Below are 144,179 nucleotides of genomic sequence, written 5' to 3'. Positions count from 1 at the left end.
TAAATTAATTGGTGACTGTGTTATTTATCTGGTCTTGTATGTGGATGACATGTTGCTGGTTGGAAATGACAAAGAAATTATCCAGGATTTGAAGACCCAATTGTCCTCCAAATTGGACATGAATTATCTTCGTGCTGAAAACTATATTTTGGGCATGGAAATTAAAGGAGATCGAGAAAAGAGGAAGCTCTGGTTAAACCAAAGGAAGTATGTTGAGGCAATACTGCAGAGGTTTAATATGCACGATAGTAAACCGGTGAAGGTTCCTATTCCTGTAGGTGTAAAGTTATCTGTTGAATAGTGTTCCAAGACACAAGAAGAGGAAGAGGACATGCCCCGTGTTCCATATGCAAGTGTAGTCGGTAGCCTGATGTATGCAATGGCCTATACTAGACCAGGGATTGCACATGCAGTGGGAGTATTGAGAAGCTTTATGTCTAAACCAGGGAAATAGCATTGGACAACAGTGAAGCGGGTTTTCAGGTATTTTTCATGGCACTAGTGATTATAGCTTGTGCTACCAAGGAAGACCAGGATTGGACAAAGTTTTGGACATCCATGGTTTTGTTGATGCAGACTGGGCTGGAGATCTGGATAAGAGAAGATCTACATGTGGGTATGTGTATAACCTATTTGGAGGTGCAGTCAGTTGGATGAGTAAGAGGCAGTCTGTAGTGGCACTTTCAACTACAGAGGCTGAATATATGGCAACCACTCATGCAAGAAATGAATCCGTTAGATTGTAGAGATTGTGTTCAAGTATGGGGTTAGTACAAAGAGCTATAAGGATATACTGTGACAACCAAAGTGCAATTTTCTTGGCAAAGGACTCTGCTTATCGTTCAAAGACAAAGCACATTGATGTTGAGTATCAGTTTGTGAGGGATATGGTTGAGGATACAAAGGTGTACACTTTGAAGAATACTGTAGATGTATTAAAAAAGTATGTGAGTACTAAGAAGTTCTCTTGGTGTAGAGAAATAATGGGTGTTTCAGGGTTGGACAATTGACTAATATTTCCTGTGGAAAGAAAACAATAAGTGGGAGAATGTTGGGTGTGTGATATACTCTTTCCATGACTACCTGATGCGCGGGGGGGTCACTGACTGGCGGTTTTCCCCACCTATCGGGGGGTATGCAGGGGGGTGGTAGCCCCCCTACATGGGGTTTGGGGCAATGCCCCAAGATAATTTTTTTGGACCCTATATTAGGTGGGAAGACCTACCTATGTTTTTGTGCATGGATTTTGCACATGGTTTTGGGCATAATATTTTTTTGTCCATGGAACTACAGTTATGTTCTAATCCAAGGTTAATGGATTGGGTTTTATGAATGCTTCAGCATGTATTTATATGTATTGTAACATTGAAAGGAAAATAATGAAAAATCAATCTGGTAGTCCCGGTTTTGGGATCCAAGGGAAAAAATCTATGTATATCTTTTTTATGTTTTATGCTCTTGCCATTGTTTATTTTCTATGTTTTTTAGAATTCGTATGCAAGTAATTTCTGTATGGGATTAAAACCTACACATTTTGTATGCCGTATTACCAATCTTTTGCAACAACTTGTAAGGACCATAGTACTTTGGTGATAATTTATTATCCTTCTTAGCTTTCTTAAGGGACATTTGTTTGTATGGTTGTAGCCGTAAAAATACCCAGTCACCTACATCAAAAATTCATTCACTGCGATGTTTATCTACATGTTGTTTCATTCGATTTTGCACCAAAGTGAGGTTATCCTTTAAGACTTGGAGAACTTTTTGTTCATGCTTGATGTGATCTTTCACTGCTTGAACCTTAGAATATTATCTTAAATATGATGTGATGTATGGTGGATAATATCCATAAAGTGCCAATGCATTATAAGATAGTGTAATATTCATTTCTTCTTTCTCTGGGGTTGGTTCCTAGTGTATATCCTCTTATTTTGACGTTTCTTGATCCTTTTCTTCTTCCTCTTCACAATATATGTAAAATAATTTCTTTACAGCACACTTATTACCTTTAGTGTATTTTCTATCACAATTGTAACAAAGCCCTTTTTGGCTTCTTTCCTCCAACTGATTTGGTGTCAACCTTGTAGGTTGTGGAAGGCTAGGAGAAGCAACACTTCAGTCTTTATAATTGTGAGTGGTGGACTTGTTTCCATAATTTTGCTTTCCACTTTTATGGCCACCCTGAATGCCTTCTCAAATGAATGAATTTCCAAAAGGTGAACCTCATGTTGGATTTCATCCTTTAAAGTCCCTATGAAGACATCCATCCTATGCTCCTCTAGAATATCATTTACCCTTATATTCATTTTTTGGAAGTCCTCATTGTGCTCTGCCATTGAACCATTTTCTTTGAGATTTATCACTTGGCTAAAGAAGGTGTTTCTCTTTGTAGCTTAATAATGTGTTGTCATTTCCTTCATAAAAATTGACCAAGTGACAAGTGGTTGACGAGAACAAAGCCATTTATACCATACAAACTGATTGGGTTATAAATATAAAGATGCAATACGTACCTTTTGTAAGGGTTGCACATCATGTAGATCAAAATATTGCTCCATCTGTAGTATCCAAGTTACCAGATCCTTGCCATCAAAATTTCTCATATCTATCTTTGGAATATGGTGGGTCTTCAATCCAATTTTATATTCTATGAAATCATGATCAGCATTTTGTTCTCATCATGATTTTCGTCTACTACCTTTTTTTCATTAGGAATTCTTTCTTGTAGCAACTTTGTTCAACCTTCCTTCAAACCTTCCTCATATTAAGTCTTCCATGTTTCCTTTCAATTGTGATTCTATACCATTGATATTAGCTTGCATGGAATAGATAGAACTATTTATCTTATCTTCGATCACATTCCTAAATGCTTACTAGGTGTTTCTATTTTCTTGATTCGATTCATTCTTTTCTCTTTCTTTTAGGAGATCGATATTTAAATGAATGTAACTATGTAATTTTGGATCTACAAGTTTTGAAATTTAGGATCATGGTAACCTTCTAAGTCCTCTTTCCAACCCCACTAGTCTGATCGAGATTGGATTCCCCAATAAAGAGTTATGCCCAATCTCCCAGATGACCTGATTATAGACTAGTTCAGTGAAGTGAACTTGTATGATGCACCACGTGTTACTGTTTCTACCTTTGTCCCTAAAAATGATAACAAATAAAGTAACGTTCATTCTCTTTCTATCAATTCTTATGAAATTTGAATCCGATGCTCAGAGAGAAAGTTATGACAATTTTCCCTAGGTCACCTGTTTGAGATGGAATTCTGCAGCTTGCACAAACCCAAACTTACTCAGCACATATCTCTGAAAATATAGTGAGAAAAAATCTGAAATTGGGATAAGAATTTCATCACGATTTCAGTTCAAATGGGTTTTAATTTTAGATTCTGAAGCTTCGTAGAAAATAAGTTATAACATAAATTCCATGATGACCGGTTTGATGTAGCAAAACCCTAGAATCCAAAGCTTTGATACCAATTGTTATCCAACAAACTCACCAAATACAAGAAGAGATAAATCGACGACTTCAAAATTAGCCTATTCAAGGGGAAACCTCCTTTCCATTACACAAATAAACAATTCTTCGATGATACAAATGGCAAGACCTCCTTTCTATATATAGTAGGCTAAGGGTTCATAATATAATGAGAGCCTACATAACAATAATATTGTAAGGGCACAAAAATAAGAATAGTGGGCTTCTATGTGGCACAATAATAACAATATGGGGACTACATGGGCACAAAAATACAATAAGGGGCTACAATAGTAGTATAGGGACATAACATTTGGTGTAGGAGTCACATCCGGTATAAAGTCCTGATTGCCAAATCCTTAAAGATTTGTCTTAGCTATAGCTATCAGCACGAGAGAGTAATGCAATGGTGTCTTCGAAAAGCAAGGAAGGTGTGCCTGGTGAGCATTCAGTTGCAATTGTGTCAAGGTTATTCTACTATAAAGGGGGGAGAAAAGTGAGCCTCTAAGTGAGAGGTAATAGTACCACCCAGGAAGAGACACACATGAACCAGAAAGATCCGTCTAACATCTAGTAGAATAGTCCATGATAGATGTGACAGTCATTACAACCAACAAAAGGGAAAGATATGTCTAGAATCACATGAAATAGTCCACAAGGATGGGACAACAATAACAACCATTACAACACTTATTAAAAAATATAAGCACTAAAATAACTGAAATAGTTCAACTATCTTAGTACATGTGAAACTAAACATGAAATACAAACGTCCATAGAAATGTCTTACAAACATTCATAGTACATTCATGAAGAATGTGCTAGCCTCAAAAGGCTTCTATTATTAATAAAAAATTTCTAAGACACATGTTTAGAATGTACGTCACTAGCCCCAATAGTGGGACATTGGAGCCACTCCTTGTTCCTCAAAGAACTAGCTGATCTCTCTAATGCTTTGTGGGAGGAGCTAAGGTGAAAAGCACGTTGCACATACAATGAGAGGGTATATAGAACTAAGGGGTGATGCTTTGCCTTTGTGACTCTTTGACTACCCTCATGCAACTTCTTATGACTTTTCAACTTACATGACTCTCCATATTCATGTTTGTCCTTTGGACTTTCACTTTAAAATACATTTGAATACAATATACATGGTCCATAATAGTGATGTGGCCTATGACTACTCATGACATGAAATGACATGACACTGGTAATATGGACTTCTTGGTTATGTGGAAATGCCAAGTCACTGTTGCTGCTAAGTGATGGATGTCTTCTTGGATATGCTTTATCTTCACCCCCACATGGCTTGGTGACGCAGAGTCCTCAATGACATTTAGTCTTGGATGGTAGTTTCAAACTTGTGTCCCTTTTCTTCTTCTTGATGGATCTGCTTGTGATTTCATCTACGAGAGAGTATTTAGGCATGCTCCACTCCTGCTTCTCCTTCTTTATTATCTTGCCATGACTTGATAGTGTACCTATTCCTGTAATTCCCTCATTATAGGACGACATCAATCCGAAAACCCCCTAGTATAAGATGATGCATTCTTATCCATGAACTAAGCCCAAGACAACTCACACGCTGGGGAGAGGGGCCTACTGACTATGCATTGCACAATTCCATTAGTCAGGTGAAATCTTAGGCTCTGAGACTGCATAATGCGCAGATTAGGGAGGATTGAAGGATAGAATTGCATAGTTTTTGGAGGTAGTGAGGTCCAGCTGAGGGAGAGGACACTTGGAGAAGAATTTGAGTAGTTTTGGGTGCCAAGGGAGGTTGGGCTTCTGTGCATTGCACGGTTCCAACAGGAAAGGGAAAAGTTTGAGGGTTGAAGATGTGAAGTGTGGAGTTCAAGGCAGACTAGGAGGTAAAACTGTGCAATTCTCGAGGTCAAGATCACGAGTTGGGCTCAGGAATTGCATAGAGTAGTAGCCATGGACGAAGAGGAATACACACTGCATAGTTCCAAGTAGAAAGGTCATAGCTTAGAGGGATGACACTGCGTAGTTCATAGTTCAATCGGGTCCAGTGAAGCTAAGTTGCTCGGTCGAGAAGATTTTTTTAAAATGGCTGTGGGATGGGTGATGAACCGTCATGAACCTTCACTATGATCACACACTTAGCATACTTTGACGACACAACAACATAGATCTTCATAACACATAAACAAATATTTTCCCTATGTGTGACTTCCTCATGATAATATATGACAAGTGTGACACTTATAGGCTTTAGGATGACCGTGATGACACCTATGCGACAATGCTGAAGACTTTGTGTATGGATACAAAGGATGTTTACATGGTAGGGACAACTCATATACACGAACTTCAAAACCATGAAAAAAGGCTCACAAACATTGTGCAATAGTCAAACATGCCAAAATATGACAGTTAACCCAACATGCAAAAAAAACCAAAGAACTATGAGAAAGCTCATGAAATGAACTCTAGTGTTTGCAACAACAATGTAAAATACCAAGGAAGGCTCTGAAATTGAGTGTAAGACAAAATTTTGGAGGGTGTTGTAGCAACTACAACACTTGGTGACACACTAGTTGAACTCCAGCTTCTCTGTCTTAGTTAAATTCTTCTATGCAGGGCCTTGGTTTTTCAGGGATTATTGATTCATCTTGAAAATTGCATGGTCCCCTTTACACTTTATCAGTTGAACACAACATAATATTTATCATAATCACAATGTTTCGAGTTGGGAATGGTAGTGTAGCTCGTGAGCTTAATATTTTCATAGTATAACTTTTCATCTTTGTTGTTGCTCTGTTGCCAGTAGGCTTGGATAGTACCCCAACGGAGTCACGGAGGAACACAAACATTGCTCCACTACTAGCGAGCCTAGACAGTACCCCGACGGAGTTTCTTGTTTCACCTCTCTACGCATGAAGCCTTTCTCTTCTTTCACATTTATTTATTTATTTAAAGGGAACTATGCATTGACACTTATTTATTTTAGGGCAGAAAATGTATCCCAGCTTATTAAGAGAAGAATAGGTTGTTCCTTCAAAGAAGCATATAGAGACCTCTGATTTATATTTGCTCGTTTAAATTTTTCCTCTTCTCCATTTCTACTAGTTGGATAAGCTTGAGAACACCAAATAAGAAAAAACGAGTATAGGCATGAGGTTTTTGGACTAGATATGGGTTCATGCTTGGACCAAAACTCTCCTTACAAATGGACCATATTTTCCTCAAAATTTCATCGACCATTTAAAGATTTAACCAACACAAAGAAGATGGACATAAGGCTATCCAAATGTTGAAGTGTCAGAAGACTCTTTATAGTTTATCGACACACATACTTATAAGCCAGGTAATATTCATGCACAACACTTATTCACATAATGGAAATAAAAACAAAATCCAAACAAACAAACAAGAAACAAAATAAAAAGAAAAAGAAAAAAACTATGTACACAGTGTAGGGCACAACTCCATATTTTCATTGAAAATATTGTTTCAAGTCTTGGTCATTGACAAGGAGCGAGTCAATCATCCTATCAAGTGATTGAAGACGATAAGTGTGTTGGCCAAGCTTTTCGTGCAAAAAAAATGGCCCAATCCACAGGGACTGAATCTTAGGGTGTTTTCCTTTGTCCTCGTGGGCTTTATCCCAATTTAAGACTAAGTCACCCACACTAAAGTTGTTTTTTCCTGTAGACTTCATGTTGAACAATCACTTGATATGACTCTGATGGAGTAATTTTTTTTTTTTTTATCTTTCAACATTTCTTCCTGTAACTTATGAAGGGTTTCCATCCGACGTTGAACTAACAGACATGGCTTGCCTTGTGATTCTTGTGATAGTTAGAGAGAGGGAAAGTAGATGTTTGGTGGGAAGATGGATTCTTTTTTGTACACTAGGAAGTAAGGGGAGGTGTTCAAGGAAGGATTTGGCTTGACTCGGTCAACCCATAAGTCATTCACCAAAGTAGAGTGCCAGTTTCACTATTCAAATAATATGGTCTTTTTGATAATGCGTACAAGGTTCTTGTTTGTGGATTCAACAGGACCACTCCCCTGCGGATAATAATTCGCTGAAATTTTCAATATGATACCATTTTTCGATGTAAAATCATAGAGTCTTAATAATGAAAAATAGGTTTCATTTTCAAAAACAAGTGACATAGTAACACCGAACCTAGAAAGGATGTTTTTTTGTAGAAATCTAATGACTTCCTGATCGTTCACCTATTTGAGTGGAACTTCTTCTCTCCACCGTGTGAAGTAATATGTAGAAGTTAAGATGTAGTGGTGTTGCTTTGAAAAGTGTGGGAAAATTTCCCCAATAATGTCCAAGCCCCACTTTTGAAAAGGTTCTTCCATTGCAATTGACAGCAATGGGGCGACTGACTCTTTTTTCTGTCGGCACACCTTTGAAAGACCAGACACTTGTGGGCATGAGCATGGGAATATTTGAATAATGTGGTCCATAAAAGTTGGCCCGCATAACCTTATGCGTTGTAGTGTTTCCTGCAAAGTGTATCGCGGCTGGTCTGTCGTGGAGATCACACAATACCTTTTTTGAATCATGCACCTCCAAACACCTAAGAAGTATTTTGCTGTGGTGCTTTCTGAACAACACCCCATGCACCAACTGATAAGATAATGCTTTAAGTTTGAGTGCCCCCTTCTTCCATGAAGAAAATTGAGAGGGAATTGTCCCTTGCTCAAGGTATTAGCGCACATCTGCGTACTAAGAGTTTATGCTTGTAGTGGGATAGTCTCATTCAAAGTTATACATATCAATCTCTTCCTCCCATCCTGAGAGCTCTTCTTCTTCCTCTTTCACATTTATTGCTTCTGTTGTTAATTGGAAAAGAAAATGGCCCTTGATGGTGTGAACTAGCTTGATTTCTAGATCATACTCTTGTAACCCTATCATCTAGTTCGCTCTCTTTTCACCCAGCTCTTACTGGACAAGAAGTGATCTGACTGCTGGGTGCGGGACAAAGATAACACAATGGTTCTTTAATAAGTAGGGCCTAAAATGCTTTACCACCTTATATACCGTTTAAGCATGTTTGTCCACGACGGGCTAGTTAAGATCTGGTCCTGGTAGACTTGCGTTCATGAAGGGGATAGGTCATTCATTATTCAATTCATCCTTATGAGTGAGTACAATAGAAAGAGAGGTATCAGAAGAAAAAGTGTAAAGTAAGAAATCCTTATTGAAGTCTGGGTTGTATAATGCAGGTGCTTCTACTATAGCTTGGTTGATATGTGAAAACATGTCCTTTTTTGGAAATGTGAAATAAGACGCCATACGTCTTATTGATAACTCTTAAGATGACGTGACACACAATGTATGGTGTTACGTACCCGTTGCACCATAATTTCTGAGTGACCTGGCACTTTCAGGATGGCCACATTGAGGGCAAAGGCCTTTTGCAATCCAAAGATGAGTGCTCTGTACGCTGCAGTGTTGTTTGTGCACTCAAATTCCAAGTGGCTAGAGATCAAATGCTTTTTCTATAGAGGGTATATTAAAATGCAACCAGCTCGAGAGCCCTCCTACGTTTTGGAACCATCGAAGTACATACTCCAAACATCATATGTACAGGGACTGTGAACTACACTAGTACTATTACAACTACTACTAATTGTACATAGTTCATTATCACCAGTTGGACAAGGAAGGAGATCCAATTGTGTGTCTGGTGGAACTAGGGATGGCTGTGAAAGATAACACCCCAGTTGAGTTTCAAGAAAGAAATTGCCAAAAATTAATTCTGTGAAAGCCATTGGTTCATTATGCTCGTTAAAGGGTGTAACAATGTGTTTCATTCATCTCTCTAATTCTACCCAGATCTGATTATTTCTTCCCCTGTACGAAAGCCATAAGTGTGACCAGTCTGTGGCAAAGTACCCTTGAAGCTTGCTAGACTAGTATCTTCTCAACAACACTCCGTATGCTTCTGAAATGTCCATAATCACTATGTTGATACATTAGTGGAGTTTTTCTTCGAATGATAGGTGAATGATGACATCTATGATTTCACCAATTTCCTAGACATGAGTCCTATGTCGCTGAATAATCTGTGCATCTTCTTTTTCCCATTTAGCATTGATTTTCTTGGTAATAGATAATGGCATGACGTTCACCGATGCAACAGAATCAACCAAGAAATTGTGTACATTGAAATTGAAGATCTCAAAAGTTAACATGAAAGGTGGCTAGAGTGTGTTCGCATCTATCATGAGTGCATTTACAGATTCGAGAGTACTAGGAGACTTACTAGATTCCTTACCTGAAGAGGTAGTGCTACCTATAGCGGTTTTCCCAAGTGCCCATAGAAGGATGTCCCATTGGCTCATTATCTTTGTTAGTTCAAACATGGAGATGTTCGCACGAACCTTCTTCATATCATCAACAATGTTATAATCCATAGTGGGAAGACTAGCCGAGGTGTCCAGGGATGGAACTTGGTTTGTGGTTTCCAGAGTGATGGTTATGTCCTTACGACTTTCAGAAACACTTTTCATTGAGATTACTTTCCAAGACTTTCCCTGAGTGTTATGTGCTGAGTTAGCTGGTGGGTTGATTTATCTTAACATATTTTCTTTGAATTTCTGCTTTGGCAACTCAATTGTGGTGGTCGGCCCTTGGCTTCTTAGGTTGTACTTGTTGGTCTGCTTCTGGGCCAGACCATCACTTAGAGGCTGCTTATCGACAATACTCTATTGGGTTGTGAGTATACAATTAAACATGTTTATTGCATGCCCAACACTTAGAGCTTCATCAGCTGCAAAAACTTCTTCCTTTTCTTCAGCAGAATCAGTCCGCTCTTCATCCATTATCGAATCAACAAGCTACGTAGCGACCATGCTAATGGCTTGGTTCCATTGGGCACGTCTTTTCTGAATGACATTCTTGATGAAACATGGAATATTGATCCATTCCCATCTTCTCAATGTTCAGGACAACATTAGAAATCTACGCAGAATTTGCTAGTTAATTACAGCGAGTAATAGAAGTTGGAGTCCTTCTGAACATGTTAAACCTAGGAGGCTTGTTGTTCATGGTGGTTTCGATGTACTCTAATTTAGTTTTGCTATTTCAGTGGACAAAGAATTGATGAGATGAGTCAGATTTTCAATATCAGTTGGTTCTTGGTTCTTTCTCTTTAGCCCTGCTCACAGAGGCCTGAGACCTCTTACCTGTGTCCTTGGAGTATTTTCCTAATTCATCATCTGGGATGACTCCAATAGTGCGCTAGTCCTTCTCGACAGTGATAACCTCTTCGTAATTTTATGTCAGTCTATTTCGTAGTTCGCTTCACAAACTACACAATGCTTGCTGACAAGGCACAGGTGTAGTAATATATGGTGATGGAGTCATGAGGTTTTGTGTTTCTAGAATTTTTTTCAAGATGTGATTGAACCTCTGGTTGAAATATTTCACTTTCTCCTTTTGCTCCATATTAAGATTACCAAGCTCTTTCAATAACATGGCGGAGGTATTATCATCGTCAAATTTTTCAAGGAACATCTCCTTGAAGCCCCTCCAATTATGGATGGAGTTTGGAGGAAGGTTGTGATACCATACAGTTGCTCTACCATCCAAGGTACATGGGAAAAGTCTACATGCAACATCATCGTAACGTACCTCAAGTGTTTGCAGATGTAGGTAAAATTTGTCCAAATGGCCTTCAATCTTTACTGCCTTTTCAGGCTCATCATTAACAACTTCTCTGAATGCCTTGGCATCTTGTGTAGGACATTCGAAAGTGTGAGTGGGCCTTGATTCATCCTATCCCGATTTTGTTCTACCATCTCTTCTTCTTCGTTCTCCTCCTATTCTTTATTAGAATTTGATGGCTCTTGTTCCTCTTCTTATTCTCCGCTTGTCCCACCTAAAAATGTGTCTGAGAGTAGAACATTGTCACCATCACCACCGTAAAAGAGTGGAGGCTCTTCTTGATTTTCCATGGAGTCTACTAATTCTTCAAGTGTAGCAAGAACCGCTTCTTCAAGAGGTGAAACTATTATCCCCATGGAGGTGGTATTGTTCTTCTTTGGAGAATATGGAAGACTGATTACTCCCGGAACCAATACAACAACTTTTTCAAATTCATGGGTTATGGGTCAGATGACCCAAAGATGATCATATGAAATTTCATGTTCAGGTCTGGGATGAGAAGAGTCACCAACTTTAGAAACACGAGTAGGGTAGGTGTAATGACCATTTCTACCTTGACTAGAATATGGAATGATGGGGTCGGTGGGTTTATCATCAATAAAATACCGGCTGCCCTCCTCAAAGGGCCAGAAATGTTGACAGTGCTGGACCCGCCAACATTCAGGGGACCTCCATGGTATGAAGTCTCAATCAGACCTCACACTATTTGGTGTAGGAGTCACATCTGGTATAAAGGTCTGGTTTTCAAATCCTTAAAGATTTTCCTTGGCTCTTGCTATTAGCACAAGAGAGTGATGCAATGGTGTCTTCGAAAAGAAAGGAAGGTGTACTTGGTGAGTGTTCAGTTGCAACTATGTCAATGTTCTTCTACTGCAAAGGGGGGAGAAGAGTGAGCCTCTAAGTGAGAGGTAATAGTACCACCCAGGAAGAGATACACATGAACCAAAAAGATCCATCTAACATCTAGCATAATAGTCCACAGTGGATGTGACTCTTGTTACAACCAACAAAAGGGAAAGATCTATCTAGTATCATGCAGAATAGTCTATAAGGATGGGACAACAATAACAACCATTACAACACATTTTCAATAAGATAAGCACTAAAATAACCGAAATAGTTCAACTATCTTAGTACATGTGAAAGAAAACATGAAAAACAAACATCCATAGAATAGTCTTACAAACATTCATAGTCCATGCATGAAGAATGGGTTGGCCTTAAAAGGCTTCTATTATTAAGAAAAATTTCCAAGACACATGTTTACAATGTACATCACTATCCCCAATGGTGGGACATTGGAGCCACTCCTTTGTCCTCAAATAACTAGTCGATCTCTCTAATGCCTTGTGGGAGGAGCCAAGGTGAAAATTCCATTGCTCATACAATGAGGGGGTATATATAACCAAGGGGTGATGCTTCCCCTTTGTGACTCTTTTACTACCCTCATGAATATTCAAATTCCTATGAATTTTCAACTTACATGGCTCTCCATATTCATGTGTGTCCTTTGGACTTCCACTTTACAGTACATTTGAATATAATATACATGGTCCACAATAGTGATGTGTCCTACGAATACTCATGATATGACATGACATGAAACTGCTGACATGGACTACTTGGTGATGTGGCAATGTCAAGTCACCGTCGTTACTGAGTTCTGGATGTATTCGTGGATATGCTTTCTCTTCACCTCCGCATGGCTTGGTGATGCAGAGTCTTCAATGATTTTTAGTCTTCGATGGTAGTTGCAAACTTATGTCCCTTTGCTTCTTCCTGATGGATTCGTTTGTGAGTTCATCTACAGGAGTCTTTAGGCATGCTCCCTTCCTTCATCTCCTTCTTCGTCATCTTGCCATGACTTGATAGTGTATCTATTCCTACAATTCACTCATGACGAGATGACATCAATCCAAAAACCCCCTAGTCTAAGATGATGCACTATTATCCATGAAATGAGCCTGGGACAAGTCACAAACTAGGGAGAGGGGCTCAATGACTATGTATTGCGCAATTCCAATAGTCAAGGGGGAAGCTTAGGCTTTGAGACTGCGAAATGCATAGCTCAGGGAGGCTTGAAGGACATAATTGCACATTTTTTGTAGGTAGTGAGGTCTGAATATGGGAGAGGACACTAAGAGAAGCATCTGCATAGTTTTGGGTGCTAAGGGAGGCTAGGCTTATACTCACTACCTGGTTCTAGTTGGAAAGGGAAAAGCTTGAGTGTTGAAGATGCAAAGTGCATAGTTCATGGGAGACTAGGAGGCACAAGTGCACAATTATGGAGGTTAAGATCGGGAGCTAGGCTCAGGGATTGTGCAGAGCAGCAACCTTAGAGGACAGGGACAGCGCACTGTGCATTTCTAAGCAATAAGGTTAGAACTTAGAGGCCTGAGACTACACAGTGCACAGTTCAGTCGGTACCCGGTGAAGCTAAGTTGCTTGCTGGGGAAGATTTTCCGAAAATGGCTCTGTGGTATAGGTGATGAACCGTGATGAACCTTGAATGTGATGGCACACTTAGAATACTTTGAGGACACCACAACATAGATATTCGTAACACGTAAACAAATCATTTCCCTTTATGTGACCACCTCATGACATGATACGGCAAGTGTGACACTTAAGATAGGCTTTAGGACGACCGTGACGAAACGTGTGCGACAATGTGCAAGACTTTGTGTATGTATACGACGGATGTTTACAGGGTAGGGACAACTCATAGACACAAAGAACGACTTTCAAAAAAATCAAAAAATTCCCACAAACATTGTGCGACACTCAAACTTGCCAAAAGACGACAGTTAACCCAAGATGCAAAAGGGACCAAAGAATTGTGAGAAAGATCATGAAATGAGCTCTAGTGTTTGCAACAACAATGTAAAAGACCAATGAAGACTCCAAAATTGAGTGTAACCCAAAATTTTAGAGGATGTTGCGGCAACTATAATAAGTGCTGCTAAATTTATTTATACATTCAAAAGTACTTTTCAAACAATTAAAATTCACAATCATACCAAAAATTTAATAATAAAAAAAATTTCTCATTATTTTACCAATTTATTGCCCTTTACCAATAATATTTTTACCATAACTCTCTATTGAAGGATTTTTTATCTTATGTAAAAATATTATAAAAAGCATTTCACTTTTATTCACATAAATATTTACAAACTATATTTGTTAGTTTATAAACATTTCATTTTAAAAAGTTTATTAATGCCATTTTTTTTTTTAAATTTATGTTTTCATACCAATATATTAATACAACTTTTTAAAATTCCATATTTACATGACAATATACGAATACAATATTTTTAAATTCATATTCACATAACAATACCATATTTGAGTTTTTTATTTTTTTAAATCATGAATAACCATATATTTTTGAAATAATTTATTGATAATTATTATAATGTATTTTTCCTTAAATATTTTGATTATTCTATTGTAATTTTTGTTTCTTTAACTATGATGAATTTATGATAGTTTTTTTTAATAGTTTATTTGGTACTTAAAGTATGATATTTTATTTTCTTTTAGTTTTAATATAGTTATGGGAGTTAAGAGTCATCAATTAGTATGCATTGTAATATTAGTGGAATCACACTTTATTTTAATTTGCTTGTCATCTTTTGAATCCCATCTCTTAATCATATGATGGAATTTTTTATAATGGAATTTTTTTTTTTAAGTATACATTGTATTATAAGTCAAATATGTAAATTGGTTTTTTATTTGTAAATAGGTACTTATAATAATCTTGTTTGTCAAAACTGATATTGAGGATTATTGCTAATAATAATATTTATTTATTTTTTATTTTTTTCAATTTTTTTTTATAATATTACTTAATTATATTATATGGGGTATTTATTTTCATGATTATGTACTACTTTGTTTACCAATATTTTGGAGCTAACCATTTTAGAGTTTTTTTTAGTAGGTTACTTGACACCATAGTGTTGTTCAACTTGTACCCTATACCTTTACCATAAACTATGCCACCTATTACTATCATCTATGTTTAACATTTTTCAACATTATGGGGGAGGATGTACAATGCTTCCTCAAGTAATTTTTTTGTGCTTCATCATTTTGTTTGATATCAAATTTTTCTTCAAAATAAACTTTGTATCAAGCCACTTGATTGTTATTTTCACTAGGAAATATAGGGGCTAGCAACCCATGAACTCTCACAAGACATATTAACATCCATAAAGATACTCGTTTTATGTTGTTTTTTCATGAACTCACATTCATAGGATACTCATTTATGTCGTTTTTTCATTAATTGATATCCATAGGGACATTCTTTTTATGTTGTTTTTAAAAATGTACAAGAGCTTCTAATAAGGTTTCTATCCTAATCTCATTTTAGAATATGCCTTTTGTTTACTTTCTCAAGTTACCCAAAAAGGGGATTTGAGTGCATTCTGTTACCTCTTCCTAAGGAGCTTCAAATTTGATGCTTAGAATTCTTATGCAGACTCTTGGTTGTGTTTCCTAACATAAGGTTATTTGGTTCACTTTAGATATTTTTATATTTTTATATTTCGATTTGTTAACTATTAATTATTAATTATTTACACTCATAACACATACTTAATGGTGATTTGTTTGGTTTTTTTTTTTTCCTTTATTCTATTTTTTAACTAACATTTATTTTTTCTAATTAACAACCTTTTTCCTAAACATTCATCTTACAGTGGTTCGTCCTATACATTCTTTATTTAACAATATGGCCCATCTTAAAGTGGTTTGTCCTATACATTCTTTATTTAACAATATGGCCATGTGCTTTGAAGTTCTTTAGTCATGAGTTTTGATTAGATATTGATATCTATAAGTTTCAAACTCTTGCCATTTGATGCATTTTTATGATATTTTTTTCAATTTCAAATGCAAAACCTTTTAACATGAATATTTTTCATTCTTTAATGAAAAGTTTTTTCATTTTTTTTTTCATTGTTGCTAAATAGCAATCAAAATGTAACATTGGATGTAATAGTGTATGCATGAGCACAAAAACCTTGACATTCAGGGAAGTTGGCTAATAAAAGTTATTTCCAAAAGGTTGGGTTTTAGTAGGGCATGGCACAACAAAGTCGATCAACATATTCAAATATTTGTGAAGCATGCCAATGTGTTGATTGTTGTGGAAAGGGATGTATTGGAAATGTTTAATATATGATTCACTTATATTTGGCGGCACAACAATAACTCAATAAATAGCTAAATTGAAGAAATAACTAAGACACGAATTACCAAATCAACAAAAGGTGCTTATAAAGAAGCATTTATTCCAAGAAAGCACTTGGGTGGTAGATAGAGTAACTTTTGAGTTCCAACTTCCCCAAATTAGTGATTTTAAAATGCATACTAAGGAGTAACAAAGTATTTTGTAAGATCAATTATGGTAATTGTGATGAAGTTGTCTATCGAAGATCACATTAACAAATGAATTTTAGAAAAATAGCAAATTATTTGACAACAAATTTAAGAGTTTAAAATGAAACTGATAAATTATGCTTCATATTCATCTTCAGTGGGTATAAATGTTCATTTCAATCATAAAGTCTATAATTTATGTTGAGAGAGAGAGGGGTCTTGGACTCCATTCAATGTTTATAGCTGAAATATTTAAAAATTATGGTTGTGAGAAAAAATATATGCATGAATTTTTGTTATTGATAATTTCAAAATTCATTTAATATAAAATGGGATAGGAAATTTTTTTATTGTAATATTTAGTACTAAATACATAGAATGAGATTTATTGTAAAAATTCTATTAGGTAGTTTGGAGATTATTATGAAATTTGGGTAGGCATGAGTTAATGCTTTTCTCTCATGATGCATTAATGGTAATGGAAACCTAGGAAAACAATAATTGTTAACTTGGAGAGATGATTAGAAATACTTATGTAATGAATTTGAAGATGGTGTAAGAGATGAAATGTAGGAAAATGAGTTAGGTTTCGAACTATCCCCTGTTAATTTTAACTTTTCTTAACATTAATATGTCATTTTTAATGCAAAATATAATGCATATGTTTTTATTAGTGCAACCTTTGAGTACATAAATGATGGAGTCTTTTTTCAAAATTATTCAACATAATCATGTCATGGGACTGGAACCCAGGTAGAGAGATTATCATTAAACTGAGCTATCTATCCATCATTTACGGAATAACTTTACCTTCAGCTTCCACTTTATCACTTTATCTTTTAACTTTCGGTTGGTAGATATGATGGCAATGAGCATGAAATAATGGATATCTTCATTCAGCATCTGATGCTGGTAACACCGTTTGAGAAAAATAATTATGTCATTGCATTGTTCACTGCACTGTACATACGAAGTAAATTCAAAGGAGTTTTACAGGAGAAATTGAAAATAAAATGAAATCTTATACTTGAGTTATTCCGGGTCCCACTACAGCTATTGCTTTTCACGGAAATTTATGCATCTCTAAAGGTTATATACATCATTGTAGTAATGTAAACGATGTACTTGGACTAACTTGGAATCTTCGTTCTTTATGTTGTTACAATATTTGACAACTAATATCCAGCTTAGGGGCATGACCATGCTGCAAGCGAAGTACGTTCGCCAGTATAACAAGAAATAGCGTGGGATGAAAAGAGTGCTTTTTTATTATACTATTCTTTATATATTGATAATTTAGGGTGATTATTTATTATTATTTTTTATTCTATGTAAATATGGTTAATTAGTTAATAAATATGAAGATATCTCTAGACAAAGATTCAAATTTGGTATTTTTCTAAATTTGTTGTCATTGTAATAATATTGGTAAATGTTTTGTGTTATTGTATATAAAATTAGTGTTTTTTTAAGTTGTTATCATTTTGCCTACAAGTATTATGTAAATCATGAGATTCAAAGTGTAAATCTCCCATGAATCAAACTAACAAAAGAAAATTTGTTATCACTATATTGATATAAGTAAATGTTTTGTTTCACTATATATGCTTATTTAACAAAAAATTTAATAATACATTTCTTTATTGAAATGACAGCTTCACTAGTTACATGAATAGAGTGTCTATTTTGAAATAAGAACTTGAGAATTTTAATTTAATTATTAATAATTATTAGGTGGATTTAATCTCCATAGAATATTTTAAATGAAAGATTGAAATTTATTTTAAGAATAGTTTTGTCCTTTATCAATTTTAATTAAATTGAATAATTAAAAAAAATCATAAGAATATGTGTCATATGAACATGGTTTATGGCTTTTGGAAGAGGTGGTTCTAGTAAACCATGGAATTGGCTCATCTTATTATAATAAAGCCCATTATAATAAATATGCCTAATAATAATTTTAAATCCATGATGTATTTTATTGTTCTTAAAAATATTAAAAAAACATATAATGAGTAAATAGAAAGGATTACAGAAAAATATTTTTATTATTTTAATGATTTAATATTTTTTTAATATATTTTTTTAAATAATTTTATATAGATTTAAGATGAGAGACATTGCAGAAGTCAAGTTCCAAGTAAATAGTGTTGAATACTCACCAACTATTTATTTTATATGATTATGCTAATTATGAACTAAAGTTAAATATAGCTAAAAATATAAATACAAAATGTAAATACCTAATCTAATTTTAAAAATCAATTAACATGAAACGAAGCAAAATGTAAAAACAAACTAATATTGCAGAAAAACCACAACAAAATTGAGGAATAGAGGATTTCCTACTAGTTAAAGAATGAGAAATACGAACATCACATCAATTTGTTAACAGTGAGCCTGGGCATTATAAAAATGACAAAAATCATTAGATAACAACATCCATTCCCACCAGCTTTATGAAAAATAAAAATGATAATAATCATTAGATTATAACCTCCATTCCCACGAGCTTTATGAAAATTTTGAATTGTAACACTGGATTTATCAATCAAAACTTGCAAGAGTATAAAACATAAGTTAATAATTTCTCTTATTAACCTACTAAGATTCAAGTGACTCTTAACTTTCTAATTGGTATTTTACTTGGATTTTTAAACTCACATAATTTTTATCTTACCCTTTTAATGAATGATGTGGATAGATTTATGTAAATGAAATATTCAATATTATTGAACTTATCTTTCCTTTTACATGAAACCTCCAAGTAACTTATTTGTATTCATGTGGCCTCAAGACAAAAAAGGTTATATGAATTTGGGCACTCGTTCAAAATTCCTTATTTTGGATTAGGCTTGAGGATTTGGGATTTTCCTCTCATTAAGCCAATTTTTTACATTTAATTAGAGTTTGGATCAGGAGAGTCTAATTTTTGTGTTTTGGTTAGTATGTTATTCCATTTTTTTTTCCTTCTTGTGTGGCTACTCAAAGTGTATATAACGTATGATTCCTTATCATTTTCTTTGAAGTTCCCTATTTAATCTTGGTTTGAATATTATTATTTGTGACCATTTTGAGTTAATATTATTCTTATAAGGGGCTCTGATAAACTTATTTTTGCACTTAAGGCCTAATAATGTTGACAATTTTGAGTGACTTAATTTTTTTTTAGGAATTAGTTTGTTGCACTTCGTTGGCAAATTATAGGAAAATTTAGGATAGAAGGAAAGTGCTACAAAGTCGCAAAGATTCTAATCATAGAAACTGAAGCTTGATTCTCATGGCTACCATGTAAATACATAAACATGATAACCATTTTACCTTTCAAATAAAATCTATTATCAGAACCTTCATGTAGTCTAAATGTTTGGTCAATGTGGAACAAGTCAAGTACGATTTAGACTTAGTGAACTGAAGTAGTGGATGAAGTTCTAAGTCACCATACCTTTTGCTAAATTTATATGTACTATAAATCCCTTAGGTTTACATGTTAGTTTTGTAGAATCTACACCATTAGGATTTTCTAGATTTTTTAGTATTTTTATTTATGATGTATAACTATATTTTGAAAGCTAGCTCTATTTTGGCTTTCGTTTTAAATGTTTTGAGATAAAAAATGTTGTGCTCTAATCATGGGCTCAGCTAAATCTTTTACTTAATTTCAAATATTCCAATTATGGTTTAAAAAGGAAAAGAAAAAATGGATTATCCTTTTTCAATTATCATAAGGAAATGAATGTATGATTATGATATGATTCAACAATTTTACTAGAGAAATAGGAGCAAAAATCATACCTTGCCTTTCAATGTGTCTTATATATTCTTTATTTAATTTAGGATTAATCCTCTATATTTGAAATATGTTTTAGTTTAAGAGACATATAAGTAATTATTTAAATTTTATGGCATCAAATGCTCTTCAAATTATTGTTATAAAGTTGTATCACAACATCATGATTACCATTTTAAATTTCAATTTTCCGATTTTTAATGTGATAATCTATGAACTTTTTTTAGGATGGGCCCATTATGGGTTACATTATTAGGAGAGTGATTTTTACATAATCATACAAAATTAGAATTGAGTGGTGTAGGAGCTACATGGATTACACTAAAATAATATTGTATGTCTAGTAAAGGTGTTCTTCATGTTTTTTATTCAATGAACTAGCCCAAATTCATGAAATCATGTTAGAGGCTCTTAAATTTGTAAAAAATACCTTAATGGTATACCCCCAATGAAGCAATGATTTTTTATCTAAAATATTCTCCTAACTAGCTAGATTAGTTTGTGTGGGTTTCCAAAACCATCACATACAAACCTAGCTAACCTTAACGAAAGTGGCATCCCCCTAGAAGGAATTTATCTTTGACAAACCTAATCTCCTTTAGCGTTATCATAAGGTTTGTAATATGTTAACATTTCCACAAACCTCAATAAATTCATTCCATTAACCAAAAGTGCCATTCGCTGGTATAATACATCGTTTTTCTCAACACATTCTTCCATTATCATGGCTTAGAACATATTACCTATGATTCCCAACTTAAGAAACATAGATTAAGGTAAGGGTGGTCCCACCAATACAAAATCTTCCTCCACGTTAAGTTTCCTAGATAATAAACATGGATGAAGCTATCTTGATTGAATTTTACTGTAAAAACAATAACAATGGTTCAATTGAGAAACTTCCCTCAAATATCCTAAATCCCAATTCTTTGAACCACATGACCATAGTTGCAATTGGTCCTAGTTGGCCTTTGGCTAAGTTTATGAGTGAATGTCTTTATGGGGCCACATAGAAAGGAGGTGGGAATTAAAGAGCATCCTCCCCAACACTATTCCTACACTCACATAAGAATGAAGTGGTTTATGACATCAATTTCCAAATGAAGTGACCCAACCAGCATACTCTTAGTGAATTTTGGTCCAATTGGATTCCTATAACAAATTATTTCATGCTCTTTGAGATCTCAAGGATAATGATGTAGAAATGGAAGGTGTTGTATGTTTGTAATGAAATCATGGAATGTTGAGAGTCTAAATGACCTTGTCAAAGTCCATTTCCATCAACAATTGACTTATCTTAGTGGGAAATATATTTTGTGTTCACAAAATGTCAAAATTGTATGGCTTATGCATCACATCTCCCTATCAATAATTTATTTAGAGGCTAATATTTCTACTCTTGTCATTTTTCTGGGAAAGATAGTGTATTTATATTGGCCTTTCCATAATTTATTAACATTGTTATTAATTAGAGTTATTTTCTATTGTAAATAATTTCTTAGATTATGCTCAAATTTGAATGGTTAATTATTGGGCATTGCCAACATTTACACTTCCAATGAATTAGGTCAAAGTGTATCATTTTTCTTTCAAATTAGTTGAAACTTCTTGAAACTCTTTGGAATATCTATGGGGATCTGTTGAAGCCTCGAAAATCGTTGCAACAACATGGGGGAAAAGCAATTGTTTGGGGAATTGAATACCGTCCCTTTTCCGTTTGGATCAGTGGCTCCGACTAGATATAATGGAACTAGTTTCCCAATCAAAATGTGATAGGACGGATAGGGTGTTTGATTGATAAAACTAAGTGATAGATGGGGTGGTTTTCAATTAAAATATATATATATATATATATATATATATATAGAGAGAGAGAGAGAGAGAGAGAGAGAGAGAGAGAGAGAGATAACCTATCTATATATATTACCTGGGAATTTTTACTTATATTTGTGCGATCTAAAATGATGATCCTTAGTACTTGATAATGAAGATTAAACAAATGGTAACAAAAATGAAAAACCTTTGAAGTAATTATTTTGATTAAATAGTTAATCAAAATAATTTGTAAAGCATATATCACATCAAATATCGTTTGACTAATTTCTCATCAATGTATTAGAAAATAACAATCCTAGTATGTTCAAAAGTGAATGGATACAACATTGTATGGAAAAAGATACATACGATAAATAGTGTATAGAAATGGTTGTTAATTCACGAACAAATAAATACAAAAAGATAAAAGTACCCAATGCATATTAGTCCGCTCATAAAATAAGTAGCTCTAGTCTAGTCTATCTTATTAAGATTGTTTGCAAAAGTACAAAAGTGAAAGCTTCTGTGAGCCTTATCTAACAAAAGTTCAAGACTCCGATCCAAGGATTTTAACAAGAGAAACTTTAAAGTACAAAAGTGCAAGCTAGTAAAGAGTTTCTTTATAAAATTTCGGACCCTTTATTAAAAGACATGAAAGGGTTTTTATAATAAAATATAAGTACAAAAATAGGCAATGCATGAAGTTCTGAGGAGGTTTAAACAACCCTCCTGGAAATAAGTGACAATATTACGTAAAAGATCAATTATGGAAATGACTAGTTCGAGCATGCAATGGTGTCTACTCTTCCATTTTTTGTCTTAGATGATATATATCTAACATCGGCTTGAGTTCTGGTGGTTGTTTCATCTTTGTACACATTTGGCTGGTATACGCTTCATCTGAGAGGGAAGGTAGCATCTGCATTACTGAGTCAGCAAGACAGTGTAGCACTAACCACTAACTGTGTGGTTTTACTAGATACCTCCAATACACTTCCCAGTCTAGTTTTGTAAGTTGTTTGATTACTTCTTCTTTTATTGTAGAAGTTTCCTGCCTTTTTGCTTCTAAGTTTCTAATATTGGGAAGACCCCCAAGTGGTAATTCTTGTATCAAATTGGCATTATGTAAATTGTCACTTATGGTCTCAATGATCTTACTTGCAGCATCGGTTGCTCTTGCGATTTCCCTTTCCGCCCATTTCAGTTGTGTATCCCATTCAGTGAAAATGATATCTTTGTGAGTCTCTTCTATCCTAGGTAGATGTGCTATCCTTCCTTCTCGGGTATCCTGCCATGTAATGTATCCTAAGATTTTCTCATCAATCTCATTGAAAGTGACCCTCATATCAGATACTTGATTCCTCAGTGAATCGCTTTCCTTGCACATCGGATTGATGACTGATAGCCTTTGACAAAATGTTGCATGTTGCATAGATAACAAAGAATTTAGTTCAAGTGCTTCTTTGACAAACTCCTCGACTTTAGGATTGTCTTTCAATTGTTCTATAGAAAATTACAGTTGTTGTATTTGAGCATATTTGGCACTTGTCTCTACTTGAAACTAGAGCTTTAACTGATCAAAGCTCTGTTGTAGTTGTGCCATTTGTGCCTTCATCTGATGGTCTATATTCTGCTTTTCTTTGGCCAACTATTGTTCCAACTGCTATATTCTCTCATCTTTGTCCTTTATCAATTGTTTGACCTCTTCTGCCTTATCAATAGTAGCAGATGCATAAGCACCTGCAAACTGTGATAGTTTGGTCAATTTATTTGAAGGATCCATAGGAGTATCCTTCCAAACAACATCCATTGGCTCATTGTTAGGACTTATCACCGAGGACTGATCTATTTTCCTTTTCTTCCTCTATCGCTTTACTACAACCCGATGTTTTGGATTGTAAAAGACATCAAGAGGAGGAATATCCTCTACTCTAAGAACAATTTCAGTTGAGGGGAAGGCCGGGATGATTTCAATTTCTTCTGTCGAAATAGTCTTGTCAGTAGCTCTGTCAGTAAGCGAGCTCTGTCCAGTATTCTAGGGTGCGTTGAATATGTTTTTTGTTTCAACATTTTCCTCCCCTTGTTGTTCTTTTAGTTCTCGGTTAAACTGTTTCCATGCCTCATCTAATTGGTTTTTTAAGGGGTTCTCCTCTGTGTGTTCTTTAGTGGAAATATCTTCTACTTCCTTCTTTGTTGAGGCCTTTTCAGTTTCGGACTCTTCTCAGGGCTTTTCTACGAACTTCTCTGCGAGTCACGCTCTGAGTTGTGCTTGAGTCATGCTTTGAATTCTAGCCCGATCTCTACTATGATGTCTGTTTAGACCCTAGTTCTAATTTTTCTTCTGAGTTATGCTCAGGATTATGTTCTGAGGCTTTCTCTAAATCATGCTCTGACTTGTTCTATGAGACCCTTTCTGAACTATGGCTTGAAATGTTTTTTATTTTAGAATTTGACTTGGGTATTTCTAGTAGGTCCAAAGGGACCTTCAGTAACCTTTTCTTCATGTATTGGTGGAAATGGGCCAAATCTAGTGGATTGTGTCTCAAAGTAGCCAGATGTTGGGCCTGTGAGAAGAGCTTGATTGACTCAAATAAATCATCAAAATCATCCTCTTCATGGCTGAACTTCCTTATTTTAACTGATGTAGTGAAGTTTTGCACACCTTTATTGGGGTCATACTACGTGTCGGGAACTGTAGCGAGCTTCAAACATAAGATGTGGTCGATTTCAAGCACATCATGCTTGAAACCATGCAACACATAAACACCACATTGGATGGGAAAATAAGGCCAAAGGGATTTCTTGTATTCTTTCAAGGTTTTGGTTATCCCATCCCCTAGATTCTCGTAAGCAAATTCCCTGGCAAGAAGTTTATCAGGTACATACCAAGGAAGGACATGATGGGGTTTTATGCTTATGAAAACCCTGATATAGGTAAACATATCTTCCCCAAACCACCTAGCTACTGGAAAAATATCAATCTTGGCCTCATCGGATAACCTTGGGGCCTTCTTATCAAAAACCACTTCGTGGATTGGTAACATAACTCCCCGACCGATTTTGTAGAAATGGGCTTCGTAATTCGACTCCCACATAATTTTATGATATATATGACTGGGAGTAGGGTCTTGAATAGTCCATTTCCACCCCATAGTTGGAAAATTGGTGGTGAAACACACTGCATCCATAATAAAAGCACTCATGAAAAATGGTGGGACTCTCCTCGAGGTGAGAAATCTCTTTTCCTTATATTCCCAAATTTTCATAGCCATATTGTTAGATAAAATGGTACCCCAATCCATTACAAAGGAGTTCATGGCTACATATATTAAGGGAACCCACTCAACAGAAAACTTGGTGGTATCAGTATGCCCAAATAGTCTACACATCATAGCTACAACACAAGAGTAGGAAGCAACGAGAGATGATATAGGATACATACCCATTTTATCTTGTTTGAACTTGTTGGAATTAGACTTCCATTTCTGAATTGGTTCTAATGTAACATCATTCTCCATCATGAAATCCTCAAGGAAATCTTTATCGTATACCTTCTGTGGGTCAGGTATATGATACATTCTTTTCAAATCCCATGTCGTGAAGGAACCAATAACATCTTTTCTAGAAGTCAGGAATGCATGGTCCGCAATGTTGATGTTGTCTATAATACATTTTACCATGTCAGTGTATGGTAAAATATTCAGTCCAATAGAAATTCTGTGTAAGAAAGAACTTGCAGCTTCAAAATAAGAAGCCTCGGAAGAAGTGGTATCATCTGTTATTTCTTTGGCTTGAATTATTTTTGGACCCTCCTTTCCTGGCAGATTGCACATAGCTTCCCATGTGGAGTTCCTGCTATCAATGGTGCATTTGGTGTCTGAAAATAATAGAAGCATTTCAGTGACATCAGACGTACAAGATTGAAAATCCTCACTAGACTTCTTTCCCTTCTTAGATTTAGTCATTTTGCCGCAAAATTTACTTTCAGGAGAAATTCTGCAATACAGAGAATACAGAGCAAATGAAGAACAAATAGAAGTTAAACATAAACGCATGCGAACACATAAATCTTTTGAAATGACCAAAAGAGAGGTTTTAATGCAAATCAATCTAAACAGGTCACCAAATCTCCTTGGGCCTTGTAACCATTAATACCGTTAGAACCCATTAATTAACTAAAATCATGGCTCTGCACGTTTTATTTATTACTCATTAATATATCACATCACAAGAGTTGCTCAGATGGTGAAATAAGTTCATTCTTCAAGTGTTGAGCTGATATGCGATAGTGATATCACTATATCGGTGTGTTAAGCATGGGAGATTTGCGATTGCGATAATCACATTATCACAATATCGCAATCGGTGATGTCAAGATAGTGGAGAATAGATATTGCCCACAATTTTTTAGCGATTGCGATTACGATGAATGATGTGGTAGTATAGCAGGCCCTAGGTTTATATTTAGGTAGAAATTTCATTTAACCTTTATAATTTCCTTGGGCTCTTTCCTTTAATAAATAACTTTATTACTATTGGAACCATTTGGAATGTTATGGGCGGAGTTTGTTGGTATTCTTGCAATACATCGGATGCGATTGTATTTTAATGATATGGTTTAATGTTCTGTCATCCGATGATATCGTGTTCTATGAGAGGGAGGCTTTTCGGGTATATGAATTGTGGTGCAGGGCATTTCCACCTTAAAGAATTCTCATTAATCTTTTTAAGCCTTTATAAAGAATGACCTTTTTGGGTTTTCCGAGGGATATCATTTATCATAATCGCAAGCCTTGACTCAATGGATAAACATATACTCTTAAGAATTTGCGATTTGCGATATGTCGGACTTGCCTTTAAAGGGCCCTTTTTTGGTCATTCAAGATTTAGTGAGGTTTTATTAAAAGGGAAAATCAAATTTATTCCTAAGAAAATCTTTAAATTAAACTTATATTCTTATGTTTTAAATTTTTTTAAGGGTCCCTATTTATTTGTACAATAATTACCTAGGGATTAAGAAAAATAAATGAGGGTTTGTTGCACATCACAACAATTGGCGATTCACTGGAAGAACTAGTTATCTATGATAATAATGAAATCTTTGAAACTTTACTAAGTAAAAATAATTCAAGAAAGAAAAATATTTTCGAAATATTTAGATAAGTAACATCACATTGAACATAAAAAAAAAACCTCACTTAATTACAATTCTTTTTATATCCTCTTATATATGAAAATCCTTTTGTCTATATCAATCATTAATTAGTTCAAAAGATAAAGTAGGCGGATTTTTACAACTTAGCGTTTTAATATACTCATTTGTCATAGGTAGAGCCGCTGCTGCTAGCAGGTGTCCATAGCCTTGACAAGGTTACCTTTTAACCAACCATGATTCAGAATCCCATCCATATAAGAGTGCAATCTTTAGAGATAATTTCAAAAGTACATATATATTTTATTTTTTCTTCTTAAAAAAATAATTGTGTTACCTAAAAAGCCATTGTCCTAGTTTGGTGGCCAGAAAGTGACAATGCCATTCACTAGTTGTAATTGAACTAAACAACCTGGCTAATGATGAGACCCCTTGTCTTAATATTAACATAATCATAAGTCATTACTCTGGTATGGTATTCAGTGTTGGTAATGTCAGTGTATTATTTCCTTATGAACATGGTAAGAAGGCTCATGATGAGACCTCTTATCTTTTAAGGTTAATATATTTTTGAATTACACTCTAAAAATAGTAAAGTTAGTGGATGGGGAGAATCATTGACTCCTTAAGAGCTTTGGATGACAATTTTAGACTTGGAGATGCTAAGCTATAATTAGTCTTTACTTTGTTAAAAATAAGTTTTCTTGATTGATAAAAGAATAAAGGTTTTATAAAGTTTGAGGTTTTCAAAGAAATTACAACTTCAATGGAAAAGAAGATTTTGAAGTTTTATGATACTTAGCCAATTTTCAAATGTTGTAGTTATTTCCTTAAGAATTTCTACTTTGAAAGCGAAAGATCAAAATACTTCAAGAGATTTTATTGTAAAGCTAAAAGTAATACTATTTAACATTATTTTCCTAAGAAAACACAAAAAGTAAATGAAATAATGTACAATAGAAGATGTAATCTTCTAAGAAAAGAATTATTTCAAAATAAGCCCATTAACAAGAAGAGAATCTCTCTTTCCTGATAAATCTTGCAATATGAATGTTGATGGGCCTACTTGTTCAGCAATTTGAAATGGTCCAAACCACATTTTCTGGAATTTGGTATGCTTTCCTTTTTCCTCATGTGCCTTGACCCATTTAAGGACGAGATCACCAATTTGAAAAGATTTCGTGCAAACAGAACTTGCATCAAAAGAATATTTGACTAGTTGTTGATGACGAGTATGTGTAAGTTTCGCTTTTCCCCTTTCTTCTTCTAATTTATGAATTTGAGATTGTCTTAGTTGTAAAGAAGAAGAATGTGATTCTTCAATGAATTGGACTAGGGCTAATAAGGGAATAACTGTATTTGAAGGGATAATAACTTCTTTCCCATATACCAAATTGAATGGAGAAGTGCCTATTGAGGCTTTCTGTGTTATCCGATCTGCCCATAGAGAAAATTTCAATGATTTATACCAATTCTTTTGGGTTTGATCAACAGTTCTCTTTATAGTTATTAGGAGGTTCTTGTTGGTTGACTCTGCTAAACCATTTCCTTGAGGGTAGTAGTTACCAGAGTGCTTAAGTTTAAATCCCCGCTTAAGAGAAAATTCAGTCATATTATTTCCTGAAAAATAAGATGCATTATCAAACATAAGTGCAGTTGATAAGCCAAATCTAGTAATAATGAATTGATTAATGAATTCAATGATAGCATCAGAATTGGGCACCTTTAGTGGAATTGCTTCCACCCACTTAGTAAAATAGTCTGTAGCTATGAGGATATGCTTATGCTGCTTTGAGGAATGAGGAACAATCTCATCTATGATATCTAATCCCCATTATTCAAAACATTGATCAATGTTGACTGGTTGTAGAGATAAGGCAGGTTTCCATTGTCTTCCAGCAGCAGTTTGACATATTTTTTGTTTCCTTATGTATTCGTGGGTATATTTGAACAAGGTTGGCCAATAGTACAAATCATGCAAGATTTTGTGTGCAATAGTATCTCCTGCAAAATGTCCACCAGCTAGTCCATCGTGGAGTTCCTGCAAAACCTTCTGTTCTTCAGACTTTTCAAGGCATATTAATAATACATAATCGTAATTCCTATTGAATAACACATCATCAATGACTTCATACTGATTTGGTTTCAATCTTAAAGCATTTTTCCTTTTATGGTTGAGTCCGAGAGGAGTGTATACATTTTTCAAATAGAAAATAAGATCAACATATTGGGACTCTAAATCATTTAGGCTTACCTCTGATACATGTATAGTGTTACCCAAGTCCTCATCTGCTGGTAAGTTGGAAGCTCCTACAAGCAATCTGTAAAAACCTTGTCCTCTGACAATTTTCGCTGGTTTAATGTCAATATCATATTCTTGTAGAGTTGTTACCCAGTTTTCCCTTTTTCCCCTACTTCCCTTTGCATAAGTAATTGTCTCACTATTAAGAATGGGACAATTATTTTAGTGTGGGTTTTGAGGAGAAAAGGTCTGAAGTGCTTTACATATTTGAAAATAAAAAAAAGCATGTTTTTCCACCTTTGAATAATTAAGTTCAACACCTTGAAAATTAGAACTAAAGAATGAGATGGGTGCTTTGATCTCTTGATCATTAATTTGTGTTAAAACAACACCATATTATGTTTCTAAAGAAAATGTATATAAAATGAGATGACTAGAAAAATTTGGAGTTGTTAAAGAGGGAGCATTCACAATTGCTCGTTTGATAAGATCAAAAGCTTTTGTTTCGTTATGTCCCCATTTAAAGTTTGAATTTTTCTTAATCATGGTTTTGTAATGGTAAAAAAATTTGGGAAAAGTCAAGGACAAATCTTTTGACAAAATTTATTTCACCTAGAAAAGACTACATAGATTTTTTGTTTTGCGGTAAAAAAATTTCAGAAATTTCTTTTATTATGTCTGGAACAATACAAATGCCCTTTTTGGATACAATGAACCCTAGAAGTTTACCTTCACTTAGAGAAAAATAAGACTTCTTTGGATTTAATGAGATGCCATATTTCTTACAGTGTTCAAAGATCTGCTTCAGGTCATGTAAATGGTTGTTTTTTTTCTTGGAATAAATAGTAATATCATCCAAATAAATGACAATAGTTTTGTTTATCAAACCTTTAAAGGCTATATCCATAGCTCTTTCGAAAGTTTCCCCTGCGTTAATTAAACCAAAAGGATTTTTCTAGTAGGCATAGGTTCCCCATTTAGTCCTAAATGTAGTCTTTAATCTATCATCTGGATGAAGAAGGATTTGATTATATCCTGAAAATCCATCAATAAAAGACATTAATTCTGAACCAACCAATGATTGTAATCTTTGTTCCATGGTTGGTAATGGGAAATTGTCCTCCTCACAAGCTTTGTTGAGATTTCTAAAATCGATACAGATGCGAATGTCACCATTATTTTTCCTGATAGGTACTAAGTTTGAAACCCATTTTGAATGCTTAACAGGATAAATAATTTTGGCTTTAAGGAGTTTATTCAGTTCAGATTTGATTTTACTTTCTAAATTGGGATGAATTTTCCTTAATTTTTGTTGTATAGGCTTATCATCGGATATCATGGGAATGGTGTGTTGTATAATAGAGGTATCATATGTTTTAAGATCATCATAGTTCCAAGAAAAGATACCTTTGTACTTTCTTAACAAGTGGATAAAGGTTAATCTCTCATCAGGAGAGAGACCAAGTCCTAGATTAATGTTTTGAGGTTTGTCATCAGTTCCAAGGTTTACTAGTTCAAACCTTAAGGTTGAGCTTTGGATTTTAGAATTAGTAACCTTTTTTAATCTGTCCTTAAGATCATAAAGATCCTCCAGTTTTACCACAGATTTAGGTATGGGATTCTCATTAGACTTCTATTTCAACTGATTATCATGCTCATTTTCATCTATTATCTAGTCATCATATGACCCTTCTGATGTTAAAAAGTTTATGATATCCTCATCATCATTAAAGACTTGCCAATTGGTGACATTATCAGGAATGGATGGTCTAAAAATCAATTCTATGGAAAACGTATCTGGACTATAATCCTCTGATGGTATGAGCTTGGATGTTATGTGTTGAATGCTAAAAAATGTGAAGTAAGATCTTGGACTAATGATTGGTAATGTTTTAAATGTCCAGACAGACAATGAATGGTGTTTCTTACTTCCTTGATAAAAATTTTTGAATCTCCAAAGACTTGAAGATATTTTATATCGAGGCCTATTGCTGTATACAAACCCTGTATCATTGCCTCATATTGAGCAATATTATTTGTGCATTCAAATTCTAACCTACATGCTAGCATGGTTTTTTCTCCTTCTTGATTGATTAAAATACAACCCACTCCTACACCATCATTGGATTTAGATCCATCAAAATATAATGTCTAAAATAAACTTTTAACTAATGGTTTATCAATAAGATTTATACATCTGGAAGAATCTGTTTAAGAAAATTTCTCAATGTGGGAAGTAACAGAGTTGTCCAAAAAAGGAGACCTTTGTGCGTTGTAGTTCCTTAAAAATGACTCAGCGGAGTAATTTCCAATGATGTTATTGTTGAAAGATACCGGCTCATTCTCACCTTCAAATTCAGTCATTGTATGCTTTACAAGCTTTTCTCGGTCAATTCTAATTTGATTTGGATTTCCATTGTAAGGGAGCCACATGTGATACCAATCTGTTGCAAAATAGTCGTGAAGATTTTTAGACCAATCTCTGCTTAGAATTAAATCATAGAACTTGTATATTAACAACTAATATATCAATTACTTGACAAACCTTTGGATTTAAATGTAACCTTTTTCATTTTTCTATCTTCCTGAGCCATTTTCTTCTCTATTGCAACTATTCTCTTTTCTACATACATGGCTTCCTTCATGTTTTCAACCAAAGTATCTTTATTAGCTATGTCTACAAATATTGCTATATTGGAAGGAAGAGAAGAAATATACCACTCGATTTGGACATCAACACCAGGGCTTGATGTGGCTGGGATTTTGTTTAGCAGTTTATTGAATCTAGAATTGAAGTCTTTGATATTTTCACCCGATTTAGGTTTTAAATTAGAAAGATCATTGATAAGACATGCGATTGTATGATCATCACCAAATTTAGCTAGAAATTTCTCTTCAAACATGTCCCAATTAGTGATAGATCCTAGTGGTAATGAAAAATACCATGAACTTGTTGATCCTTGGAGAGTGTAGGGAAATAATCTTACTACACAATCTTCTTCAGCTACTCCATTAAGATTGATAGCTAGCATATAATTATGGATATGTTCCTCAACTGGAAATCCATCATTAGGATTGAATTTTGACAGCCATCTTTCAGGATGCTTAAGCAAATCATGAAGGGGTGCTGCATTTGGTCAGCCCCAGGATGGGCCCATGGTTTGGAAGTTTTTTATCCTACCATTATTGGAGTTTGAGTTGAATAAGAGGGAGGTTGTATGCTTGAGCTGGATGAACTAGCACCAATTCCTTGAGAAGAAGGGATATTAAGAGGAATGAATGGAGGCAATGAAGGTGTTTGTGAGGGGAATTTGATAAAACCTTACTAGTTGATGTCTGTGACTCAGATTTCTTAGTTTTCTTTCGGAAAGTAGGAAGAGGAAATTCAAATGGAGGAACCCCAAGATTCTCACTTTGAGAACGAGTTAGAATCTAAGTGGGTTGTAAAACAAAAGTGATACTTCCTTTAGATGCTTCAGATGGGACAATATTTTCTATTGAAATAGAGATTTCCTCTAATTTATTTATTAAATTATGAACCTCAGGTGATTTAGGATTATAATCTGAAGAAGGTGCTTTAGGAATAGTACTAGGAGATTTTGGGAGTGACTACTCAACTTCTGATATAAAAATAGGAGTTTTAGATGAGGATCGAGAAGTTGGAGGTGATCTTGAGGGGGAGTGACTCTTGGAATGGCTTGTTAATTTAGATTGAGTTCTCTTTTCCATTCATAGTCTTGGCCCTCCTTCTAGCACCAAAATGTTGAAGCCTTGAAAATTACTGCAAAAACATGAGGGAAAACCACCCAGTCAGGGACTTGAATATCGTCCCTTTTCCGTTTGGATTAGTGGCTCTGACTAGATTTAATGGGACCAGATTCCCAATCAAAATGTGATAGGATGGATAGGGTGTTTGATTGATAAAACTAAGTGATAGATGGGGTAGTTTTCAATTAAAACACACACACACACACACACATATGTATATATTTAACCTATCTATATATATTACCCAGGAATTTGTATTTATATTTGTGCGATCTAAAACAATGATCCTTATTACTTGACAATGAAGATTAAACAAATACTAACAGAAATGAAAAATCTTTGAAGTAATTACTTTGATTAAATAGTTAATCAAAATAATTTATAAATCATACTTCGCATCAAATATCGTTTGACCAATTTCTCATCAATGTATTAAAAAATAACAGTCCTAGTATGCTCAAAAGTGAATGGATACAACACTATATGGAAAACGATACATATGATAAACAATATTTTTAAATGGTTGTTAATTCATGAACAAATAAATACACAAATCTAAAGTACCCAATGCATATCAGTCTACTCATAAAATAAGTAGCTCCAGTCCAGTCTATCTTATTAAGATGGTTTGCAAAAGTACAAAAGTGAAAGCTTCTATAAGCCTTCTCTAACAAAAGTTCAAGACTCTCATCCAAGGATTCTAACAAGAGAAACTTTAAAGTCAAAAAGTTCAAGCTAGTAAAGAGTTTCTTTATAAAATTCCAGACCCCTTATTAAAATACATGAAAGGGTTTCTGTAGCAAAATATAAGTACAAAAATAGGCAACGCATGAATTTTTGAGGAGGTTTAAACAACCCTCCTCGAAATAAGTGACAGAATTAAGTGAAAAATAAATTATGGAAATGACTAGTTCTAGCATGCAGTGGTGTCTACGCTTTCATTTGTTGTCTGAGATGATACATATCTAACATTGGCTTGAGTTCAGGAGCCTGTTTCATCCTTGTACGCATTTGGTTGGTATACACTACTTCTGAGAGGGAAGGAAACATTTGCATGGATGAGTCAGCAAGAGAGTGCAGTACTAACCAATGACTATGTGGTATTACTAGATACCTCCAATACACTTCCCAGTCCAGTTTTGTAAGCTTTTTGATTACTTCTTCTTTTGCTGTATAAGTTTCCTGCCATTTTGCTTCTAAGTCTCTAATATTGGGAAGACCCCCAAGTGGGCATTCTTGTATAAGGTTGTATTATGTAAATTTTCATTGATGGTTTTAATGATCTTTCTTGAAGCATCGTTTGCTCTTGCGACTACCCTTTCTACTTATTTCAGCAGCATATCCCATTCAGAAAAAGGATATCTTTGTGAGCCTCTTCTAACGTGGGTAGATCTGCTATCCTTCCTTCTCGGGTATCCTGCCATGTAGTGTATCCTGAGATTTTATCATCAATATTGTTGAAAGTGGCCCTCATATCGGATACTCGATTCCTCAGTGAATCGATTTCTTTTCACATTGGATTGATCACTGATAGCCTCTGACAAAATTTTGGTTGTTGCATAGATAACAAATAATTCAGTTCAAGTGCTTCTTTGACAAACTCCTCGACTTTAGGATTGTCTTTCAATTGCTCTACAGAAAATCACATTTGTTGTATTTGAGTGTCTTTGGCACTTGTCTCTGCTTGAAATTGGAGCTTTAACTGATTAAAGCTCTATTGTAGTTGTGCCATTTGTGGCTTCATTTGATGGTGTATATTCCGCTTTTTTCCGGCCAATTGTTGTTCCAATTGTTGTATTCTCTCATCTTTGTCCTTTATCAATATTTTGATCTCTACTACCTTATCCATAGTAGCAGATGCATAACCACCTGAAAAATGTGATAGCTTGGTCAATTTATCTGAAAGATCCATAGGAGTATCCTTCCAAACAACATCCATTGGCTCATTGTCAGGACTTATCATCGAGGACTGATCAATTTTCCTTTTACTCCTCTTCCACTTTACTACAACTCGATGTTTTGGACTGTAAAAGAAATCAAGAGGAGGAATATCCTCTACTCTGAGAACAATTTCAGTTGAGGCGAAGGCCGGGATGATTTCAATTTCTTTTGTGGAAAAAATCTTGTTAGCAACTCTATCAGTAAGCGAGTTTTGTCTAGTATTCTGGGGTGTGTTGAATGTGTTTCGTGTTTCAACATTTTCCTGCACTTGTTGTTCTTTGAGTTGTTGGTTAAACTGTTTCCATGCCTCATCTAACTGGTTTTTTAAGGGGTCCTATTATGTGTGTTCTTTAGTGAAAATATATTCCACTTCCTTCTCTGTTGAGGCCTTTTCACTTTCCCTTTTAGTGTCTTTTACAGGAATATTCTCAAGGATTTTCTATGAAATTTTCATTGAGTCATGCTCTAAGTCATGCTCTGAATTTTGGCTCAATCTCTGCTCTGATGTCTGTTCAAACCCTTGTTCTGAGTTATGCTCAGAATCCTATTTTGAGGCTTTCTCTAAATCATGCTCGGAGTCGTGCTATGAGCCCTTTTCTGAATTTTGGCTTGAAAAGTTTTCTATTTCAGTATTTGGCTTAGATATTTCTAGTAGGTCCAAAGGGACCTTCAGTAACCTTTTCTTCTTGTATTGGTGGAAATGGGTCAAATCTGGTGGATTGTCTCAAAGTAGCCAGATGTTGGACCTATGAGAAGGGCTCGATTGACTCAAATAAATCATCAAAATCATCCTCTTCATGGCTAAAATACCTTATTGTAACCGATGTAGTGAACTTTTGCACAACTTTATTGGGGTCATAGTACCTCGAGAACTGTCACGAGCTTCAAACATAGGATGTGGTCGATTTCAGGCACATCATGCTTGAAATCGTGCAACTTATAAAAACCGCATTGGAGGGGAAAAGAATGCCAAATGGATTTCTTGTATTATTTCAAGGTTTTGGTTATCCCATCCCCTAGAGTCTGGTAAGAAATTTTCCTGGCAAGAAGTTTATCTGGTACATACCAAGGAAAGACGTGAGGGGGTGATATGCTTCCGAAAACCATGATATAGGTAAACAGCTCTTCCCCAAAACACTTAGCTACTGGAAAATATCGATATTTGCCTCATCGAATAATCTTGGGGTCTTTTCATCAAAAACTGCTTGGTGGATTGGTAACATAACTCCCTGGCAGATTTTGTAGAAATGGGCTTGGTAATTTGACTCCCACAGAATTTTATGAGATATATATGAATGGGGGTAGGTTATTGAATAATCCATTTCCACCCCATAGCTGGAAAATTTATGGTGAAATAGACTGAATCTATAATAGAAGCACTCATGAAAAATGGTGGAACTGTCCTGGAGGTGACAAATCACTTTTCCCTATATTCCCGAATTTTCATAGCCAGGTTGTTAGATAAAATGGTACCCTAATCCATTACAAAGGAGTTCACGGCTGCATCTATTAAAGGAACCCACTCAACAAAAAACTTGGTCGTATCGGCATGCCCAAATAGTTTACACATCATAGCTGCGACACAAGAGTAGGGAGCAGTGAGAGATGATATAGGATACATACCCATTTTCTCCTGTTTGAACTTGCTAGAATTGTACGTCCATTGCTGAATTGGCTCTAATGGATCCTCGTTATCCTTCGTGAAATTCTCAAGGAAAGATTTATCATATACCTTCTATGAGTTTGGTATATGATACATTATTTTCAGATCCTCTGCCATGAAGGAACCAATAGCTTCTTTTCTTGAAGTCAGGAATGCACAGTCCACAATGTTGATGTTGTCTATAATCCATTTTACCATGTTAGTGTATGGTAAAATCTTTTGTCTGGCAGCAGTTCAGTGTAAGAAAGAACTTGCATCTTCAAAATAAGAAGCCTCAGAAGAAGTGGTATGATCTGCTGTTGCTTTGGCTTGAATTGTTTTGGGACCCTCCTTTTCTTGTAGATTGTACATAACTTCCCATGAGGAGGTCCCGTTATCAATGGTGCATCTAGTGTCTAAAAATAATGGAAGCATTTCAGTGACATCAGACGTAGAGGATTGAGAAGCCTCACCAGACTTCTTTCCCTTCTTAGATTTAGTCATTTTTCCGTAAAAAATACTTTTAGGAGAAATCCTACAATACAGAACAAATGAAGAGCAAATAGAACTTAAACGTAAATGCATGTGAACACATAAAGCTTTTGAAATGACCGAAAGAGAGGTTTTAAAGCAAATGAATCTAAATAGGTCACCAAATCTCCTTGGGCCTTGTAACCATTAATACCGTTAGAACCCATTAATTAACTGAAATCATGGCTCTTTGTATTTTATTTATTACTCCTTAATATATCGCATCGCAAGAGTTCCTTGGATGGTGAAATAATTTCATTCTTCAAGTGTTGAGTTGATCTGTGATAGCGATATCACCGTATCGGTGTGTTAAGCGTGGGAGATTTGCGATTGTGATAATTGCATTATCGAAATATTGAAATCGGTGATGCCAAGATAGTGGAGAATAGCTATTGCCCAAAACGTTTTAGTGATTTTTGATAGCGATGAATGATGTGGCAGTATAGCGGGCCCTAGGTTTATATTTAGGCAAAACTTTTGTTTAACTTTTATAATTTCCTTGGGCACTTTCCTTTAATAAATAACTTTATTGCTATCGGAACCATTTGAAATGTTATGGGCGGAGCTTGTTGGTATTCTTGCAGTACAATAGATGAGATGGTATTTTAATGATATGGTTTAATGTTCCGTCACGTCCGATGATATTGCGTTCCGTGAGAGGGAGGCTCTTCGAGTATATGAATTGCGGTGCAAGGCGTTTCTTCTTTAAAGCATTCTCATTAGTCTTTTTAAGCCTTTATAAAGAATGAATGTGTTTGGGTTTTTAGGGGGCTATCATTTATCGTAGTCGCAGGTATTGACTCAATGAATAAACATATACTCTTAAGACTTTGCGATTTGCGATATGTTGGACTTGCCTTTAAAGGGGCATTTTTTGGTCATTCAAGGTTTAGTGAGGTTTTAATAAAAGGTAAAATCAAATTTATTCCTACAAAAATCTTTAAATTAAACTTATATTCTTATGTTTTAAATTATTTTAAGGGTCCCTATTTATTTATACAATAATTACCTAGGGATTAAGACAAATAGATGGGGGTTTGTTGCACATCACAACATTTGGCGATTCACTAGAAGAACCAGTTATCTATGATAATAATTATATTTCTAAAACTTTACTAAGTAAAAATAATCCAGGAAAGAAAAATATTTTTGAAATATTTAGATAAGTAACATTACACTGAATATATAAAAAAAAAATATAACTCACTTAATTACAATTCTTTTTATATCCTCTTATAAATGAAAATCGTTTTGTCTATATCAATAATTAATTAGTTGAAAAGATAAAGTATGGCGATTTTTACAACTTAACGTTTTAATATACTCATTTGTCACAGGTAGAGACACTACTTCTAGCAGGTGTCCATAGCCTCGACAGGGTTACCTTTTAACCAACAATGATTTAGAATACCATCCATGTAAGAGTGTAGTCTTTAGAGATAATTTCAAAAGTATATATATATATATATATATATATATATATATATCTTATTTTTTCTTCTTAAAAAAAATTGTATTACCTAAAAATCCATTATCCTGGTTTGGTGGCAAGAAATCAACAATGGCATTCACTGGTTGTTACTAAACTAAACAAGCTGGCTTGCGATGAGACCCCTTGTCTTAAGATTAACATAATCACAAGTCATTACTCTGGTTTGGTATTCAATGTTGGTAACGTCAGTCTATTATTTCCCTATGAACATGGTAAGAAGGCTCATGATGAGACCTCTTATATTTTAAGGTTAATATATTTTGGAATTACACTCTAAAAATAGTATAGTTAATGGATGGGGAGAATCATTGACTCCTTAAGAGCTTTGGATGAAAATTTTAGAGTTGGAGATGCTAAGCTATAATTAGTCTTTACTTTGTTAAAAATAAATTTTCTTGATTGATAATAGAATAAAGGATTTTATAAAGTTTGAGGTTTTCAAAGAATTTATAACTTCAATGGAAAATAAAATTTCAAAGTTTTATGATACTTAGCCAATTTTCAAATGTTGTAATTATTTCCTTAAGAATTTCTACTTTGAAAGCGAACAATCAAAATACTTCAAGAAATTTTATTGTAAAGCCAAAAGTAATACTATTTAACATTATTTTCCAAAGAAAACACAAAAAGTAAATGCAATAATGTACAATATAAGATGTAATCTTCTAAGAAAATATTTTTTTCAAAATAAGCCCATTAACAGGAAGAGAATCTCTCTTTCTTGATAAATCTTGCAATATGAATGTTGATGGGCCTACTTGTTCAAAAATTTGAAATGGTCCAATCCACATTTTCTAGAATTTGGTATGCTTTCCTTTTTCCTCATGTGCCTTGTCCCATTTAAGGATGAGATCACCAATTTGAAAAGATTTCGTGGAAACAGAACTTGCATCAAAAGAAGATTTGACTAGCTGTTGATGGCAAGTATGTGTAAGTTTGGCTTTTTCCCTTTCTTCTTCTAATTTAAGAATTTGAGATTGTCTTAGTTGTAAAGAAGAAGAAGGTGATTCTTCAATGAATTGGACTAGGCATAATGAGGGAATAGATATATTTGAAGGGATCATAGCTTCTTTCCCATATACCAGATTGAATGGAGAAGTTCCTATTGAGGCCTTCTGAGATATCTGATCTGCCCATAGATCAAATGTCAATGAATTATGTCAATTCTTTTGGCTTTGATCAACAGTTCTCTTTATAATTCTTATGATGTTCGTGTTGGTTGACTCTGCTAAACCATTTCCTTGAGGGTAGTAGTTAGTAGAGTACTTAAGTTCAAATCCCCTCTTAAGAGAAAAATCAGTCATATTATTTCCTGAAAAGTAAGATGCATTATCAAACATAAGTGTAGTTGGTAAGCCAAATATAGGAATAATGAATTGATCAATGAATTCAGTGATAGCATTAGAATTTTCCACCTTTAGTGGAATTTCTTCCACCCACTTAGTAAAATAGTTTGTAGCTATGAGGATATACTTATGTTGCTTTGAGGAATGAGGAACAATCTCACCTATGGTAACTAATCCCCATTGTTCAAAAGGATGATCAATGTTGATTGGTTGTAGAGGTAAGGAAGGTTTCTGTTGTCTTCCAATAGCAGTTTGACATATTTTGCATTTCCTTACATATTCGTGGGCATATTTGAACAAGGTTGGCCAATAGTGCCAGCATGCAGGATTTTGTGTGCAGTAGTATCTCCTCCAAAATGTTCACCAGCTAGTCCATCGTGGAGTTCCTATAAAAATCTATGTTCTTCAGACTTTTCAAGGCATCTTAATAGTACATAATTGTAATTCCTTCTGAATAACACATTATCAATGAAGTCATATTGATTTGCTTCCAATATTAAAGCCCTTTTCCTTTTATGATTGATTTCAGGAGGAGCGTATACATTTTTCAAATAGAAAATAAGATCAACATATTGGGGCTCTAAATCATTTAGGATTACCTTTGATACATGTATAGTGTTACTTGAATCCTCATCTATTGATAACTTGGAAGCTCTTGCAAGCAACCTGCAAAAACCTTGTCCTCTCACAATTTTGGTTGGTTTAATGTCAATATCATATTCTTGCAGAGCTGTTACCCAATTTTCCCTTTTTTCTCGTACTTCCCTTTGCGTAAGTAATTGTCTCACTACTGAGAATGGGACTATTATCTTAGTATGGGTTTTGAGGAGAAAATGTCTGAAGTGCTTTACAGATTTGAACACAACAAAATCCTATTTTTCCACATCTTAATAATTAAGTTTAGCACCTTTAAAATTAGAAATAAAGAATGAGATGGGTGCTTCGATCTCTTGATCATTGAGTTGTGTTAAAAAAATAGCTAATGATGTTTCAGAAGCGAATGTATATAAAATGAAATTATTAGAAAATTTTGGAGTTGTTAAAGAGGGAGCATTCACAATTGCTTGTTTGATAATATGAAAAGCTTCTCTTTCATTATGTCCCCATTTAAATATTTAATTTTTCTTAGTCATGGTTTGTAATGGCAAAGCAATTTGGTAAAAAGTCAGGGACAAATCTTTTAACAAAATTTATCTCACCTAGAAAAGACTGCATAAATTTTTTGTTGTGGGGTAGAGAATTTTCAGCAATTTCTTTTATTCTATCTAGATCAATACAAATGCCCTTTTTGGATACAATGAACCCTAGATGTTTACCTTCACTTAGAGAAAAATAAGACTCCTTTGGAGTTAATGAGATTCCATATTTCTTACAGCGTTCAAAGATCTGCTTCAGGTCATGTAAATGGTTGTTTTTTTCTTGAAATAAATAGTAATATCATCCAAATTGATCCAGGTGGAGGTTGGTGGCCACCTGCCTATCCCACTTGGACCCCCACAATTGTCTCTTTTAGTTTTTCAGTTTCCTTAATTGTAGCACAACTTACTAGTTTTGGCAACTTTTTGGGTCCTGAACTTCCGGAGTTGTTTTGAAGCCCTAAACGACATTTTTTGGGAAAATAGGGGCCAACATTGGAAATATATTAGTTTTAGTTATTCAAAAGTTGTAGTTCTCAGATAGATCTTTGTAACGACGTATTGTGCATGTCAAACAGAGATTGTATTGCAAAGTTACGACCCCGGGAAGTTGATGTACCAATTTATCCAAACAGGGCCCATAGTTTGGCGCTTCATCTCCTGAGGTTAGGTTTTTGGATTTTTGGGGTTTTCCACTGTTTCACAACAATAAATAGGCCTTTGAGGCTCATTGTAACATAGTTTAGAGGCATATAGCCACCACATCTCTTCTCAGAGATAAGTTACCATGCCTGAGCTAGTTTATTTCCATTTCTGTTTGTATCATATTTCAATATTTTACATTAATGAAATGAAGTATTATTTCTGCTACATCTCTATATTTATGTTTATTTTTGTACTTTATTGTGTTCCTGCATAAATCCATATCAGTGGTATCAGCGCGAACTACTCTTTCTCTGTTTGTCTTTGTTTGTCCCCAACGAGGTCGGGATATAAGGAGTTAGGGCGTAAACTAATCGAACCTTTGCAAGACCAGCCTTGCAAATCCCGATGGCCTCCCATGGCGAATGAAAAGAAAGATGAGGGGGAAGGAGATCCTATCAAAATCTTGCTCCAAGAAGCCCTCGAGTGACAAAGGAAACTAAAAATCTGAAAGAGACAATTGTGGGGGTCCAAGTGGGATAGGTGGGTGCCAGAGTTTACCAACATTTTTCATACCCTTCGTACAAATTTTGGTATCAAGGATTATGAGTGACATTTGGTATTCAAATACTGCGGCTACCTACACAGGTACATCTAGGACGAGATGGAGTTCCTGGAAATGTCCTTGCTTGGCACGACGTACCGATATGCGGTCAAGATCGAGCAGAATTTTAAACAGAAGAAGCGATAATTTGAATCCATGAATCCAAAGCAAGCGAAAAGCTTCCCCAAATCACAGAACAAAGGACAAATCCAGGACGGTGTGACCCAAGACAACCCGCCGAAGCCGCAAGAAAAGAAAAACACCAAAAAGTCAAAGAAGGACATAGGGAAGTGGTGTGAGTTCCATAAGAGCCCCACTCATAACACAAGTGAATGTCAGGCCAAGCAATCATTGGTGGCTTAGTCGAAGGCTTCAAAATCAGATGCATGTTCTGACCTTGAGTTAGAACCCAACATGAGGAATGACAAAGGGAAGAAGATCATTGATGTGGAGCCTAGCGCCACTGTTGCCACCACCAAGATCCAAAAGAATGAGCCCGAAGATCCAGAGGAGGGGGAGCATCTTTTCCGCTCACAAATGTGGGTGAAGGGTTCACTGTTGTAATTCATTGTCGAAAGTGGCAGCCAAAATAACCTCATTTCAGCAGAGGTCATGAAGCGGTTGTGCCTACTGACTACACCACACCTACAGACGTATAGTATCAGGCAGCTTCACCAAGGACGAGATCTCCAAGTCCGCCAACAGTGTCGCCTTCCCTACAACATCAATACCTTCATAGGTGAGGTATTGTGTGATGTTGCAGTTCTTGACATTTGTGATGTATTATTAGGACAACCATACTTGTGGAAGTGACATGTTGTATATGAGTCAAGACCTCGCTCTGTTATTATTTCTTTGGGTAATGAATTATACATGATACCAGAGGTAGCCCCACCTACCGCCAACTCTTTAATCTCTGATAAGAAATGCAGCAAGATCATCTCCCAGACTAGGAAATTTATTTTCTTTATGGTTTGCTCTCAAGGTAAGGGGAAGATCGTAGCCACATCCATGGCCCTCGGGAAGGGCTCCTTCATGCAGCAGAAGCAGGTGGATACAGTCATGAAAGAATATAGGGACATCTTCTCCACACCCACAGGGGTATTGTTGCACTGTTAGGTTAAGCATTCGTCCGATCTGACTCTCAGAACACCTCTACCCAACGAGCCGATATATTGTCACTTCATTTTGGAAAATGCCAAGTACAAGCAGCAACATGATCAACATTAGGTGCCACACAAGTTTCAAGTGAGCCAAAAAGTCTAGTTGCATCTGCGGAAAGAACGCCTTACAAGAGCCTATCGGAAGCTCAGACCACTCCGATATGGTCCTTACATTATTACCAAGGCTGTGGGAAATAATTATTTCGAGCAAAACATTCCCCCATTCCTTGGCTTTCATCGAGTGTTAAATGTGGACCTCCCTCGACCATGAGTCCCACCATTATTGGACACATTAGAGATTGCAGAACAACTCACCAGGGACCAAGTTCAGCAGAAGTTTCCCCATCTCAGGGAGGCAATCAATGCAATGGGGACCATTTCTTCCTAATGGGGGGGGAATGATCCAAGTGGATGTTGGTGGCCACCCACCTATCCTACTTAGACCCCCACAATTGTCTCTTTCAGTTTTTTAGTTTCCTTAATTGTAGCACAATTTACTAGTTTTGGCAAATTTTTGGGTTCTCAACTTCCGGAGCCGTTTCGAGGCCCTAAACAACGTTTTTTTGAGAAAGCAGGGGCCAACATAGGTTATATATTGATGTTGGCCATTCGAAAGTTGTAGTCCTCAGGTAGATATTTCTAACGAGGTATTATGTGCATCAAATGAAGATCGTATGCCAAAGTTACGACCCCGGGAAGTTGATCTACCAATTTACCCAAATGGGGCCCATAGTTTGGCACTTCATCTCGTACGGTTAGGTTTTTGGATGTTTAGGGTTTTCCATTGCTTCTCATCAATAAATAGGCCTTCAAGCCTCATTGTAACACAGTTCAGAGGCATGTAGCCACAACATATCTTCTCAGAGATAAGCTACCATCGCCCGAGCTTGCTTATTTCCATTTCTGTTTGTAAGCATATTTCAGTATTTTACATTAACAAAATGAAGTATTATTTCTTCTTCATATCTGTATTTATGTTTATTTCTATATTTTATTGTGTTCCAGCATAAATCCGGATCACAAATAAATGACAACAATTTTGTTTATCAACCTTTAAAGGCTATATCCATAGCTATTTGGAAATTTGCCCCTGCGTTAATTAAACCAAAAGGAATTTTTTGGTAGGCATAGGTTCCCCATTTAGTCCTGAATTTAGCCTTTAATCTATCAGCTGTATGAACAAGTATTTGATTATATCCTGAAAATCCATCAAGAAAAAACATTAATTTTGAACGAGCTACTGATCGCAGTATTTGTTCCATGGCTGGTAATGGGAAATTGTCCTTTTGACACGCTGTTTTGAGATTTCTAAAATCGATACAAATGTGAATGTCACCATTATTTTTCCCGACAAGTACTAAGTTTGAAACCCATTTTGAATGCCTAATAGGCTAAATAATTTTGGCTTTAAGGAGTTTATTTAGTTCAGATTTGATTTGACTTTCTAAATTGGGATGAATTTTCCTTAATTTCTGTTGAATAGGCTTATCATCAATATCATGGGAATGATGTGTTGTATAATAAAAGTATCATATGTTTTAAGATCATCATGGTTCCAAGAAAATATACCTTTGTACTTTCTTAACATGTGCATAAAGGCTAATCTCTCATCAGGAGAGAGACCAAGTCCTAGATTAATGTTTTGAGGTTTGTCATCAATTCCAACATTTACTAGTTCAAACCTTAAGGTTGAGCTTTCAATTTTAGAATTAGTAACATTTTTGAATCTGTCCTTAAGATCATTAAGATCCTCCAGTTTTACCACAGATTTAGGTATGAGATTCTCATTAGACTTCTGTTTCAACTGATTATCATGCTCATTTTCGTCTATTATCTGGTCATCATATGACCCTTCTATTGTTAAAAGTTTTATGATATCCTCATCATCATTAAAGACTCTCCAATTGGCGACATTGTTAGGAATGGATCGTGTAAAAGTCAATTCTATGGAAATCCTATCTGGACTGTAATCTCATGATGGTATTAGCTTGGATGTTATGTTAGCCAGAAGGTCAGCACTTGCATTTTGAAGTCTAGGTGTAGGAGAGATGTTGAATGCTAAAAAATGTGAAGTAAGATCGCAAACTAATGATTAGTAGTGTTTTAAATGTCCAGAGAGACAATGAATGGTGTTTCTTACCTGATTGGTAACTATTTTTGAATCTCCAAATACTTGAAGATATTTGATATCAAGGCCTATTTATTTATACAAACTTTGTATCTGTGCCCCATATTCAACAATATTGTTTGTGAATTCAAATTCTAACCTACATGCCAACATGGTTTTTTCTCCTTCTAGAATGATTAATATACAACTCGCTCCTGCACCATTATTGGATTTAGATCCATTAAAATATATTTTCCAAAACAAACATTTAACTAATGTTTTATCTACAAGATTTATAAATCTCGAAGGATCTGTTTGAGGAAAGTTATCAATCTGGGAAGTAATAGATTTTTCCAAAAAAGGAGACCTTTGTGCATTTTAGTTCCCTAAAAACGACTCATCGAAGTAATTTCCAATGATATTATTGTTGAAAGCTATCGGCTCATTCTCACCTTCAAATTCAGTCACTGTATACTTTAAATTCTTTTGTTGGTCAATTCTAATTTGATTTGGCTTTCCATTGTAAGGGAGACACATGTGAGATGAGTCTGTTGCAAAATAGCCGTGAACCTTTTCAGACCAATCTATGCTCAAAATTAAACCGTAGAACTCAGGTATATCAACAACTAATATGTCAATTACTTGACAGACTTTTGGATTAGAATAGAGTCTAATGGTGACTGAGTTCATTTCTCCTAATACCTTGACTTCCGTCTTATCAATTTTCCCAATATGAACAATAGAATTTTGGGGTGAAACATTTAATTTAGAACAGACTATTCTTGACGTTATGATTGAAGAGGCCCCTGAATCTATTAAGCAATTGTGCAAATTTTTATTGAATATTTCATAAGTCAAGAGGAACGGGGTAGTATGTGAATTGGATATCTCACCAATTAAGATAACATCAGTAGGATTGACCTTATTTGATGAATCATTAGGGGGTTTACCCATTCCTCTGGCAGCTTGGGATACAACAGCCGCAAGAAGAGTAGAAGCAGGAATTCATTCAATTTTTTCAGCAATAATTTTTGTTAATGTTTAAGCTTAGTGAGCTCATGAAGAGAGATATTAGCTCTAGTCTTCTTCATGTACTCCATTGTGCTTGTTAGAAAATTATATATTATGGAGAAATGGAACACATAAAATATTGCAAAAATATAAACACAGAAAATGCATAAAACAAGAGAGACACAGATATATGTGGTTCACCCAGTTTGGGCTACGTCCACCCCGAACAGCCAGTCCTTCCTTTCTATTATCCAACAAAATGAAGAGACACAACATACAGCAGATAGGCTGTAATATCCTCTGTTTTCTCTCACAGTCTCACCTCTATACTTCTCGCTCGAAGAATACACATATATTACACAAACTCAATACAATGCCCTCATACAAAGAGAGGGGTTGCCTTCTATGGGAAAAAACCCTAAACTAAACATAAGTTCTACTGTTAGATCATCCGCCTAATGAACGGCCCAGATTGACTAGAAATTACTGTACTCTTACAAGGAAATTTTACATCTATTTTTAGCTTTGGGGGCACTGCCCCCAAAACCCCCCGCTAGAGGGGGGCTCCCCAAAGGTCGCAACCTCCCCCACTTGGACCCCCCCTACAGCGAATTCAACGCCGCCCCATTTCGAACTAGTGTCCAATGTGGCAATACCTTTGGATACAGAAGATAATCAGGCTCCACACCCAACGGTGCTATATTCCATGGTATCTGTAACTAGCAAGGTTTTGGATGATGATGGAGGATTTGATGAGGACGAAGTTGGTTGAGGGGTTTTGGGAGAAGAATTTTTACTGGCCACCTTTTCCTTGGTAGAAGGAATTGAGGACATTCGCTTTTGATTTGATTTTGTTAAATCAGTAGGGCCTTTATTCCTGGTGCTAACAGGTAGAGGTTATTTCTCTTCTTCATTATCGGAAACAGGGAGGATGAAATCCCACATTCCATGTACTTCAACCAATTCTACATCTTCAGTCTCTTCATCAGTCATTTCAATTTATTCTTCTTCTTCTTCTAAGTCAGATTTAACATTGGATATTATATTTGGTGGCCAAGGATTTGAAGTCTGATTCCTTTCAAAGGATCTGAAAGGTTTCTTAGAAGAGGATTTAACTACTTGTTTCTTAATTTCTACCATTTCATTTGACATGGTTTTCAGGTCTTTTTGTAGACCTTCGAGATCAAAAGGATCTTTAGGGGATTTTTTCTTTGGTTCATCTTGAAATGTAACCTTTTTCATTTTTCTATCTTCCTGAGCTATTTTCTTATCTGATGAAACTATTCTCTTTTCTACAGACATAGTTGCCTTCATGTTTTCAGCCAAATTAGCTTTATTAGCTCTATCTACAAAAATTTCTATATTGGAAGGAAGAGAAGAAATATACCACTCGATTTGGACATCAACACCAAGGCTTTATGTGGCTGTGATTTTTTTTAGCAGTTTATTGAATCTAGAATTGAAGTCTTTGATATTTTCACATAATTTAGCTTTATAATTAGAAATATTATTGATAAGAGATGCGATTGTATGATCATCACCAAATTTGTCTAGAAATGTCTCTTCAAACATGTCCCAATTAGTGACAGATCTTGGTGGTAATGAAAAATACCATGAACCTACTAATCCTTGGAGAGTGTAGGGAAATAATCTTACTACAAAATATTCTTCAGCTACTTCATTAAGATTGATAGCTAGCATATAATTATGGATATGTTCCTCAATAGGAAATCCATCATCAGGATTGAATTTTGGAAGCCATATTTCAAGATTCTTAGGTAGATCATGAAGTGGTGCTTCCATTTGGGCATCCCTAGGATGGGCCCATGGTTTGGCTAGTTGTTGTGTTTCCATTCTTGGTGTTTGATTGGAAGAAGAGGGAGGCTGTGTACTTGAGATGGATGAACTATCACCAATTCCTTGAGAAGAAGGGATATTAAGAGGAATGAATGGAGGGAATGAATGTGTTTATGGAGGGGAATTTGATAAAACCTCACTAGTTGATGTATCTGGCTCAAATTTCTTAGTTTTATTTCGAAAAGTAGGAAGAGGAAATTCAAATGGAGGAACCCCAAGATTCTCACTATGAGAATGAGTTAGAATCCAAGTGGGTTGTAAAACAAAAGTGATACTTCCTTCAGATGCTTCATATGGGACAGGCTTTTCTGCTGAAATATAGATTTCCTCTATTTTTTTTATTAAATTATGAACCTCAAGTGATTCAGGATTATAATATGAAGAAGGTTCTTTAGGAATAGTACTAGGATATTTTGGGAGTGACTACTCAACTTCTGATCTAAAAAAAACGAGTTTTAGATGAGGATCGAGAAGTTGGAGGTAATCTTGAGGGGGAGTGACTCTTGGAATGACTTGTTAATTTAGAGTGAGTTCTCTTTTCCATTCATAGTCTTAGCCCTCCTTCTAGTGCCAAAATGTTGAAGCCTTGAAAATCGTGGCAACAACATGGGGAAAACCACCCAGTCGAGGACTTGAATACCGTCCCTTTTTCGTTTGGATTAGTGGCTCCAACTTGATATAATGTGACCAGTTTCATAATCAAAATGTGGTAGATGGATAGGGTGTTTGATTGATAAAACTAAGTGATAGATGGGGTGGTTTTCAATTAAAACACACACATACACACACACACATATAGGTAACCTATCTATATATACTTCCTGTTGGAATTATGGCACAGATTTGGAGCTAAGGCACATGTGTTGTCCTTGATGGAAACTCTCTCTGGTGACAGATCTCAGTTCAGGCTTTCAGAATGAAGGAAAAGACATATATGCAGGTTCACCTAGATTAAGGCATGTATACACGCATCTTGGACGTTACAAAGGTGCGTACGCACTTTCACGCAAGGAAAAGTGCGTATATGTTGGAGAACTTACCTTTGGTCTGTGGTAGTTAGTCCCTGGTATTTGAACCTATGGTTTTGGACCATGGTATCTTGTCAGAAGTGTTGATCCCAAGTATTGGGTCCCTGATATTGTTTTATTATGGTTTTGGACCGTGGTATTGTGAAAGGCCTAAGACTATAAAAGGGGAAGGAGATCATTTGGCAAAGCATCATCTGAATTAATTGAATATCTAATAAGTGCTAGATCTGAAATATTGGTGATTGGGGTTATGGTGTAGATATGAATCTGAATGAAGGAGGAACCTTAGTGCAAAGAGAAGGATAAGTTCTATTGATGGGTCATAATCTTTTGGCTTGAATGATAGTATCTTTGTATGATTTTGATCTGTTATATGTGGCGCATGCTTGATCTATAAATCTGATAATCTGGGTTAATTAGTGTCTGAATATTTGAAAGAGTGAATTATCCTTTATAGATCTGTATGCAGGTTCAGTGAAGTGAAGGTGCATATACATGCTGGTTCAGTGAATAAAAACAGCGTATACGCAGGTTTCTCCAAACACAGAAGCGTATGCACGCAGGTTTCAGATTATTGAAGTAGCGTATATCTTTTGAGTTGTGATCTAGCTGCTTCTGTTTATTGCTGCAGTGTTCTGGGTTCAGAATTGGTGTGTGGTTACAGTTACTGTGTTCTGGGTATAGCGGTCAGAGAAGTGTTTATTTTGATTCAGTTCTAATTGGTGAAAAGGATATTGTTTGATGCAGAAATTTTTGATGATTGATTGATGTTCATGGATCCAGTCTGAAAATTTATGAAACGGGGTCCCTAGAAGAAAGAGAAGGTTGTAGCCTTCTGTAGGCCAGTACCTACGTACTAGTATCTTGACTAGTACTGGTAAAGGACTGCACCAGTACATTGTAAAAAGAAGTTTCTAATTAAAAGAAGATAGAGACGAATTGTAGCAGGTGGTTTTCACCCACATTGGGTTTCCACCTTATATCTTGTGTTCTTGTGTGACTGTCTTTTGCTCTGTTTTACTGTTTCTAGTTACTGGTTATTTGATTCTAATACATAGATTAACAATCAACATCTGATAGATAAAGTAAATTATAAGTTTGCATTGTATACACAGGTTTCCTTCTACATAGTTGCGTATATATGCGAGTTTAATTAACTGAAGTAGCGTATATTATCTGGATTTGAAAAAGGGAATATTTGACTTGATAATACTGATTCACCCCCCCTCTTAGTATTATTTCCAACAATTGGTATCAGAGCAGGTCCTTCTAAAGAAGCTTGATCGCTTGAAGGAAGATCCATCATCATGAGCAACTACGAGAGAGAAGCATCTATCAGGCCACCGATTTTTGATGGGACAAACTTCGTATATTGGAAGGTAAGAGTTACTGCTTATCTTCAATCTCTTGATACAGAAGTCTGGGATATCATAGATACAGGGTACACTTTTCCATCAGAAACTCCTACAGATCCTGCTGAGAAGAAGAAATATGAAACAAATGCAAAGGCTGTCAATACCCTATTAGGATGTCTATCTCAATCAGAATTCGTCAAGGTTATGTATTATAAATACGCAAAAGAAATATGGGACAAGATTGATCTGAGCTATGAAGGAGATGAACAGGTAAAATGAGCAAAACTTCAAACTCTCAGAATTCAGTATGAAAATCTTAGAATGCACAATGATGAAAGTGTGGCTAACTATTTCCTACGTGTAGATGAGATTGTTAATTGTATGAAAAATTTGGGTGAAGAAATAAAAGAGGCTGTTGTGGTTGAAAAGGTCCTAAGATCTTTGTCCCCTAGGTTTGAATCTAAAGTTTCTGCAATAGAAGAAAAAGAGAATCTATGAAACCTTACCATGTCTCAGCTGCACGGAATTCTGACTGCTTATGAAATGAGGAAAGGAGGACCATCAGACAGGAGAGAAGCTGCCTTCAAGGCTTCAGGCAAAGGAGATTACTATGAGTCAGGACATATGTCAGAAGAAGAGGAGGAATCAAATTTTGTCAAGAACCTTCAACGGGGTGCTGGAAGATTCAGAGGTAAGTTACCTTTCAAATGCTTTGCTTGTGGAAGAGTCGGTCACTATGCTGCCAAATGTCCTCATAAGGATAAGATTGATAAGGGGAAGGAACCTGTTAGATGGAACAAGAAACAGAATGCAAATAAGAAAAGCTATTACACTCATGAAGATAGTGATGGACTTTCAAATAATGATGAATATGAACGAGGTAATAATTATAAACTTTTAATGGCTTTTGAAGATGATGATTACATGGATGCTATAGATGAAGAAGGTCTTTATGAAGAGATTTCTAAACTCAAAATTTGTTTAGAAGAGAAAAATGTGATTATTGATTCTCTGCAATGTCAACTGGCTGAAAGGGAAAAACATCATGAAAAATTGGAATGTGAAATTGTGGGGCTTAGAAGAGAGATTGAGAAAACTAAAGCTCTTAATCTTAGATTTGTTAAAGGTTCTGAAACTCTAGATGAGATTATCAATGTGCAACATTCCCCACTAATCAAGACAGGTCTGGGATACAATGAAGAAGCATCTCAAGCGTAGAAACCATCCACATCAAAAAGTTATCTTGATGCAGCAAGGAGGAATGAGCAAAAGCCCAATGGAGATCACCAGGTAAAACAGGGACGATTTACATCAAGAATAAACAAAGACTACCAGGTAAATTAGGGGCAATCCATCTTAAGGATGAGCAAAAGCTACAACCAGCCACAGGTAAAATCTTCTCAATTTGCCTCAAGAATGGATGACAATAGAAACTACAATCATTTGGGTGGTAGATTTGATAATCGCAGGAGTTTCTTCAATGGCCAATGTTTCTCTTGCCATAACTTTGGCCACAAAGCAACTCAATGTGTTTCCTATAAGACAATCATGACTAGAGAAGCTCAAAAACAAAGAAGTATGACTGGAATCATGAAAAGGACCTATAATAACTTTTCTGCCCTTGAAAATGAAATTGAATGTTCTATTTGTAATAACTTCGGTCATGAAGATTCTGAATGCAGGAGCAGGTTTCGGAAGACAACTCAGAAGGAACAAAACTCAAGTGCCAGAACATGGAGAATGAAGGAACTACAGCCAGAAAGATGTGGGATAGCTTTATATGCAGAAGGACAGGAAAATCAATGGTACATTGACAGTGGATGTTCGAAGCATATGACAGGTGATAAATAAAAACTTCAATCATATAGTGCTTTAGAAAAAGGAAAGAAAGTTTCATTTGGAAATGATACCCCTGCGGTCATAAAAGGAAAAGGCACTGTTCAGTTGAAAGAAAAAGTCAAAGCTGGAAATGTTTTGTATGTTGATGGCTTGAAGCATAATCTACTGAGTGTCAGTCAGATGTGCGATCAAGGAACTGAGGTAATATTTCGATCAAATGGATGTAGTGTTCGTGATCTTGATACAGGAAAAATAGTGATCAAAGGCATAAGAACTCCAAATAATTTATACATATTTGAAGAAGGACAACAACAATGCTATTTGAGCAAGAATGATGAACACTGGTTATGGCACCGGAGGTTGGGGCATCTAAGCTTTTCACAGATAAGGAAAGCATGCAAATACCAGGCAGTTCGTGGTCTTCCAGACATCAGAATTCCAGACAATACAATATGCAAATCATGTCAGTTTGGTAAGCAAACCAGAACTAACTTCCCTGAGAAGGAAGGATCAGCTAGTAGGCCTCTTGAACTAGTCCATACAGATGTATGTGGTCCATCTAGGAAAAGGTCACCTCGAGGAGAAGAATACTTTATATTATTCATTAACGACTTCTCCAGGATGGTTTGGATAGGACTTATGAAGCACAAAGACGAAGCCTTCGAAAAATTCAAATCTTTCAAAGCCTTGGTTGAAAACGAATCAGATCAAAAAATTAAGTGCCTCAGGTCAGATAGAGGTGGGGAGTTTACCTCAAATGAATTTTTTGATTTTTGTGAAGAACATGGAATAAGAAGGGAATTCTCTACAGCTAGGACTCCTCAGAAAAATGGAGTAGTGGAAAGGATGAATAAAATGGTTCAACAAATGGCTCATGCTATGCTTGATGAGTCTGGAACTCCCACAACCTTCTGGGGTGAAGCTGAATTTGTTGCGGTTGTCATTCTCAACAAAACAAATGTCCGGGTGAACAACACTCAAACTCCTCATGAGCTCTGGTATGGTGAGACTCCTTCAGTAAAACATTTCAAAATTTTTGGAAGCAAATGCTATATTAAGAATAATGATGAACATCTTGGCAAGTTTGAACCTAGAGCAGATGAGGGAATTCTCCTTGGTTATTCTCCCCACAGCAAAGCATATAAGTGTTACAATAAAAGACTTGGAAGAATTGTTGACAGCATTGATGTAGTGGTTGATGAAGAAGGAAACATTCCTAGGCAAGTAAATTATGAAAATATCGAAGAGGATGAAGACCATCCTTCAAATCAGACTGATGATGAAGAAGAACCTCAAGAGGCACCAGAGGAATAGATAAGGATAGAAGAGAAGACTCCATCCAGGTACGTTCAGAAGAATCATCCAGAATCTCAAATTTTGGGGCAGAAAGAGGCAGGTATACAAACAAGAAGAACAATTGCAGAAGCCTCAAGCTATTTGGCCTTGCTCTCCTCCACTGAACCACAAAATGTAAAAGAAGCATGCAAGGATGAATGTTGGGTCAAGGCAATGGATGAAGAACTTGAGCAGATCGAAAAGAATAACACTTGGGAGTTGGTTCCTAGACCAAAAGATAAGAATGTCATAGGGACAAAATGGATCTTCAAAAATAAGTTGAATGAAAATGGGGAAGTGATTAGAAACAAGGCCAGACTTGTCTGTAAAGGGTATGCTCAACAAGAAGGAATAGACTTTGAAGAAACTTTTGCTCCTGTTGCTAGACTTGAGGCCATGAGAATGTTCCTTGCTCTCTCTAGCTTTCAGAGGTTCAAAGTATTTCAAATGGACGTGAAATCAGCCTTTCTGAATGGAGACTTAGAAGAAGAAGTGTACATTGAGAAACCAGATGGTTTCATTCTTGGGAATGATCCAAATCTTGTATGCAGACTAAAAAAGTCTCTCTATGGTCTTAAACAGGCTCCAAGGGCTTGCTACTACCGTTTGGACAAATATCTTCATCAACAAGGTTTTCCAAAAGGATCAGCAGATAGCAATCTTTATATAAAAATTGAAAATGACAAATTTCTAATACTTGTTGTGTATGTAGATGATGTTATCTTTGGCAGCAATGAAGAAGCTATGAGTCAAAGCTTTGCCTTGGTGATGCAGAAAGAATTCGAAATGTCTTTGCTTGGAGAACTGACATATTTTCTTGGATTGCAAATCCAACAAAATGAAGGCGGTATCTTTTTGTCTCAAACCAAGTATCTCAAGTAGATCTTGAAGAAATATGGCATGGGATATGCAAAACCAGTATGTACCCCTATGGTTACAGGATGTAGCCTTAGTGCAAATGATGAATTAGCAGCAGTGCATCAACCAACCTATAGATCCATGATTGGAAGTCTTCTTTATTTGACAGGCACTCGACCAGACATCATGCATGCAGTGGGAATAGTTGGAAGATTTCAGGAAAATCCTAAGGAAACCCATCTTCAGGCAGTAAAGAGAATTTTCAAGTATCTCCAAGGAACTCAAAACTATGGCCTATGGTATCCAAGAGATACAGATCTTAATCTTCATGCTTATACAAACGCAGATTGGGATGGAAGCATGGATGACAGAAAAAGCACAAGTGGTGGTGCATTCTTTATGGGTTCTAGATTAGTATCTTGGTTCAGCAAGAAACAGAGTTCGATTGCTTTATCTACAGTTGAAGCAGAATATGTGGTTGCTGCATCTTGTTGCACTCAACTCCTTTGGATGATGCAAACCTTGCAGGATTTTTAGATCACTTGTACACCACCTATCTCCATCTTATGTGATAATACAAGTGCAATCAACATTTCAAAGAACCCAGTCATGCATTCAAAGACCAAGCACATACCGATCAAGTACCACTTTCTCTGGGAACAAGTGTTGGAACAAAAGGTCAAATTGGAGTATGTTCCTTCTAAGGAACAAGTTACTGATATTCTCACCAAACCACTGCCCAGGGAAACTTTGAATACCTCAGATAGAAGCTGGGAGTAGTTGATGCATCATCTTGCTGTTAAAACTTGTTCGTTTCAGAGAAACATGGGTGTACGCAAGTTGCTTGAGGAGGATCCGTGTACATATGCCGGTTTGGGCAGAGACAATCGCGTATATGGAGGCTTGATGGATATCAATAGGGATAGGCGTTGGTTGAAGATATTCTGATATGGGTCTGACAGAGACCATCCAGCACAGGTTCAGGGGGAGCAGATAAACTTCTAATGATGCATTGTTGGCATTATCTTAGAAGCTTTTGGTTCTAGTACACAGCTGTTGTTGGTTTCAGGTGGAACAAAGGCAGAGGGAGAATAGAAGGAAATCTTGGTTGCTGATCTGAATGGTGATTGACAGATGCTGCTGCTATCAGTTATTGGTGACTTTCATAAGTCTTGCTCTAGATATTTCGTCTCTATGTCATGTATCTCTTTTATGGTGTCAAGGTCATGTAACGGCCTATTTTGGTTTCCCCACTATGCCTGGGATGAATATGTAATGTACTTGGTTGACATATGTAAATTTCTGATGTATCCCCACTTGGTTGGGTGATGGATGTATGTATTGAGTCTTTTGGTGATAGGAAGGTCTTTTATGATGTATAAGTCATGGTTCTTCTTGAAGAACATCTTTTTGCAGATCTTGCCTACAGTCAGGGGGAGCATGGTCAGCACAGCAGGGCAGAGATTTCAGCATGTACTCAGGGGGAGCACAACCCTTTGCCCTTGATGACAAAGGGGGAGAATGACTTTGAGGATCTTGGGGTTGCCATCAAGTCCAAAGGGGGAGATTGTTGGCATTATGGCACAGATTTGGAGCTATGGCACAGGTGTTGTCCTTGATGGAAACTCTCTCTGGTGACAGATCTCAGTTCAGGCTTTCAGAATGAAGGAAAAGACATATACGCAGGTTCACCTAGACTAAGGCATGTATACACGTGTGTTGGACGTTACAAAGGCGCGTATGCGTATACACGCACTTTCACGCAAGGAAAAGCACATATATGTTGGAGAACTTACCTTTGGTCCATGGTAGTTAGTCCTTGGCATTTGAACCTATGGTTTTGGACCATGGTATCTCGTCAGAAGCGTTGATACCAAGTATTGGGTCCCTGATATTGTTTTATTATGGTTTTGGACCGTGGTATTGTGAAAGGCCTAAGACTATAAAAGGGGAAGGAGATCATTTGGCAAAGCATCATCTGAATTAATTGAATATCTAATAAGTGCTAGATCTGAAATATTGGTGATTGGGGTTATGGTGCAGATCTGAATCTGAATGAAGGAGGAACCTTAGCGCAAAGAGAAGGATAAGTTCTATTGATGGGTCATAATCTTTTGGCTTGAATGATAGTATCTTTGTATGATTTTGATCTATTATATGTGGCGCATGCTTGATCTATAAATCTGATAATCTGGGTTAATTAGTGTCTGAATATTTGAAAGAGTGAATTATCCTTTATAGATCTGTACGCAGGTTCAGTGAAGCGAAGGCGCGTATACACGTTGGTTCAGTGAATAAAAACAGCGTATACGCAGGTTTCTCCAAACACAGAAGCGTATGCACACAAGTTTCAGATTATTGAAGTAGCGTATATCTTTTGAGTTGTGATCTAGCTGCTTCTGTTTATTGCTGCAGTGTTCTGGGTTCAGAATTGGTGTGTGGTTACAGTTACTGTGTTCTGGGTACAGCGGTCAGAGAAGTGTTTATTTTGATTCAGTTCTAATTGGTGAAAAGGAGATTGTTTGATGCAAAAATTCTTGATGATTGATTGATGTTCATGGATCCAGTCTGAAAATTTATGAAACGTGGTCCCTGGAAGAAAGAGAAGGTTGTAGCCTTCTGTAGGCCAACACCTACGTACTAGTATCTTGGCTAGTGCAAGAGCTAAGGGGGTTGTAGCTCCCTTCCAGGAGAAGTTGGAAAACGAGAGAGGGTTGTAGCTCTCTGCAGGTTGCAGCCTGCGTACTGGTAAAGGACTGCACCAGTACATTGTAAAAAGAAGTTTCTAATTAAAAGAAGATAGAGACGAATTACAGCAGGTGCTTTTCACCCACATTGGATTTCCACCTTATATCTTGTGTTCTTGTTTGTGATTGTCTTTTGCTCTGTTTTACTGTTTCTAGTTACTGGTTATTTGATTCTGATACACAGATTAACAATCAACATCTAATAGATAAAGTAAATTATAAGTTTGCATTGTATACGTGGGTTTCCTTCTACATAGTTGCATATATACGCGGGTTTAATTAACTGAAGTAGCGTATATTATCTGGATTTGAAAAAGGGAATATTTGACTTGATAATACTAATTCACCCCCCCTCTCAGTATTATTTACAACACTTCTTGAGTATTTTTACTTATATTTGTGCAATCTAAAACGATGATCCTTAGCACATGATAATGAAGATTAAACCAATACTAAGAAAAATGAAAAATATTTGAAGTAATTATTTTGATTAAATAGTTAATCAAAATAATTTATAAATCATATATCACATCAAATATCGTTTGACCAATTTCTCATCAATGTATTAAAAAATAACAGTCCTAGCATGTTCAAAAGTGAATGGATACAACACTGTATGGAAAAAGATACATATGATAAACAATATATAGAAATGGTTGCTAATTCATGAACAAATAAATACACAAAGATAAAAGTACCCTATTCATATCAGTCGGCTCATATAATAAGTAGCTCTAGTCGAGTCAGTCTTATTAAGATGGCTTGGAAAAGTACAAAAGTGCAAGCTAGTAAAAAATTTCTTTATAAAATTATGGACCTTTTATTAAAAGACATGAAAGGGTTTTTATAATAAAATATATTTACAAAAATAGGCAATGCATGAAGTTCCGAGGAGGTTTAAACAACCGCCTTGGAAATAAGTGATAGAATTACGTAAAAGATAAATTATGGAAATGACTGGCTCTAGCATGTAATGGTGTGTACTCTTTCATTTGTTTTATGAGATGATATATATCTAACATCGGCTTCAGTTCAGGAGGTTTTCTCATCCTTGTACACATTTGGCTGGTATACACTACATTTGAGTGGGAAGGTAGCATCTACATGGTTGAGTCAGCAAGACAATGTAGCACTAACCACTGATTGTGTGGTTTTACTAGATACCTCAAATACACTTCCTAGTCTAGTTTTGTAAGTTGTTTGATTACTTCTTCTTTTGTTGTAGAAGTTTCCTGCCATTTTTCTTCTAAGTCTCTGATATTGGGAAGACCACCGAGTGGGCATTCTTGTATAAGGTTGGAATTATGTAAATTGTCATTGATGGTCTCAATGATCTTGCTTGTAGAATCAGTTTCTCTTGCGACTTCCCTTTCTACTTGTTTCAGCTGTATATCCCATTCAGTGAAAAGGATATCTTTGTGAGTCTCTTCTATCCTAGGTAGATCTGCTATCCTTCCTTCTCAGGTATCCTGCCATGTAATGTATCCTGAGATTTTCTCATCAATCTCGTTGAAAGTGACCCTCATATCAGATACTCGATTCCTCAGTGAATTTATTTACTTGGACATCAGATTGATGATTGATAGCCCATGACAAAATGTTCCCTGTTGCATAGATAAAAAATAATTCAGTTCAAGTTCTTCTTTGACAAACTCCTCGACTTTAGGATTGTCTTTCAATTGTTCTACATAAAATCACAGTTGTTGTATTTGAGCGTCTTTGCCACTTGTCTCTGCTTGAAACTGGAGCTTTAGCTTATTAAAGCTCTGTTGTAGTTGTGCCATTTGTGCCTTCATCTAATGGTATATATTCTACTTTTCTTCGTCCAATTGTTGTTCCAACTGTTGTATTCTCTCATCTTTGTCCTTTATCAATTGTTGGATCTCTACTACCTTATCCATAGTAGCAGATGCATAAGCACCTGCAAACTATGATAGCTTGGTCAAGTTATCGAAAGGATCCATAGGATTATCCTTCCAAACTACATCCATTGGCTCATTGTTAGGACTTATCACTGAGGATTTATCTATTTTCCTTTTCTTCCTCTGTCGCTTTATTACAGTCCGATGTTTTGGACTATAAAAGACATCAAGAGGAGGAATGTCCTCTACTTTGAGAACAATTTTGGTTGAGGGGAAGGTCAGGATGATTTCAATTTCTTTTGTGGCAACAGTTTTGGCAATAGCTCTGTCAGTGAGCGAGCTCTATCTAATATTCTTGGGTGTGTTGAATATATTTTGTGTTTCAACATTTTCCTCCCCTTGATGTTCTTTGATTTGTCAGTTAAACTGTTGCCACGCCTCATCTAACTAGTTTTTTAAGGGGTTCTCCTCTGTGTCTTGTTTAGTGGAAATATCTTCCGCTTTCTTCTCTGTTGAGGCCTTTTCATTTTTCCTTTCAGTGTCCTTTACAGGACTCTTCTTGGGGCTTTTCTGCAAACTTTTCTTTAAGTCATGCTATGAATTCTGGCCTGATCTCTACTCTGATGTCTATTCAGACCCCTTTTCTGATTTTTCTTCTGAGTTATGCTCATAATTGTGTTCTGAGGCTTTTTGTGAGTCATGCTCTGAGCCCTTTTCTGAACTCTAGCTTGGAATTTTTTCTATTTCAGTATTTGTCTTAGGTATTTCTAGTAGGTCCAAAGGGACCTTCAGTAACCTTTTCTTCCTGTATTGGTGGAAATAGGCCAAATTTGGTGGATTGAGTCTCAAAGTAGCCAGATGTTGGACCTGTGAGAAGAGCTCGGCTGACTCAAATAAATCCTCAAAATCGTCTGCTTCATGGCTGAACAAACTTATTTTAACCGATGCAGTGAATGTTTGCGCAACTTTATTGTAGCTATACTACCTACGGGGAACTGTAGCTAGCTTCAAACATAATATGTGGTCAATTTCAAGTGCAGCATGCTTGAAATCATGCAACGCATAAACACCACATTGGAGGGGAAAAGAAGGCCAAAGGGATTTCTTGTATCTTGTCAAGGTTTTGGTTATCCCATCCCCTATAGTATGGTAAGCAATTTCCTTGTTAAGAAGTTTATCAGGTACATACTAAGGAAGGACATGAGGGGGTGCTATGCTTCCGAAAACCCTGATATATGTAAACATCTCTTCCCCAAACCACCCAACTAGTGGAAAAATATTGATCTTGGCCTCATCAGACAACCTTGGGGCCTTCTTATCAGAAACCGCTTGGTGGATTGGTAACATAACTCCCTGGCATATTTTGTAGAAATGGGCTTGGTAATTCGACTCCCATAAAATTTTATGATATATATGAATGGGGGTAGGGTCTTGAATAGTCCATTTCCACCCCATAGTTGGAAAAGTGGTGGTGAAATAGACTACATCCATAATATGAGCACTTATGAGAAAAGGTGGGACTGTCCCAAAGGTGAAAAATCTCTTTTCCCTATATTCCCGAATTTTCATAGCCAGGTTGTTAGATAAAATGGTACCCTAATCCATTACAAAGGAGTTCATGACTGCATATATTAAGGGAACCCACTCAACAAAAAACTTGGTGGTATTGGCATGCCCAAATAGTCTACACATCATAGTTGTGACACAAGAGTAGGGAGCAACGAGAGATGATATCGGATACATACCCATTTTCTCCTGTTTGAAATTTCTGGAATTGGACTTCCATTGTCGAGTTGGTTCTAATGGATCCTCATTCTCCTTCACAAAATGCTCAAGGAAAGCCTTATCATATACCTTCTATGGTTCTAGTATATGATACATTCTTTTTTGATCCTCTGCTGTGAAGGAACCAATAACTTCTTTTCTTGAAGTCAAGAATGCATGGTCCACAATGTTCATGTTGTCTATAATCCATTTTACCATGCCAGTGTATGGTAAAATATTCAGTCTGGAAGTAATTAGGTGTATGAAAGAACTTGCAGCTTCAAAATAAGAAGCCTCAGAAGAAGTGGTATCATCTACTGTTGCTTTGGCTTGAATTATTTTTGGACCCTCCTTTTCCAGCATATTGTACATAGCTTCCCATGAGGAGGTCCCGCTATCAATGGTGCATTTGGTGTCTGAAAATAACGGAATCATTTCAATGACATCAGACATAGAGGATTGAGAAGCCTCACCAGACTTCTTTATCTTCTTAGATTTAGTCATTTTTGCCGCACAATTTACTTTTGAGAGAAATCCTGCAATATAGAGAATACAGAGCAAATGAAGAGCAAATAGAAGTTAAATGTAAATGCATGTGAATATATAAAGCTTTTGAAATGATTGAAAGAGAGGTTTTCATGAAAATCAATCTAAATGGGTCACCAAATCTCCTTGTTCCCTGTAACCATTAATATCGTTAGAGTTGCTCGGATGGTGAAATAAGTTCATTCGTCAAGTGTTGAGATGATATGTGGTAGTGATATCACCGTATCGGTGTGTTAAGTGTGGGGGATTTGCAATTGTGATAATCACATTATTGCAATATCGTAATTGGCGATGTCAAGATAATGGAGAATAAATATTTCCCAAAACATTTTAGCGATTTGCGATTGCGATGAACGATGTGGTAGTATAGCGGGCCCTAGGTTTATATTTAGGTAAAACTTTGATTTAACCTTTATAATTTACTTGGGTGCTTTCCTTTAATAAATAACTTTATCGCTATTGGAACCATTTGGAATGTTATGGGCGAAGTTTGTTGGCATTCTTGTGATACATCGAATGCGATTGTATTTTAATGCTATTGTTTAATGTTCTGTCGAGTCTAATGATATCATGTTCCATGAGAGGGAGGCTTTTCGGGAATGTTGTACCTATTTCCCATAGGCAGTCCTTGGCGGAAAAAAATATGCCAGGAAACTAACTGAACCAGCCTTGATGTTCAAGCTCACCCTTGCACCAGAGGGGGCTCCCTCAATGTTTACGAGGCTTTGTTTAACGTTGTTCACCTATCACTGAAAAACAACCTATGAAGCACAATGTCCATATTTATGGTTTTAATTGGGGATGGTTGGCGATCAATGATAATCCTTGATTATGATTAAAGGCCTCTCTCACAGGGTCTCTTCTGAAAGTGTCAGCTTCCATCCTGACGAAAAGACTTAGCTTTTTCAAGAATTATGGCAGAAGAATGTAAGGGGATTCCTAATAATTGAGTAGTCAGATTGACTACTTAATAACTAGGGAAATTTAGATGCATGTAGAAGATTTCTACAGCCCAACAAAAACATATTCAAAGGTAACAGAAGGCCAAAGTGAAATTGATTCGAAGTGGAGCTATTTCAGACAGATAGTCTAATAAGATGATCTTTTTAAATGGCTATCAGAAAACATAAAGTAAAAACTAGTCAAAGAGGAGTTATCTTGGACAAATAGTCCAATAAACTGATCTCTTTCTAAAGGTTATGATTTTGCAGGGAATTACAGAGAGATTAAGACTTAATGTACGTTACCCAAACCTTCCTACAATTGCTTTGAATATGTAGAACAAGTTATGAAAATACTAGAAAGACATACGAGAAACACAAAATTCTATGATAACTAGAGCTAGAAGGCTTTCATTAGAAATCCTATAATAGAAGCTATTACAAAATGAAGAGCCTTGGCATCAAAATCCCACACCTTTCATCTCAATTGATGAAGTATTTAAACAAGTATTACAAAATATCTTGATTTAAAATATCAAGATTTGTTACAAATATCTCGGATAATATCCTAAACAATATACTAAAGATAAAACAATTCTTGGATACTCTCCCAGAAATTTGGAACAGTTTCAAAGTATTGTGCCTTGATATCTTGAATTGGTTGAATGGCTACTGAAAATCTGCAACATAATCCTCAATCTGTTAATCCTCTGCTACTAAGTGTTTTATACTGATCTTCATTCCCCTGAGGTCTGGAAAAAGGCTGAAATTGTTTTTTTTCAACATAATCCTCAATTTGCTAATCCTCTGCTGCTAAGTGTTTTATACTAATCGTCATTCCCCTGAGGTCTAGAAAAAGACTGAAACTGTTTTCCCATAATACTATCCCTTTAAACCTGATTGGTCTGCCATCTGCCCCTTTGAATTCTATTCTTGTCATTTTTTGATTTTCATCATCCTTTATTTTGTGACAAATATTTGAGGAATATAAAATTTTCAAATATTTGATTAAACTAATGATTTGATAAATCATCTAGTTTTCCAAATCCGTGTATTGTTTTCCCTTTCCATGGATTCACAAAACCGTGTGTAGTTTTTAAAATCCACGGCTTGTTTCTCCTTTTCACCTTTCTCTATAAATTTATTTCATGCATGTAAATTCCTTTTACCCTTGTAAAATACCTGGATGGTTTTGCAAAACCATGTGTTTATTTGTGTGGATGGTAGAGTATTTTCACTTTACTCTGTTACTTTCACCTACAACATGATTTTAAATCTGTAAATTGATTTCACCATGCCTATAAATTGATTTCATTTTATGTGTCACTGTAAAATCATTTTACACTTATTTCATTTCACCAAATTGGTATTCCATCTCTGAATTTCCTGTAAAATGTAATTTCACCTTATCTTTGCATTCGACCTCCCATCCACATAGCATTTATTTCATAAGCTTATCAAATTCCATTCCTGCCACATTTATAAAAGTCAAAACAATAAAGTTCATGGTTTTCGAAGGGGGGGCGGTAGTGGTAAGTAGTTTAGGAAGGGGGAGTGTGGAATTACAAGGTGGTGACACATAGGTTTGGGGGTATACCATTAAAACTTCTTTTCGGACCCCCCCTTAATTAAATGTCGGAAGAGATGAGGGGTCTGAAAAGTATTTTTAAACCTTGGATTAATGTGCCCATATCTGGAGGCATGGAAAAAAGGGGGGTTTTAAATGTATTAGTGCCGGGTGGGCCATAAGTTTACCTTCTGACTTGGTTTGCAATTAGGATCAAATTTTTATAATATAATTTTAATTTAAAGTAAATATTTCCATAAAAATATATAATTATATTTTTATAAAAATAATATATTTTAAATTGAAATTGATATATATAAAAAGAATAAACCATTCAAAAGAATAATAATTATATCTCTTATCATTTAGCTCAGAAGGAAAGTGGCAATTTCTCACTGATTTTTTATTTTATTTTCAGTGTGCCAAAATATGTTACAATAGGGTATATGAATTGAGGTGCCTTAAAGCATTCTCATCAATTTTTTTAAGCCTTTATAAAGAATGAACGTGTTTGGGTTCTCTGGGGGATATTGTTTATCACAGTCGCAAGTCATGGTTCAATGGATAAACGTATACTATTATGACTTTGTGATTTGTGATATGTCAGACTTGCCTTTATTGGGGCATTTTTCGGTCATTAAAGCTTTGGTGAGGTTTTATTAAAAGGGAAAATAAAATTTATTCCTAAGAAAATCTTTAAATTAAACTTATATTCTTATGTTTTAATTTTTTTTTAAGGGTCCCTATTTATTTGTACAATAATTACCTAGAGATTAAGACAAAAAAATGGGGGGTTGTTGCACAACACCACATGATCTCAACATGGTTGAGTATTAATAAGATAAATAAAGGATGATCTCAACATGGTTGAGTATTAATAAGATAAATAAAGGATGTTTCCAGTGCACCTACCTATTAGGGAGAAAGACCTTTAGAGTCATGTGTTGTGTCATATGACCCCAACTAGTGTTGGTGGAAACATTATGCCAAGCTTTGGTTTACATTGATGAATTTCAAGAAAGAGCTATTGTTGTCACGTGTCATACCATCATATATTTGTATCAAATGGAAGGAGGTTCGAACATTGGGAACCTAATTTCGGAGAAGGCGCAACGCATTATGGGCTAAAATCAAAGGGAGAACTGAAATTTCGGCACCCGAAATTTAGAATGGAGCTGAAAAGGGAAGAGTCAAAATTCAAAGCCAATTATCGGAACTTCGGGATATCGGGGGATGGAGCATAAGGGTCCTTAGTGATCTAGTTAAAAGTAGACCCAAAATGGAATATCAAAGAAGGAAGTCCGAAGGAGAGGCAGAGAACACCTCGAAGCTTGAATTTCAGAGCATCGATCATTTCAAAACTTTGGATATCGGAGTTTCGTAGCCCCTTAAAAATTGCAATTCATTTATAAGCACCTAAATTTTAGAGAAGGGCAAATACAAAGGAAATTATTGCAAAGCCAAAATACCTAGAGAAGCTTTCTCTCTCCTCTGAGAAGACACATGGTAGTAGGTGATTAACCCCGAGGAGCAGATGCGGCAGATGATGTTAGCATGGTGTGGTCATACCATGGACACATGGTAGTTAGTTTTGGCATTTTCAAGGGCCTAATGGGGAAAATCTGGGTGACACATCTCACCACTCAGGTGGTGCCATGTGGAAATGATGACATCAGTGTGACATAATTTCAGAGGCTGGTCTTTCAGAAGTTGGATTTTTCGTAACTCCTATTAAATTATTTGATAAAAATTCCTAATCCAATAAAGGGGCTCCGATGTTAAGAGAAAATTGGTCATGAGGTCTTAGAGGATCGAGGGTGTAGAGAGGGCAGAGAACCTAAGTGCTATAAATAATATTAGAGGGAGAAGGCATCATAACTCTATTTCAATTCAAATTTGAAGAACTTCCGATGAAAGGAGCTCCAATGTGTAGTGGCGCGCTGTTTCAGAAGCCCAAAGAATCAATGGGTGAGAGAAAATACATGAAGAGGTATGACTTGGAAGGATTTTAAAGACCTTAGCACTTGAAAGCTAAGGTTCTAGTCACAACACCTGGTCCCATGGAGGAGAATTAGGAAGAGGGGCTAAGTAGGAAGGAGCTATGGGCATCACAATGTTGTGATTTCGTAACATTATTTTAATAAGAGTTACAATATGATAAGTCTATGATATTGTGGTACAAAGGAGTATAGAAGATGAATGGTTCAGCAGCTTAGTAAATCCGTGAAAGATTTTGGTGTCGCAAGAGTAATTCCAACTGCACATATCGTTGGGTCAAGGTGAGAAGGACAAAGATCTGTAGAGAGAAGTTTAGTCCTATCTTGTGATAAGAAGTAAATCATCCCTGATATAGTGTGCACATTACAGGGAATTAAATAAAGCACAATTCCATAAGTTGAGAGAATCCATGCCACCGTGCCTTTTGATCTTTGTGTAGTATGAATGAGAATTAATTCTCAGTATGGAGATCACTCAAAAGCCCATTCTCATTGTTTAATGATGCATGAATGTGATCAGTTCATCAACGCCCCACTACTCCACATAATCATCCCACCACGAACCTAGATAATAGAGCTTAAGTCCATCCTAGGAGGTCATAGGAATCGAAAATGGAGATATTTTTCTATTTCAATCATGACCTACCATGTTTTGTTTATGTTTTGTAAAGATTTCATTTCAAAGAGGAATCAAAATCTATTAGGACAACTAGACCACTCACATGCTCAGACAACTGGGCAGTTTAGACAACTAGAGCATTCAAGATATTTTGTAACTATTTTTTTGAATTCTCTCCCTATAAAAGGGTAAGAAGAACTTAATGAGGAGGTTTTATTTTCCGGGATCCAACAGGTTGTTATTGTCTTGCAAATCTCACAATTCTGGGTTGTGATGTGTATTTCATTCAGGAAGATTAATGAAGAAGATATGGTGATTCTAAGAATTTGGGATGTGTAGTATGTGTTATTCCTCTATATTCCACTTCATGCACATTTTCTTCTTCAGATATTGTGTAATTGTAGTTGCTAGATTCACTCTTAAATTCACATATTTACTTAGGATATGTGATAGCATATTAAACTTGTGAAATTGTAGATTTATCTATGTTATGTATTAGTAGATGATACCTATGAAATTGTAAAGCTACCTTTCTTATGAAATAGATGATAGTACATGTGAGAGATAGAGTTGAAAGCCTTAAAATGTGCTCCATAATTTTTTCTCCTCACTCCTTTTACCTTTTCATGGTTTAGCTAGGATTTGTTTCTTAGTACTTTGTGTTTATACAACCCTCTACACTAGGTTCCTCTCTTCTATTTCTCCTTTCCATCTTTACTGCAATGAAAAATTAAGCTGCATTCTCTATGTGTTAGCCACCAAACCTGAGCATTTATTCTTGGGAAAGATACATTTTTCATGTGTATATTGCAGTTTCCTATGAGAAAGTTAATTGAACCAAAATCTAAATCATTTTATATCCACCTCTTGAGTTACACTGATTTATCTTCAAGAGAGACTAATATGTCCCAGGCATTGACCTTTCCTCAACCTAGGGGTTGTCTCTAGGAGAGACATCATCTTTTGGTGCTATTTTCAGGGACCGAATCAGAATATTTTTCCCTAGGTATGACATTAATACATTCCTTTTGTCAGCAGAGAAAAGGAAGTGTGGGTTGAATATCTCTCACCTTGGAAACTCCACTGTTTAAAATATTAGCTTCCTCATCCTGGCTTTCAAAAGACCTCATACTCGTTCTAATACTTCTTAGTTGAAAACTCCTTCTATATTCGACCCTCAAAAAATCATATCTAGGGTGACTCTGAAGGAGAGGGCCCATATTACTCTAGATCTTGTACTCATGTTCCCTAAAGTAACAACTTCCAGCTCTCAGAAGGCCGAGATAAAATCCTCTGAGCCCTCTTCCAAAACCTTGGAACATTCAGGAGAACGTTGTCAATTGTAAAACTCATTGTTCTCAAGAACCAAATCTAAGGAGGATTATGTCAATACACCTCTTTTCACTTTTTAGACCCCCCCATAAGTTGATGAAATTAAATGTATCCTCATTAATAGTCCGACTTAGATCACTACTCAGCCCCAAACATCCATAATCCACATAACTCCCCAACCAAGTTATGCGGTAAATATTATACCACCTCCATTTCAAAACATGGCTTTCCCTATTTTTCTAGTTAATAGATATGTTCCACTCAACTTTCCACAACCTCTAAATGGGATGCCGCAATATTACCTTAAACTCCTACCCAGATTCATGGGAGAGGATGAGATACTAGCCCAGAAGAATATCAAAACCTTTTGTGCATTTGCTGAGAATGTAAGTGTGGAACATCTATGTGTAGTACTAAGACTCTTTGTCCAGTCTTTGGATGGAGAGGCCACGAAATGGTTTAAGAATCTACCAAATGCTTCAATCAATATCTGGGAGGAGATGCAAAACTCTCTCATGCAGAAATAGGGTGAAATAATGGACCATGGATATATCCTTACAGAATTCAACGCAATGAAAAAAAACATAATGAAGATGTCAAAGAGTTTATAAAGAGGTATAATAAACTATATAACAGTCTTTCTGCTGAAATTAAACCCCCACAAGTTGCTACCAAAGTGGTTTTTGATGGGGCCTTTGAACCAAAATTTGGGTTTACTCTTAGAGAAAATAGGTCACATACTCTAGATCAAATCCAAATAGATGCCCTAAAATTCACCTCCCTCAAAGAGTGGAAAGGGAAGGTGGAATATGGTGATAGGAGGCGGGGAAAGGGAGAAGCCAGTTCTTCGAGGTATGCAAAGGAAACCCAATAATAGAAGTTAGATGAGATGAACAAGCTAATAAGGAATTTTTCTAACAAACTCGTAAAATTGGAGTTGGAAAACAAGAACCCCCCTCAACCAAGTCAACCAATTCCCAACATAAATTTGAATCCCCAATACAGAAGGCCAACTTTGAGTTATTGCAAAGGGAAAGAAAGGATCAATCAGACCATATTAAACCTCATGTATATTTAGAGGATGATCTCAAGGAGATTTTTGAAGAAACTATCAAATTTCAAGAAAACCAATTGTCTTATCTCTGAGAAGGTGAAAATGAAATAGAAGCACAAGTAGGAGAAGGGGTTGAGTTGGATGCCCCACTAGATGATGAGGAGATAGATAGTTATTGCAAATAGTTTTCTGATTTGATGCAAGCCCAGTTGTACAGGAAATATGATCTCACATTGATCAAGAAAAAGGTCTAGGGGGAAATATCAGACTAAAGAAACTCTTCATCCGAGTTCACTAAAGCAAGAAGATAAAGGGAAGAAACCAATCAAATCTGTCTCACCAACCAAAAAATAATCCTCTAGCCCTATTCCCAATGAGTTTAGAGCCACAAAAACAAACATATTCCCTCCACTGGTAAAGCCAATCCACAATGAGAACAAATATCTTGTCGTGTATGCTAAAATTGATAAAAAAAAACCCACTGCCTTCAATCTTCATATAGAGTTGGAGAAAGTCAAGATATCCATTCCTTTGATTGAATTATTGAAACAACCTAGTTATAAAGCTCAAGTGTCTCATTTTATGATTTCACTCACTATTACTCCCTTGCAGGACATCCTTAATGTGAAAGAATAGAGACCCATGGTTGTGTTTGGACCCCATGTGGAGGAGTAGGACTCTTCCACTACCCCATTCTATGTCACCTTGGTGGTTCATGACCTACTACTACATAATTGTATGCTTGACTTAGGAGAATCTCATAACTTAATGCCATTATTTGTGATGGAACACTTGGGATTGCAATTAACAAAACCATACAAATATCTATACTCTTTTGATTCTAAAAGAGTAAAGTCCCTGGGAATGATAAAATATTTAGTGGTGAATTTAGCTCAAATCCTAGTGAAAAGTGTAGTTATGGAAATTTTAATTGATGTCATCCCTGCAAGATTTGGTATGCTTTTGTCCAGGTCATGGGGATAAAAAAATTGGGGGTTCCATCAATTTATATCTAACATATGCTACCATTTCAGTGTTTGGTGGAGAGGAGCATTGATTATACAGAGAATCCAAATTTGTGAAGAGAGACACAAAGGCAGAATGCTCAAACAATTTCCCGATGTATGGTAAGGTGAAGGATTTTTCTTGTCTGTTATTAGAAGAAGATGATCAACTCATAGGAGACACCCAGGCGGAATGTACAACTTAGATGAGTAAACAATCATTGGATAATAATAAGGTATGGAAATTGTATTTTAATGGTGCTTATTATAAGGAAGGAAATGCACAGGTGTGTTAATGGTATCTCCAGAAGGCAGCTTGAACCCTCTTTCTTTCAAGCTAGAGTTTGAAGCCACAAACAATGTTGATGAATATGAATTTTTGTTGTTGGGGTTACAAACTGCTAAAAACCTCAACATCGGGTGCTTGAATGTGTTTGGGGATATAGAGTTGGTGGTGAAACAAATAAGAAATCAATGTCGAACCAAGCATCTATGATTGAAGGCCTACAAGAATGAAGTTTGGGATTTAATTGAAAAAAATATCTTAGCTTGCAATATTCTTTTATGCCCAAGGAGCACAATAGGATGGTAGACTCCTTAGCCATCGTTGCTAGCAATTTTAATCCTCCCCAAAATCCCTTGCTTAGATATGAAGTTGAGGTCAGGTACATACCTTCAGTACCAGATAATGTGAGGCACTGACAGGTGTTCAAAGATGAAGAAAAAATAAAGCACTTCATCGAGGTTGTCGGGGAATTCTAAAACTCAGTGATCAATGAGGACGACAAGGAGCTGATAGAGGAACAACAAACAAATTGGGAAGGTTCCTATTGTTGATCACAAAATCTTGTAGCTAAAGGGAAATATCATCCCCAGAGGTTTGATTAAATTTGAGAGGATTTTCAACTCGAATGATGTGGATGCTAAGCCAGTTGAACATGATCTTGAGGAGGTGGTGGAGGATTGTAACATTGGAAACAAAGAATATCCTAAAATCATCAAAATGGCGAAAGGAGTTCCTAGAGAACACAAAAAAGGTACCTGCACCTTTTCAAGGAGTACATGGATGTGTTTTCATTTGAATACTTTTGATCTTGATGTCATACAACACAAAATTACTCTAAATACTGGGGTGAAGCCATATAAACAGAAGCTCAAGCAGATTAATCCTCTGTTGCTCCCATAAATTGAAAAGGAGGTGAAGAAACTATTACAAGCTAAGATAATTGTGCCTTTAAGGTACTATGACTGAGTAGAAAATTTAGTTTTAGCTAGAAATAAGAATGGAGAAATAAGGTTGTGCGTAATTTTAGGAATTTGAGTAAGGCCTCGCTAAAAGATAACTATCCTCACCCTAAGAAGGATTATATTTTGAAGAAAGCAGTAGGATATGTTCGGATGTCCATGGTAGATGGTTTCTCTAGATACAACCAAGTTTTTGTATAACCTGAGGATCAAAAGAAAACAAATTTTACTACACCATGGGGAGCATTTAGGTATGCCAGAATGCCTTTTGGCCTCATAAATTATGGAGCTACTTTCCAGAGAGCAATGAATATAATATTTGTTTGAGAGCAGGATAAATTCATAGCAATCTATCTAGATGACATAATTGTTTTTTCTTAGTCAGATGAAAAGCACCTCAAGCACTTGGAGCTCACCTTTGAGAAGTGCAAAAGGTATGGTTTGTCCTTAAACCCAAAGAAATCTCAGTTTGCTTTAAATGAAGGGAAGATATTGGGCCACATTGTAACAAATGGAGTTAAGATTGATCCCAAAAGGGTGGGGGTTATGAATAATATTCATTTACCTAGGAATAGGAAGGAGATTCAGGTTTTCTTGGGTAAAATAAATTTTATGAGGAGATTCATACCAAACTATGCTGAAATTATCAAAGAAATCATAGAAATGTTGAAGAAAGACAAGGAAGTCAAGTGGACCATAGAATTCTGAGAGTCATTCTCTAGAATAAAAATTGCTTTTGTAGAATCCCCAGTCTTAGATAACCCAAATTATCAAAGGTCATTCTTAATTTTCTCTTTTGCCTCTCCTAACACAGTTGCAGTTGTTTTATTGGAGAAAAATAATGAAGGACAAGAACAATCAATTGCATTTTTCAGCGAGGTGTTGTGATATGCAAAGATAAAGTATAATATATTAGAGAAACAAGCTTATGCCTTGGTCAAGTCCCTAAAGGCCTTTCGAATTTATGTTATACAATCCAATATAATAACGCATGTTCCAACTGCCATTGTGAAAGGCATTCTCATGCAGGGAGACAATGAAGGTAAGAAGGGAAAGTGGATTTCCAAATATCAATAATATGACATGTAGATCAAACCCATTATGCTGATCAAGGGGTAGGGATTGGCTAAAATATTGTCTCAGGCTAACTGCTAGGCCCTGGGCGTAAATTTTCTGACTGATAAGGGCGGATGAAGTAGTAGAGAAGAGGAGTAGAAAAGCATTGTAGCCTCAACACACAAAATTGATATGAAGTACCTCGCCTCACATTGGTACAAACATATTGTCCATTATTTACTTTTTCTGCAGTTCTCGGTAAATTTTGACAAAGTTAAATATAAGGCCTTGAGGTTGCAATATCATAAGATTTTATCTCAAATGGTATGTTGTATTGGAAGGATCCAGTGGGGATTTTACTATTATGCCTGGCAGAATAGTAGATTTCCAATGTAATTGATGAATTTCAAAACTGTCTTTATGGGGGACATTACAGCTGGAGAGACACGACCCTTAAAATCCTCAAAGTCAGGTTCTATTGGCTGAAACTATTTGGTGAGGTGGATACATATGTTCGAGCCTGTGAGAAATGTCATATTTTTATAGAGAAGTAGAAGTTAGTGCCCCTCCCCTTGATCCCTATTTTTGTGGAGGATCCCTTTAGGAAATGGGGGTTAGACTTCATAGGAGAAATACATCTACCATCTAGCAGTCAACACAAATGGATACTTACAACCACTAACTATTTCACGAAATGGGTGGAGGCCATCCCAACTAGAAATTCCACCGATGCGGTGGTAATCAAGTTTATTGAGGAAAATATCCTTGCCTAGTTTGGCTATCCAAAGAATATTATCACTAATAACACTCAGGTGTTCAAGTCAGCCAAGTTTCTTAGCTTCTACCAAAAATATTCCATCATTGGGGCACTCCACCACCTACTACCCATAGGGGAATGGACAAGATGAGTCTTCAGATACAACTCTATTGATGATCCTAAAAAAGACCATATCAGAAAATAAAAAAAATTGGGACTCACAACTGAAATTTTCTTTATGGGCCAACAGAGTTACTACCAAGAGGTGAGTTAGTAAGTCTCCTTTTAAATTGGTGTATGATAAGAATGCAACTTTCCCTATCCAACTAGCGATGTGAGTGGCTAAGATTCTACAAGATGTTGAGGAAGAGCCAAATTATCTAACCATGATAATTAACCAGCTGGTATAACTTCAAGAAATCAAGGAGCAGGTACCTAAAGCTATGATCAAATATCAAGAAAAAATGAAGGCCCTTTTTGACAAAAAAGCAAGGGACAGATCCTTACAACCAGGAGACTTTGTGCTCAAATGGAATATTAGGAGAAAATAAAAAGGAAAGCATGGGAAGTTTGATCCCTTGTGGTTTGTACCTTTCAAGGTATTTGAAGAAAAGAGAAACAACACTTTCCTACTGGAAAAAAATTTGATATAGAGGTGCTTGAACTGCCTATGAATGGGCAGTTTCTCAAGATTTATTTCAAGCATTAAAGAGGTCCATTTTCACCCATTGTACATACCAATAATGTTTTAAATTATTACAGCTTATGTTTTTTATTTTTGTGTACTTGAATAAAATGACTCCATGCCCAACGGTGAAGGCTACTAGTCTACAGGGTCTCAGCACCTTGCCAGCAAGGAACTATCCCCAATTGGAGTTGATGTTGTCACATGTCATACCATATTATATTTGTGTCAAACGGTCCTATTTTTCATCCTTGGTGCAGAGAAGGACATGTGATTTCTTTCTTGATGAAAGGGAAACCAAAAAGGGAGAGCCTAATTCCAAAAGCTAAAAAGGAGGGTCGAACATCGGGAAATAGATTTTGGAGAAGGCTCAATGGATTGGGGCCCAAAATCAAAGGGAGAACTAAAATTTTGGGACCCGAAATTCAGAAGGGAGATGAAAATGGAAGAGTCAAAATTCGGAGCCGATTATCGGAACCCCATATCAAAAATTTGGGATATCGAGGGACAGAGCATAAGGGACATCAACGGTTTATTTAAAAGCGGACCCGAAATGGAATATCAGAGTAGGTAGTCGGAAGGAGAGGCAGAGAACACAACGAAGCTCGAATTTCAGAGGGTCAATCATTTCATAACTTTGGAGATCATTGTATTGTAACCCCTTAAAAATTGTAATTCCTTTGTAAGTGACGAAATTGCGGAGAAGGGGAAATACAAAAAAAATCATCACAAAACCAAAGGGCCCAGAGACCCTTTCTCTCTCATTTGAGAAGACACATGGAATTAGGTGATTGGCCCCAAGAAGTAGACGTGACAGATGATGTTAGCATGGCATGGTCATACAGTGGATGCATGGTAATCAATTTAAGCATTTTCGGGGGCCTAATGGGGAAATTCTGGGTGACATGTCTCAGAACTCAAGTGGCACCATGTGGAAATGATGATGTCAACGTGACATCATTTTAGAGGTCGATATTTTGGAGGTTGGAGTTTTCATAACTCTTGTTAAATTATTTGATAAAAAGTTTCGATCTGATAAAGGGGATCCAATGTTAAGTGAGATGTGGTCATGAGGACTCAGAGGACCAAGGGCATAGAGAGGGTGAAACACCTAAGTTATATAAAGAATATTAGAGGGAGAAGGCATCATAACTCTATTTCAAGTCGAATCTGAAGAAATTCTGATGAAAGGAGCTCCGATGTGGGTGCATGGTTGCATAAGACCAAAGAACCAAGGGGCAAGAGAAAATACACCAAGAGATAGGCCCTAATAGGATTTTAAAGACCTTAGCACTTAACCATCAAGCCTCCGGTCATAGCACCTAGTCCCATGGAGGAGAAGTCTGAAGAGGGGCTCAGAAGGAAGGAGCTGGGGGCATCAAAATGTTGTGATTTCATAACATTCTTTTAATAAGAGTTATGATATGATAAGTCTCCAACATTGTGGTAAAAAGGAGTATTGAAGACGAATGGGTCAACAACTTAGTAAATTCATGCAGAAGGTTGGTGTCACAAAAGAAATTGTCTTGGATATCCCACAAGTCTGGGCCATGAAATGTATTCCATTCAGGAATATTAATGAAGAAGTTCTGGTGATTCCAAGAATTTGGGATGAGTAGTATGTGTTCTTCCTCTGTATTCCACTTCATGTATGTTTTCTTCTTCAGAAATTGTGTAATTGTAGTTGTTGGATTCACTCTTAAATTCACAGATTTACTCGGGTTATGTGATATCGGATTGAGCTTGTGAAATTGTAGATTTATCTACGTCATGTATTAACAGATGATACCTATGAAATTACATAACCACTTGTTTTACAAAATAGCTTATAGTATCTGTGAGAAATAGAGTTGAAAGCCTTAAAAAGTGCTCCATAATTTTTGCACCTTGCTCCTTTTACCTTTTCATGGTTTTGCCAAGATTATTTTCCTAGGACTTTGTGTTTATCTAGGCTTCTGCTCCAGGTTCCTCTCTTCAATTTCTCCTTTCCATATTTACTGCAACAAAAAATTAATATAGATTCTATGTGTGTCGATCATCAAACCTGAGTGTTTATTCTTGTGAATGATACATTTTTCATGTGTATATTGAAATTGTCTTTGAGAAAGGTAATTGAACCAAAATCTAAATAATTTTACATCCACCTCTTAAGCTACACTGATTTATATTCAAGAGAGACTAATATTTCCTAGGCACTGAGATCTCCTCAACCCAAGGGTTGTCTCTAGGAGCTACAACAACTACAATGAATTTATGAGAGGCTTGATAGGGGTCTTCTTCCATAACATAATTTTTATTTTGACTTGGAATATATAAACTAAATAGTCCATGTCAATGGTACAGCCATTCCAATCGACCACCATCTCATTTGGTTTATAGTCCCCTCAGGAGATGATTATATGTGGATTCCTAGAACTAGATATGTCAGGAATTTTCCCATCTCTGGCGAGTAGGCTATCTAGCCAATATCCTTACTACTTGGAGCTAGATTACCTAGTTGTTCTAGGATAATGGTTTAGTAGCATGTCAAGAAGGCAATATATCGAGAATGATTTCCTTTCTACATATGTGTTCAAGGAAAACACTAAGGTGTACCATAACACAGAAATGCAATTCACAATGAGATAGAGGATCTAATAGAAGTTCCACAATAAGAAATTAAGATTACGAAAATAAAACTTGTGTAACATAATCATGTAATTTTCTTTGGGTGGATATATCTAGTAGATATGAGATGCTCAATGACAAGAACAACTACATTGGATTAATGTTGGGGACTTACCTGTGAAATCCTTATTTAAATTCCTTTCCATGGAGGAGGCCATCAAGTATGTTTCTACACAAAATACCTCTCTAATCAAACTTCTAATATGGAGGAAATTGAAAGAGATTTTGTGGAGCATTTTAGAATGTCTTTCCAAACTCACTAGATATACATAGAGTGGCATAAAGCTACCAAAAGTACCTTGATCTTATACCATGCAAAATTGGTAAGGAATAGAGTCGAGGATGTAAACCAACCTTATTCCTGAATGAGATTCCTTCATCCCTACATGAGATGGTTGATGATAAGACATGTTTCCTTGATGGATTTCCCTAGTAATTTTACAAGGTGACCTAAGAATTTGTGGGGCCGAATATGAAGTCCTTTCTAAGAATTCATTGGGTGTGGATATTAATTGAGCGATTATTAAATCAATTCCTAATGTAAGGATCCAATGCTCATTACCAATTGGAGGCCCATCACTGTTCTTAGTTCATATAAAATTATAGAAAAATTGATGGTTTTACATAGTATAAAAATTCTTCCAAAAAATATCTACCCCAAGTAAATTTATTTATTTTAGGGAGGTAAATACATGATAGTGTGATCATAGTTTAAGAAGGTGTGGAGTGGACTAAATCAACCAATGTTGATGTCTTATTTTGTTGGCATTATGGCTGATATGTTGTCCTTAATGGCAACCTACATGTCAAATATGTCCTTGATGTCAACTTGGTTATATAATATGATGTGTTATAGAACTGCTACTAATAACATGAATGATGGTATAGGAATTACAAACAATGAGAAGAGTATTGACAGTTAAATCATGAGATGCATGAAAAATATGATGTTTGAAAAGTATAAGAAACCCCTGTGAAGAAGAGTCGCGTACATACCCAGGTTTATTGAACAAAAGTTACATATGTAACCCTACCCATGGAAAATTGAAAAGCAGGAGCCTTTTCCATGGTTATTTCCAACAGTATTATGACAACAATGTCTATTTGATCCAGTAAAAAATTACTGACAACAATTACCAGAGGATTTTCCTATTTTATTGGCAAGGAAAATGGCTATATAAGGATAAGGATATCAAGGAGTTGAGTGTGCAATGAAATGGAGTATTCATGTGTGAGATAATCTGGAACATGTGTGCACTAGGGGGTAAGGAGAAGCTCAGATCTAAGAGATATGAATATGTGTTGAAATATATGCTTAATTGATTTTCTTGTTGCAAAATCTTCGAATTAATAACAATGCAAGATTTTTGGTTATAATATTACTGTGACTTGGATGTATGTGCATATATCTATGTTTTTGAAAGAGTTTGTATGCAGGTCAAAACTAATGCTTGTGGAATAAGTTTTATGTATTTATTGATTAATGTTTTGAGATCTATACATGGGTTGTATTGCTAAATACCATGTGCATACAAGGATTTTCCTATGAATAATCATGTATATTGTCTAACTAGTTGTGATTTCATTCATTCTTTTATTCATAGATGAATATGGGCTTTAATTCTATTGATTGATCATTGACAGAGGTTGATGAAGTCACTGTGATGGATGATTTATTGCTAGGGATTGATAAATATTTATTGAAGATACATACGCTAGTGTTATGCATGTGAAATGTGTATATACATGGATCCTCTTAAAGACATTCGTGTATATATTTTGACTTGATAAGGGTTTGTTGTGTTGTTCAGTTATGGTAGTAGATTGGTTTGGTATTATTTATTCTTGATTGTAAAGGATTTCTTGGTCAAAATTTTTGGTATCAAATTGGTGATCTAAGATTGGTTGTGTGTTTATTTTGATCAGTGATTGGTGGGTTTTGCAATATCTGGTTGCAATAATTCAATATTGGTATTCAATGATTTAGTGGTTGGTTCAATGATTCAATGATCGATGTATGGTATCTTGGTATTTGGCGTGAGAACATTGTTGGGTGTGTATCCATTTTGAAAATTTAATGAAAGGTGGCCTACATGCTTTGAGGGTTGATTGAGACAGGTGGATCCAGGGTGAAAATTTTGAAATGTGGTCCATGAAGGTGATGAGGGTTGGAGCCTTCATTGGGTGCTAGAGAGCTAGTGGAGGTTTTAGTCTCCTACAAGTAGGAGTATGTGTGCTGGTAAGAGTCTGCAAAAATACAAGATGTAATCCCAAAGATAGTGTAGGAAATAAGTTGTATGATAACAATGCAAAGTCAATAAATCTTATCTTCGGAGGACTAGCAGAATCCAAATTTGCGAAGGTCATGCGACTAGACATAGCAAAATTTATATGGGATAAGCTTGTGTAGAGCTATAAAGGTGATACTAAAGTAAAAAGTGTCAAACTTCAATCATATAGAATTCAATATGAGCCTCTTATAATGCATGATGATGAGAACATTGCAAACTTTTTCTTTAAAGTAGACAATATTTTTAACATAATGAGAGTAATTCATGACAAGATTGAAGATGTTACAATTTTTTAAAAGATATTGAGATCGCTAACCCCCTAAGTTTAACACAAAAGTTTCAACCATTGAAGAATTGTAGGATTTGAAACAACTATCTCTAGATCAATTACATGGGATCTTAATAACTTATGAAATGAGAACAAAAGGGAATACATCATAAATTAGAGAAGTCGCCTTCAAATCCACCTACAAAGGAAAAGAAAAGGAAGAGCCTAAAGATACAAGCTACATTTTAGATGAGGAAGAAGCGAATTTTTTGAGGAAGTTGCAAAAAGGAATTGGTAAGTTCAAAGGTAAACTTCCCTTTAAATTTTTTTCTTATGGAAGAGTAGGACACTGCACATCGGAATGTCCATATAAAGAAAACCATGGTAAGAAAGAGAATGGAAAGGAAGTATCCAAGAAAGATGTCAAAAATAAATTCTCTGCAAAGAAAAGATTCTATTTTAAAGAAGTGAAGGCTTATCTAATGATCAGGTAGATTCAAATTCAGATTCTAAGACTAGTTACAACATACTTATGGCTCACGAAGATAAATCCAAAAATTTTGAAATGGAATATTTTGTGAAAATTCCACAACCAAAATCCTATCACAACAATTGGAAATTATTCTCCCAATTGTTAATTTTATTTAACAATTTATTTGTTGTTTTCTACGAAAAACACTGAATAAATCAGACTACAACCTTCACAGATAAAATACTATGGAAAAATGAAAATGATGGAAGCTGAGAAATGTTATCACACAACCATGAAAATAACACAATTATTTTTGGACAAAAGTCCCTAGAAAAACACAACTTGGGAAAACCGATGCAACAACTGAGGGTTTTATTATTAAGTAGCACCGATAAATTATGAGTAAAATTGGAAGCAAAATCTATAAATCCTATAGAGAAAAATACTGGCAAAAAAATAGTGAGGAATTTTCCTCACCCCATAGGTAAACTCCCAACACGAATTGCCTTAAGAAATTTGGCCCTATGACCCTTTGCATCAGCCTCTACGCTACTCTGTGTAGCCTGTTGGATGTCCAGCCTTAGATGGGTCTCTGATGAAGTCATTTTACCTTCTTTTGACTGGAAACGTGCTTCTCTATCACTCTAGGACTCGTTCCCAACCTCTAGAATTGAATATGTCTCTCCCTCTCAACAAATCGATCTTTCCTCTAGAGATTGTTTCACTACCCCTACGTCAGCCTCTCTATGGCTCTTATTCCTTTATGAAAATTCACTCTATCGATCTGGAATGCCTCTTCCAACCTCACTATCTCTGGCCCCCTCTCACTGCTTCGATCACTGGCTCTATCTGGAAACTGACTGCTGCTACTCTAGAAATCGACCAATGAATTAAACTGATAAAGTGTCCTCCCCATCACCACATCGACCTCCTCTTATAATCCTTAGTTGGAGCACCAATGACCAATATTAAAACACAATCAATGGCTAGGATGATCTCGGATTGATCCATGTGATTTTCTAGGTGATTCTCACCTTGACTTAATTAATACAGATTAATTAACCATATTCCCTAAGTTTAGACATAGGAAATATTTAAAAATCGGTTAATAATCTAATAAAGTCATTTGTAGGCAGATTTTTCAAAAACTAGTTATGGCTTTTGGAGATTTCATGTATTCTAGCCTCTCCACCAAATTTTATGGCTACAACACATTCGATTCTACAAAAACTAACACTCCCTCTTAGTGAGAAATGTGTTCTAGTGTTGCACTCGTTCACACAACACACTTGTCTCTACATTATATCTTACCACATTGTTGATGTCTGGCTGTACTTCCCACCAACCAATACAAAAATATGATATACACTACTTCTGTGCTGCTACTAACACTGTCATACTACTGCCAACACTACATATGCACTACAACTCCCTCTCATTTGTTGTTGTTGCAACTCCAACATCTGCAACTAAAAAGAATCCAAAGTACTGGACCAACTGTATTCAGTATGATGCATCTATCTCCTGAGTCTATGAATTCTAATAGCATCTAAACTGTCACTGAGGGATTTGTGTTGTTGCTGACTCTACATTGTGCCAATTGCACTGCTACCAACTCTGCATTATACTCCTCAACATCTAACTGCTATTAGTATGCAACTGTCACTCTGGTATTGACTGAATGCACTACCACTGATCTGTCCTACTACTGAATACTCTGAGCCCTCATAGCTAGGTGATGATCCATGAGGTGGACTCCTCAAGGATCCTACCCAACTGTAGCACTATGGGACTACAACACCAAGTCACCCCACCTCACTCCTGGAGGTATATCGGAAAACATCTCAAAGTCTTCCTCCAGCCTGGAGGAAAGCTTATCGATCTCTATTGAAGCTTCCTGCTAGTCCTGCTTCTCCTCCTTGTCCTTCTTCCTGAGAGGACACTAGGTATTGTAGTGACCGGGCTCACCACACCTAAAGCACTTGAACTTTGATAGGTCCTTCTTCTTCTTTCTCTGCTCCCCTTGCCCTTGATGATGACCCTTTGATGCGAGGGCCACATTATCCTCCTACTTCACCATGCTTGACCTGATGTTGCTGCCATTGATGGAGATATTTAATAGATCTCGTATCAAATCCTCTTTTTGCAAATCAGCCCACATTCTATCCCAGTCTAGTATCCTATCTCTTCCCAATATTCTTTGGATAAAGATCTGCCACTCCTCTGAGACACTATTGAGTTCCAATCTCACTAGCTCCGTGGGTTGAGGCGCTGCCCCAACATATGACAACCAATCTAAGACCTTCTAAAACCTAGAAAGTAAGGGGTATATTCCTTCACCTTTCTACATCTATATGAGTCTCATCTTCTCGTCTAGGTACATTTTCCATTGCTCGGAGTGCCATGCTAAAATGTGGAGAGAGCATCTCACATCTGCTTGGTTGTATATTTTTAGCTATATGTGAAACAACATGATCCCAGACTCCATCTAGGATCAACCATTTTGCCCATGCCATCTCCTTCTTTTACTCTTTCAACTAATCTGCATCCTGAGGAACTACCACTATTGAATCGATATAGGATTTCAAGCCATATTCATCTAGAAGAAAGGACATCCTTGCCTTCCAGATGATGTATTTGGAAGCTTCATCCAACCTGTCCCAATCATGAAGGCCAACAGTGGCCATCTCAATGAGTTATCGAAAATTTCCTCTTTACTTTTTCTCGGTTGCTTCTTTTCTATTCACACCCTGTTATGGAGTGAGAAGATCACCTCACAATGATTGTTGATCTGCAAGGAAAAATCAAACTTCTTGAGACTAGAAGTTTCCTCAAGAACATTTTCCCTTTGTGTGTTGTCTTCTCTCTTCCACCTCGAAACTAGCTCTGCTCTAGTGAGCTACTACAAAAACCACTACGTCTAGCTAGAGATCTTCTTAAGGAAAAAATCTTCACTTCTCCCTTTGCCTCTAGAATCACATGATCTAGTAGGATCGAATTTTTCTGCCCCTCACTCAGAAAAATCGAACCTCCACAAGTAACGCAACCACCTGGACGAATGACTGTGCTTCCCTTTGAGAATTTTTGCCTACTACCTACATTGAGAAATAGAATTCCTTCTTTCACTTCTAAGCTCCCCAGCTGATCAACTTGGATCTTATACAATGTGAAAATTCTACAACCGAAATCCTATTGCAACAATTGGAAATTATTCTCCTAATTGTTAATTTTATTTAACAAATTATTTGTTGTTTTCTATGACAAATATTGAATCAATCACACTGCAATCTTCACAAATAAAATACTGCAGGGAAATAAAAATGCTGGAAGCTGAGAAATGCTTGCACACACACATAAAAATAACACAATATTTTTTTGACAAAAGTCCCTGAAAAAACCCAACTTGGGAAAACTAGTGCAGCAACTCAGGACTTTATTATCAAGCAATAGTGAGAAATTATGAGTACAATTAGATGTAGATATATGAAAATCCTACAGAGAAAAATGCTAGAAAAAAGCTAGTGAGAAATTTTCCTCACCCCACAGGTAAACTCTGAGCATGACTTGCCTTCAAAAATTCAGCCCTCCCACCCTCTGCGTCGGCCTCTGTGTAGCTTGCTGGACTTCTAGCCTCAGATTTGGCTCTGATGAAGTTTTTATGCCTTCTGCTAACCACCAAAGTGCTTCTCCAGCACTCTGGGACTCCTTCCCGACCTCTAGAACTGAAAATGTCTCTCCCTCTCAGCAAATCGATCTTGCCTCTAGAGATTGCTGCATTGCCCCTGCACTAGCCTCTCTGCGGCTCTTTTTCCTCTCTATAAATGCACTCACTAGATCTGGAATACCTCTTCTAGCCTCACTGTCTCTGTCTGTCTCTCACTACTTCGATCTCTGGCTCTCTCCGACAATTGACTGCTGCTACTTTGGAAATCGATCTACCAAGAATTCGAACTGATCAAGTGTCCTCTTCATCACCACATTTACCTCCCCTTATAATCCTATATTAGATCACCAACGACCAAGATTAAAACATAATCGATGGCTAGGATCATCTCGGATCAATCTGTGTGAGTTTCTAGATGATTCTCGACTTGAATTAATTAATACTAATTAATTAACCATGTTACCTAAGTTTAGACTTAGGAAATATTTAAAAACTAGTTAATAATCTAATTAAGTAATCTCTAAGAAGAATTTCCCGAAACAATTTCTGGGTTTTGGAGATCGCATGTATTCTAGCCTTTGCACCGAATTTTGTGGCTAAATCAAATCTAATGTTACAAAAACTAACATATTTAATGAATTCATTTAGAGAAATGGATAGACTCGCAAATTCAAACAAAAAACTAGAAACTAAATAAAGAAGTATGGTCAAGGAAATAAACCTATTAAAGACTCTTTTAGAAGCAACCAATAGAAGCAAGGAAGTATTAATGAAACAACTTGAAGAAAAGGAAGGGAATTGTGAAACGATAGAATAAAAAATAGTAACACTAAGGGATGATTATGAGAAATCAAAATCAAAATCACATTGGAATAGAAAATAGGTAAAGGCATCTAAATCACTAGAGAAGATTATTAATGAACAACTCTCTCTTCTAATTGAGACAGGCATTGGATACAATCACGAGGTTTCAAATCCATAAGGGAATGATAAAGACAAGCATAAGGCTTCTCAAAATAAAATTGAATGACATCCATCAAGATCATACCTTAGGTATAAAAGATGTCTTCATGGATATTGTCTTTCTTGTAACTCATTTGGGCATAAGGCCACTAATTGTAGGTCAAGCATATGGAATGGAAGCAAACAAACATCTAGTTCCATGAGATGGTATAAGTATCACAACTTTGAACACATGATCAAGAATATTTGGAAGAAGAAGGCGCATGAATCAGAGACATAGGGAAGAAATATCCTATTGCAATCTATTGTACTTAATGCATACTTCTAACATAGACTGCATAAGTAAATGTGAGGTACATAGCCTCATGGAAAGCATATGATGATTATTAGGTCCACAGGATCAATGGTGTATGATCTCAGGAGGAGCTATGCATGTGTAGCTTGATGATGATTCCACACGTTGCTATATTATTCTTTTGGTGATTTTTATGTTACTGATGTTGCATATGATGAAGTGATTGTGATCAGGAACAAATATGGCATGTTCAGGGAGAGTTGTGGGCATGCAAAAATCAACATTTTATATTTTGTGTGTGTTTATTATGAAGAAAATTCACATATGTACGTGGTTATTGACTTATAAATTCGCATATGTTTCTTTTTGGTGATAAAGAAGTGGCACAGATTCAAAGAGAGCTCCTCATATGCTTCCATTAGTTCATTATTGGCATTCTGGTTTTGATATTGATTTGTTGCAATATGTTAATGATGTCCATATTGGTGATGAAGAGCTGAGATAGGTTCAGGGGGAGCATATTCTATGTTTCCAATGGTTCATTGTTGACATTATGGTTTCTGATGAGTCCATGGTTATTGTTGTTGTGATCAGTATTCTTACACTTACTAATTACTATTGGAGGATATATATGTTGTTGTCACTTCTTGGGGTATATGTGACGAAGCTATTTATGGTGTCTTATTATTGATGTTGTTGTATAAATTAGTCATACAACTGATGATGAGGACATGTATTCTATGTTCACTATTGATAATTAATATGTTTTCAATTAGATCTATTCTACTCAATGGATTGTGATGTTGGAGGTCCTCTTTGTTTTTCACATATGTTGTTGATGCATGGAGAGAATATGTTGTTGTATATGTTTCCTATGGTGTTTTTATCCTAGAGATTTGATACTTGAGGATTGTGGTTATTTTTATATATATGTTGACCTTGATGGAATGAGGCCAAATGGATAAGTTGTTGACAAAGATTTAATGTAAAATCTTATGTTGCTACTGGTGTTGCTTAGGGCTTCTTGGATGCATTACATATTTTTCCTTGAGATGTTGATAATAGAGATTGATGTTACACTATGTTATCTACTTGATGATATACTGCTTGTAGATGATGAGTATGGTTATGTTGTTGTAATTTTGTCATTATATTGTTGTTGTCATATAATTATGATTATGCGGAGCATTTTGGTTGTTGGTTCTTATCATAGTTTTGCAACAGAGATTTCATTGTTACCCACATGTTGATGGCAAGATCTTTGTTGCTCATGGATGCCATGTATTTGTTTCATTGGCTTGCATAAAGGAGAGCACACTTGTGTGTATTGTATTTCTCATAGAGACACCCATGGTGTCAAGCATGTATTGTAAATTTTGTTAAATCAGTTATGTATGGGCTAATGAGTGTCCAAGTCATGTCTTATTTTTCATACCATTGATGTATCACTATTACATTGGGTGAATGATGTAAAATTGGAGAGGTCATATGCACTTATGGATAGTCATCTATTTGTTTCATTACATATCTCTTAAAGGTCAAATATATTCTTAGGGAAGCATGGTTAATATGAAAGGTTATTGTAACATCTTGCAATTGTGCTTCTTGGTTCATAATAATAAATCAGATTTATATTGTTGAGCATGATTTGGGAAGTTCTTCTAGTAGAATGGTTATTTTGTTTTCCCTTGATGTCAAAGGCGGAGAGAAGACTTGGTGTTTGCAAGAGGTTACCATCAAGTCCAAAGGGGGATATTATTAGCATTATGGCTAACATGTTTTCCTTGATGGAAACCTCCATATCAAATATGTCCTTGATGTCAACTCCGTTATAATATGATGTGTTATAGAAATTCTACTGATTACAAGAATGATGGTACAAGAATTACAAAGGATAAGAGAGATTATTGACAAATTAGTCATAGGATGCATGAAAGATATTAAGTTTGGAAATTATATGTGACCTCTGTGAAGACGAGTTCCATTCACACACAATTTTAATGAACAAAAGTTGTGTACGTGATCCTACCAATGGAAAATTGAAAACCATGAGCCTTTCCCATGGTAATTCCCACAGCATTGTAACAACAATGTCTATTTGATCTTGTCAATAACTACCAACAACAAATACCAAAGTATTTTCCTGTGGTATTGGTAAGGAAAATGGCTATATAATGAGAAGGAGATCAAGGAGTTGAGTGTGTAATGAAATGAAGTATTTATGTGTGATATGATATGGAACAGGTCTGCACCGAGGAGTAAGGAGAAGGCTTAAATCTAAGAGATCTGAATATGTATTGAAAGACATGCTCGGTTTATTTGATTGTTCTGAAATATTTGAATTGCTAACAATGCAAGATCTGTGGTTATAACAGAATTGTGATCTGGATCTATGTGTAGAGATCTGTGTACAACAGATTTTGTATGCAAAACAGAGATAATTCTTGCGGGAAAAGTTTGATGTGTTTATTGATTAACATGTTGAGATTTGTACATAGGTTGCATCCCTAAATACCACATACATATGTGGATCTTCCTCTAAATATTCATGTATATTGTTTGAATAGTCACGTATATTGTCTAAATAGTTGTGATTTGGTTAATGTTGTTATTTGTAGATTAATATGGGGTTTAATGTTATTGATTTATGATTGACAAAGGTTGATTAAGTCACTGTGATGGATGATTTCCGGCCAGGGTTTGATAAACATTGATTTAATATTTGTACGCTAGTGTTATGCATGAAAAATAGGTATATACACAAATCCCCTTATTGACAATTGTGTATATATTTTGACTTAATCATGGTTTATTGTGTTGTTCAATTATGATAGTAGATTGGTTCAGTATTATTTTCTCTTGATTGTCAAGGATGTGTTGATCAAGATGTTTGGTATCTGATTGGTGATATAAGATTTGTTATCTTTGTTGATTTGATAAGTGATTGGTTTGTTGTGCATTATATAGTTGCAATAGTCCAATATTGGTATTTCGCGATTCAGTGGTTGGTTCAATGATGCAATGATTTAGTTATTCAGTGGTTTAGTTTTCAGTAATCAGTTTATGGTATCTTGGTGTTTTTCTTGAGCACATTGGGTGTGCGTCCATATTGAAATTTCTATGAAAGATGGCTTGCATGTTTTGATGTTTGATTGAGATAAGTGGATCTAGTATGAAAATTTTGAAACATGGTCCATGAAGGTGTTGAGGGTTGGAGCGTCTAGTAAGTTATTTAGAGCTTCCTTCTGGTAGGAGCCAATAAAATTGATTAGGAGGATGTACCTCCCTTCTATTGGGTGCTGAAGAATGAGTTGTGGTTGTATCCTCCTGCGTGTTTGTAAGAGTCTGCATCAGTACAATATGTAATGAAGATTTCTTTATAATAAGAAAAAGAAGACAAAGATGACAAAAACTATGGTTTTCTTCCAAACTCTGTTTCCACCTAATATATTGGTATCCCTATGTGTTGATTTGTTGCTTATATGTTATGGTTTATCTACTCTTTACTACTCATAACTAATGAATAATGAATGACAAATAAATTGTTGATGCAATGGTTAAAGTTAAGCAATTGATGGAAATTGTGAAAAAATGGTAATCTACATATACACAACTTTCATTCACTGAAGGAACATACACACGTGAGTTATATTAATAACAATAGCATACACTTCTATAAATTTAAAATTGAGGATTAAGTGAAATAAAAGTATTGATTCACTCAACCCACCACCCCCCTCCATCTTAGTAGTTTTCTTAACACATTCAAGAATAATTTATTTTAGGAGGCCTGTGGTTGCATGAAATGGCCCTTTATTATTGCAATGCTTCATGCTTTAGATTGGTCCATCCTTTATCCGTGGTTTTGAATTACTATTTTCAAATTCTTCATCCTATGTTTAGATTAAAATATGCAAATAAAGGAAGGTAGAATCTCCAGGTCCATTAAGCAGGTAGACTCTTCGGCACCATTAGGAAAAAGTGCCCCTACCATCTTTACTTTATGTTTTAGAATTGAATATCTTATCTATCTTAATTTCTCTAAAGTTAATTTGGGGGTGGTTCAAATGATTCCTATCCCAAAATTATATGTTGAGAAATTAGTTAATGGTCACTTAATGGATGATTCATTATTCATAAAATCAAAATCCATAGTTATTGAGTTCATAATAGGGAATTTTATGCACCTTCTATGTATCCCCATGTTCAAACATTTGAATAGGATGAATGTAATGGTAGAAACAAATCCCATAGTCTATGCTTAATTGGTTGGCCTCATAATTGGAAGAGGATTTATTTAAACTATATATTAATATATATAAAGATGATATAGGTAAGAGGGTTCACGTAGCTAACTCGAAGCTCTGCAACACCCCGCCAAATTTTGGTACCTTGGGTATTATTAAAACTATTATTTAAGCACAAGTAATTTGCACCAAATGAGAGGTTAAAGTTATGGAACATATAGTAGTTTGGAAGGTTCTTCAAGGAATTATATTCTATAGGCCTCACCACTTGGAAAGTGTACATGGAAATGCATCTTTTTTCAAACCCTTTTCCTTGCTCCTCAAGTTAAGATCTCTAGAAATATTTTTGTTCAGAGAATTTGTAATACATAGGTGTTGTTAAATCCTTTCTCCCTTGGAAGGGGTCTTCTATATAAGATGATCTATATTTTAATGGGGATATATTTAGGTGATTGCCTATAAAACTATTTAAGCGGAATCCCTTGGTTGAGTCCCTTTGGTTCTTCAAATTATGACTCTTTGAGCACATCATTCACTCTACTAATTATCTTAGAGTACCCTCTAAAATTTAGCTCTCTTTCCCCATCTTCAAGAATTCATTTACTCTGGAAATTTCTCATAAATTCATATCAAACCACATTGAATGGATCATTCCATAACATATAGTGCTAAAACATATCCTTCAGGTGCCTTGGGGTTGATAGTGTGATTCAAATTGGGGTGAGGCCCTGTCTTTCTCCAAGTAAAAATCAACCATGGGATATATGTGGCTTGAACCCAAACCCTTTCTTGAAGACGAGTTGAAAAAGTTCTAGCCACTAAAATGAAAACATAAAATGTGGATATTCATACTTCAAAATTTCTATTATCTACTCTTGAAACCCAAACAATATTTCTCTACCTAACTCGTCGTTATGGGACATCTGTCATTTTATAAGGTTGAATTAACTAGGCATGTAAAACATGCATTCTCCATGATGTGGGAAAGCTAAAACCCTTAAATATTTCTCTTCTTTTCTGTTACGAAAGCTACATGGACCTGTGTTAAGTTTTACACTAAGAATATAACCTTGTTTCCTTTCCATGGCATGTTTCCTTATTAGGTGATTTTCATTCCCATGATATTGAATTCCAAAATACATCGATTCTTATCAAATTTTATATTCTCTTCTATCTTTAAAAGATGTTTTTAATGCAAATGTCTCTTCACACAACCTTTTATGATATAATGGCACAATAATATTTGCCAACATGTAAATGCATATCAGAGTATAAAGGCATAAGTTGTAGGTTAACATGGAACCTTTACTATGGTTTTTGGAGCATTGGCATGGGACCTCATGCACCAGGTGCATAGTGTCACTTTACCATATTTCTCAAGCTATTCCATTTCTTCCTCATGTCCAATTTGGTTGGTTACAACAAAAACTATCACCTATTATAAAGCCTCATAATGTGCATCACACGGGAGAGTTAGTGACTATCAAATCTAGAAATCCCCCCCTATGTTTAGTGAAGGACTTAATCCAATTGAATGGATTCTTCCCTAGTAGTGCCTAGGGTTCTTGTAAGCCAAGGATATTAAGCTAAGATCCCCATAAGGATTGTCTAATGTAAATTCATTTAATGAAGGTATGGTGAATTAGGGTTTGAGGTGGCTAAAGGAATAAATTCCATATTTGGGTTCATGTGAGCTATGGGTCAATATAAATACTATGGTTGACCTAAAGAGTCTCAAATATGTTTCCTAAATGTTCCAAACCCAAAAAATACTTAAGGATGTTATAAAATATGCTTTTAGACCAGTAAATTGTAGTGAAACAATAATTTATAACAATGGAAAATTTAGCCATGAAATTAATGATTAATTTATGAGAAACAAAGGATAAATTAGAGATTAAACTAAGGAATATGTTACAATATGTTTTTATAATTAATAAGGAATATAATAAAAAAATCTTGACATCAACCTTAGAAAATGACTATAAAGTGCTTGAAAAACTTCATTTTTTGTTTTCAATGATCTTTTAAACAACATATAACCCTAGGAAATCCATCATCAATCATTAAATGTTGAAAACATAAGTTTTGTTTATTTAATTTAACCCTAATTTACTGTAAAATGAAAAGAAAAACTATTTTTATATTTTTAAAAAATGCCACAACTGAGATAGACTACTTCATTCTCAATCCAGGTCATATGGAGTCTAGGATACAAAAGTTTATATGGATTCTTTGGAGTCATTCCAAATCGAAACATACTAGGAGAAATAAACCAATTTAACATAGGGTTTGAAATTTAGGTTCTTAATTTTCTAAATGAGTAAGGGAAATAAAAGCCTACTTCCATTCCTCAAATACTTGGGGGGAGGGTCAAGCTCAAAAAGGAACAATGAGGTAAATACCAAATTAACTAACTTAACACAAGAACATTAATCCCATAAAATATAATGCTAACGTAAAGAAAATAAAATCATACTTAACCACGCAACATCCAAGATCCACCATAAAAATCCATGACATGAGATCACATCACCTCACAAAACCACCAAATAAAGTTACTCAACTAAGTCTCCATATTGTGAAAGAAAAATAAATCTCTAATCAAGAGAAGGATCCAAGTGTGACTTTTTGAGTTCCCCATCTAATGTTTTTTAGCATTCTTCCCAGCAATAAAACAATTATATAAAATGCTTTTTTTTTTCGCTCACAAAAGAGACCTTATAACCTTTTAGAGTTATTATAGTTATAGCAGATATGTCACAACATGTGGGATATTTATATATTTATTTATTGTCACAATTGTGACATTAGATGACTAGTCAAAGTCAAAGATAACCATAAAAAAAATAGTCAAATTAACATCATAATGCAAAAAGCCATATGTCATCATAATGGTGATGATAGATGTTGTTCATCGCAATTCTGACTCCTAAAATGGGTCATCGGAATTGTGACCAACAGCATTTGTCATCGTAATTACGATGACCTAGAAATAGTCCATCACAATTTCGACTTCTTAGAAATAGGTTGTCGGAATTGTGACAAACACGGTGACTTTATCATTGCCAAAACTAAAATATAATGACATTTTTCTTGACCTTTGCAACAATATGGGCCATACCATCAAACTATGTAATTGGAATTTAGTCCTATATGTAGTATTTGAAGTTTATCTTCAACTCTAGTTTTGGTGCTTTGGTGGAAATCATGTTCTATTCTTTTGTTATTTGATTACTCTGTTCCAATTCTGAGTTTGTTAACCAATTTTCTGAAGAATTCTGAGATAATTCTTTGCATAAGATGTTGTATAGGTCTAAATTCTATGGTTTTGGCCAAAAATATTAATTGATCATTGCCTTTCCAAATTGTGCTTTCAACTTTTATATCATATCTAATGTTTTGTTATTAATCAACATAAAAATAAAGGTTCGATAGGAAATTTGGGTCTAAAGTATGTACTCCATCTATATTATTTAATTTAATCATTGCTATGACATTTAATTCTAGATATAGTTCTTTATATTGTAGCTATGTTGGTTATTGTCTAAGATTTTTTAATAAGGAATACTTATAACAAAGATCTATAAACATTACCAAATGAGGGAAACTATGAATGCTAACTTTATGCTTATGTTTTATGTGAATAATCAAATTTACTAAATTCTCACACTTAAATAATTAATGTGAATTTACAGTGAATGTACTACTTTTGGGCATATTTTTATGTTCCATCCATCAATTAGGTGTAAGACCTACTTGAAAATGTTACTAGGTTCAGTCTTCATAATTATCATTGTACTTGTATCAATATGTATTTTATGTAAAAAATCAAGAAGAAGAAAAATGTTTGTAATTATTATTTCATTAGTTAAGCATGTTCTTCATGCTTCTAGGATTTTTTGAGTCAAAGAATCAAAGTCCTACTTGGAATTCTTGTAAATAAAAAGGAAAAAGAATTTTTGAAAATGTAATTTGGGTGAATTCACCTCAAGAATCCAAGTCAGCCCTCCTAGATGTCAAGTTGGATACTTGAGGCTAGAGTGTGATGATATCTATGATGAAAGACTAGAATCACATATAATTTCTCTACAACATCACATTATCATCTTAATCTACTTTCCTTGGTGATGATTGAGGCTCGATTTCTAAAGTTTGCATAAATTTATTTCGTCCGTGGCTTGGCTCGATTTTATATTACATCGACTCTCATCACTTTTTCTGACTCCTTATGACTCATTCAATGTATTTCCATGGATTTACATTACAATGGCATTACAGTAGATCATTCAATTATCTATGGCTCGCTCTTCTCATCACGTTGGCTTATTCTTTATACATTGCAGGGGCATCACATGGTTCACTCTTGTCATCATGTTGGCTAATTCTCTATACATTGTAGGGAATCACATTGCATCACATCTCTATGAGAAATGATCTCTCTCTATACCCTCTTCACGCATTTTATATTTTGTGGCCGTAATGGTTATTATACTTAGTGGCTCAGATCACAATCGTAATTATATTCTCTATGACTATGACATTGCTTATTTACATTCTCTTTTGCATCGATTGATTATGGCTCTAACTTCATAAGTGGCTTGTATTATTGTAAAATGGCTCACATTCTTACTACAGTTCACACTCTGGCTCTAAATCTCATTGATTCACAAACGCTCATATCCCTTGTGTCACACAACATTGACACATATTCTATACACAATAACTGAGATTTTCTGAAGTTTGCATTTGTCTCAGTAGCACATATTTGAAGTATTGATAGTAACATTGTAGTGAGATAGTGATTGATATAAAAATGATAACATAAATGAGTTACATAAAAAAAAAAAAAAAACTTGAAAAGTATCCTCGTGATATAAGGTAGTTTGTTCGCAAGTCATGTATAACATGGACTCTTATGATAACCCAGTTGTATGGCTATGACATATGTTATATGATGGCAATGATCCTATGGAGTTTGGAATTAACCCCATAATATATATTTATGAAAGAATATCCTCATACATATGTTGTACAACTACAATATATGAAAGTAACAAATAAGAGAACATCTCCAAGGTAAAAATGGACCACGACATTGTAAACTGTGGAAGAATTATATTTAAGGATTGATGAAGCTCATTGTGACAACCCCTCCTCTTAACCCCACAATCACACTAGGTTTATTAGGAGGTAGTCACTATGCAGGTCCATCTCCAAATGTACCCATATGGGAATGAGACCTAAAAAAATTGACTTTTCCCGAACTTTGTAAAACTTCAATTAGACACCAAAGTTATGTTCATCTGTTGGAGACGATTCCAATTATATAACCTTTACCTCGATCAATCTTATAGTTCAAGAGTTATTCCTTCACAAAGATCAAATTTTCTCACCTTAACACATCACCTTACCCTTCCCCATGGAAACCATCCAATGGCACACACAACAGGTGACTAGAGGCACTTCCAACGTGGACATGCCATGTGGCAGTGAGACTCAAGGACCAATCAGAATTTGTCCTTACTCACCATTGTGCCCCTTCTGTTTAATTTATCGGGACTGACCCTCAACCTCCAACCAAGGTTAGAGTAGGCCCTCGTTCTTGGCATGATAACCTCCTGGACTTGGGTTAGTCCCAACCCAAAACCATCCGACCTCCCGACATGCCTGCATCCCAACTTCTGGAAATTACATAGTCGGCTTGACCCAAGTCGAACAAAGGCATGTTGAGTTCTGGCCTACTTTTCCAACCTCCTGACCACCAACCTGTGGGTCCAAAAATCTTACATTCCTATCCATCTCAACATTTAACAAAGTTTCATAGGCCGATTTCTTTCACATTTTTTTCTAGGATTCCTTAGATCTCTTCCAAGTGCCAATAGTAGCACTTCAGCCCACTAAAATCTAGGGAAAATATGAAGGATACTTTATGAGAATTCCCTCAAGTGAAGTCACTAAAACATAACCACTTCTACGATTAGTTTTTCCTATGAATAAAGAGAACAAAACAACTCTTCTACAATATGAATTATACCTTCCTAAACTCTACCATCCTCACCAATTGAACAATAACTAAACACAATCTTAGCCTCCATTTCATATACTCATATTCAAGTAAAAAATGATGTAACTATGAGGGTTATCAACAACATGTATACAACAACCCCTGATAAGTAATGATTATACCATTAGCATTCAAACATCACAAAATGGCAGTCAGTCCAAAGGGACAATTAATTTCACTTCTTAACCATTTCACTGGGGCAATCCCAGCACTATCATCAATGAACGATTCTTGCAACAACATTTTATCATAAGGCCATTAATCCCATGAAATGTTCATGGTCATCAATACATTATCATATGGATTTTAACCATTCATTTAGCATATATACAAAAGTAAACCAAGACTTGTCATGCAACCCAATAACATACCATTCTTTCACACTTTAACATGAGACCCATACAAGAGTATGTACAAGAAAACATATCTTAGATATTATATTGAAGATGTGCAATTGAGTTCAAGGCATCAACTCTCCACCCAATATTAGACAAGTTGTTGCCAAATTATTTGTAGTTGTCACCCCCAAGCCAGATTACAATGACTCAGGTGGTCTTGGTCAAGGGAATAAACAATAATTTCTAGCTAAAACATGGACTCTATAGGTCCTCCTACCTCCACCTACCATCTACTCAATATTTAACCAATGAATAATGAATCTAGAGGCCAACTACCTCCACCCTCTAGATATCCAATAATACAAACACTCACATACTCTAGGGAGTTGAGAGGCTTCACCTACACCCTGTCAGCATGCAACACAATGGTTCCACCCAGTGAAGGGAATCAAGAACCCATTGCCAAATCAGATAAGCAATAAAAGGAGACTCTAAAATTTCCTTTACTAGGAATCCAAGGGAAAACCCTCTACCCCAGGGTGACAAGAGAACTTTCTGAGAACACCATCTCCACTGTCTAGCCCCTTGAGGTATCCTGAGATTTACCCTAACTTGAAGGAAGATTCCTCCTGTACTCTTGTTCATCAACCAAAAGTATGATATCCTTTTAAGAGTGATGGAAGAAACCAATATATTCGCCCCACACTATCAAACTTATACTATTTACTTTGTTAAATCCAGATGAGATCTTATTTACTTTCCTGCTGAGCACTTGATACTCCTCTATGCCCTCATATGACCCAAACTTCAACTCACCAACTTGTATTCCATTTCCTAGGGAAATTTCTTTCTTCCCTGCTGTTGTGTGTATCCCTCTTCCATGAAGTTCATAAATTCACCAAAGAAGTTCCATGCAAAAAGCATTCCTGTGCATTTAAAGCTTCAACAACTAGCCTTCAATGGTTGTCCTAGCTATCCAATTTCTTCCTTCAAAAAGTAAGCTAAACTTACCAAGCAATTGACCTCCCCTAGTCCCTTTGGAATCTGTGTCCCTTACTCAACCCATTTAATTTTAATATTCAATTACATGATGTGATTACATGGGAAGATCAAGCCAACCATGAGCTGGGTTGTTGCAAGCCCCTCCCCCTTAAGGGAACATCATCCTTAGTTTCCTCTATCCATAGACACAGATAAAACATGCTATATAAAGAAAATAACAACATAATGTCCTTGGAGACTTATATTTATATATATTTATAATATTTACATATACATATGAACATTTTCCTCATCCGATAAACATAAATCATAAGTTGTTTTCATGGCATCAACAATTTCCCAAGTGGCTTGCTCGGGCCCAAAGTGCTTCCACTTCTCCTTGACTTCCTCTATGACTCGATTGGTGAGCATGAGACTCCTTTGTTCTAGAATGCACAATGGATATGGTAGGAACTCTCCCTCTAGTTCCAACTATAGCATAGATCAATGAATACCATAATTAGAATCTTGTACATATCTTTTAAGCAAAGAAACATGGAAAACGTCATGGATTTTAACAAAAGGAGGTAAGGCCAACCTATAGATCATTGGTCCAATCCCCTCAAGGATCTCAAAGGATCCATAAAACTGTGGTGCCATCTTGGCATGTGACCCAATCTTCAAGGAGCTCTTCTTGGGTCTAATTCTTAGGTACACATGTTCCTTGACTTGGAAATTGTTATGTACCCTATGCTGATATGCATAAATCTTTTTCCGATCCTATGCTACCTTTAATTTATGCCTAATAACTTGCTGCTACTGCTCCACCTCTTTTAACATATCAAGTCTAGTAAGGGCCTTACTCACTGTATCACTCTAGCTGATAGGAGTATTACAACTCCTTCCATACAATGCCTCAAATGGGCTCATCTTTAAAGACTCTTGGTACCCATTATTATATGAAAACTCCACAAGTGGAAGATACTCTTCCCACTTATTTTGTTGGTGCATTACATACATCCTCAACATGTCCTCGAGGATTCAATTTACTCTCTCTATTTTCCCATCCATTTGTGGATGATATGCTATACTGAATGCTAATTTAGTCCCTAATCCTGCAAATAGTTCCTTCAAAAACTTGGAAGTTCACTTAGCATCTCTATCATAATTAATTTTCTTGGGAACCCTATGTAGTCTCACAGTCTCCTTTATGAATATTTTTTCTACCTCACTAGATGATTTTTTGAACTTGACTACTAAAAAATGAGCTACCTTATTCAATCTGTTAGCAACTACCGTAACTGCATCGTGTTGCCTAGGAGTTCTAGGAAAACATGCGATGAAATCCATAGAGATCACCTCCCATTTCCATTCTGGAATGGGAATGGGTTGCAATAAACTTGTTGGATGCTTACATTCAACCTTCACCTGTTGGCACTCTATGCATTTAGCAACAAAATTAACCACCTCCTTTTTCATATTAGGCCAGAAATAAAATTTCTTAATGGCCATGAGAGTCTTTTGGTATCCCAGGTGTCCAAAATATGACTTTGTATGACTCTCTCATGAAGAGTATTTTTAATTCAACATGGTTTGAGATATATATTATGTTCTTGAATATAATTAAACCATCATCCATGAGATGATATTCCTGATATCCTCTATTCTTACTGCTCTATTGTGGATTTTCTTTGACCTACTGATACTTCTCATCATCCTTCCTTGAGTGTTGGAACTACTCTAACAAGTCCATTCCATAAGAACTCATGGCAGCCAAGTGATTCATTTGGATCCTTCTATTGAGTGCATCAACAACTCGATTTTCCTTTCCTTTAATGTACTTAATTTTGAAGTCAAATTCAATAAGTGTTGTTAGCCATCTAGCTTGTCTAACATTCAACTTAGGTTTATCAAATACGTATTATATTTCCCCATGATCTGTCATGAGACTGAATCTTTTGTCGAAAAGGTAATTCCTCCACATCTTCAATGCATGAATAATGGCAACTAACTCCAAATCATTTGTCAGATAGTTTTTCTCATGATCATTCAATTTATGAGACTTGTAACACACTACCTATCCATCCTGCATCAGGACTTGACTGAGTCCCTCCTCACAGGCATCTATGAAAATCACAAAATCCTTGTCTATATCTGCAATTCTCAACATTGGTGCTGCTAGTGAGGAATTGTTTCAATTGCTCAAAACTGACTACACACTCAATAGTCCATTCAAATTTCCCCCCTTTTCCTTTGCAAGGATGTGATAAGGTGGCATATATTGGAGAATTTTATGATGAACCTCCTACAGTAATCTACCAACCCCATGAATTATCTAACCTTATTCACATTTTTCGATGTGGACCACTCCATGATGATTTTGACCTTCTCTCAATCAACTGATATCCCCCTAGAGTCAATGTGACCCAAATAATGTATATGTGACTGGAAGAATTCAAATTTGCTAAGATTTTATAGATTTTATGCTCCCTCAACAATTGTAGCACTACCGTAAAGTGCTTCTCATGTTCTCCCTTAGGATTTGAATACACCAATATGTCATCAACAAATACAATAACAAACTTTTCCAAATAAGGATGCAACACGTTGTTCATTAAGCACATGAAAGTGGTTGGGGCATTAGTAAGCCCAAATGGTACCACCATGAAATCATAATGTTCGTATATTGTCCAGAATGTGTTCTTATGAATGTCTTCCTCCTTGATCTTCACTTGATGCTATCCTAACCTCAAGTCGATCTTGGAGGAGACTGTTGCTCCCTCAAACTGATAAAAGAGGTCATCAACCTGTGGCAGCGGATATATGTTCTTTATGGTCACCTTATTTAATTTCCTACAGTCAATTCTTAATGTAAGGGTCCCATCCTTTTTCTTTATAAATAGTACAAGTTTTCCCCATAGAGACACACTCGACATTATGTAGCCCTTGTCTAGCATCTCCTTTAAATACAATTTTAACTCAACCAATTTAGGAGTTTTCATCCTACATGGTGCCTTGGATTTTGGTGATGCCCTGAGTACCAAGTCAATAGAGAAATATCTCTCTATGAGGAGGTAATCTAGGAACCTCCACTGAAAATACATCTACATACTCCTACAGAACCAAATATCTTTTCAGCAATTAACTTTCCTCATTCTCAGTATCACTACTAGCCTTCCCATTACTAGATATTTCCACCACAAACAACATGCATCCATTTATTTTATTGCACTTAGATTTTATAGCCATGAGAAACCTCACTAAAGTAAGCTTTCTCTTGCCCTACAAAACTCTTCTTTCCTCATGCTCATCTAAGAATTCAATTTTTTTCAAAACAATTCACTTTGGTGTGGTGTTTTTACATCTAATCCATGCCCAATAGCACATTGTATGCTCCAAATAGAAAAATGTTTCATTTTGCAAATATTGGCATGTCGTTTAGCTCAAAAGCACATCACTTCACCCAGTAATTAATATTTCTCTTCACTCCTGTTGCTAACTGAACCGACCATGGTTCTACATGCATTTCCTTGGTGAATTGACACTCTTCTATGATATTTGGGACATAACTATAGTTAGATACCAAATCAATTAAAATGGAAGTAATTTCATTAGATAACTTACCTTCCATATAAATGATGGATGCCTGATGGTCTTCCTAGCAATTATCCACTGCTACATAAATTCTAGGCAAGTTTTTTGCTATGTCATCCACTGTCTCAGCTTCCTATGCACTGTATATATGAGGTTCTATGCATTTTTGATTTGGAAAGTCTCTTTTCCGGTGGTTCCCACGACATGTCGAACATCTTAGTGGCTCTCTTACCTCTCCTACAAGTGTTTGCACATGACCTTTCTCCCTTGGACCAATTTTCGGCTGAAATCGACCTTCACCACCTGAGGGCGCACCTTATTTCTTATCAACAATCAAGTTTTGGACCATTTGTTCTTATCTTTCCTGCTTCCCTTTGATTTCCAATCATTTTTAAAATCAGGCCTGCTCTTGGCTTGATCATAATAATGTTTAAATTTCTTGGTGGCTTCGTCTCTAAATGACATAGGCAACCCACTAATAAAATGTTGAGCCTTGGCCTTCTCATCCTTCAGATATAGAAAATATATGAATAGATTAAGAAATATAGTAATATACTCTTCATTTGACAATTGTTCCAACTTCAACTCATAAAATTTCTTTTCCTTGCTATCATAATATATGTCTAATATATATTTCTCATGGAAGAGCCTTTCAAACTCCTTTCAAGTTAGTCTTTCTTCTTATAAGTCTTTAACATTTTTTAAATCTTCCCACCATATGTCTACCGTTTCTTTCAGACTGTAGGTGGATACCTTTGCCTTCATGTTCTCATAGTAGTAATGAATTCTAAAAAACTTCTTCATCCCAAGCAACCAAGATTTTTCATCGTCCGACCTCTTCACCTCCTCATTGAATGTAGGTGGTTTAGCCTTTTTAATCTCTTCAGGCATATAATCCATTTCCCTCTTTTTTCTGATAATGATAATGAGAATAATGGAAATGAGGGTGGTAACGATAAGAATGATGCCCTTGAGTGTTGGTTCTTCCATATGGGGTACTTAGTGGTTCATTTCTCTTCACGATATCTTCACCTTCCTTTCTATGCCTCTTCCTAGATTTGATACCATATTTGCCATTTGTTCTTTATTATGATTCAAAAGGGTTTATCTTGGCTCTATGTCCAGCTTCCAACTCATGATTTTTCTTCATCTGTAAATCGGATAGGTTTTGCAGTATGACTGCATTCACCTCTACTTACCTCTCTTGGGCTCTTACCAACCTTTCATTATTTTTGTTGAAGATTATTTTCTCACCCTTTAAGCTTCTCAAGGTGTCAAACCAGTTAGGGGTTTGGCTCCTCCCCTATTTCCCACTTATCCTTGTTCCTCATTTAGGGTTGCCCATTCATATCCATCTTGTGACCTGTAAGAGCTATACTGGACCATTCATGTCCTCATCCTTTAATTCTTTGCTTCTTGTGATGTGTTGTGATTCACACATAACCATTAGGGGGTAATATTGTAATCAAATAAACAAAATCTTGACCTTGAACTTGCTCTCTTGGAGCTACCACATCAATCTAGCTACAACAAAACAAGCCATGTTAGTGCATCAATCAACATTAAAATCTTGTTAATCATTAGTGCTATGTTGCATGTGAAATCATAACCAGTAAATTTCAAAAATACCTTTAACACCTAAACTTCAGTTTAATTAATTTTCTAAAAAGAATCATCACGAAATCTTGTGCAGGGAATCTACTATTAGCTTGCTTATGATAGAGCCCGTCCAATTCATGTACTGAAAATGGATGCTATGATAACAACCTCTGACAAAGCCCCCCTCTTAGCCCCATAATCACACCAATGTCATTAGGAGGTAGTCACTATGTGGGTCCGTCTCCCAATGTACCCCTATGGGAACAAGACCTAAAAAGTTTGACTTTTCTTGACCTTTAAAAAACTTCAATTAACACCATCGTTATGTTCATCTCTTCGATATGATTCCAAAAATAAAAACTTTTCCTCCAATCAAAATTATCGCTTAAGAGTTATGCCTTCCCAAATATTTTCTTTTCTCACCTTCTCACATCACCTTACCTTTCCACGTGGAACCCATCCAATTCCCACTTAGCAGGTGACCGGAGGCACCACCACCATGGAAATCCCATGTGGTAGTGGGAATCAAAGGCTAGTTAGAAGTTGGACTTACTCACCAGCATGACCCTTCCATTTAATTTTCAGGGCTCAACCCCCAACCTCCAACCTAAGTCATATTGAGCCCCATTCTTAGTATGATAACCTACTGGACTGCAGTTAGTCTCGGCCCTCAACCATTCAACCTCCGGACATCCCTACATCACAACTTACATAAATTGCATATTCAACCTAACCTAGGTCGGGAAGAGGCCCGCTGAGGTTCGATCTATCTGTTCGACCTCCTGATATCTAACCAGTGGGTCCAAAATCTTAATTTCCTAGACATTTTTAGTGTTTAATAGAGTTCTAAAGGCCGATTTATTTCATGATTCTTTATGGGGTTCCTCAAATCTTTTCCAAACGCTGATAGTAGAACTTTGAAGGAAAATTTGAAGGAAACTTTTTGAAAACTCACTCAAATGAAGTCACTGAAATTGAACTACTTCTAAGAGAACTTCTTCCTATGAATACAAAGAGAGAAACAACTCTTCTACAATAGGAATTCTACCTTCCTAAACTCTATCAGCCTCACTAGCTAAACAATAAATGAAAAAGATCCTAGCCTCCCTTACATATACTCATATTCAAGTAAAAAAGGATGAAAATATGAAGGTAATAAATAAAAGGAATACAACAACCCCTAACAAGGCTTGTTTAGCCCCTTAGAATTCAAACATTACAAAACGACAGTGAGCTCACAGGGACAATTAACTTCATTGCTCAACCATTTCACTATCACATTCCAAACACTATCATGGGTGAACCATCCCTGCAACAACATGTTAGCATAAGGACATTAATCCCCTAAAATTTCCATGGTCATTAATACATCTTCTTATGGATTTTAACCAATCTTTTAGTATATATATAAAAGTCAACCAAGACTTATCATGCAACCCAATAACATACCATTCTTTCATACTTTAACATGAGACCCATACACGAGTATGTACAAGAAAACTTATCTTAGATATTTTATTGAAGATGGGCAACTGAGTTTGGGACTTCAAATATCCACCAAACCTTAGACAAGTTGCAGCCAAGTTACTTGCAACTGTCATGCCTGAGGTAGATTCTAAGGGTTGAGGTAGTCTTGCTCAAGGGAATAAATAACAACTTCCAGCTGAAACATGGACTCTAGAGGTCCTCTTACCTCCACCCACTAACTACTAAATAATTAACCAATTCATAGGGAATATAGAGGCCAACTTCCTTCACCCTCCAACAATCCAATAACACACAAACACATATACTCTAGGGAGTCCAGAGCCTTCACCCCCACCTTGAAAGCATGTAATAGAGTGGTTCCACCCAGTGAAGAGAATCAAAAACCCATCGCCAAATTAGATAAACAAGAAAAGGAGACTCTATAATCTCCTTTACTAAGAATCCAAGGGCTAAACCTTGAACCTAGGCTATCAAAGGAATTTTTTGAGAATGCCATGTCCACCCTCTAGCCCCCTAAGTTATCTTGAGATTTACCCTCACCTAAAGTAATATTCCTCCCATACTCCTATTGGTCAACCGAAAGTATGATAGCTTGTTGAGAGTGGTGGAAGAAACCAATATCTTGCCCCCACACTGTGAAACTTTTGTTATTTACTTTATTAAATCTAGATGAGCTCTTCTTCTCTTTCCCGCCAAGCACTTTATGCTCCTTTGTTCCATCCTATGTTCCAAACTTCAACGAACCAACATTTTGTTTGTTTCCTAGAGAAATTTATTTCTTCCTTGTTGCTACATATATCCCTCCTTTGGGTTGTCTAACTCTTCTTCCATTGTTCTCATTTTCCTTCTTTTGTTCAATCCCTATATGTCTGTGTGCATCTATAGAGTTGCATTCTCCTTTGCCTTCCCCCCAGGTTGACCCCCTTGTGTGTTTTTTCAACTGCCCACACATAGCTTCTATGCATTAACTCTTGTCCTTATTCTGTCTGTTGCGATTCCCAAGACAGCATGGGCTTTGTCCCTTTTCTGTAGTTCATAAATTCACCAAAGTAGTTCCATGCACACACCATTCCAATGCATATAAAGCTTCAACAACCAACCTTCAATGGTTGTCCTATCTATCCAATTTCTTCCTTCAGTAAGTTGTATTTCGCAAGAAATTGACCTACCCCAGTCCCTTTGGAATTTGTGTCCCATTACTAATTAGCCCATTTAATTTTAAAACTCAATTACATGATGTATTTACATGGAAAGATCAAGATGTATTTACATGGAAAGATCAAGCCAATCATGGGTTGAGTTGTTGCACTCATTTCTACATTACGAATATGAGAAGAAATATTGAATAAAGTCAATATATGTCCGCTAATGGAGCCAAGATGAAGCTAGCAGATCAATGTAGCTTTTATAGTCGGAGAAGTTGAGGCACCACTTGAAGAATGATTAGCACTTGACAAATGAAGATAAGATAAAGGACCAGATATTTGCAAAAGATGAGCTAAGGTAAGTTATGTATTATTTTTTTGAACATTTAATTTACTCGGTCAAGATAATTATCATAAAAAGGGTCTACATAAATATAGATTGGAGATAGTGAAATGCAAGAGATTAATGTTATTTAGTTACATATGAGAGATGGGTCACGAGATATAGAAATAAAATAGTGCCTTTAGGGTTTTGCAGTTGATTCTTTTACATGCTTTAATGACCTTGAGAATATATGGTTTGTAGAGATTTCAGTTTTTGAGCTCTTTTGGAATTTAGGGTTGCAAACCTTGATCATAAAGAAATCAAGGAAAAAATCCTATCTAACCGTGTTTATTAGTATAGATCTAACCCTTATTGTTTAATGTGAGAATAAGGTTGGTGAACATGTCCAATATTAAGAGGGAGCTAATCCTTCTCAAAAGACAAGTAATTTATATATCTCCTTGTTCATCATTTTTGTGCTTTGTTATTTTTGTTTCTTCATGGAATTATAATGAAGGTTGTATGTTAAGCCAAGATTTATATAAAACTTTACTAGTTGAAAGAAGAAGTACAAGAACATGGCAAAGCATGATGAGGAATAAGAAAGGATCTGTTTGAAGGTTGCATCAAGAAAGTCAAATAAAGGGAAAGAACTTCACTTACCTTAGTTGGAAAGAGGGAGTTGTTAAGATCCTTGTTGGCTTAGTGGGTCTTGACCCAGGTTTAGAGTTAAGTTTTCCAAACAAATGCCTACACTAGTGGCCCTTTTGGCATCAATCTACGGTGTGTGGACTGAAGTCTCACCTGAAACAATATGGGGGGATGTTGGAACCAAGTTACTGCACCCAGAGATGATCGTGATGTTGTTTTATACCCCTAATTTGCCTTCGCGCAGATTGATAAGCCCTTAAGGCTTATCGATATAACTTCCTATTACCAACCTCTAGACCTTTGAGAAGGTCTACGAATGTCTTTCACGGACCGTAAATAGGTGAATCAAACGCTTACACACCTCTATGATTACTTCTACTTTTGTATTTACCCAAATTAGCTTAAGTATTTGATAACTTTAACATGCATTAAGATATTCTTCACGTAAATAGATATTATTACTTGTGCTCATATGACAATACAAATCGTGTAAAATTTCACATCAATACAATGTTAAATAATAAACCCATCATTCATCATAACATAATCGTATTCATTCATAACAGAAGTAATTGGACAAAACACAGATATTTCCATAATAATATCTTTATTGATACTTCAGTTCTTCTTAAAGACTCAAGACTTCCTTGCACACTCAGTGATAGGGGTCCACACACTCAGCTACGGACTCTACTCTAGGCCTCTACGCACACAACTACAGAAACTCTCTTCTACTCTAAGCCTCTTCGCTCTTTCTTCTAATGACCCATTACATTCATCTTCACTACTTCCATATATCATGTACTACCTTAGACTCTCTAAGACTCTCCCTTTTATACAATCCCATGGTCCGTGGACCATGGGTAGGTCTATACAAGCCAACACAACTTACATAACAGAAGGGTAAAACCCTTTATGACACTTAACTATCTACACGCTCCGTGACCATAACCTGTGGAGGCTTTACATTCTTTACAAAAAAACTTGGGCTTTTCGCCCCAAAACTGACCCTAGGGGACCCTGTCCCAATAGGCTCCCAACACAAATATCGTGACTCACCCCCAAGTCACTCTGCTGGCATGGAGATCTTACTGCAGAGACCTCCCAGTTCAACCTGTGCCACTGCTACCTCAGCCGTGCTCTGCGTGGCTTCCTACTTGATCTGCTCCACCGGCTGCTCTTTTGCTAGTCCTGGACTATCTTCCCTTATCTTTTGCTGTGTCTTTTGTAGGCTCGCCAACTTTTCTTCAATGGTGGCAAAGAGAAAAAAAGGATTATTCTAGCCAAGGCCCCAATCTCTCCTTGAGGACCGCCTCTTTCCTCTACGCTGCCTCCACCTGTTCAAGCAACTACTTCAAATCATTCAGCTTAGCCAATCGCTTGTGATATATCAACGATGAGAGTTGTCACTCTTGTTTCATCATACTGTTGTTGTAATTCACGAGATTTCGTATTCAACCTCTACAGTTTAGGATCCTCCTGGAGCGTCGTGACTACCTCCATGGATTTCTCAAAGAGCGCGGTGCAGTCTGCTACTGCGACATCTACTATTATGAATCCATCCTTTAAAGCTTCCTCATGCTATTATCTAACCTTTGGTGGAGTTGAAGGTTGTGACTTCAACTCGAGCTCTGTTATCTTTGGGTTTAGTTCAAACTGAACCTGGGCCACTTCTATTTTTGCGTCACGCACACCTACAGCCAACTTCCTAATCTTGGCCTCCAACAACACTTCTTCTGGTATATGCAGTTCTGGAATGGTTCTGCATGCTTTGGCTACCATAGTTGTGGTTCACTTGTTCTGCCCCTAAACCTTCTTCCATGGTTCTAGCATTGATGTCTTCTCAATGAACATCTATTTGTTGTTGAACTTATACTCGTTGATCATGCTCAGCGTGTGCTGCACTCGGGCTTGAATCTTTGCGATCACACCTTCTTGTAGTGTGTGAAGGAATTCACTAGGGAGCATGGCCAAGTTCAAACCAATATTCCTCAAAGCGCCGACAATAGCCTTGTCAATGTCCACTTCCGTGCTCAGAGATCCATCAAGTAGCACGACTACCCAGAGATCCAAGGATCGAACCAAATCTGCTACTTGAGTGGTCCACAATGCCAAACTTGTTGATGCAGTGCTACTCTATCCTGCACTAGCCTGGAGTCTAGTTGTTTGGATCTGCAGCTCGCGCAAACCTATCTGTATTGTGCTTAATGCCTACTTCTGTTGTTGTAGCATTTCTACTATCATATCGCTTACCTTATATCCAATATCATCCAAGTCACCCTCTGTTAAGGTGATTGGATCTAGCGATGATTTGGAGGCTTTGGTCTTTTTTCGTTGTCGCTCTTTTTCCTGTTCCCTATGTCACCTAACATGGAAGGGAGTGCTCTCCTAATCACCACTGCCCTATTCTAACTACTCTCCTTCCTTCGTTTGTGGTGAAGGAGATTTATGACTTCTGTCAAAGCCGCACTCTTCCTGCTCTCCTTATTCCTTTGTGGCATGCTCCGCTTCTTCTCAATCCTTCTCCTCAGTCTCCTTCTTCCTCTTTTCTTCCAACTGCTGAACCTTTAGTCGGGCCGCTTCCTTTTTCTGCTTTTCTGTGGACTTGCTAGTCCCGACGGCCAAATCTAATGTTGTGTGCCAATCTACTGGCCATCGCTTGAGGACCTCTACAATGACATCATCCGTAGCCAAGTAGGGAAGATCATACCACTTCTAATCTAGATCCTTCAGCGACTGTATGTAAACAAGGTGGAAGTTTGATTTGAACTTCATGTAGCCAAATAGCTGCTCAAAGACGGTTGGTGATAATCATGGCTCTCGATTGATGGTTGTGTGGATTCTTGCCTCCATCAGTACCCAAAACACTTTGCTTTCCCTGACTCGGTCAGCGTCCTTGGTGGCCCATAAAGATGCAAACTTTGCGTCTTTGGGAAAATTTGTCTTGATCGGAGGAAATTGGCCATCCCCCGGCAACTCCCATGTGACCAACACAATTGAGAGTAATAGACATGAATAATGAAATGTCTTACTGTGGTCTTGTGCCTCTCTGCAGTTCACGAAGAACTCACTGCATAAGTAACGCGCCCAGTTGAACTGTACCCCCTACACACATTGAGCCGTTAACGAAACCACTGGTGCCAGCAACTCGTCCGCGTGGCACTTTATCATCACTTTTCCAACCAAAATTTGGGTGGCCACCTTCACCACGGGGTCAGTAATACTGGAAATGGAATACCCATGTGGTTTCATAACAAGTTTGAAGTTGTCCTTCATCTTCTCGGTGAGGTCGCGCTCGCCCGTCTTTCCACCAAATGCCTTTGCTAGATTTACTCCAGAATGAGGTAACAATGTGATCCGATGGATCAGCATATCAGTGATTGGTATTGGCTCACTCAGCCAAAAGCACTTGTCATGCACAAGGCACAGCAACTGCTTAATGGCTATCAAATTTATGGGGGCACGGTGGTAGTGAGGCACCCATAGTGGGTTCAACAACCTTGCTTTGTTTACCCCGGGAATCCATTCCACTGGCTCCACCGTGTTGACACCAGACTCCTTCCAGAAAGATCACTTCATGAAGGTATCAATAGCCAAATGGGGGAACCGCTCAATGTCTTGAAAATCCCAATCTTCAAGCTTCAAATGTGGGATGCGCGCTAAGCGCGGACCTTCAAAGGTTATATTTTCTAGTAGCAGGGATGTGTTGAGGAGAAACTGTCACTCATCTGGGTCCTTCGGGACCTTCATCTTGCCCTGGCGTGGAGGGATGTGCTCCGGCAGCTTCGAAAGAGGTTCTATCCCCTCAATATCTATGTCTTCCACTCCCTCCTTGACCTCCAGGTCTACCACTTTGCTCTTCTCCTTTGCACTTGGTTTCTCTTTCCTCTAAGCATGGGTGGCTACATGCTTCCATGGTGACTCACGCACCGGCATGGACTTATTTTGTTTATCCTTTTTAGGATTGGGAGCCTCACTGGTCAGCATAGGCTTTGGCCTAGGCGACCTCGACGCTGTAGGCACTGTTGCTAGAACCTCCATACTCACGACCTCAGGGGCAGCACCCTCAGGGGCGATAGCACCCCCAGTACTAGCGTCTTAACTAGTGCAGACATGAAGCTATTACTAAGGTTTTGATAAGACTCAAGATACTGATAAGACATGGGGCTTGCAAGCAAATTCTCAAAGAGCTCATGCAACAGACAACATAACTCAGAAATTTTGAGAATGCAAAGTGTTTCTTGTTGGATGACCACTTGTAAATTATAGGAAAATTTGAATTCAAATTCAACAGTTGCCCCCAAAATCTACTCATAAATGCTAGATTGGCAACATATTTCCAAAGATCTCACTCTTAAATTCAGGCTTAAATGTCCCCCCCCCTCCTCTTAACCATTTTCTCATGGTCAAATCATGAATAGTGACAATAACAATCACTTTCTGGCCACGCTGCATGGTCTCTCCTTCTATAGCGCAGCTCCCTTCACGCTTCTGCTAATATGGTGACACCCTTCTATTCCATGCAAACCCCTTGTCCTAAGACTATGCTACCATCATAAAGTCATATGGTTGTGTCCCCAGTGCATGGCTTCAATCGGCTTCCATTTACCTTTCCTAGAAATGGGCCTCCATTCAGTTTCACAAGCTGAACTACTCCACCATCGGTAATCTCTTTGATCACATATGGCCCTAGCCAATGCATCTGAAATTTTCCTAGAAATTTATCAAACTTGCTTTCATATCATAAAACTAGATCATTTACCTTGAAGGTGCGTGGTTTGATGTGTCAATCGTGCCATGCCTTTTCAAGTTCCTTCTGTACCTACTGACGGAATCCAACCAAAAATTTGTCCTCATCAAGCTCTATCAATTGTGCGAGCCTCTCTTCTAAGGCTCCGCGGTCCGCCATCCCTATGAATGTCATTATGTGTAGACTTGGCACGATATATTCCATAGGCATCAAAGCCTCTACGCCATAGACCAACCTAAACGACATCTAACCAGTAAGCTTCTTACACGTAGTTCTATATGCCCATAACACAGCTGGCACGCACACGTCCCAATTATTCCTCTACGCATTGTAAACCATTGTTAGTGCATTCTCCAATATCTTATTAAATGCTTCAACCATCCCATTGGCCTGAGGATGATATGGCGTACTCTTCTGATGATAAACTTGGAACTCCTCTGTCAGTGCGTTGATCCTTTCATTAAGGAAGTGCGTACCGCAATCACTCATAAAATCTTTGGGAAACCAAACCTAGTCAGCACATATTCAAATAGGAACTTCAATGTTGTTTCCCCTCTATAGTCCTTCACAGGCTGTGCCTCTGCCCATTTGGTCAAATACTCAGTCGCGGTGATGATATACCCCATACCCATCTTCTTTCCTAGAGGCCAAATTGGTCCTACAAAATTGATTGCCCAATTTTCAAATGGCTGCAATGGCACTTCTGGATTCAGAGGCAACTCGTCCCTTTACAATGTCCTGCCCATCCTCTGACATGCATCGCACGCCCTACAATATGCTTTGGAATCCTTATGCAATGTCAGCCACCACAACCCAACACGTAAAATCTTCTGCACTGTTGATTTTCCTGCATAACGGACTCCCACAGCTCCTCCATGAGCTTCATATAGGATACTGCTTTGTTCAGAATCAAGCACATAGCATCAAAGTATCTCGTCCGATCCCATTTTATATAAGTGACCTGCAATAACAGAAAAATCTGCCACGTGCACCACCAATTCCTTCTTCTCTTGACTCGTGTATGCTTCTAGATCCATTCCCATAGTCAGGAAGTGGATGATGTCTGCAAAATGATTGTCTACCATGCGCATCGCAAAGAGCTGTGCGTCAGGCATCCCCTCCTCTAAGTTGGTAGGCTCCTCCCTAGTTTCAATGCACGACAGATGATCTGGTCTTGCATTAAATCTCTATGGATTCACAACGACTTCGAAATCATACTCCTAAAACAATAGCAACCATTTGCATATTCCCCCCCCCCCCAACACAGGCTTTTTGACGAGGTACTTTAATGCAAAATGGTATGTATACATCTTAAAGAGTCCGCCTAGCAAGTAATGCCTAAACTTGTGGAGCCTGTACACCATAGCCAACCCTTCACGCTCTGTCGCCAAATAATTCTGTTCAGCCTTAAATAGCGCCCTGCTCACAAATTCTATTGGGTGATCTAGTTCTCCTTCACCGGCCTCTGTCAGTACTGCTCCTATCGCAATACATGACACATCCACATGCACATGAAATTCCTTCTTCCAATTCGGGAAGACTAGAATCGGCTCGGTGACCATTTTCTCTTTCAATACATCCAAACTCCATTGACATTCCCCATTCCAACAGAATGTAGCATCCTTCTTCAATATCTTTTCCATCAGCACAATAATCTGGGCATAGCTCTTGATGAACTTTAAATAGTATCCAGTATGAACCAGTGTTGCACGTAGCTTTTTAACACTCCTTGGCGCCTTCAAATTGATTATAACTGCAATCTTAACTGGGTCCACCATTAATCCTTGTCTACACACTACATGACCCAACAAGATTCCAAAAGGGACACAAAATAAGCACTTCTTCAAGTTTAGCACCATCTGATACCTCTGGCACGTATCGAGCATCCAATGCAAACTAGCTACATGGAGTTTTACCAATCCAAACATTGTACAATCATCAAAATATACCTCCAAAAACTTGTGAATGAACTCTTTGAACGCCGCAATGACTACGCGTGAGAAGATTGTTGGTGCATTCTTAAGTCCAAAAGGCATTACTGTATACTGAAAGCATCCCCACTTAGTCGCGAAGGTAGTATTACTCCTGTCTTCTGGCATGATCTTTATCTGATGGTATCTAGAGAACCCATCAGTGAATGAATATGATTCCTATCCGCCAACATTATCCAATACCTCATCTGTGAATAGAGTTGGAAAAAGATCATGAACACAAGCATCATTTAGCTTCCTGAGATCTACACAAATCCTGATCTCATCCTTCTGCTTCTTTTCCTAAACTACCATTGGATTCACCCAATCGGATTCCTCCACTAGTTCAATAATACCTGTGGCGAACATTTTTTCCAACTCCAAACAGACCTTTTCCTTGTACTTAGGATTAAGGTGATATGGCCTTTTCTTAACAGGCTTCACGTATGGTTTCAACATTATTTTCATCACTCCTAAATTGCTGATTATTCCCTTCAAGTCTGAAAACATTGTAGGGAACAAATCCTGATACTCGCGGAGCAACTCAGCAACCTTATCCACCAAAGCATCATCCCAATAGTCCCCTAACTTTGCAAACTTCGGCTCTGCCTCTATCCCAATGTTCACTTGTCGTGTTTTCAATGGTGCAGTGATATCGACATTCTCTATCTGCGGTCCCTCATCTTTGCGATGACCTTCTTCCTCTGGGATATTAATGTTCCTCAGATCCTCCTCTTCTTCTTCAACAATCACATTGTAGCACTCCAGCACATGGCGCAGCTGGGTGGTCCAATCTAGTTGAATCAAATTCAAGGGATCCTGCGGTATTCTGAAGATCGCTGCTTTGACCTCCTGCAACGTTTCATCAATTAAATCGAATCCATCCTCAAAGCTAAATGTCATCACGAATCCCTATCTCAAAATATCCCATTCATCCATGCCATGGCGGAGCTTTGTTTCCAAGTACCAGTTCATTGGTATTATGTCCAAAGTGTGATAGAACAAATGCACCCACTCCGGTTGCGGCTCTATTCCATAAGCATCAGTCCATTTTGCTAAGTGATCACGTGAATCACTCCTCCCATCATATTTATCTGTCAATCACACTTTTGGGTGACCAAACTGCACCCTCATCATTCCTTTGTATTCACGCCATCCATCAGAATTGCCTTTATGTGTACCCCACCATCTTACGGGCGTAGTGCGCAGCGCCAAATACAGTGCTTGGAAGCGATGCTTCTTAGGAACTTCCCTTTCAAATGCATCAAAAAATTTATCTACGTCAGTTAGACAATCATAATAAGGAAAACTCCTTACCTCCGATGATACACAACGCAATGATTTAGTCATCATGTTACAGCGAAACATAGATACTTCATGCAACCTATTCTACCAGTGTTCCACTTCTCATCCGAATCCGATGTGTAGGAACTTTTGTGGTCCCATGCAATGTGTCCATCCGCTGTCAGATTCACCCAATCTTGGTCTCACGCTGTTATTTTGTAGATTTGGTCCAAATCATTGTCGCTTTCACAATCGCGGACCGGTTCAGTATAGTGCGGTCCTTCTGCAGGGTCCAAAGGTACTACTACGCAGAGCGATTTCCGCTCAAATGACATTGTCTGCTTATTCAAATTGATCACCCCATTCATGTCAATAGCCCAGTATATCCCAAGGAGCATGGGTTAGGGATTGTTGTCATCAACAATCTCTATTACTTCAAAATCAATGAATGCACTCACGCCTTCAATATCTACTATCACTCCTTGCAACCTTCCCATGGGGATAATTTTTTGCTGATTTTCCATCCTCAATTGGATCGGAGACCACTACAGTGCAGGTCTCCCCATTCTCTCCCATGTTTGTTTAGGCAGAACATTCGCATCTGACCCAAGATCCAGAATAACTTGGTCCATTTCATACTTGCCTATTTGCGTAGTCAGCCTCATCTCATGCCTTGTTCTTTCCTTATGTTTGCCAATTTTCTTGACCACGCACAGTCCCTCAGGAGCATTTTCTTTACCATCACATTTATTGATCAACTCCTGCAATCCCTTCATGGCCCTGCTATCGTGTAGCAGCTTCATACAGGTCTCTAAAAAGGTAGTAAACATGGATGGGTCCATTTCTTCAAACTACTTATCCTGAGTTCCTGAGGTAGAAGACTTAGTGGAGCTTTTCTTTGCTTCCATGAAGGTTTCTTTCACACGCTCTAAATCAAAGCCAACCTCCTTTTCTGAAGCTTTACGGACCCATTCACTTTCTTCAAGATGCTTTCCCTTATCCTCGCCAGTTGTCATTCCACTACGTAGCACAATATTCACATTAGGATCCTCTTCACGGGGTTCAACTCTCATCATTTGCAGGTTTTGGGTAGGCTGCTAAGGCTGCATCCCATTTGCACGCATCTTAGCTATTAATACAGGGTAGTCTTCTGTCATGTGGTCAAACTAAGTATAGTATCGGCATGACAAGTGCATCGGGTTCGTACACTCTCATGCGTAGTGTCCTAACCCTCCACAATTGTAGCAAATAACTTGCCCCTGACCTCTTGCAGGTCCTCCTCTGCCTTGGCCTCATCTGCGCCCCTGATATCCTCCTCGCACTCCCCCATTGCCTTGATCCAGAGGCTACGTTTTTGTCTGCATCTAATACATGGGCATTCTATCCATCATTAACTCATAACTAAAACAATTGTGCTCATCGTGACCCACTAATTTGCAGAAGTTGTAGAAGAGTTGTTGCGATGTCTATACAAATTTATGCAGCAAGTGACAATTGTCTGTCACATGTTTTCCAGCTACATGGCAAATAGCACACCACAGCGTAGGCCCTTTACTTGGCCCTACTTGAGCTTCTGATCTCAAAGGCATCAGCCCTCCTCCCGCAACATAATTCATAAAGACAGGGCAATGATCTTTATCATGTCCCTAACTCTTACATTTAAAACACCAAAATTCTTCGTGCACCTTTGGCCGAGCTGCTCTATCCTTTTTCAGACTTTGGAACTTTAGGCAAAGATTCTACAACTCCACATGAATCTGCTGAACTCCCAAAGCAGCATCTTGAATCGATGTCTCATGCAATCTCATTGTAATCCCCAGGGCTTCGACCTGGGTCCCAATCTTTTGCTGTGATAAAGCAACCCTTAAATGAGGCAAGAGCGAAGCCACAAGCCATTCGCGATGCTTCCCATCCGTAAGATTGATGTTAGCTTCGTGCATCTTGCATTTCAATCTCTGATCCAGCTCCCAGGGTGTCTTGCTAGGCTTCATCATGATTTCCTTGAATCCCACGATTGATTTCACTTCAGACTTGGGTCTATTAAATTCCTTATTCAGCACATTCTGAATGTCTGCCAACGTAATTGTCGGGTTATCGGTGCAGTTCTTAATGTACCACGTTAGCACACGATCCTGTAAAGCAGTAACTAACGTTGCTTTCTTCATCTGATCATCTGTAAAGTTCTGGGTTCTCCATACGACCTTCACAACGAACCGAAATTGGTCCAGTTCCTCATTTCCAAAGCCCTTGAAAATGGGGAACTTCATTGCATTCGCCATATTGAATGGTGGCGGAGGTGGTGGCGGTGTGGGTGAAGGTGTATGCTATGGAGGTGAAGATGGAGGTGGTGTGGACAGATAGGGTATTCGCGGGAACCCTTGCCTTATTAACTGGACACTGCTCTGCGGTGAAGCCTGTGTTGCTCCTTCGTCGTCACTCAAAGGAGGCTTAATCAGTGGGCTATATTCAAGACCTTTTCTCCTTCTATCCCTGAATAAATTTCCACTTCGCATAGCTCCAAAAATACAGGTAATTGCATAACTCGCTTTTCACACAATAGCATTTTAATCCATGTATTTAAATATCTCAAATACTTACCTCGCGGTTCTTTGAAGAAGTGTTGCTCTGCTTCACTGTAGCTGACCGAGGTATCAACCGTGAATTCTGTCACAAATCCTCTAATGACACGATCAAGCTAGTGATCAACAACGTGTGAAATCTTATCTTTAGAGGCTTCCAATCTCTGCACTAACTCCGAGGTCCACACTATTCGACCGTCAAGCCTCCACCTTCCCTGACTATCTACCAATTTAGTGATCCACTTGTATAGCTCGATCAGGAAGGAACAAAATAAAATTTTGTGTATCTTTGTGTACAGATACCTATCCAACCATTGTTCTTTCATCAATCGTAGATTTCTGTTTTCTTACACCGCAAATTCGTGGATCTTTCTATCCAACCACTCCTTAATTTCTTTCTTTGTTGGATTCCAATGATGCGACATCACACATCTCTTTGTGCAGATCTCGGTTCCAGAAACGGAATCATTTGTTGGCTTAGTGGGTCCTGACCCAGGTTAAGAGTTAATTTTTCCAAACAAATCCCTACACTAATGGCCCTTTCGGAATCAATCCATGGAGCGCGAACTGAAGTCTCACCTGAAGCAGTATGGGGGGATGTTGGAACCAAGTCTCTGCACCCAGAGATGATCATGATGTCATTTTGTACCCCTAATCTACCTTTGCATAGATCGATAAGCCCTTAAGGATTATTGATATAACTTCCTCTTACCATCCTCTAGACCTTTGTGAAGTTCTACGACTGTCTTTTGCGGACCCTAAACAGGTGAATGAACCGCTTACATGCCTCTGTGATTACTCTTACTTCTATATTTACCCAGATCGACTTAATTATCTGATAACTTTAACATGCATTAAGATATTCTTCACGTAAATAGATATTATTACATGCGTTCATATGACAATACAAATCATGTAAAATCACACATCAATACAATATTAAATCATAAACCCATCATTCATCATGACATAATCATATTCAATCATAACAAAAGTAACAGGACAAAACACATATATTTCCATAATAATCTCTTTATTGATACTTCAGTTCTTCTTACAGACTCAATACTTCCTTGCACACTCAGATGTTGGGGTTCACGCACTCATCTACGGACTCTACTCCTTACAGACTCAATACTTCCCTGCACACTCAGATGTTGGGGTTCACGCACTCAGCTACGGACTCTACTCCTTACAGACTCAATACTTCCCTGCACACTCAGATGTAGGGGTTTGCGCACTCAGCTACGGACTCTACTGTAGGTCTCTACACACACAGCTGCAGAGCCTCTCTTCTACTCTATGACTCTTCACTCGTTCTTTTATTGACCCATTACATTCGTCTTCACTACTTCCATGTATCATGAGCTGCCTTAGACTCTCTAAGACTCTCCTTTTTATCCAATCCCATGGTCCGCAAACCATGGGTAGGTCTATACAAGCCGACACCAACTTACATAACAGAAGGGTAAAACCATTTATGACACTTAACTATATACATGCTCCACAACCATAACTTGTAGAGAATTTACGTTCTTTACAACAAAACTTGGGCTTTTCACCCCAAAATTGACCCCAGGGGACGCTGTCCCAACAATCCCAATGAATACAATATTAATCAAATCTTGGTAGAAATCCCTCCAAAGCTTGTGATCAAAAGAGATGATGATGATGTCCTTAAGTAAGAAGTTAAAGAGTTCTGATGTTGTTGTATAAGAAGTTGATTGATACATCCCAAGAACATATTGATTGATCATTGAAAGTTGAAGAGCATAAAGCAAAACTTTGCTGCAATATGACGATAGATTATGCAAAGAAATGTTAATTTCAGAGGTATAAAGCAGTATAATTTTTCATGACAAATCCCACGCCTTGAATAGATGATATTGTGATTTGGTAACTATGATATTTATTATTTGTTTGGGATATGATTTAGCTCCCCAAAAAGACATTTTGTAGAAGTTTGTGAAGAGGATGGAAAGTGAGTTTGTTTGATGATATTGTAATGATAAATGTTTGATTCGATTTAAGAGCACATGCATTGAATGGACAACAATGATGATGGCTTGGATCAACATGAGGACATAACTAATATTTGGATATGACTTATTGAATAATATGAAGAAGAACTCTGTTATGAAAGGAATGTGCTAGCATTTGTGAAAGAAGCTTAGCCCCTTGAAGATGAAAGATAAACCAATTGATGATAATGTTGCATGAAGATCGTCAATATATAAGAATCTCATAGTTTGATATGATGTGATGTTCTTAGGAGCCTAAAATCCCTCTCATGAAGATAGAATGTAAAATAATTTGGCTTTGTAACATGTTTGACATCTAGGAAGGTTGAAGCTCAGGTATGATATGTTGATGTGAGATAGGAGCCCTTGCAACTACTACTAAGATCTCCACAGAAGAAAAAGTAACTGATGATTGAGACAAGCTAAGGATTGTGATGATGTCACCCTAAGAGGGAGTAACGTATCTCCTCTCTATTTGCAAGGGAGTGATGTGGGTCACCATATTCTCCATGTGTCATGCACTAGACAAGGACTAATAGCCATAAGTCTAGTGAAGGAACTAGTAGGGAGAATGGAGGATTAGATAAGAATATGGGACTGATACTCCTTAAGGATTGGTAATCCAATATAAGTAGTAGTCCCATGGACCAATACTCTTTAAGTATAGGACAGGCCATCCAAGATAAGAGTAGTCGAAGAAGATTGATATTCTTGGAGGATTAGGAATCCAAGGTAAGAATATTCCTATAAGGACATACCTGATGAACTTCCATATGGGGTATGTGCCTTGAGAGATTGTGGTGTTGGTATCCAAATGTATGCCTCCCAGCACTGTGATCTAATATAGTGGAGAGTTAGAGATTTTTTGTCAAGGCCTTGCTATATTGCAATTTGAGAATGTCGGTCATGATGCTAGTGCTTGACGATGGCTTATGAATCAACTCTTCTTGTGATAATATTTCAATTTGAGAGTATCCTTGTACCTTGTTGTGTAATTATGAATACATCTCTAGTTAAGAGGGAGAGTTGGACAATTTAACTAGATTCGATCTTCATAATTATCATTGCACTTGGATCATTATGTATTTTATGTAAAAAAGAAGAAGAAGAAAAATAATTTTCAATATTATTTCATTAGTTAAGCATGTTCTTCATGCATCTAGGATTTGTTGAGACAAAGAGTCAAAGTCCTATTTGGATTTGTTTTACATAAAAAGGAAAAATAATTTTTGAAAATGTAATTTGGGTAAATTCACCTCAAGAAGCCAAGTCGACCCTCCTAGATGTCAAGCTATCTCACTGAAATGATGTGTCTTTTCACATGTTAGAACAACTATATATTGGCATATATCCTCCATTAAAAGACTTGTAATTCAATGCTTATGTGTGATGAATTATGAGTTAAAATGATATGAAGTTTCTTGAGACTAGAGAGATGAAATGATGCAAGCTTCCTAAGGTTAAAGTTCTGAAGTTGATACAACTTTCCTGGGCTAGATATGTAAACTCTTCTAAGAAGAAGATCTAGAATATACATATGTAAGTTGTTTGTAGAGGATCTAAAACATATGTGAGTTTCCTATGGTTGATGATCTATGCAAAGTTCTTTGTAGATGATGGAAAGTCTCTCGTGGGATATGGTCCGAGTTTGATGGAAGTTATTGTGACTGAAATTGAAGCTATTTCCTAAGAATAAGATGTGAAATTGGAGGTTTTGACTTGGCATCTTGGAGGTTGAATTCTTGTTAGTATTGGCTCTTGGATTTCTCACTTTAATTTGATTCTATAAGAAGAGAAGATTTTTTTGGTTTTTTCCCCCTTATGGGGTTTTTTTCTTGGCTTGGAGCCTACATATTTGTGCTCTTTCATCTTCTGTGATCTTCATGTTATGTAATTTTGGTAATTTCTTAATTAAAGAAGAAAATACAAATTTAATAAACAAGCCAATGGTTTCACAAGTAATTATCATAACAAAGAAATCAACCCTAATTTACAAGCCTATTGATTTCTCAACAAGACCAAATTTCTTCATGTTTGTGTAATATTGCAGAATGAAAATTATTGTTACTCCATTACCTCCACACATGCTTTACCTGCAAACTTGGTTTACTTAGACATATAATTTATCTTGCCACATGCCTTGCTTCTGCACAGTGTTTGGCTTGACACATTTTTTTGTGGTATAACACTTCCCCTTCAGCACATATCCTCATTTCTACATTTATGCATGTATTCTTGCCTCGACACACTTCTTTGGTGCACCCACATCCCATACAACACTTGTTCTTAATTAATGTGAATTTAAATTGTTTTTTTTTTTTAAATAAAGTAAATCACCTATCAGTTTATGGCACCTTTAAGAAGACAACCTGAATCAGAATCATGACAAATTAGTGAAATAGAACCCATGGTAAAATATTCTCGTCACTTGTCATTAATATTCCCATCATAGTTAAGGTTCTATTTCCAAAAGGTTCCAAACCACTTTGTGTCTAGAAATTTGATATAACTTTTCATATTGGTTTTGAAAATCAGATATTAGGCCATCCACAAGGTGGTTTCGGCACAACTACATTGGAACCCAATATCAAATAACTCGATGTTTAGTCAACATAGTGGTAGGCACTAACCCACCTATCAGTTTGTTGCATGCAATTAATCACCTTCCTCTTCTGCATATGATATACAATGTCCATCGTTGATTTAGACATCTTTCCATGCACCAAACCTTTTAGGTAAGATGAATTTTATTGGAGTACGAAACCACCTGTCAGTGATGTTATGAAACTATAATTAATACCCCCCCATCCTCAGTTATGTAATGAAAATTACACCATGAACTGTCAATGATGTCTAAATAGTTGTGTCTTATCCAGCATGATTATAAATTAATTATTTCTATTTTGGTTCTAGTTTCTATGAAAAAGTCGAACTTACCTATTTTTCTTCACACATTCAACATGCATTAGTTGCATATGTGATTTAAACCTACACATATCTTGATTTTCCAGTCCTTAACTCATACATGCCTTACCTCTGCACATGCCTTATTTTGCACGTCCCTTACTTTCATCAATTTTTGTGTTAATACACATGCCTATAGACATTACCAAATGAGTAAGACTATCATTGTTGACTTGGTTTATATATAAATAGCATTGGAAATCATTTATGAGTAGAATTTTTTGAATCTAATAAGTTGTTCCAATTAAATAATTAGTGTGAATTTAACCTAATTTATTTTGTGTTACATGCATCAAAATCACAATATGCATTAAATTATTCCAATATATAAAATGTTTTTAATTCTTCATGCTTCTACAATATTATAGAAACAATCAAATGATACTTAACCTTTTACTTCTGCACATTCTTTACCCTTGTACATAATTTATTTCTGCATAGAATTTTCCTTTGCAGATGTCTTGCTTCTGCACAACCTTTAAATGTGTACATCCTGGTTCCGCACAACACTTACCCTTCCGCACACATTCCCACTTTCACATATCCATAGACATTCCCACCTTTACACACTTGTTCCATACATCTCTATGCTACATATCTCTTCTTCTATACATGTCGTACTCTACACGATTTCTTTCTCACATTTTTCCTTTCTCTTATTCTTTGGTACTCAATGTTATCAATTTTTTCTATGCCATCTATTGTCATTCCAATATTTTTTTTGACATAATATTTTTCATTGTTTGACATGCATTTACACTTTAAAAATTGTATTTAGTATTCCATTCTTTTCATCCATATGCTATGTTTCTCTCTTTCATGTTTTTGAATGCATGGAGTCTATAATATTTTTTTGTAGCTAGGTTTTCAAACCCTATAATTGGTATAACAAAATTAGAAATCAATTTACCTCCACACATAGTTTATTTATGTAGGGACTTTAAAACAATGTGAAAAAAAAAAAAAATCCAATAGCAGAGGTAGTTGTGTGGAAGATAATGTATATTAAGTTGGCGATGTGTGCAAAGTAAAGGTTCTTCCATGCATACCCCTCTTTCACACATTCTTTATTCAACACACTAAAAATATTCCTAATTTTATCTTGAGTTTATGGTACACATATTGAAATTTAACCAAATTAGATAATTAGTGTGGATTTTAACCGAATTTATCACTTTCAGCTCTCGATATAGTTTATATATGTACAAAATTCCCTAGCACATGCCTTGCTTCCACACCGTCTTTAAATATGTATATCCTTCCATAAAAAAACACTTCCCCTTCCGCACACATTCTCACTTCCACATGTTCACACACATTTCTACCTTCAAATACTTTTGTCATACATCTCCACTCTTTACACCACTTCTTCTGCACAAGCACTACTTCATACCATTTCTTCTATGCCAGTTGCTATCATTACAAATATTTCCTGGTATAATATTGTCATTGTTTGATGGTTTTTTACACGTTACAAATTATGTTTAATACTCCAAGTTTTTCATCCATATGCCATGTTTCTTTTTTGCTTGTGCAATATAATTTAAATGATGTTATAAAGGCAAGGAATAGTTGCTTTCCAACTATTTGTGAAACATAATACTTTTCACATAGTATCACCTCCTCCCACACCCTCATATAAAGTTAAATTTTCCTAATATAATTATGGACCACTGTGGTTTCACATCTTGATAAATTATGGTATTTTTACTTTAATTCATTTACTCATTTTCATTAAAATCAATTTTTTCCTTCTTTATTACTTTGATAGTTGAGAGGTTTTCTTCTTCGAAGAAAAATTGTACTTATATTCAATCTAAAAACAAGGAACAAAATTACATTCTTTAGATGCTTGAAATCATTGGATCAGGTAGCCTTTAGAGTGATGCCAAAAAAAAAAAAAAAAACTAAAATAAAATTCACATAATTTTGTTGGGGCTAAGTGTGACAAAATCACTTAGTTCCCCCCACCCTTTTTTTCCTCCACCTTTCACCGGAATACTTTATGGGGAGCCATTGTTAATAATTCAATTTGGTTTCCATCTAACTTCAGGGGAGATTATTTGTCTAAGTCTGATCCCTCAAATATATGGGATCTCTTTGTTCCCCACAATTCCTTTTCAGAAGGTGTTTCCACTTTCTACTGCTCAGATACTATGATCTTTTCTTATTCGCTACCCTTTTGGCTAAGAGTCATTGTTCATGACTGGTCCCCCACTAAACCATTTGTTTGGCTACATGGTTGTGTCTGTTCTTCTATATTTGGAATATTTTCCTTGATATCCTCTTTTTCATATTCTAAAGTAACAAGAAATTTCCATCGCCTTGGCTTAAGGGTTTGCCTCTTCTTCTTTTTTGTGGCCTTTTTTATTATGGGTAGGTATTTTGCAAATTACATATTTGAAAACAAGTTCAACATCTGAATGTTGTATTCTTATAATCTAACACCTATGTCCACTGAAATTTTTCATGTTTTAAAAGAAGATGATCAAGAAGACCGTTGTTGGGGTCAATTTATACACATATCCTAGAAAATGTAAATATTCTTTTTATTGTTATGTCCAAGACCATTTTTTTGAATTTTCCCTAAGTATTTTCGATGCCCTCCAAGACTTTATGGTGCTAGAAAGGAAGAGGGAGGTTTGGAAACCTTACCCATACTGACATCATTTTTACTACCATGGTTGTTAAATCAAAATAGAGGAGCCACGAAGTAACAAAATTCCCAACACTACTTGAAAACCATAGAACTTTGTTTAGAACATTTTCTATATCTTGTTGTGTGTCTAACTGTACTATGAAAAAGCCTTTAGACCACAAGAAGAGACCACAATTTGTTGTCCAAGAAGAGTACAGTCGCCGATATAAGTCTTCAAGTCTCGGATATAAACCATTAAAGCGGCATATTAATGCCTTAGATTGTATATCAACAAAATATGATTTTCCCTTTGGGTTTTTACATCCATAGCCGACATCTTGTCCATTTAATGCTGAACCATGTAAGGTCTTGAAATATTTTGGATCTACTTAGCTGGAGCGACAGACTTCACTTTAAGTGCAACCTTTAACAAGATAGATCCTTTAGGGTTTTTAGGATTTGTATTAGGGTTTCTAAAGTTATAGAAACAACAACCCCCCCACACCCACACCCCCCCCCCCCCCCCCCCCCCCCCCCCCCACAACATCCTCAAATTTACTATTATGGTAGAATCCTTTTCCATGCCATATTCTTTTAGCTAGAAAGATTCTTGGAGAATTTTTTCTTCATATAAAAAAACTTGATGTGTTACTAGTAATCCCCAACCATTTTAGGTTCTTTGCTTCAGTTTTTATACTAGATATGTGACCCAAATCCCTCAGATTGTGGCCTTCACATTTAAATTCTTGACAAAGATATAATATTATCCTCCTTCTTTCTTTCTTTTGTTTGTATTTGGATCTAAATGACAAAGATGATATCAATAGAGGGTGTAGTCTGGATCTACGATATATTTAATTCGATCTAATAAGATGTAGGGTCTAAAGAGTAAAATCCCTAGATCAAGAAAAAAGTTCAGCACAATCTTCCGCTTCATATCTATCAGTAGATATGAACCCCAAACTCCTAAGAGGATTGATTTCTAGCTTAAGGTTTTCACAAATATCTAAAAAACCTCCTCCAAATACATATTTGTACCATGTCAACTATTTACTACATGAATCTCTACCATATCTATGAGGATATGAGGTGGATTTGAAACAAGAGTGGATTCTTTCAATGTATGCATGACTAGTTGAGTAGATTTATTCTTGCAAAAAACCTTAAGGCAATAATCCCTCATGCGCTTACCATCTCCATCATTCCTCCCATGAGTGGTAGGATCTTCATGGTCTTATTCACGTTTAGAACTTTGAAGGAAAAGAAGGAAAAAAACCACATCTTCACTATCCATAACACCCCTCCAATCCTATCCATGCTCTAATCTACAAGGGAGGGATCTAGCCACCACACCTTTGTAACCCAAAAACACCTCTCCACCCTTCCCATGTCAAAATTAGCTATGCAAACTTTTGACGTTGGATAGTATGAAAGCAACCATACCCACTCCAAGGGTTTTCCTTAATAGCCACGACCATGACTAAACTCATGATGAAACAAGGAATCTGTAAGACCATGATCGCCAAGTGTTTCAGAGATGAGCTAAAGCTCAATGGTGAGGGATATTGTGTTGTAGACAAAAACCTTAGCACATGTCTTAGCTCCCTCAATTGTGGAAAGAGTTAATATGCAAATCATATATTTCAATTTGAACATATCAAATTGTCTTCATGGAATACTTACATATGTAGAGGAAAAAACATAGAAATCATATGAACCAAGAACATTTGCAATAAGAAAATTCAACTTTTTTTATGAGATATTTTATTTCCAAGAACAAATATGCATTATAAATCTATATGTTGTGATATGTGCATCTCTTTCAATATTTATTGAAACAATTGAAATGACATAATAAAAATAATTCATAATTATTATATTTTTATAATTATTGAAACTTTCAATATTGGCATTAATTCAGATGGCGAAAAGAGTAATCAATAACTTGATTACATGCAATCAAAATAATTACAAGAAAAAGCAAATAACTTTTTTCTAAAAACTAAAATCCATAATTGATCAAATTTGGGCAGATTTTGTTGTTGAACAATGTTGTGTCAATATTTTACATTCGTACTAGATGATCATGATGCAGTTGACTCTTTTGTACATTTCATGTGATTCTATGTAAATACTCTCACAATTATAGTGTTAATAAGCTTTTTCAAGTGAGGATAATTGTAACATAGGCCTATAGAAATTACCAAATGAGAAAGACTATAGTTATCGACTAGGTTTATATATAAAAAGAATTAAGAATATTTTATGAGCAAAAAGTTTCAAATCTAATAAGTTATTCCAATTAAATAATTAATTTGAATTTAAATTGAATTTATTTTATATTCATTAACTTCTTCCAATATATAAAATGTTTTGGCTTCTTCATTCTTTTGCAATATTGCAGAAATAGTCAAATGATTCTTGACCTTTTACTTCCACACATGATTTACCTTCTTTTCAAGTGCCTTGCTTGTACACAACCTTTCATGATTGTGCCACACAACACTTCCCACTTTTGCATATCCATAGGCATTTCTACCTCCGCACACTTATTCCATATATCTCTACCTTGCACAACACTTCTTCTACATAAGCACTACTTTGCATGGTTTCTTTATCATATTTGTCCTTTCCCACATTCTTTGGTACTCAATTCTATCAATTGTTTCTACACCACTTGGTGTCATTACAAAATTATTGTGTCATAATATTTATCATTGTTTGATGGGTTTTTACAATTTAAAAATTATGTATAGCACCCCATGCTTTTCATTCATATGCTATGTTTGTTTTTTCGTCCTTTTAAATGCATGGAGTCTATAAAATAGCTTTGTATCTAGGTTTTCAAACCCTATAAATGGTAAAACAAAATTAGAAATCACTTTACCTCCACACATAGTTTATTTTTTGATGTACTTTAAAGCAATATGAAAAAATGTAAAAGCTTATGCATTTGAAAACTTTAACTAAACCTGTATACAAATTGTCTTTTTAAGTGAATTTTATTTTAGAAAAGAACCAATTGTGGAAGTGGATTTGTTGAACAAGAAGTGTATGAAGTTGGGGATGTGTTTGGAATAAAGGCTCTCCCACACATACACCTCTTCAGCACATCCTTTATTCCACACACTAAAAATATTCCTAATTTAATCTTGACTTTATGGTACAAAAGATGCAATTTAAATGAATTAAATAATTAGTGTGAATTTGAACAAAACTTATTGCTTTTGGCTCCACATATAGTTTATTTTGCATAGAATTTTCTCTGCTACACGCCATGCTTTTACATAATCTTTAGTGGGAAACGAAATCATACAACTAATATGCATATGGAAATAAATAAATCAAGTAACATGTCTAAAATGAATTATCATTTCAACCATGGTGGATTGTTAATCATTCATGTGTACGAATCCAAAATTAAAAAAAACAAAAAACACTGAAAGAAACACCATTAATCATAATCGCATATAATAAAATTACACAAACATCATGAAAAATGTAACACATTTTGTACGCTATACCAATTCAAATACCTACTCAAAGTGAAATTGAGGTATTCATAAATTGAGGTATTCATAAATAAAATTATGAACAACTTCCCACATAACTCTTATTTACTTAAGGACTACATTACATACTCTTAGAAATATAAATAAGATATAGTTTTATGTATTGACTATTGTTTAGTAGCTTAACTTTTTCCTCTCACATCAGTATTAATTGTCCAATCTTCCAAACACTAGATGTTTTCCTTTTTAGACCTTTAGAAAAAGCTGTAAATGCCTCTTCTTCTTCTATCTCTATAGCCTCCTCAATCATTGACTACAAAGGTTGGATAGATTCCAAAACCTATATAGCTAGAGAAAAAAATAACATGTTGAGTAAAATATCTCTTCCAATGAGTGCTTAATTATTGACAGAGAAATTTGCAATTTAATTAAGTATTTTTAGGTAGCCTTTAAGATATTCTTGCTAAAGCGACCACCTTGATTCCCTTCTAAAAGTTTTTCTCATATGGAGGTTTGTTCCCTAATTTCTGTCAAAACATTACCTTATTATAAATATGATCAAAGTAAATAGAAATATTAGATTAACTCTTTTACTTTACACATACTTACATAATCACTAAAAGAAATTCTAGAGTTGTCGTCACCCCATTCCGTGATTTGTTAGCTTTTATGGCTTCTAGCTCGGAATATTGGATAAGATACAATCACAGTCACATACCTCTTTTCCCATTTCATTACATAGGTCTCTCAACTTCTTCGCCATCCTCATTGACAACAATAAGTTGATGACTGAGAAGATAAGACGAAGAGTACTTTAAATGCTATTTCTTTAAAGAGTAAATCTATAACCTATGAGTTTTCCGGGGATGTCAATTGAAATTTCTATTTCATACCCTTCTTTGTGTTGAAATTGGACCATTGGTATGATAATTCTAGGCTTATTCAGTGATGTTGGCTATCCCATTCTACTTCCTGCAGCACTGAAACACGAATACTTAGACTTTGTCAGCCATTCTAATTTTTTTTTTTTGAACGAGAGTCCATATTTGCTTGTCATGTGTTATTTCATTGATATTGATTTGGAGAGTGTTTAGAAGAGAGGAATCCACTACAATTTCTTCTTACTATGGATTTTTTCTTTCATTAAAATTTAATACATTTTATTTCGCTTAAGCCATAAATACAAGACGATTTCATCATTACTCTGCTACAAACACTTATAATTTCGATACTACTTGTCATTAAGGTTTGAACACATATCTCACACATGACTCTTCATTGAGCATATATGGCAATTAATTACATTTAAACCTGAAATGAACTCGAATCTACGCATTAACCACAATAAAGTTGATTACCCTTAATTACTCATGGTAATGCTTAAAATACATGGATCAACACTTTAATTACTAGGGATGACACTAATTTTGTGCCACGACGCGAAGTCTCTTTTGTTATATAATGTAAGACCTTTACTTTTTTCGTTAATCGCTGAATTTAGTTCTCTATGATGAAATATTCTAGTTGTTGATTCATACAGATGCTATAGACAAGATGTTGACATGTAACCTTGTGATAGTGACAAATTTCAACCGGAAAAGTAGTCGCATTAATGCTACTGTTATATGACATAAAGATCCTCGTCTTGCGGGAATTCGCGCTGAGAAACTAATCACTAAGACTGACATGGCTACTATACTCCACTTGGCAGCTCATGTTCTGCACTGCTAGATAAACATGCATAAATCACGTATTGCAACTACCACGTTCCCCATTTTGGGATGGCATGTCATCACTTTTCACACTATGCTTGCCAAAATCACTATTTCCAACTCAGGTTAATTAAAAAATATAAAATGTCAATTTTCATGTTATTTAACACACATATTTTCTCGTTCCATGGCAATATTTTAACGAAATTTCCCATAATTTCAATTAACTTCTTGCAGTGCGCATTAACACACATTAAAAAATTAATTACAACTTAATCCTATGATTAACAAAAAAATCCCCTATCTGTAAATGTAAATCTTTTCAACATTAATAGGCGAATCAACACGTAACATTTACTCTAAAGCATTGTGTAATCCATTGTAAATAAAAAATAAAGAAGAGCAGCCAATATCTGTCATAGCAAATTGCAAGAACCGAAGGTATCACCACATACAAGAATCCGTGAGATAAAGGCTATATTATCATGCAACTGTCCCACTTTTTTCTTATATAAATATGATATTACTTACTTTTCAATTCCCTATAGCCATCATTTTCCTCGTGAAACTTTTCAATTCCATATAGCCATCATTTTTCTCTAGAAATAGCTTTAAAAATGTTTCTTCTCATGTTCCAATAAATTTTTGAAATATACCCGCTATAAGTTACTAGGAATTTATTTAAAATTACTTCTTCCTTAATTTGTTGATCCATTTTTCATGATTAAGGAATGTCTTGGCATGTACCATAAGTTTTTCAAATATAAACAAATCTAGTATGAATTATTCTAATTTTTATTTTTTATATAAAGTATTATTTTATATATATATATAGATAAACAATTGAAACCATAAAAAAATATTCTGAAATTTGTATAGTTAATTTAGAAGTTATTATGATAAATGAAATCTAAAATACATTGATTGTAATATTTTTATATTGTTTTCTATGATTTACTTAATATTGTAAATTTTATCTATTTATCTATATATATTCATTACGTAACATAAATTTTGTAATTATATATATATATATATATATATTACGTGACATAAATTTTGAGATTTATAAAATTGATAAGATTACATGACATTATTACATTTTTTTTTATAATAGTGTAGTGACTTTAATATTTGTAAAATGGATATAATGAATTTTAGTTTTTATTTTTAATGTTGTATATGTATATGTTAATTGCTTTTAATGATTAAAGTTTATGTAGTTTTTGATGGAGTGTTTGCTATAAGGTTTCAATTATGTTAATCATTATTTTTCTACAATAATTTATGTTATCATGTCTTTTTATAATGAGGAAATAGTTAGATAACATAAATAGCATTAGATAATATAGAGATAAAAAATTATAATAAATGATTGATCAATAAAAAGAAGATTGAAAAAATTAAAATAATATATAATAAATTGTAGGATCACAAATGACAATAAACAAAAGACAAGAATACAAAAAATTAAACTCTGAAAGAAAAAGAGCATATAAACAAATCAGTAAATGATGGTTAGCCAACATGAACATATAAGCAATTCATTAAACAATGATTAGCCAACAATAATAGAGAAAAAAAATGTAATTGAAGACAACATCCAATGAACATATCATATCCACAAATTCAATGGAAGAAAATGGCAATGGACTAAGAACAAGAATAGGGAAATTGAAATTGTGGGCAAAAAAACATATCAACAATGGAAATGAAAATGTAATGTTAGTGACTAAACTTATCATTCATCATTGATAAGGATACTTGGAAACGCAATCACAATTTCAAATAGAGAACATGAAAAAATAACAAATGATACAAAAGTTGAAATTATATTTACAATGGCTTCCCATGTCACTCAAAATTTAATCCAACAAATATAGAACAACTACAATAAGGAAATTGAAATTATGGACAAGAAAAACATATTAACAATGGAAATGAAATGGAAAGGTAGCTCATGTAATGTTAGTGATTATTGGATGAATTGCATAGTTATTGAAAATAAACCATGAGTAATTGGGAAATGGTCAGCGGTGATAACTGAGTTGTAAAGTGGACTCTGAAGCTGGTAGAGGGTTTCGATGGCGGAACCCTAGGTCCTAGACCTAGGTGAGGCAGCCACATGCAGCGGACACGCAGGTACGGGACCTGCAAAGGTGGCAGCATCACAGGGCAGTGCCATGCAGGACGGGCCAAAAGTCATCGGGCAGCGAAAGAACCTTTTTCTTTTTACGGCGGGCGGTTTCCTGTTCCGGGCAAGAAATCAGTGTTTAGGCGGTATAGGGGTTTCATATACCCGTGAGCTTGGTCATTGTCTAGTTTCCTGTTCAAAACAAACTGTGCACCCCCTCACTGCTGGCCTGAAGGCGGTTTCAGCGACAGACGCGGGTAACGGTTGTAAGTCTCTATTTCGGTTTTTATCCTTTTACAATGGTAATTTCTAATGAAGCGGTGGATTTGGACCCATCTCCCGAAGACCTGCTCACTGTCTGGGGTAAGGAGGTAAACGCTCAGACTCTAAGAGAGCTTCTTGGGAAGGCAGAGGGCTTCGGAGCTGTCGCGGCAGGGGTTTTGGGCACAAGAACTTCAAGCTATGCGAAAGTCCTTTTGGAGGAAAGCTGGGACCGGTCGGGGAGTTTGGGTTTTAACGGGGAAGGCCACCCGAAAGAAACCCTAGTAGACGCTCAGAAATCCAGAGGTAAGGGGTTTTCAGATCCGGTTGCTAAGGGGTTTTCTGATTCGGTTGCTAAGGGGCTCTCGCCCTCAAAAATCCCTTACCCATCTGGAGGGTTAGAGGATATAATCAATTCCGCACAGAAGGTGGGGATTTGGAGACCGGTAGGAGGCATAAAGACGCCACGAAGCGAGCATGGTGGGTCTATCAAATCTTCGGTGATAAACAGGGTCTTGTTCCAAAAGGGCGTCCCTGAGAGGATTGCGGGAGAGGAGGATTTTGATTTGGGCAATTCAGTCAAACAAGGTTTGGAGGCAGAACTCGTCGGGGCAAATGACCTTTTGGGGACCGGACAGAATGGGAAGACGAATGAAGGGCTGGACAAACCCTTGTCAAGCACAGCAAGAGCGGAAGATGAGGGACGGGGAAGAAATGAAGGTCAAGGGCCGGAGTTGGGGGATCAGCCTAATGAGACGGAGATAAGAAGGGTGGGGAACAAGCGAAAGAAATCTAAGCCCCTGACGAAGGTTTTCGCAAAATTGGTTTTGGGCATGGATGTGCAGGTGGAAGACGTCCTCGATGTGGCCGAAGTAACGCTGGTGGGCAGAATTAGAGGAAGACCGGTGGCAGGCAAGGACCTCAGATCGTGGGCGGAGAAGCTGTGGGCTGGAACGCCTGCGGCATCATTCAAAATAAACGCGCTCGTTAAAGGCTGGTTTATGGTCAGATTAGATTGCAAGGAAGCTTTGGAGTGGGTAGAAGGGCAAAATTGGGCGTTTGGCAGCAGACCGGTCTTCTTCAAGAGGTGGACGCCTCTATTTGACGCAGATACAGAGAAAGTGGAAGAATTCCCGGTGTGGGTTCGGGCGCCAAGTCTGCCACCCTTTTTATGGGTGGACTCTGTGTTTAAGTCGATTGGGGACATGCTAGGAACTTACTTGGACGCGGACAGATCATATCTACACACTTTCGAGATGGGGGTAGCAAGAATACTGGTGAGGCTCAATCCAAAAGAGGGCCTTGCAAAATCTATCACGCTGTGCTACAAGGAGTTCGAGATTGAGCAGAAGCTAGATTATGAGCTCCTTCCTTTTCGCTGCCATCGCTGCCACGAATATGGGCACCTGGCGAGGGATTGTCCGTTGGGAAGACGGAAAAGGAGGACTCAGCGGGATGATGAGGACTGGGCCGAATTTTTGAAGAAAGCGGAAAGCAAGAAGGATGAGAAGACAGTGGTGGAAGAGGAAGCGGCAGCACCTGTAGCCCGGGACGAGAAGGAGCTCTCAATGGACGTCGACATTCAGAAGCCCGTTCCAGAAGACAAGGACCGCCTGGATTCATCCGCTCCAGTTCAGGAAGCTGCCATGGGAGACGATTTTCTGGGTATGCCATCTACCTCGCTTAATATTGATGATGTAGGGGGGGCTCTGTCAAAATTTAACATTAGAAATGAAGATAATCATAGTATTGATAATCTGTCTGAGGTCATTCCCTCCATAAATCTGAACTGTGAGGAGTTTCCACCGTTGGGTATGGGAGTTGAGTCTTCTTCCGCTCGTCACTATAACTTAAGATCCCATTGTAAAAAGCCTATCGTCTCATCCGAGCTCTCTAAGCCTGTAGGAGGGTTAGGGGCAGAAACATCTAAAAGCCTTTCAAAAAAAGGAAGAGGGCGAAAGTCCATGCTCTCGAAAACCCAAGCCAAAGCAATTTTCGATGTGGCCGATGGCAAGCAGATGACAATTCCTGGGGCGCTTAGAGCTGCAAAACCCCCCGAGTCGGTGATTAAATGATTTGTCTCTCTTGGAATTGTAGAGGGTTAGCTAGTAAGCCAAAAAAACTAGCTCTTAAGGACCTCATTGCTCGGTGCAATCCTGATATAGTTTTTCTTCAAGAGACTTTAGGCAAAAGTATAGACGTGGAATTGGCTCTTAGCTCTCTTCTTCCGGGCTCGAGTTTTCTAGCTATGGATGCGGCAGGTCATTCGGGAGGACTGGCTATTGGTTTTAAAATGGGCAGGTTGAAGATTTTGAGATCGTGGGGGTTTCATAATGTACTGGGAATGGAGGTGTCATCTACTGATTTTGACTTCCCTCTGACTTTTGTAAATATTTACGGCCCTTGTCAGGGAAGGGCCTCTTTCTGGAATAATCTCCTCTCCAAAGACCTTTTGAATGTAGAGAACCTCATTCTTGGGGGGGATCTAAATTTTTCTTTGGGGGTCTCTGAAGCATGGGGGCCGCAAGCGAGGGAGGATCCCCTCTCTGATTACTTTGTAAAAGCTCTTCAGGATCATCAGTTGATTGATGTAAATCTACTAAAATCAAAACCTACTTGGAGGAATAGAAGGACAGGAGAGGAGAGAATAGCGAAGAGGTTGGACAGGTTTTTGATCAGTGAAAGGTTGGCTGCCAGGATTCCCTGTTTTCGTCAATGGGTAGGGGAAGGGGGGAACTCGGACCATTTCCCCATTTTTCTGGAACTATCAAAAGCCCCGCCCAAGCCTGCTGCACCTTTCAAATTCAATCCCTTATGGCTTCAGGAGGAGTCTTTTTCAAAGCTCTTTTCCGAAACTTGGAGACATCCGGGGATGGAGTATAGGGGGAATAATGCGAGTTTTCTAATGGAAAATTTAAAGAGATTCAAAAAAGCAGCCATTGAATGGGCTGCTGCACGAAGGAAAAAACAAATGGAAGATCTAGAACTCATTGATGAGACCCTGGGGGCTCTTGAAGATCCAGCCTCGGATGCCTATGTCTCTATGGAATCAAAAGAACAAATCTTGGCATTAGAGAAGCAGAGAGCGAAGATCTTATTAGACAAAGAAGAGGAATGGAGAATGAAAAGCAGGGCTATATGGCTGAAAGCAGGGGATGAAAATACAAAATTCTTTCATAATTATGCTAAAGGTAGGAGGAATGCAAATACCATTTGGAAGCTGCGGGACTCGGAAGGTCGAATGGCATCCTCTTTTGAAGAATTGTCTGCCTTAGGGAAGAATCATTTTCAGGAACTTTTTGCTGACCCAGGGGGGATCTCTCTGCCGGAAATTATCCAAACAGCTCAGGCCTTTCCCCGTTTTGTGGAGGAGGAGGAGGCGGAAGATTTGTTTAGAGAAGTGACGAAGGAGGAAGTGGAAGGTGTCATCAAGTCCATGGCAAAAGACAAAAGTCCTGGGCCGGATGGGTGGACCATAGAGCTTTTTTCCCATTTCTTTGAATCTATAGGTTCAGAACTGACTGAAGTAGTTGAGGAATCCAGAACAAAAGGAGAAATATACGGACCGTTCAATGCAACCTTTATTGCACTGATTCCTAAAAAAGAGGACCCCGAAACTTTCGAAGATTTCAGACCCATCTCTTTGTGCAATACCATCTACAAGATTATAGCAAAGATCATTGCAGTCCGTTTGAAACCAAGCTTATCAAATTGCATCTCATATGAACAATTTGGATTCCTGGACGGAAGGCAAATTCACGAAGCAATAGGGGTAGCACAAGAAACAATTCATTCTCTCAGGCAGGAAAATAAGAAGGGGGCAGTGCTTAAAATTGATTTATCAAAAGCCTATGATAGGGTCAGCTGGACCTACCTGAAGATGCTCTTGACTCACCTCGGTTTCAAGGTTGGTTTTATTAAATGGATCATGGGATGCATTTCAAACGTAAGTTTTGCTGTCTTGATAAATGGAGCGGCCTCACCTTTTTTCAAAAGCCAAAGAGGTCTTCGTCAGGGATGCCCTCTCTCTCCACTGCTATTCCTTTTAGCAGCAGAAGGATTAAGCAGACTCATTCTTAAAGCAAAGACTTCAGGTTTGGTCAAAGGTTTGGAAGTGGCTGTAAACCTTTTCATTACTCATTTGCTTTTTGTTGATGACATTCTGTTGTTTACCAATGGGAATTTAGATGAAATTGTTGAATTAAAGCTTATCTTAGAAAAATTCCTAAAAGCAACAGGACTCCAAATAAATGACAGGAAATCTCAGTTAATTTTTGAAGGTTTCAGTAGACAAGAGGAGGCTCAAATTTCTGCAGAATTGTCTTTTGGCTCTAGTAGCATGGATCAACCTTTTAAGTACCTTGGATTCTGGCTCAAGCCTTCCTCATACAGAAAGCAGGACTGGAACTGGCTAATTGCGAAGATCGAACAGAAAATCTCACATTGGAGCTACAAGTGGCTGTCTAGGGCAGGGAGACTCACTTTGATAAATTCAGTACTCCAGGCTATTCCGGTTTTCTGGGCAGCACTGACTTGGATACCAAAGGGGATCTTACATAAAATTAGACAGATCTGTTGCAGATTCTTGTGGTCAGGATCAAAGGAGAATTCTGTTCTTCCATGGGTGGCGTGGGATAAAATTGCAAGACCAAAAGACTGGGGGGGATGGGGCATAAAAATCCTCCCGGATTTTAGTCAAGCCCTTGCAGCAAAGTCAGGATGGCGAATTATTTCAATGGAGAATCTCTGGACAAGGGTGGTTAGGCGAAAATATATCGATCCTACTCCTCTTGAGGATTGGATAAGATCTCCCCTCAAAAAAGGCAGAAACTGTTCAGTAATCTGGAAGGCTACTTCAGAGGCTTTTAAGATAATTGAACAAGGTTTGGCTTGGCGGATAGGGAACGGAGAAAAAGTGAGGATCGGCAGGGATCCCTGGGTGGGGTGCAGTGAGGCTTTCGCACTCTCTCCCGGCTTGCTCCTTCATCTGGATGACCTGGGAATCAGATGTATTCGGCAAATTGCATGTTCGGAGCAGTCCACTATTTGGGGACAAGCTTGGAAGTCGGCAGAGGAATTAGAGGTAAATATCTTATGGAGAGATGAATGGCAAAGATTTATCCAAGAATTGAAAAGGTCGAATGTGAGATTACTGGACAGACCAGATTCTTTGGTATGGGCTCATGAGGAAACTGGGGCGTATACTCCAAAGGCAGGTTATAGTTTCCTTATGAAAAACAAAGGTTGGCTCCCCCCAGCATGGTGGTCAAAACCGCTGTTAAAATTAAAGTGCCCAAAAAAAGCTAGAGTCTTCCTTTGGTGCGCTTTAAACCAAAAGATCCCAACTTGGGATGTTCTACAGGCCCGCTTCATGCAGGGGCCCGGGAGATGCCCGCTGTGTTGTGCAGACTCTGAGACAATTTCCCACCTTTTCCTTTCATGCCCCTTCACTAGACAAGTGTGGATAGAAGTGGAGAAGCTAACAGCGGTAAAATTAAAATGGGAAGGAGACAGCCTCGCCACTGCTTAGGAATCATGGTGGAAGCTCTTCAAAGAAAAGAACCTGAGAAACTTGCCTCCTATCATTTGTTGGGGGATATGGATAGCCAGAAATCGAAGTATATTCAGAGACTCCAAGTCCCAGGAGGTAGTCATTGCCATCCAGAGCAAAGCTATTCTGGATAGTATTCCTCTTCAGGAAGATAAATCAAACAATAACCAGAAGAAGGAATTTCAAATCAGAGATGGGGTCCCTTGGGCCTTTTTTGACGGTGCTGCACAAGATAATATAGCAGGAGCGGGTCTTAGTATTCACCTAAATGCCTCTCACTCTATAAAGGCCTCGGTAGGAATCGGAATGGGCACAAACAACTTCGCGGAACTCTCTGCTCTAAAGCTTCTTCTTTGCTGGTTAATTCAAAAAAATATCCTCACAGTTCAGATTTTTGGAGATTCTAAGAACGTGGTTAACTGGGTTTCTGGGAAGTTTAGATGCCAGCACTACATTTTATTACCCTTAGTAGAAGAAATACAATCCTTAATGCATCAGTTTAACGTGTGTTACATTGACCATATATACAGGGAACACAACGAGGAAGCAGATGGGCTTTCTAAGTCAGGTTTGCAGCAAATTGTGGGCTCGTGGCGAATAACCGAACAATAGTCTGATCAGATCCGTGTGTCGGATCAGCCCCCTTTTGTTTAAGTTTTTTTGTTTCTTGGTTTGCTTTGTCTCAGGTTATATGCACTGTTTCTATCAGGTTGTTTTGATAACAGATGGCATATGTAGTTCTGGTTTTATAAATGGTGCAAAATTCCTGTTTTATGATGGACTTTGTTTATGATAGAAACACTATGGATGCGTGGGTTGTTTTCCTTATGTAAGGAGGCCCAAGCGACTGTCTAGTTTTATGATGGACTATTTTTGGATATGGCTGCTCTGGCAGCGAACAATTTCCAATATTTTTGATCAGTCTCGGATGAGACTTTGTTGATCCTCCTTGGAGGAGTACTCAGCCGTCTTCAGGCGATTTCCGTGGCAGAATGTTCACTCATGTGCTTTGTAACTTTTTTTATATCTTATAAAAAGAGTTCGCTTTTTTCTTTGGAAAAAAAAATGTTAGTGATTAAAACTATCATTCATATTGGTAAAGATCTTCTCAAATAAACACAACTACAATTTCAAATAAACACAACCACAATTTCAAATAAAAAACATTAAAAACTGATACTGAAACAAGATAATACAAAATTTTCAAATAAACACAACCACAATTTCAAAAAAAAAAAGACAATAATACATAAGTTGAAATTATATTTACAATGGCTTTCAATCTCATTGAAAATCTAATCCAACAAATATAGAAATGGTGCCATGTGTAAATTTTGAAAAAAAAAAATATACCAACAATATTTTTAAAATATGAATATCTCTCACAACTTTTATGAGTAGATTAATGAGTAGAAAAAATGAAATAACCTTTTTCTTTTTCTACAGGTGGGAAAACTTATTATAACTTAGTTGTCAAACCAAAAGTGAGGACAATCATCTCTAGCCATCTCTAGCTGCTAAAATGTACACTGACCACCTTTATTCAAGGAAAACCAGGTCCCTGGCTTTCACTCCTGCCAAATGCCCTTGAGTCTTAGGGGGTTAACTTGTTTCCTTATATCCAAGGAAAACTAACTCTTAACCAAACAGAAGCACTTTTTGAACATACTCTAAACCGAAAATAAAATAAACTTCTTAATAATACTCTTTAAATTGTCAATAATATTTGATAATTATTTTAAGAATAAAAATTATTTAAAATATAATGATTATTTAAAATTTAAAATTAATACAAACATATTATCATAAATTTATTTATAATAAAAATTCAATTTGTCTTTATAAAAATAAAATTTTTTGCCCAACCTTATCCTATACAAAACAATGACAGATTTATACGATAAAATATAAGCAAATACTATTTTTCATAAATAATATCCATCAAAGACAAAATGAGAATAACAAAGTGTGTCCTTTGTGACAGATTACAATTAAATTTCCAGCTCTCTGTTTCGAAGGCTCTCTTTCCATCTTTTGCAAATCTATCACTCCGATAGATCAGCGTATGTGTTGCTCGGAGTTTACTGAGCTCCACTTTTTTTTTTTCTTTGTTTACATGTGTACAACGTTACAATCTCTTTTTTTTGCACCATCACCTCTTTTTGCACCTCCACCTATAATGTTCATACTTCCCACATCACCGCCATTAATTCTCTTCAAGTTCTTCATGCACTCTTTGTTTCACGGTACCAAAGTTGCACGCACCTTGTAAGCTCCTGCACCTCCACCCATGATTGCCCATATAATGCACCTCACAATCAATAATAATTGTAGGTCAAAGTTGCACGCACCTTGTAAGCCCCTGCACCTCCACCCATGATTGCCCATATAATGCACCTCACAATCAATAATAATTGTCTGTCAATTCTATGTAGTTGCAAGATTTCAAATTCTCCACTCACCCAGAAGAGTACACTTGCCACTGTATGTTCTCTTTCTATGTAGATGGAAATCAAATCCCATGTACAAAGATTTGACCATCTGGAATCGTTCATCTGATTCCCAGTCACATGACAACCCACTCTCTTAAAAACGCGGCCTGGTGAACGTTGCAGTCGGTCGTAAGCGGTAACCATTCATCGAGCGGGCTATAAGCGCCCCGACGAGTGTGATCAGCTATCGACGCAGTCCACCGCACAGAGCTAGAGTTATCCCTCTTCTTACGATTTAGGACCACGAGATTCTTCCCCACTCCTCCCATTCCAGTTAAAGCGGCTACCACTCCAATGCCGCGCTGCCCTGCAATGTCCAGGCAAACGCAATAATGACATGAATGCCATCTTACCTGCACTCAATCTGAGCACCAGGCGAGGACAGTCATTGAATTGAGTGCATGAATACGAGCACCATTGAAGGTGGACGAGGAAGAGGAAGGGGGCCAGAGAGCGTGGAAGGCAATTGATATTTAACGAAGCTTCTACCAGATTTCCTTGCCTGCCTGTTGATGCTCACCTTTGGGTCTCCTGACCTCTCTGTCTCTGCTGCTATTTACTGTCATGTGCTGCGCACAGAGGAGACTTTAGCCATTGTGATGCGCGCTGAAAGAAGACGAATAACTTTATCTTTAAATGGAATAACTTTACGTTTAGCTTTCACTTTACCTTTAGCTTTCCGTTGCTAGTTGTATTGAGCATAAAATAACGTATATCTCAATTCAGCATCTAATGTTTGCAACACCTTTTGAGAAAATAATTATATCATTGCATTGTTTAGTGCACTGTGCATATGAAGTAAATTAAAAGTAGTTCTACAGGAGAAATTGAAAATAAATAAAGTGAGCTCTTATACTTGATTTATTCCATGTCCCGGTACAGCTATTGCTTTTGCCGAAACGAATAGATGCATGTGTTGATTCATCTGTAAAGGTAATATACATCATTGTAGTAATGTAAGCCATGTATTCGCTGCAAGCGAAGTATCTTAGTCAAAATATAATAAGAGCGAGCGTGCGATGCAACGAGTGATTTTTTACCATACTCTTACCCTAAATATTGTTAATTTAGGGTGGTTGTTTATTATAGCTGCTTTCATCTTTGTATATATGGCTAACTAGTTAACAAATATGAGGAGATCTGTTAAAAACAAAAATTTCAAATTTGGCATTTTCCCAAAGTTATAATAAATGTTTGGTTTCACATTAAGTTTTTTTTTTTTAATCGTTATCATCTTATTGATATAGGAAAATGTTTAGTTTCACTGTATACGGTGTTTTAACCCAAAAAAAAGTTTGATAATATTTTTTTATTAAAATGATCATTTATCTAATTATATTGATAGATATTAGTTACATAGATAATGTATATAGTTCGAAATAATATTTTTCAGGATTTTAATTTAATTACCAATAATTATTAGGCTGATTTTAAGCACATAACATATTGTAAATTAAATGTTAAAATTTATTTTAAAAATAGTTATATTTTTTTTCCTTTTTAATTATTAAATAATTAAAAAATTTATAAAACAAATATGATTATTATTTTTTCAACATATAGTATTAGTAAATCATGAAATTAATTATAATATTATAATAATTATAATAAATTCACTTAATAATAATTTTTGCAAATCCTTAATGTGTTATTGTATTACCCCTGAAAAGAACATGTAATGGATAAATAGAAAAGATAACATAAAAACATTTTTATTATTATTCATTTATAGTTTTATTCTTTATTTTAATGATTATGGTTTTTATTTTTTTATATAAGTTTTTAAATAATTGTAATATAATGTTATATAGATTTAAGATGGAAGACATAACAAAAGTAAAATTGTAAGTAAATTTTGATGAGTGTTCAGCAATAATTTATTTGGTTTAATTATATTAATTATGATTTCATGAACGAACATTAAATATGACTAAAAATCTAAATGCAAAATGTAAATAACTAATAATATAATAAAAACCACCTAACAAATAACAAAAAAAAAAATATTTATTATACAAAAACCCAAGCAACATTGAGAAATAGAGGATTTGCTCCCCATTAATAAAAGATACAAACCTCACACCAATTTGCTAATACTGAACTTGGACATTACAAAAATGAAATTAGTCAATAAATTGTAACATCCATTCCCACATGCTAAAGAAATTTTGAATTGCAACCATGGATGATAATCAATCACGACTTATCACGACTTGCCGGAGCATAAAACACAAGCTAACACATTCTCTTATCCCTTAATGAGATGCAAAAATATAAGTAGAGGATAATGGACACTTTTTTTACACTGTCACAAATCTGTTAACATCTAGAAACATTTCACCAATCTGTTAACATCTGGAAACATTTCACAAGTAAGCTACAAATTTTTTTTAATTCAGTTTATTTTAATAGATGAATGCTTAAAATGGTGGAGCAATCAAAGTAAATGCAGGAGGCTATTCACTTTAGCTATTTTCTGGGAAATTTGTTAAAGAAGGAACCAACTAATTTTTTATTCTTTTAAAGTAGGGGAAACTAAAGTTTATGACCTCATAGAGCAGTGGGTTGTAGCAGATCAGAATGTAGAAGTAGGAAAAAAAACAAGAAAGATAAGGAAAATTTTTAGATCAACAATTACCTTGGGATTTTTTGACGAGCCAACTCAAGGAGGAAGATGTGGGAGCGGTTGTTATGAAACCAGCTCACAAAAAGATAGAAAAGATAGATCAACGCCTTAGAATTTAGCCTCTTTGAGGGGGCAACCTCCTTTACATTACACAAATGAATTCAAATGACAAAACCTCCTTTCTATATATAGGAGCCTAAGGAGTCACAATATAACCCAGCCAACCTAACAAAAATAATATAAAGCCACAAAAATAATAATAGAGGGATTCTATGGGGCACTAATAAAAATATGGGGACAATAGGGGCGCAACAATATTAATAAGGGATACAACTACAATAGTAATGGGGTAATCATTAGTATTATAGGGACCTAACATGCCCCTCTCCTTCAAAAAAGTGTTGTCCTCAACGCTTGAGTAGTTCTGGATGCTTCTGTATAAAATTCTCATCCTCCCATGTGGAATCTTCAGCGGATAAGTTCTTCCACTTGATGAGATACTCCGAAATTGATTGATTTCGTAGCTGTCAAGTTCTTGTTTCTGTCATTGTTTTCGATTCCAATATAATTTTTCCTTCCTCGTCAAGTTCTAGCAATATTGTTTGAACTGGAAGCTTGTCGCCTATAACCTTCTTTAAACATGAAACATGGAAAACTAGGTGCACTCGAGATGCTGCAGGAAGCTCCAATTTGTATGCCATAGTACCAATCTTTTGCAACACCTTGTACGGACCATAATACTTTGGTGATAATTTATTATCCTTCTTAGCTTGCTTGAGGGATATTTGTTTATATGGTTGTAGCCGTAGGAATACCCAATCACCTACATCAAAACTTCTTTTCGCTACGATGTTGATCTGCCTGTTGTTTCATTCTATTCTATGCCAACACGAGCTTATCCTTTAAGAGTTGGAGGACTTGTTGTTGATGTTCGATGTGATGTTCCACTGCTTGAACCTTAGAATTTTCTCTTAAATATGATGTGATGGATGGAGGCTGATATCCATAAAGTGCCATAAATGGGGTCATTTTTGTTGCTGTATGGATGGAAGTGTTATACCACCATTCAGCCAGAGGCAACCATTTGACCCATTGTGTCTGTTTATCAGATACAAAGCAACAAAGATATCCTTCCAAACATTTGTTTACTATCTCAGTTTGCCCATCATATTGAAGATGATAAGATGAGCTATGAGCTAACTGAGTACCAAGACAAGAAAATAATTCTGTCCAAAAATTTCCAGTGAAAATGGGATCTCTGTCACTTACAATAATCTTTGGGTTTCCATGTAGCTTTTGAATTGTTTCCATAAATGCATTAGAAACTATATTGGCTTTAAATGGATGTGATAATGCACAAAAGTGTGCATACTTGGTAAGTCTGTCAACTACCACCATGATGACACTCTTTCCCTCAGAGTTGGGTAAACCTATGATAAAATCCATTGAAACCTCCTCCCAACATTGGCTTGGAATGGATAAAGGTTGTAATAGACCAGGGGTCTTAATTGTTTCAACTTTATTTTGTTGGCAAACCAAACATTCCGCCACAAACTTTTGAATATCCGATTTAAGGCCATCCCAAAAAAATTCCTTCTTAACCTTGTGGTAAGTTTTTAAAAATCATGAGTGCCCTCCTAAGGGAGAAGTGTGCAATTCCATAAGAAGCTTTTGTTTGAGTTGCGAATTCTTACAAAGGTATAAGTGATCTTTGTACCATAACGAATCATTTTGCCAGCTAAATGTATCAGATGTACTGGAATCTTGTTGTAACTTTCGAATAAGTGCCCACACTTCTTCATCATTCTTCTATTCCTCCCTTTCTTTGTTTATCCAATCTAGTTGGATAATAGAAATGGCACACAACAATGCTTCCACATCCTCATCCTTTCTTGGGAGTGCATCTGCCATCACATTTTGCTTCCCTTTTTTGTAGATGATTTCAAAGTCATAACCCAACATCTTTGTGACCCACTTTTGTTGCTCTTCAGAGGATAATCTTTGTTCTAAGAAGTATTTAAGGCTATCATGATCCATTTTAATCTTGAAGTGTCTTCCCATTAGGTAGGGTCGCCATTTCTTAAGTGCATGTAGTATTGCCAACATTTCCTTCTCATAAATAGCTTTGCATAAAAACTTTCCCTTGATTGGACGACTTTCAAAAGAAATGGGTCTTTCATATTGCATTAAAACAACACCAATTCCATTTCATGAAGCATCACATTCCACAATAAATTTTTTTGTGAAGTCCGGT

Source organism: Pinus tabuliformis, chromosome 8, assembly GCF_031772625.1.
Source record: "Pinus tabuliformis cultivar Carrire ecotype Pingquan chromosome 8, CPIR1, whole genome shotgun sequence".
NCBI lineage: Eukaryota > Viridiplantae > Streptophyta > Pinopsida > Pinales > Pinaceae > Pinus > Pinus tabuliformis.
The sequence above is the reverse complement of the archived record's forward strand: the minus strand, read 5'-3'. Positions refer to the sequence as shown.